We start from the raw sequence: 118,210 nt of genomic DNA, 5'->3' as shown, positions 1-118,210 counted from the left end.
TCAAAAAAAAAAAAATATATATATATATATATATATAAATGGGTGGGAGGGTTGACACATACTCTCCTATTCACAGGTAGGAGCAATTGTTAGTTTCTCCTGGGAGCCTGGAAGCTGCCTTGCCCCCACACTTCCCCTGTGTACTCCTCTTCACTTCTCACTGTGAAAAGGCAAAATAAAATGGAGAAGGAAAAGTGGATGAGTGGAAGTTAAAAGGTTATGCCAGTGTAATCAAAACCAAACCTTAATTTTTGGAGGCTGGGAAACTGTACCCTGGGGGATTTCCAGAAGTTTGTGCCTTCTAAGAGGAGACTGGAATTTGCCTTTCTGACAGACCTGCTGCTTATAATGGAAGGGGCTGCTTTCATGAGACCTTTGAGTTCACCTTTTGATCTTTGGAGAAGCCTCAGTTCTACAAAGGAGATAGTAAGCTCCCTGACTAGTAATGAAAATCAGGGGCGTTGGTAAAGCTGTGTCTCAGAAGAAACCCAAGTGGATCACCACTTCTATAACAGTTGTGGCTTCTAGATTGATATCACCATTTCCATCCTCATCCGTCACCCCAGGGTCTTGGTAAGGTGCTTGTAAATGCCTGGTCAAGTCTCAAAGGTGATATGACGGATTATGGAAAGCGGTATGTATGCCTTCCCAGAGTCCAGAGAAGACAGCCATTGTGCCCAAGGAATTTTGTTGGTAAGGGTCATCAGCAGAGCATAGGGGTCACAAGCACAGAGAAGGGGCTGCCATGTTGACAGTTGTATGTCTAGCTCTCAAAGGTCTCAGAGAGCATGAACTGACTGCCTGCATGCCAGGAGTTGGCAAAGCTTTGCAACAAAATGAGGTGGCAGAGTGGACTTGCCAAATGGCATGGTGAGTCAGTAACGTGGAAGCCTGCAGAAGAAACTAAGGGACAAGTGGAGGGGAGTTAATGTAGGTGGACTTGTGTGGTACCACATTGAGCACAAAAGGAGAGCAACTGTATTTCCTAGTCACAGGTGGATATACAGCTATTATAGGAGATTAACTGAGGAAAGATTCAACCCCAGATGCAAACCTCCAAAAGGGTCCAGCCAAGAGATCTCCAAATGGACAATTTAACTAATTACTCTTGGGGTCTAGCACTCCATAGCACTTTCTAGTCTTGGAGAGAAGGAAAGGTTCTAGAAGTGATATTTTTCTGGTTTAACTAATTCCTGGTTTGACATTTTCTTTGTATTCCATCAACGGGTCTCTCGCTTGAAAGCCAACCCAATGCCTCAAAATAAGTCTTTTTATTGATGGAGAAAGCAAGTCTTTTTCTTGCTTCTCTTGTTTCTGCTCTTCTTTTTTGTTCTTCAATGCCAACAATATCCTTCATAGACTCAAAAACAACAATTAGATCATAATTTGGACATCAGTAAGGAAAAGGGACATGTCATCTGTTGTCTTGGTTCAATATCTGATCCGTACTAACCACTCCATATTTGGGAATTGCTATTTTTACTATTCTTGTTTATGTTATGGTTATTATTGTTATTAATATCTGTCTTCCTCTAATCCAAATTCTAGATCAGTACTGTCCAGTGGAACTTTCTATGATGATGAAGATGTTCTATATCTGTATTTTCCCATGTATAATCACTAACCACTCTGTATGCTCCACAGACAGCCAGTAGGCCTGTGGTTATTGAGTAGTTCAAACGTGGCCAGTTCACCTAAGTAACTAAGTCTTTAATTTTATTTAATTTAAATGAATGTCCATTAAAATAGCTATAGGACAGTGCAGGTCTTGGCCTATTTTTCTCAGGTGAGGGTTGGGGCATTCTTACTCCTTAAACCTGTGGTTACGGAACTGGCTTCAGGATAACCTGGAAGACTTGTCAAAACACAGATTCCTGGGCCCCAAGCCTGGGGTTTCTGATTTCCTATGTCTAGGGGGTGGCCTAAGAATGCGCATTTTAACAAGGGGTACTGTTATTAGTGGTCCTGGGACCAGACTTTGAGAGCCACTGCTTTAGATCTATCCATGTTTCCAAATTCCAGGGGCACATCGTAATCACATGAGGAAGTGATGCCCAATATATTTATTTCCCGGCAAAAAAATTAAACCAGAATTTTCAGAGCTCCAGATTATTTCTTTGCACAGGCCAGAATTCAATACAATTATTAAATCAAAAGGCATGTTAAATTAGGTCAGTGCTTTTCAAACTGTAATGTGCTTATGAATCACCTGGGGATCTTGAGAAAAAGCAGAGAGTAATTTACTAGGTTTGCAAGGGTCCTAGGAATCAGCATTTCCAATGAGCTCCCAGGTTAGGCCAATGCTGCAGGTCTAAGGACCATGGTTTGAATAGCAAGACATTAGATGATCCCTGAGGTTGATTCTGACCTTTATGTGATTCTAGAATTGGGCAGGATATCTGCAGCCTGGCATGCTCACAATAGTGTAGTGCTGCGAGAGGAGAAAGTGCAGTGGAGTGATGACAAATTTGGCATGTCCCGGGGAGGAGGAAAGACAAGTGGCCCACTCAGGGCAGCTGGGTCCTTGCTTGAGGCTGCCAACTGAGTTATGCAGGCGAGCTCCTTTCTTGAAGGGTGGGGAGGAGCGGGGAGTAGGTAGAATCAGGCTATCTGCTATCAATAACCTATAAAGCCCCATGTAGAGTTCAAAGCCTATAAACAGCTGTACCGATGGCCATCCATGGGAAGAGGGAGCTGGAGATCAGACAGCCCTACTGTTAAACAGGGCAGTTCCAGGCTCAGAACTGTCAAGCTGTCCAGTGTTAGGATCCTTTAAATTAAGAAAGAAAACCAAACGTTGAAGGTTCTATTACATGATTGGATAATAACCAAGGGGCATTACAGTACTTGTAATGTCAAATATAAAGGAGGCTTAATGGTTCTTTTTCTCACTTCAGGTCAAAGGTGAGTTACAATTGAGTCTTCAGAGTTCAGCAGTTAGTGAAGTAAAGAGAAAAAGAGAATGCACCAGGCCACCACAGAAGACCCCAGGAAACCCACAGCAGCCTTTGGGTACTTCCTCAGGGGAGGGGGCAAGCATAAGAATAATAGGGAGTTTAAAATCCTGCCAAACTATTTCTTCACAAAGCTGTATTTACTTTCCGAAGTGCCTGCTATCAGTGCCCTATAATCATAGAATCAAAAAGGAAGAAAAAGGTTTATTTTCATGCAGGTGTTGCCTATTACCATGAATGGAAATATATTTAATACCGATGTTTTCCTGGTGGTCCATATAACTTTTATTTCCTCTACTGAAAGAAGAATAAAAAATTAAGCCATCCAAAGCAAAGCACCTTTTCTGAATTTCAAGTAGACAGCTAGGCAGCACCAGAAGCTGTTATAAATGGGTACTCCACAGGAATTCAGATAAACCAAGATGGATTTCCTCAAACATGTTTGCTTACAAAACCCTTTAATTCTTTCTCTCCTTCTCACTCCTTTACACACACACACATACGTACACATAGACACACACACACACACACACCCAGCATGTGCTCTGTTACCTACAGAGTTGATATTATAATAAACCAGGATGTCAAACACAGGGAAAAGTGCATGCAAAGAGTGTTTTAAAGACAAAACTTAACCAGGGTCTTCAGCAATCTTGTTTTCTGCTGAATTTGAGATTTCAGAAGACAGCATTTCTCTCTTGTCTCCCATAAGAATGACTCTATTTGTTCTTTTTCAGGGATCCCCCTCCAGGGTCCTGTCCCAGAACAAAATGAATAATGACGCTTTATTTTTCACAGTACCTTTTCTCAAGAAGTTCACGATGCTTTAGAAAACTGGTCTCATAAATCTTCGAGACACTCTTGAGAGCTAGAAAGCAACAGTTTCACCCCCATCATACAGGTGAGGAGACTGAGGTACAGCAGTGGAGGAAGAATAACGTGCCAGGGCCTTTAATCATACAGTTTTTTAAAAAGCAGATTTTCTCTTTTCCAAGTCAGTTTATGCCTGCATCCTATTTGCCAATATCCACAGGGATAAAGTACTAATTTCAAGAGATCCAGAAAATGCCTCCACTTTTTAAAAAAATACATGCACTACAATGTATTTATCTAAATAGTGAGCCAATAATGTACATGGCCTTAAATAAATGCATGTGAATGTGCATGTGTGCTTGCTGGCTGCATATGTATAATGAACATGATTTTAGGTTGTGGAACTTAACTTGAACACAGTTTTTAAATGTGTTTTGCAAAGACAAGAACCTACTCAAATCTGAAGGTCTCCAGACTGAGCTGAATTCCTTTGTCCAGTTCTCTCTTAAATCCATGAAACAACAAACGGCATATGTTAGCATATTCAGAGCCATCCAGTGATTGATTTGGGGCTTTAATGACTAATCAGTGACTCTCTGTCCTTGCATTTGTACCCTTCACTCCAACTCAAACTCCAGCAGCATTCAAAGGAACACTAGAGAGACGGGCAAAGCTCACTGAGGAGCAGAGGCTCTCAGCAGTAATGCCATGTACATGTCCGCCCCTCCTTTGATGCTGGACGTATAAATAGCAGGAAACTTAACACTTGGACTTGGACTTCTCATGATTAGGCTCAAAGCTTGGTGATTTTTATTTTATTTTATTTTATTGAGAGAGTCTCGCTCTGTGGCCCAGGCTGGAATGCAGTGGCACGATCTCGGCTCACTGCCACCTCCGCCTCCTTGGTTCAAGCAATTCTGCTGCCTCAGCCTCCCAGGTAGCTGGGATTACAGGTGCCTACCACCACGCCTGGCTAATTTTTTGTAGTTTTAGTAGAGATGGGGTTTCGCCATGCTGGCCAGAATGGTCTGGAATTCCTGACCTCAGGTGATCCAACCACCTCGGCCTCCCAAAGTGCTGGGATTACAGGCATAAGCCACCGCGCCCAGGTGATTATTTTAAACATTAATGTAAATGATACATTTATAACATGCCATGAGTCAACCCATTCAGGATCTTAAAGTAACGCAAACAATGACACTCTTCTTCCTGATGGGAGTGAGGGTGGCTTACTTGCCAGGAGACAGGGAGCTAGGATGCCTTAGGCTAGGGACACCGCAGATCACTAGGAAGAATTTGAAGGTAGTCACTGGAAAAATAGAGGTGAATTCAGCTGGTATAGATTTCACAGATGATTGAGCATTTAAAGACTCCTCTTTTCTCTTACATCTAGTGCTAAAACAGAAGATACCCACCTGTGATGGTTAATATTAAGTGTCAACTTGATAGGAATGAAGGATTCAAAGTATTGTTCCTGGGTGTGTCTGTCAGGGTGTTGCCTAGGAGATCAACATTTGAGTCAGTGGGCTGGGAGAGGCAGACCTACCCTCAATCTGAGTGGGCACCCCATCTAATCCACTGCCAGCACTGCTAGAATAAAGCAGGCAGAAAAAGGTAGGTGAGGCTGACTTGCTGAGTCTTCTGGCCTCCATGTTTCTCCCGTGCTGGATGCTTCCTGCCCTTGAACATCAGACTCCAAGTTCTTCAGCTTTTGGACTGTTGGACTTACACCAGTGGTTTGCGAGGGGCTCTCAAGCCTTCAGACACAGACTGAAGAGTGCACTGTCTACTACTCTACTGTTGAGGTTTGGGACTCGGACTGGCTTCCTTGCTCCTCAGCTTGCAGATGGCCTATTGTGGAACTTCACCTTGTGATCCTGTGAGTCAGTTCTCCTTTTTTTCTTTTTTTGAGACGGAGTCTTGCTCTGTCGCCCAGACTGGAGTACAGTGGCGTGATCTCGGCTCACTGCAACCTCCGCCTCCTGGGTTCATGCTATTCTCCTGCCTCAGCCTCCTGAGTAGCTGGGACTATAGGCGCTCACCACTATCCTCAGCTAATTTTTTGTATTCTTTAGTAGAGACGGGGTTTCACCGTGTTAACCAGGATGGTCTTGATTTCCTGACCTCATAATCCGCCTGCCTCGGCCTCCTAAAGTGCTGGGATTACAGGAGTCAGCTCTCCTTTAAAAACTTTCCTTCATCTATACATCTATCCTTTTAGTTCTGTCCCTCTAGAGAATCCTGACTAATACACTACCCACTCAACTGGTAAAATATTATTTAGTCCTCACAAATCTATTTTCCCCTTTTGGTCAGTTTTGGTTCTATCTAATCAATATCAACCTTACTTTTGCACAGTTCCTTATTCTTGGCTTATACAAAGCGGGAAGCTTGCCAGTCTCTTTTCCCTCTAAGTTTGGCAGTCCCTAACCAGTGGGCTAATATTGCTAGTGGTGAACTTCACTGCTTCATAAGGAAACCCACTCCAGCTTCCGCAGCTGGAATTCTTTTCTTATTTGGAGACCAAATATTCTTCCCTGTTCATTCCACTCATTTGCCCAGTTTAGTTCACTGAAGCTATAGAAATCTAACTTCCAAGTATTTTAAAGCAGCAATAATCCCGCCCCACTTCCCATATCTCTTTTCAAATGTTTCAAATGTCATCCATTCACTACTTTTTCTTAAGTCAATTCTGTGGTATGTTAAGCATTAATATAAGAAAAATAAAGGGCAGTCTTTTAAAATTAAATATAGAGTTAACTCACCAAGTTAGACTCACACTATTCCTCAGGAAGATCACAGAAGAATAACACAGTTATTGGAAAAGGACATCTAAGTTCTTTACAGCTAAGGAAGATGAAAGGAATATTTCCAAAAGGGTGGGGGCCGGAGATGGCTCAGGCTTAAAAGGACATGAGGTAACTGAGACTGAATTTAAACAAAACTAGAGAATAAAACGACTGGGGGAAAAAAAAGATAATTATGTCTTACAACAATTACCCTGGCTATGAAGCAAAATTAGCATAGTCCTTTCTAATTTAAATGTGTTGAAAGTGGCTGAGCATGACAGCAGAAAATTACAAGGTTTAGGACACAGGCTTCGGTTAAAGTGATGGCAATCGGATTATCTTGGCATTTTCTGCTGATAGCAATGATTATAAACTTACCTATAAATATTAACTGTTTAATGCTAGGTGAGGTTTTATTTTGCTGGAAAGTACAGAGTCATTCTATACTTGAAGTTGGTTTTGTGCATTTTTTTCTTATTTAGTTTAATTTTGGTTTGTTTTATTGTTCATAGGTTCAGTTACTTTTTAATAACAGGTAATTGTTTCTTCCTTCTTTCCCTCCCTTCCTTCCTTCCTTCTTTATGTCCTTCCTTCCTCCCTCCCTCCCTCCTTCGTTTCTTTCCTTCCTTCCTCCCTTCCTTCCCTTTCTTTGTTTCTCTTTTCCATCTTTGGATCCAAGGGGATCAACTTCACTCACTTTCCCATAGAGGAGATACTACTCCAATGTGTCCATTTCCAATTCAACTGTAGCTTCATTTCCAATCAAAAGTATTCTAAGCTGCATAACCATCTTTTGTTCACTCTGCAACACCATTTTCTCAACTGCTGGGTCTGTGTACCATTGATCCATTTACATTATTTGGCACTTTGTCATGTTTCCTCATATCACTATTTTTATGTAAGAGAATTCATCTGCCAATACTTTGCCTATTATCCCCACCCCCTATCTAATCACCCAAAGTAAAATATACCTTTATTTAATAAACATTATTTCATAATTTGAGGAGAAAAATCTACATTTTCTATGTAGACAAAGTCAACAAAGACTTACAATTAAAAAATAATAATTAAAAGTTAATGGTTAGATGAACTGTGTAGGCAACTAGGCAACTTATTTAATATGATATTTCACCCAGCGTTTCTAAATCCTGGCACTATTAACATTTTGGTTCAGATGATTTTTTTTTGTTGTAAGGCTCTGTCCTATGCACTGTAAGACATTAGTAGCATGTCTGGGTAGAGACCCATTCGATGACAGTAGCAACCCCCACATCAGCCTCAGGTTGTGATAATGACACATCTCTAGACATTACCAGGTATCCTGGGGGCTGGCTGGGGGCATATTACTCCCAGTTGAAAGCCACTGATTGAACCCAAGCAGAAAAGGTCTTTAATAGTGGGGGAAATAAATAATACACTATTACAGACTCTCCTTTTTTTTTTTTTTTTAAGTTCCAAAGTTCCAGGGTACGTGTGTAGGTTTGTTACATAGGTAAACATGTGCCATGGTTGTTTGCTGCACCTATCAACCCATCACCTAAGTATTAAGCCCAGCATGCATTAGCTATTTTTCCTGATGCTCTCCTTGCCCTGCTCCACAGGCCCCAGTGTGTGTTGTTCCCCTCCCTGTGTTCATGTGTTCTCATGATTAGCTCACACTTATGAGTGAGGACATACGGTATTTGGTTTTCTGTTCCTGCATTAGTTTGCTGAGAATAATGGCTTCCAGCTTCATCCATGTCCCTGCAAAGGACATGATCTCATTCATTTTTATGACTGCATAATATTCCATGGTTATATGTATCACATTTTCTTTATCCAGTCTATCATCGATGGGCATTTGTATTGATTCCGTGTCTTTGCTATTGTGAACAATATAACACACTATTCTTACTTGGATTAATTTATCTGCCACACATACCCAGTTATTGGCGATAGAAGCTTACTGTGGTCTGAATGAACTAGAAGAATTGGTGGTGAGCTACTGGTAACAGAGACAGAAAATACTAGTAGTTTAAATAAGAGAGAAGCTTATTTGTCTATTATTCTAGAGAAGTCTGGAAAGAGGCCTTCCCTGTTGGTTGGGGGCTCCATGGTACTGTCAGGGTCCTGGGCCTCATCTTTTTGTTTCAACATCCATAGAACTTGGCTTTCATGATCCAGCTCCCGGGTATCTGTGAAATGCCGGCTGGGTTGCTAAAGCATCAAACTGGAAGCAAGAACCAGGATTGGTAGGGCAAAAAGGAGCAAAGGGAAGATTCTCAGAAGCTCCCCAACCAACTAGAAGCTAGAAGAAAGGCTAGGAAATGTATTTCCAGTGAACTACTGTGAAATGTTTCAATAGCAAAGAAAAAAAAAGAGAACATATATTGTGTTTACAACTAGCAATCTCCCATTCATTTATTCTTCTTCTAATTCAGGTAACTACTTCTTAAATATTTACTATGTGCTAGACGCTGCTAGAACTGGAAATAAGGATAGAATGAACTTTGCTATCTGGGAGCATATAACCTACAGAGATGGGCAAGTATGACATGATTAATTAAGCAATTAAAGCATAAATGGCAAGTTTTATGAATGGCACTAAAACACAGAGCATGCTTTAAGTCTCTTGGAGGCAAAATTAATTTTTTGTTTTTTCAATACCTGTAAGTCAGGGGTCCCAAACCCCTGGGCCACCGATCAGTACCAATTCACAGACCCAAAGGAACCAGGCTGCACAGCAGGAGGTGAGCGGTGTGCCATCGAGCATTACCACCCGAGCTCCGCCTCCTGTCAGATCAGCAGCAGTGCATTAGATTCTCATAGAACCCTATTGTGAACTGCACATGCCAGGGATCTAGGCTATCCGCTCCATCTACTGCCGGATGATCTAAGGTGGAAGAGTTTCATCCAGAAAACATTTCCCCCTCCTTGTCCGTGGAAAAATTGTCTTCCATGAAACCATTCCTGGTGCCAAAAAGGTTAGGGATGGCTGCTGTAAGTGGTTTGCTATATAGTATGTGTTCAGTAAATCGGGGGGGACAGATGCACTGTTTGCTCTGGGACCCATCAGGCTGCTTCCGACACTTACATAAATTAGCCTTCATATGAATTTCTGAAATCAAAATAATAGCATAGTTATGCCAGTCAAAGCTAGTCAGTTTCCACTGCCTTTTAGTTTCACAGATTATTACTTCAAGCTCAAACTGCAAACCAATACAATCTTAAATAAAGTCTTGCAGAAATTCAACTCCCATATTAAGTGAATTCAACTCCTCTGATATACATACTAGCATTAGAAAGGCTAACTGCTTGAATACTTTTATATATTAAATCATCAATGTAAATTTTACTCAACAACTTTGAGCAAAATTTGAGAGGTTCAAAAAATAAAACTGACCTCAATTCTTCCTTCAGATTCTTATTTTTGTAATCCTCTTTTTTTTTTTTTTTATTTGTATCCAGCTGCCTCTGTAAATAAGCTCTGTAATGGGTGAACAATTTAGTCATTTTAGAGGAATCTAGAAATCAATGCAACTGGGGAGTAAACAAATTCATTTCGACCATATTAACCTTAAATGTTACTCTGATTTGTGCAGTACCTACACTTACCCACACTTACACGCAAACTCAGAGACACATAAATAAGATGCTGTGAAAAATATCGCCATTATTATCCAGCGTCATCCAGTCAGTTCAGAAAACAGTAACAATTGAAATATGTCTCTACTAGAAGACACCTTCCTTTTATTGCCTTAAAAGATATTTCTCTGTGGTTTTCTTTTGCTACAAAAGAGCAATGGGCAAACTCAGGAATTTTCTATTTCTTGTGTGAACCTCCTACCCAGCTCTCTTACAGACATTGTCTAAGTAAACTCCTATGCTGAGATTTTGAATTTCTACTGTTACTCAAATGCCAGTAAGATAAAAATCTTAAAGACTTCAACTTTTGTAACCTCATGGTTATTATGTGCTTCAATCTCTGTAGGTTAATTTGGCAAGGAAGTTCATCCCCTTCCAAAAAAAATCGAAAACAGCCAAATGCATTTTTAGGTCTGAAAACTAAAGGTAACTGAAAGGACCGTTATATCCACTACAATTTAGAGTCAGAAATAAATTTGTCTTACAGACATTAGCATTTATTCACATTTGACAGTTCTTGAGAATCAACTACCTAAAGATATTTAGAAAATGTGGAGTTCATCGAAAACACATACTTAGTAATTAAGCAAGTATAACAATTGGAAGCACAACTCAAATTAATGAAATGAGAAATACTTTGTTGAAGTTTGTCATGAAAATTATGTATACCCATAAATGTATAAAGCATTGAGATAGGCTGAGCGAGGTGGCTCACGCCTGTAATCCCAGCACTTTGGGAGGCCAAGGCAGGCAGATCACCTGAAGTCAGAAGTTCAAGACCAGCCTGACCAATGTGGTGAAACCCCATCTCTACTAAAAATACAAATATTAGCCAGACATGGTGGCAGGCGCCTGTAATCCCAGCTACTCAGGAGACTGAGGCAGAAGAATCCCTTGAACCTGGGAGGTGGAGGTTGCATGCGCTGAGATCATGCCTTGGCACTACAACCTGGGCGACAAGAGCAAGACTTCATCTCAAAAAATAAAATAAAATAAAATAAAATAAAATAAAATAAAATAAAGCCTTGAGATATTAATGTCCTCTGAATCTAACATGCTTTTACCTGTACTACTTCAATAATCGAGATCCTTTCTTATGTTTATTGGCACGTTTCTGCATTATCTGTATGGTCTCCTGGCATTATGTATTTTGTACTATTAGTACCAACATTTAAAAGGCTGATCAGCCAGTATTTAATGGTAATGTTTGTGTTATATTAACTCCTTCTGCATTTCCAAGTCTAGCTTTTTGGACTGAAGTCCCATGGAGGTAAAACTTCAGGTTCAAACCCAGAGTGGACTGGAGGAGGGAAACTCATTTCATGGGAGTAGGGTGAGAGTGGATTGTATTAGCTGGAATCAACATTTCTGAGGAAACAAGTTGTTTGGAGCTTGAGTCAGTTTATCTATGAAGAGATTTATGATTTGATTTTTTTAAAAGCTTTGCCATATTTCCTCCTTTGAAATCTCAGGATAGCTCTTCAGCCCTCCATTTTTATTCCAAGGAACCTAATACTTTGTTTCCTTCCAATGCAATGTGAATATTTAAGTGTTTTTGAAAATACTGGAAAATATAGGCATGTGATGTGATTTGAATTCATTTATCAAGATATTAAACTAGATTTCACTTAATAATTGTTTTTATTTCCTAACAGTTTTAGACTTACAGAATTATTAAGAACTACTACATAAGGTTCCCATGCACTTTATTCCCAGGTTCCCTGTTATTATCATCTTATATGAATGACTATGTATATAAGTACATCTGTCATAGTCAATGAACCAACAGTGAGCCATTATTATTAACTAAAGGCTATACTTTATTCAGGTTTTCCCAGTTTTTTTCCTAACGTTCTTGTTGTGTTCTAGGGTTCTACTTACAGTTAACCATCATTTTTCCACAGACTCCTTCAAATTAGGCCAATTTCTCCACTTCCCTTGCTTTTGATGACCCTGAAAGTTTTTAGGAATACTGGTCAAATGTTTCATAGAATTGTCCTCAATTGGGATTTTTCTAATGTTTTGTTTTGGGTTCTTTTTCTCATCATTAAAGTGGAGTTGTGTGAATTTGGTAGGAAGAACACAGATGTAAATCGCCATCCTCATCATATTGTATCAAGGGTATGTACTGTCAGTATAACTTAGTACTGCTCATGTTAACTTTGTTCACCAGGCCAGAGTTTGTCAAGCTTCTTCACTGTAAAGTTACTGTTTTTCATCATGTTTATACTACACTTATGAAAGGAAGTTGCTACGCACACCTACAGGTACGCTGCCCTTCCTGAGGGTGAAGTATCTGCATACATTCTTCTTCATGGAAGATTGGTCTATTCTCTCCTATTTGTTTATTTATATCAGTAGAGTCATGGATATTTATTTTATGCTTTGAGTTCTAATCCAGTGTTACTTTATGTCTTTCGTTTCGCAGATTATTTCAGCTTTGGCTGTTTGTCTCTATCAGTCGGCTTCTGTGCCCCTTTGACATGCCTCCACCAATGTGGGTTGTATTTTGGTATTTCCTTTCTAGCATTACAGGCTGATCTTGTATGTGCCCTAGTCCTTGAAACAGCCATTTCTCCAAGGAAACTTGATTCTTTTTTTTTTGGAGAATGATATCAAAAACCAAGATCTGGGTGCTAGGTTCTAGAGTTTTAAAAATATTTCCTTGTTTATTACTATAGAATAAATGGCTAATGAAGCTTAACCATAACACATATTCTTAAAAGGAAATAATCATTATTAATGATTGCCCCATATGTCTTATTCTAATATTTGTTCAAAGCAACTGTTTTATAAAACTGTAGTAAATTTTCTAGAGAAGAGACTTCGTTTTAGCTATCATTTTTATCTTAGCATCCAAAATACCTTCACCTTCATAAAAACAGTGGGAGGAGGTGGAGCAGGAGTGAATTAAACCTCACAGGATTGAAGCAGAATAATAAAAACAGGTTCATATTAACAGCAAGGCAAGGGTTTCCTCACAAGGTCCTTACCCAGCTTTTATGATAAACTCTTCAGAGGATATGTTCTAGTGTCTCACATTGATTGCATTCTAAAATGGGAAAATAACTACATTTTAAGAGGCATATAGAAAAGGTATGACATATTTATCCTAAGGACACACACATATTCATTTACAAATTATGAATTATTATATTCAGCAAATATTGACGTACCTCCTCTGGATAATTTACAGTGTATGGGTATGTGTGTTTGTGTGTGTAAGCATACACCTATAGGCACACACACAGTCTGAAGAATCACAAGTCCCTGATTTTTGTTTCCCTTACTGTTCATTTTGTCACTGATTTTTATGCATGTGCTCATTTACGTTGCTTAGGGGGAGAAAGAGCTATACATAAAAACAGATTATCTTTTAGAGCACTCCAGGGTTAGTTTCATTTTCCCCTCTTCTTTTTATGAAGAAAATGATAGGAAACATAAACCGTCGCCCTTAAAGAAGAAAATGCATGAAATGAAACAAGTAAGCTTTCAAAAATACGCAAAACATGACAGGCAGACCTCCAGCCTGGTGGGAGGGCTGGGGGTAAAATATGCAGTGTGTACATGTGCCCGGTATATCCTCAGCACTTAAAAAAAGATAAAAGTGGTCTTGAAAGTGAATGAAGTTGACTCTCAAAAAGTGGGTTTTAGATGTTGAATATTTAATTCACTGATAAAAGGGACCTGATTTCCTGCACACGGCTGCCATAAATAAGGAAAAAAAAAAAAAAAAAAGCACATCTTAAAAGAGAAGCAATGAGCAGAAACTGACCTTTCTGTGAGCAAGCAGATGAGAGAAGGTATTTGGCTAATCCCAGCTGTCTCTGATTGGCCAGACAGCACCGTGTTGAAAATGTCTCCATCTGGGCTAATCTGCTCTCAGTTGGATGAGCTGAGGCCTTCAGAGTTAACCTGACATTTAACAATAATTACCCTTTCGAATGACCCTGGCCCAATCGCCTGCTCTCTTAGAAATCTCTTTTTTTGTGCATGCTCCCAAACCCCTTGACTTTTGTGTTAGACATAGGGGGAAAAAAAAAGATGATACGGTATCACTTGTGTGAGTAAACACACAGAAGTGTGTGATTGTGTGTATGTGAGGATGTGCATAGATACACACACACACACACACACACACACTTATATAACATAACATAGAGGAGAACCGGCGATCTCCAACTGGTAATGAGCCTGATTTAATGTCTCCATTTTACTGCCCTGAATTCTGCAGTTTATCAACCTCCTGTGGTGTTGGAAAAAAAATACATAGAGGAATAACCTCACCAATTAAAGTGGGACAGAATTTGTTTACTGGCTATTTTATGAAAGTCAAAGTTCCAGTCTGGCCTTGCTCAAGCACTTGAGTGTCCCTTATCAGACACCAGGAGAAATGGTGCATGAAAAGAGGTTCAGATAGAAAAACCAAGTTCAAGGGTCACGGAGGCTAACTGTAGATGAAATGTGGCCATTTCTTTTTACCTGAGGCTGGCTTCATCTTTTCTTAGAAAGGTCATTGTGATAAAACAAAAACACATCTTGGGAAGAAAGTCCATTCTGGGGTTTAATTTACTTAAAAAAAATAAATAAATAAAAAGCTTTTCCCAGTTTAGACTGGCATTTTTCCAGAGCTGCTCTATCAAATGCCACTGTAAGACACTGCAGTTTCTAACACTAATATTTAGTAAGGCGCTTCATGAGGCTGAAGGTTTGGTGTGAATAACCACCCCAAAGTTCAAGTACTTTAGCTTGGTCCAAAATATCAGGCTTAATTAGCTTAGCAAAGTGATCTGAAACTCCCATAAGCACCATTTCTCTTCAGCTCTGGTATTTGCTAGGTTTTTTGTCCACTTTAAAATGCCAAGAGAATAAATAATCTGGAATATTTCTTCACATCTCTTCTACAACTAATACAGAAAAAATAATATAAGAATACGTGTAGGCATAAAACACTTATGTAAAAGAAAGTGATGTTCTTGAAAATAAATGTGAAAATATTTTGTTTCCCTATTTTCTCACCTGTCTTCTTAATTTACATTTTTAGAAAAATAAATTTTATATCAAAGTTATATTTTCATATTTTATCATCACCTTTTTCAGTAGCCAATTAGAACCATGGATGCCAAGGAATGTGTATGAATATGTGTACATGTACTACATATACATATGTGTGTGTTTATATATGTGTATATATATGTATATATATACACACACACATATAGGTATGTTTCTCCTGGGAACTAATTGCAGATTTCAAATCAATTATTGCTTCTTTTTATGCTCCACACCAATTTGGTGTTTTCTCATGATCCAACTTTCTTGTTAGTTGATGAAAAAAGTTGATAAGTCACAAAATATTAAAATAAAACTTCATGAAAAAATTTGTTTTTGTTATTCTAAAAATGAGAATTAGTAAAACTAACTGCATATACTTCTATCGTCTTTGCATAGACCCATTTGTTGTAGGGGTATGAATATGTGCTTGTGTGTATGTCTTTAAAAATGTAATGTTTAATACACTAACATTTTTGCTGGGTGTGGTGACTCACACCTGTAATCCTAACAATTTGGGAGGCCGAAATGGGCAGATTGCCTGAGCTCAGCAGTTCAAGACCAGCCTGGGCAACATGGCGAAACCCCATCTCTACTAAAAATTAGCCGGGCATAGTGGCAGGCACCTGTAATTTCAGCTATTCAGGAGGTATCAATATTTAATATATTGTGTCAACTTTTTCTTTAATGTCCCTGACAGATTTATTTAACATTAAGCAAATGAAAATACCTACTTATGTGCCAGGCACTATGATATTTGCTAGGAATACAAAGGTAAACAGGACAAACTTCATGAGCCATCATTTTAGTGAGAATGAGAGTGTAGATGTCTAAAGTTGATTATAAATGAGGGAGTAATTACTATGTAGTAAACGTATATTAGAAATATACAAAGATATCTATAGATTAATTTAAATTGTTAGCTAAGATATTCTTGTAAAAAGACATTATAATATTTCTTATATAATAACCCTCACCTTCGTGTTCTTATTTTACTAATGAGATATCTGTTTATTATGCCCTGACGAGAAAACTATATCAATATTCTGATTAGCCATAGTGATATGGTTAGATCTAATGAGGTCAGCATCTCAATTCTGATCCCTAAGAGGCTAATTTTGAATACTTCACTCCTATGTGGAATCACCCACCCTAAAAACGTGTCACAACATCTGTGCCTTATTGAATATATGATCTATTATTTTGATATCCTGTGAAAGCCACAGATGTAGAGTATATAGGGTGGAAGAATCATTTACCAGGCTTACCAGATATCTCCAGCTTTATGTCTTGGGCCCACAGCACTGTTGCCCTTCCTGGCATTAGCTTAAATGAGTCGTATGATCAGTTTGAACCAATGAGTTATGAGTGGAACTGATTCATGGAACTTCCGTACTGGAGCTTTCAGTTGCCAATGCAAGACCCAATAGCGCCTGCTTTTATCTCATTCACAGCAACTGACAATGTTTACGATGGTGGGTGCTTCATCTACTGGGGTTCCTGATTGACTAAGATGAGCAGGGCCCAGCTGTAAGCCTGTTGCTTAAGTAAGAAATATGCCTCTGTTATTTTAAGGTATGAAATTCTGGACTTGTTTCTTATGCAACATAACATGAAGCTGCTTTCCTCCTCAAACAGCAGTTTATACATTTGATTGACAGGAGTGAGATTGGAGGCAGCAGATCAGTTAGGAGATCATTATGGATGCACAAGAGAAAAGTAAAGAAAATAAAAAGCAGAAAGAATACAGAGAAGAAGGCAGACTTGATAAATCATTACAGAAAGAACAAATGCTACTTTTTTTGTGGAGACTGAAGAAGAGAAGAACAGGCTGGGCGCTGTGGCTCACTCCTGTAATCCCAGCACGTTGGGAGGCCAAGGTGGGTAGATCATGGGTCAGGAGTTCAAGACTAACCTGGCCAACATAATGAAACCCCTTCTCTACTAAAAATACAAAAATTGGCCAGGCATGGTGGCATGCGCTTGTAGTCCCAGCTACTTGGGAGACTGAGGCAGGAGAATCACTTGAACTCGGGTTGCAGTGAGCTGAGATGGTGCCACTCCAGCCTCGGCAACAAAGCGAGACTCCATCTCAAAAAAAAAAAAAAATTTAAAAAAGAGAGAAGACCTAGAGATGTTTTAGAAAAATCATAGCACAGAGAATTAGAGAATGATGATGAGCAGGTATTGGCAAGTTAAGTAAACGAAAATATGGCCTTAAAGAGTAAAATCCCTAGGTACAAATTGGAAACATGGAACAACCAGGACTGTAGACATAGATTGGGTGTCTCATCATATAAATCAAATGTTATAGAAATTGTCAAGACACAACAATAAAAGTTATAGAAAGTCAAAAATGACACAATCAAGGGTTTCCACCTAAGGACACAGAGAGGTAATTTCACCAGGTAATTGAACAACAGAATGGTGGTCTACTATGAAATTCTGATGAAAAATATAATGATGCAAGGTGTAGACAATAGTGTGGTATATTATTGAGAAATCAGAGGGGGTGAGGACTGAGGAAAGACCACTGGCTTTGGCAATCTTCCTTTTGATTTTTATCTTGTAAGAGTTTAAATCTATGCTAAGGAAGAGGAAGCCTTTGGTAAATGTGGCTAATTTGAGGATAAAATTAAGATGGCAGCTTCAAAAGCAGACTGAGTGAATGATTAAAAGGCTTGCTTTTTCCCATCAATATAGTTGTTACTTAGAAATATTTGCAAGCTTAGGAGATAGAATAATAAAAAAAAGATACATAGAAGGTATGCACAATTTTATGGGGATTGAGGAGAAAGAGAAGAGAGAGGAGAGTCTGGTCTAGTACATACTTGCTTATTCCATGTACCTGTCAAGCCCATGGGTTTATATTTGAGACATTCTTTCCTTGAGATAATTCCCAGACCTTTCTGTTACTCTGCCTACCTGTTTTCCAGGACTTGCACTGACTTATCAGAGGTGTTATTTCATAGCCCAAATCCTAGGCACAGCTGCTTCCCATTGGCCTCATGGAGCTTCAGCAACAGCACAGCAACCAGACAAGTGGAGGGTGCTGAGGGCCGAATGAGCCCCCTGAATTCATGTGCTGAAACGTAATTGGCAATGTGATCGTATTAAGAGATGGGGCCTTTGAGAGGTGATTAAGTCATGAGGGCTCTGGAATTAGTGACCTTATAAAAGAGGTTAAAGGGAGCTCCCTAGGCCATTTTTGCTCTTTCACCTGTCAGCATTCAAAGTGCCAGCTTGGAAGTAGAGAGTGACCCCTCACCAGATATGGAACTTTCCAGCACTTAGATTTTGGACTTCTCAGCCTCCAGAACTGTGAAAATTCAGTTTCTATTACTTACAAATTGCCCAGTGTGTGGTAATGTATCATAGCAGCAGAAATGGACTATGACAGCGGCTGCTATGGTTTGGCTGTGTCCCCACCCAAATCTCATCTGAATTCCCACGTGTTATGGGAGGGACCTGGTGGGAGGTAATTAAATAATCAGGGAAGGTCTTTCTCATGCTATTCGCCTGAGAGTAAGTCTCACAAGATCTGATTGTTTTAAAAATGGGAGTGTTCCTGCACAAGCTCTCTCTTTCTCTTTGCTTCTTGTCATCCATGAAACATGTGACTTACTCCTCCTTGCCTTCCACCATGATTGTGAGGCCTCCCCAGTCATGTAGAACTGTAAGTCCATTAAACCTTTCTTTTGTAAATTATGCAGTCTTGGGTATGTCTTTATAAGCAGCGTCATGGACTAATACAGTAAATTGGTACCAGTAGAGTGGGACATTGCTGAAAAAATACCCAAAAATGTAGAAGCAACTTTGGAACACAGTAAAAGACAGAGGTTGGAACTGTTTAGAGGGATCAGAAGAAAACAGGAAAATGTGGGAATGTTTGGAACTTCCTAGAGACTTTTAAATGGCTTTGACAAAAATGCTGATAGTGATATCAACAATAAGGTCCAGACTGAAGTGGTCTCAGATGAGACGAGGAACTTGTCAGAAACTGGAGCAAAGATGATTCTTGTTATGTTTTAGCAAAGACTGGCAGCATTTTGCCCCTGCTCTAGAGATTTATGGAACTTTGAACTTGAGAGAGATGATTTAGGGTATCTGGCAGAAGAAATTTCTAAGCAGCAAAGCATTCAAGAGCTGACTTGGGTGCTGTTAAAAGCACTCAGTTTTAAAAGGGAGACAGAGCATAAAAGTTCAGAAAATGTACAGCCTGACAACATAATAGAAAAAAGAAAATTCAATTTTCTGAGGAGAAATTCAAGCCAGCTGTAGCAATTTGCATAAGTAACAAGGACCCCAATGTTAATCCCAGCGACTATGGGGAAAATGTCTCCAGTGCATGTCAGAGGTCTTCATGGCAGCCCCTCCCATCACAGGCCTGCAGGCCTAAGAGGAAAAAGTGGTTTTGTGCATTGGGTCCAAGGTCCCTGTGCTGTCCTTAGGGACTTGATGTCCTGCATCCAAGCCATTCCAGTCATGACTAAAAGGGGCAAGGTACAGCTCAGACTGTGGCTTCAGAGGATGGGAGCCCTAAGCCTTGGCAGCTTCCATGTGTTCAGCCTATGAGTGCACAAAAGTCAAGAATTGGAGGTTTGGGAACCTCTGCCTAGATTTCAGAAGGTGTATGAAAATACCTGATGTCCAGGCAGAAGTTTGTTGCAGTGGCAGGGCTCTCATGAAGAACGTCTGCTAGGGCAGTGGAGAAGGGAAATGTGGGGTCAGAGCCCCCACACATTGTCCCTACTGGAGCACCACCTAGTGGAGCTATGAGAAGAGGGCCACCATTCTCCAGACCCCAGAATGGTAGATCCACTGACAGCTTGCACCATGTGCCTGGAAAGGCCACAGGCACTCAACATCAGCCCATGAAAGCAGCTGGGAGGGAGGCTGTACCCTGCAAAGCCACAGGGTAGAGCTGCTCAAGACCATGGGAACCCACCTCTTGCATCAGCATGACCTGGATATGAGACGTGGTGTCAAAAGAAATTATTTTGGAGCTTTAAGATCTGACTGGCCCGCTGGATTTCAGACTTGTATGGGGCCTGTAGCCCCTTTGTTTTGGCAGATTTCTCCCATTTGGTATACTTGTATTTACCCAATGCCTGTACCCCCATTGCATCTAGGAATTAACTAATTGCTTTTTATTTTTAGGCTCATAGGTGGAAGGGCCTTGCCTTGTCTTCAGTGAGACTTTGGGCTGTGGACTTGTGAGTTAATGCTGAAATGAATTAAGACTTTGGGGGACTGTTGAGAATGCATGCTTGGTTTTGAAATGTGAGGACATGAGATTTGAAAGGGGCCAGAGGCAGAATGACATGGTTTGGTTGTGTCCCCACCCAAATCTCATCCTGAATTTTCATGTGTTGTGGGAGGGTCCCGGTGGAAGGTAGTTGAATCTTGGGGCAGGTCTTTCCCATGCTCTTCATGATAGTCAATAAATCTCACAAGATCTGATGGTTTTTAAAATGGGAGTTCTCCTGCACAAGCTCTCTCTTTCTTTGCCTGCTGCCATCCATGAAACATATGACTTACTCCTCCTTGCCTTTCAACATGATTGTGAGACCTCCCCAGCCATGTAGAACTGTAAGTTCATTAAACGTCTTTCTTTTGTAAATTGCGCAGTCTTGGGTATGCCTTTATCAGCAGTGTGAAAACGGACTAATACAAAGGTTTACGTTTATATTTCATTCTCTTTTTCTTTTCTTTCTTTTTTTTTTTAGATGGAGTTTCGCTCTTGTTGCCCAGGCTGGAGTTCAATGGCACGATCTCTGCTCACTGCAACCTCTGCCTTTGGGGTTCAGTGATTCTCCTGCCTCAGCCTCCCGAGTAGGTGGGATTACAGGATGTTCCACCACCCCCAGCTAATTTTGTGTTTTTAGTAGAGACGGAGTTTCTTCATGTTGGTCAGGCTGGCCTCGAACTCCTGACTTCAGGTGATCTGCCAACCTCGGCCTCCCAAAATGCTGGGATTAAAGGCATGAGCCACCGAGACCAGCCTATATTACATTCTTAATTAAATTAGACTCTGTGGCATCAAAGTCAACGTTTCAAGTATTTTTTTTCTTTCTGTTCAGAAGAAGAAGAAAAGAAGAAACAGAAGCAGAAAAAGAAGAAAGAGGAGGAGGAGGAAGAGGAGGAAAAAAAGAGGAGGAAGAGGAACAGGAAGAAGAGGAGGAAGAGGGGGAGAAAGAGGGGGAGGAAGAAAAAGAAGAACAAGAGAACAAGAACAAGAAAAACAAGAAGATGAAGAAGATGAGAAAAAGAAGAGAAGGAGGAGGAGGTAGAAGAGAAGGAGGAGGAAGAATAGGAGGAGGAGGAGGAACAAGAAGACTAGGAGGAAGAAGAGGAAGAGAAAGAAGAGGAAGAGGAAGAAGAGGAGGAGGAGGAAGAGGAGGAGGAGGAAGAGGAGGAGAAAGAAGAGGAGGAGGACGAAGAGGAGGAGGAGGAAGAGGAGCAGGAGGAAGAGGATGAAGAGGAAGGAGGAGGAAGGAAGAGGAAGGAGGAGGAGAAGGAGGAGGACAGGAGTAGTGGCTCACACCTATAATCCCAGCACTTTGGAAGGCCGAGGTGGGTAGATCTTTTGAGGTCAGGAGCTCAAGACCAGCCTGGCCAACATGGTGAAATCTCATCTTTAATAAAAATACAAAAAATTAGCCAGACCTGGTGACAGGTGCTTGTAATCTCAGCTACTCAGGAGGCTGAGGCAGAATTGCTTGAACTCAGGAGGTGGAGGTTGCAGTGAGCCGACATCATGTTAATGTACTCCAGGCTGGGTGACAGTGAGACCCTATCTCACAAAAAAAAGGAGGAGGAGGAGGAGGAGGAGGAGGAAAATATAAAGCAGCAGCAGCCACAGCCCTGTTTTCTTTCTTTTCAGGGCAGGCCCCCAAGACCATTGTAAGCCCTCAATAAAATGACCATTATTTTTTTTTTGGAACTATTAACCAATTGTTATTCTTATAATAAGGATAATCTTTCGTAAAATGGTGCCTCAAAGTAGCTATTTGTCATGCCCAGACTCTTCATTCTCTCAAAGTTTAACTCAAAAATAAATAATTTTATTTGGGTCTGGGGTGCTAGCAGTCTTCACTGGGCATGTTGTGACATCTGAATAATTTCCAAATGGAAATAAGAACTGCTAAGTTTGCTGTATTTTATGAGACCTCAAATATACCACCTTCTTAGTAAAAATAAAAATTAACTCATATTTATTAACTTCAAAACAATCTTTTTAAAAAATAGCATTTTAAATATTTTTCCTTTATACAATTCATCATGTTCTTTGGAGAAATTTGGGAAAGAATTAAAAAATTGAAGGAAGTCTAAAAGTAACTTAGCAGCTGCCATTCCTTTTCCTATTTCTAAAAATGGTAATGAGTACTAATAGATAAATGATATTAACCAACGACCGGGCAAAGTGGCTCATGCCTGTAATCCCAGCACTTTCGGAGGCTGAAGCAGGTGGATCACCTGAGGTCAGGAGTTCGAGACCAGCCTGGCCAACATGGTGAAACCTCATCTCTACTAAAATTACAAAAAATTAGCTGGGCATTGTGGTGGGTGCTTGTAATCCCAGCTACTCGGGAGACTGAGGCAGGAGAATCACTTGAACCTGGAGGCACAGGTTGCAGTGAGCTGAGATCACGCCATTGCACTCGAGCCTGGGTGACAGAGTGAGATTTCGTCTCAGGAAAAAAAAAGAGAGAGAGAGAGAGAGAGAGAGAGATAGAGAGATATTAACTAACTTAGGGAATTGACTAAAAGTCAAACTAGATTTTCTGTATGAATGATGTCATTGAGTTCCCCATCAATTGTATTCTGTAGGTATTGCTATTTTTGATTTTTAGTTTGGAAAAAAATCCCTTATTTAGAGGAGTTACAGAATTTGTTTAGGGCTCAGCACTGCGGCTATTTTGGCTAAGTAATTCTGTGCTGTGGGGAGTGTCCTGTGCATTGTAAGAAGTTTAGCAAGATCTCTAGCCCACTAAATGCCAGTGGCACTCCTGCCTTAGTTGTGACCATCAAGAATGTCTCTAGACATTTTCAGCTGTCCCCTGTGCAGCAAAATCAAGCCCAAGTTGTGAACCATCGGTTCTAAGTCACACTCCTGGTTAGTGATAGGGGCAGGAATCCAAGCCTATTCCATCTTTCTTGATAGTTGTGATCTTACTCCAAATTATATCTTGTCTTTCCCATTTCAATCCTAGTATCATTGGCTTAAACATTCTTCTTCTTCCTTTTTTTTTTTTTTTCTTTGAGACAGGGTCTTGCTCTGTCACTCAGGCTGGAGAGGACTGGCACAATCACAACTCACTGCAGCCTTGACCTCCGGGCTCAAGTGATCCTCCCATCTCAGCTCCTGAGTAGCTGTAGCTGTGACCATGGGTGTGCAACATCACACCAGGCTAATTATCATTATTATTATTATTATTATTTGTAGATATGGAGTCTCCATATGTTTCCCAGGCTGGTTTCAAACTCCTGGGCTCAGGTGATCAAGATAGTTAAAAATTCCCTATGAGAAATGAAAGTACATGTGTTACCACTAATGTCATTAGTGTAATAAGTTTTAAGTACAACAACAATTAACCCCAACTATATTTAGCCTACTAATAATTACTGGGGTTCCATGACCTTTGGATTCCAGTGGCCACTCTCAGTTTTCCAGGGAAAGCTCTGACCAAGAAAACAATTTTTATTAATACTTGTGAAATGAGTCATCATCTTCTGAATTGTGTACCAATTTACTAGTATTGGTTCTTTCCATAGAACTTTGTTTCTTTCTCAAGACCTAGACACCTGCAGTTCCATCAAGGAGGTGATCATAAAGGAAGCTTAGTGTATTATGCACTTACTAGAGTCAGAGTGCAGGGCTGTACATAAGTTATCTCATTTAATCTGCATGGAAAGTATTACTTGCATTTTGCAGATGAGTACACTGAGATTTGCTAAGTATAAGTTATTCAAGTTCAGAAGCAAGAAAATGGCAACACTGACATTTTTGACCAAACCTGTACTGTTTGAACTTGCATCACATTAATGGACCTCAAAGATATTTCCTCTGACAAGAGCCTTAAAATTTACAGATACTGCAAAGATTGTTCTACTACCATCAGCTTTGATCACACCTGAGAAGTTGTTACAAACACAGATGCAAGTCTCTGAGAGTAGGATATAGCAATTCCATTTACAAATCCTTTGGTGATTCTGAGGTATGCTTAAGATTGAGAACCAATGATCTCCCAAAAAACTTCCTCCACTTCACCTCCCTCAACCTCAGTCAGTAATGTGGTAATGTGCATATCTGTAGTTCATTTTGACTAAGGGCAAAGTGTTTTTATCATTTTTTCATGTCAAATGTAAGGTTGTCTTGCTTCTAACCTGTCTTTAGAGAATATTTTTAAGAATTTCTCCAATTTTCCTCTTATTTATTCTTTTTTAAAACAATGTTTTTATTTGAGATATAACTTACATGATATACAATTTACCCAGTTAAGGTGTACAACACCATGGTTTTTAGGATATTCACAGAATTGTACAATAATCACTTTTAGTACATTTCTGTCACCTGCGAAGAAACCCTGTAATTATTGGCACTCACTCCCTTGTTCATTGACCTCTGATGTCTTATACCTCTCTCTATATTTCTTCATATTGTTAAGTTTGATTTGTATAAGACTTTTACCTGACAGAGGCTGAAGGGAATGGTGTATTATGGTATGCATAATACACTAAGCTTCCTTTATGATCACCTCCTTGATGGAACTGCAGGTGTCTAGGTCTTGGGGAATAAACAAAGTTCTATGGAAAGACTAATTCCATCTTTATCATACATTTCAAAGCAGTTTTCCTAATCATTCATCACATTTGTTCAAACAGTACCGGTTTGGTCAAAAATGTCAGTGTTGCCACTTTCTCACTTCTGAACTTGAATAAATAATTTATACTTAGCAAATCTCTGGATTAATCCTAATTCTGATATTGTTTTTGACACATTCAATACTTATTTGAAATTATAGTCATCGATTGTGGTGACTGGTTGTTTCCTTTACAAGTTTTCTTACATCGTTTTAGATTCATCATATGAATAATACTGTTGAGCTTGTTTCACTCTAGTTGACTACCTTCCCCAAACTACATTGAAGTTTCCAAAAAGAGATCTTGTCACACTATTTCATTTTCCCCTTTCACAATCAATTAGTAATGGCTGCCAATGTGGGGCAAGGCAGAAGAGTTGGAGCACTGCCCTTGAGAAAATGCCATGATGAGATATTGCCATAGAAGCGTGTGTCATCAAAGGTCATAAGATAACTGAGGCATCCGTATTTAGGCAAAAGCACAGGCTCAAAAATATGAAAATTGCTTAGGCATACATATCTTTACCATGGCCTTTTAGCAACTGGGCTAATGAAAAGGAAATAAACAATAAAACCTGGAAATATTTGAGATTAGAAAGTTAATCTTGCATAGTGCACAAAGTCAGTATTCATAGGTTAATTCCATCTTTATCAAACATTTCAAAACAATTTTCCTAATCATTCATCACACACCATCTAGAAAGTTCTTTGACAGGTCAGAAGTGTGGCCTTCCTTTCAGAATAATTTAAGGTCTTACCTCACTCATGGGGGCTACTTGGAAAGCCCCAATAGACCAATAAACAATTCTTTCTGCAAAATGCCCTGCCACAATCTATACCACAAAAACATGTGCATTAGTGACTCATCTCCACCGTGCTATTTTCTCCATGGCATAATAAAAGTAGTTAATTAGATCACACTAGAATGCCTATCAGTAAACTGCAGAAGTACCAATGGCCCCTTTTAAAGCTATGGAGCAGATAAAAGCCTCCTTGTGAAATTCTTCTGAAATGAACATGTAAGTACTGGGAAGAAACTTACCTGCATTCGTTCCTTTTATCTGCACACCCCTCCCTGCTGCTTTATTTTTTAAGTCACCCAGACCTTGTCTTTTCAGTAATGTCATAATCAGCAGGCTGAAAGCAAGGTTGCTGATAATTGTTCTTTATGTTGCTCTTTGTTTAGTATCTGATTCAATACATCTGTGTAGACACCATTTCATCACCTTCTTAGTAACAGAGGTGAAAAAAATCAATGGCAATCAGATTACCTTGTTAACAGAAAGGCTAGAGGGTCAGTGTGTTAAGTTCACAGTGCATCACCTTTCATTTAAAACATTTCACTTTTTTTATTATTTATCTTTATTATTATTTATAGCACCAAGCTCAGAGCGTTTCCTAACACAGAGTGTGGCCTTGCATTTGTCTTCGGCAGAGCCAAGCATTTCTGCCACATCACAGATAGGTCGGAGACCTCTGGTGCAGGCCGGATTAAAAGCCTGCAGACAGCCCACCGCTGCCATTTCTCACAAAGTGGTTTGGACCACTCCCAAAGGACTCTGGTTGCAAGGCCAATTTTCTGATCTGAGTTGTCATATGATATTGTATCTATTGTCGTGTTTGTTATTTACTGTTGGTCCTTATTAAGATCACTGTTATTATCCACAGCAGCAATGTGCCCCGAGCTATGTAAGAGGTATTATAATGTGTCCAAACAACAAAAGCTCTCCATGGGGAACTTCCAGATGAAAGACATAGGACTGCACAGGCCAAAACAATGGGGACGGATACAGAGTAGTCATACACAGAGGGTTAGGTGATTACTGCAAGAGGAAGTGCTTTGAAGAACAGGTGGGTATGAGGAGGTTTTTGAAAGTGGAGAAGGATGTTATGTTATTGCAAACATGTTATTGTTTGAGCTTAGTGGATAATTCAACAACATTAAAAAAAATAGAAGGCACGATTGGTCCTAAAACTCTAAGACGAACTGAAAGACAGAGAAAGCATGTAGGAGAGACAACGGTTTCATTGCAGTTGGTTTAAATACCAAATGGTAAGGAAAGACTTGGCCAGTGCTTACCTTTGATTGTAATGCATGGGTCAAATATCAGCTCGCCTCTGCTCAATTAGTGGTCCTGCCAGTGTCCGTGTGGGATCCTTGAGCTCATGCCTCTGCATCAGTAGAATATTCTGGGACCCTCGAGAGGCCCCTAGAAACAGAAATATTAGCTGAGTTTCTGGAGATGAGGCCCTGGAATGAGCTGAGGTGGCCCTGTATCTTGGTGTAAGTGAGCTAATTTTCCTGAACTATTTCTGGGCTGTGTTTTGAAAACAGGAATCAAACATAGATGATGACCTGAGATCATGACAAATATTCAGATTTCATACCAAATTCAGCAGGTCATGCCCACCGCAGCCCCAGGGTGACTGCCAGATAGATGGCACAAGTTGCTTTCAGAGAGCCACGATATTTAGAAACTTCATTCCATTGACGCTTCATAATATTCTCAACAAAGTATGTACTAGGATTTCCTCTTCACACACAGAAATTGGAAAGCCAAATTATGTAAGTTGTAAGAGGCAGAATAAGGGTTTGAACTCAGGTTCATTTGATTTAGAGACTCTGTTCCCCTCCATTGTTGTCTCTTATACTGTCGTCCCTAGACTGACAGCATTGGCATTCCCTGGCATCTTGTTAGAAATACCAATTCTTGCATGGAAGGCTTTGCACAAGTAAGTACAAATGACTGGACTCATCATTTCAGGGATCTATACTCTCCCCAGCAAGTTTCTAGGTCATCACAGATCTACTGAATCAGAATCCCCGGGCATGGGGGCCAACAATCTGTGCTTTCATAAGACCCTCGGCTTTTTCTGGTACATACTAATTTACATACATTATCAGAGGCCAGCGCTGCATGTCCTATAGTCTTCAGAATCACTCTGGAATCCAGATGTTTCAGCTAGCAGGACAGCACACAGTGGGAGACCCAGAAAGATCTCAACACCAGGACTACTGTCCCTGTCTCCAATGCCACTAGGACAAGGTCAGAGCAATTTGGGTTCCTTAGGAGACGACATTTTGATGTCATGCATTTAAGCATAATTATTCATTATAAGATGCAACATCATAAAGCCATATGCAGATTAGGTTAAATGGCAGAGCAGTCCAAATAGACAACCAATGATGTTTATCTCAGAGCAATAAAAAACTCTTGTTTTGCCAAAGAGCTATTGCCCGGACTTGCATTTTCAAATTTCTAAAGTGACTTTTGTACACTAAATTCTAAATTCCCAAGATAATTCTTAATCAACATTTTTTAAATTTTAAAAATAAGTCATGCAACCATCGATTAGGACTCTTCAAAATTATCAGAAGTTACAAGGATACATGAGTGGTCCTGGATTAGATCTTGGTCCAGGGAAGGACAGAACAACCACTTTGTACTTGTTTTATTAATTCACAAATTGTCTTTGGCCTCTTCAGGACAAATCCTTGAGTTCTTGTGATAGAATCACAGTCATCTTTGATAATTTCCTTACTTTTCACTAAGCCATTTTTTTTGTTTTATTGTATTTTTTTGCACATATAACTTTCCTTTTCTTCTCTATCTTTGCTACTTGTGATTTAGCTTTTAATAATGGTTTGAATTTTAATTTGAAGGCGATTATGCTGTAAAACATCTGTACTGTAAGTAAACACATAGGTATGCATACACTATAAACCAACAACTCTTTTTAGGTATCATTTTGGCAGCACATATTTAAATTGTTTGTAGAATATTTACACCCTTTGGCAAAGCAGATACATTTCTGAGGGTCTATCCTGAAGCAATACCCATGAATTTGGATAGAAACTGTGTGTAAAACAAGGCATTATGATTTTCAAAACCAAAAAAAGTGATAAAAACAAAAACTACAGCCTACAATCCTAAACTTAGCAAAATGGAAAGAATTAACTGAGCATCATACAACTGTTTAAATATGTAATTATGAAAACACTTTAGCATCTTGTAAAAGTACTTTCATATAATTAAATGTGAAAAAAAACATAATATGAAATTCTCAATACACTATAATTACAATTATAAAATATATATGCCTAGGATAAGAAAATACGAGGTAATAAACACAGATTAAGTGTATTCGTAGGTTAATTGTATAATGAACAATTTTTCTTGATTTCTCTTAAAGTTTCTGTAATACTGTTATATTAATTTATAATTTTAATAAAATTATTTAAAGCATTCTAATTGATGCTAGTATCAGAATGATGGGTGAAATATATTGATCATCTTCTTTTCATTATTTATTCATCACTTTATTATGTATAATCTGTGAATATTATTTGGATTAAAAGAGAAATTAAAAAAAAAAAGAAAACCCACTCCAAGCTCTTTTAGAGGCACCTGGCTGCTCTTCCAGGTTTTCCAAGTATCTTGTTGCCAGTTCCCTTCCACAGTGTCACTCCTTCTGTGCAGCTCAGACACTGAATGGTACTAGCACTGCCTGCAACGTGTGCCTTTCTTTGATTCCGTTTGTGCAGGAGGACTTTGGGAAAAGCTGCCACTACTAATGGCTTCAGCTTCTGTTCAGTGGTCCTAATAAAACTGCATAGTAGAGACTGAATAAAATGGAACACAGCTGTACTTTCCATTGAGCATTATGAAATATATACATGTAGACGTATATACATAGATAAGATCCAAACCTCACTGATACAATCAATGTTTATATCCAGATCATCATTCTAGGCATCCAAATCTATGTCTCAAATCAAGATCACACTAATTATTTATATTCAATCAACAATATAAATCTTAATACTCAAGTTCCACATATCTTTTATTTTGCATCTCAAATGTGGATTGATCAAAACATGAATAAAAGTATAGCCACTAAATCTTGGAAATCTACAGCTGCCACTGTCCAATCAAGTGTCTCCAAATTCAAGAGGCAATGGATGAGAATTGCATCTACTGGTATGATAGAAAAATAATGGGTTCATAGCAGGAAGATTTTAGTGTGAAGCCTATTTGGCTACACATGTACAAAGCTGGATGGCCGTGGTCAAACCTCAACTACTCTATTTCTTCATGTTAAGAAAATGATTATAGAGCCTCGCCTATTTTGTGTGTTCACTTGAGATCATAGTGGAAAGTGTAAGAAGTCACTTTTCTTATTGAATTAAAGAATATAGAAGTTTGTTTTATCTACACTGCTCTTTTCCCCATTACTGCCATTTTCCCCATTACATTATTAAGGGTTTACACCCATCTTCATGTACTTGTTATAATTGCTTTCATTGATTGAGAAAAATGACAAACTCTCACCAGAGATTTTATTTGTGCTGTCACTGCCAAATCTTACTTATTTGTCCTATCTATAACTGCAGGCTTCATGTATACCTCTGTCGTAGAACTAACCTATCACCTTGTGCTGAAACAGTCTACTGATTTACCTCTCCATTACTTTACTTTGTAAGTTTCTTGAAGTTGGGGACTTTTTTCCCACCTAGAGTATACAATTCCAGGACTCAGCATGGTTTCCAGATGATTTTAGGCACTTGTGGAATATTTGTGTGAAGTCTTTTGAGAAGACAGTTAATCAAATTGATTGGAATGAAAAGTGTTGGGTATAAATTAAAGATTGAAAAAGATGAGAGAAGACCTTAAATGATGGTTAAATTCACCAGACTTCATCCCAATGCACTAAATGTTTATTGAGGATGATGTAAGTGAAGTTTTAGGAAGATTAATCAGGGGGAAAGAAGTGTAAGTCCTGAAGGAGAAAGAAGCCAGGACACTAACATGAGTTAACAGGGCCTCAACCACAGCTACAGATGAGGGAATAAAAATTCAAGAGGCGATGGATGAGAACTTACCAAAAGTATATCAAAATACTACTGTGGTGTTGCCTCCATCTTTAAATATCAGTCACTTCTTTTCAGATGCTGTGGTAGATTTCAAGGACTAAGGCTACCTTGTTAACTTTTGTTGCACTAGATCTTGTCTAAGTTCTAGAGGTCCTGATGATCTAGCTCATCAGGAGCTAGATATAAATGGATTTATTCTTTGGTGAACTGCGCTACTTAAGCAAGAATCTCATATCAGTGATATGGTTGCTCCTCTCAATAGCCACATTTATCAGACTAGCGTGATATTGTTCCAAATGATGTCATTTTGATGAAATAAATTGGAATTGCCCTTTTGAAATTTTTAACTAAAAAAATTATCTCAGCCAGGCGCGGTGGCTCATGCCTGTAATCCCAGCACTTCGGGAGGCCGAGGTGAGTGGATTACAAGGTCCAGAGATTGAGATCATCCTGGCCAACATGGTGAAACCCCATCTCTACTAAAAGTACAAAAATTAGCTGGGTGTGGTGGTGGGTGCCTGTAGTCCCAGCTACTCAGGAGGCTGAGGCAGGGTAATCTCTTGAACCCGGGAGGCAGAGTTTACAGTGAGTCAAGATCACACCACTACACTCTAGCCTGGTGACAGAGCGAGACTCCATCTCAAAAAAAAAAAAAACAAAACAATTATCTCAGGACAAAAATTCATCAACATTTGACACCTTCTTTAAATCTACCTAACAAATGTATTTTTAAAGTTTTATTTAGGAAAAAATATTGTTAAATCCCAAAGGAAGAAACGAGATACAGGAGACAAAGAGGCAAATGGTTGAGTGAATTCAACAAGGTTTTCATTTTTTATTCATTGATGTGTGTTTAAGCATCTTTCACATTTAACTGAATTTCAGGTTGAATACATGTAACTACTAGGAACCTCTTCACCACAGAATCCCATGGCTGGAGTCATTTTAATTAATTAAGGGTTACAGACGTTAGTAACGAGTTTAGGCTGCAGAATGAAATTATTTCATGAAGTGGCAAGTTCCTCATGTATTTTCACTTCCTTCATCTGGATTAGGGCAGGCAGAAGTGGAATCTTGTCAATAGATTTTTAAAAGCCTTATGCCTAGGACAACTTCAAACCTAAATCTAATGACTTGTATAGAAAAGTAAGGAAAAATAAGTATTTATAACTAATATTATAAGTAAAAAACATATTCACATAGAAGCAAGTTTCTGAAATGTGGCAAGTTTCTGAAAAGTTTAGAAAAGGAATCAGTAGAAATTTTTCTATCTCTACAAAGCTTACAGAATATTGAAGAAAATCCTGTTTCTTGTTGGATTCTTCTTAACACCTAATGTAAAATAATTTAAGGACAAAATAAGAAAAAGTTCTCCAAATAATATCTCTCTCTCTCTCTCTATATATATATATATATATATATTTAATCTCTTTATGAAGTCCAGTACTACACTAATTAAAATCAAGAGTAGTAAGAATACTATGACCCTGTCCTCAAGTAGTTTATAGTCTTGCTAGTTACTTAAGATGTATACATAAGAAACATTTAAAAATAAAGGCATCATGTAATAAAGCAATAATATATAGAATAGAAGGAAGGAGATATAAAAGAGATGAAAATGACCAAAATTATATGATGCATACTTAGTGGCAGATTCTGTGTTGGGCAACTTTAACTTAAAAATATTTTTAATTACAAAATAAAAAATAATTTTATTATGTTTCTTAAAATTGAGAAAATACATATGAGAATAAAGGAAATCCAATCTGTGAATTCACTATCTAGAGTTAAACATCAGCCAACATTAACATTGAACATGAGGCATTTCTTTCAGAATTTCCTGTGCTAGTGGCATATCACTACATATTAATTACATCATATAAACAATTCGACTGAATTTTTGCTTCACACATCATGAATACTTTTCCATGTCATGACATTTTTTTCTGTAATATCATTTTAAATCTCAGAAATATCCCCCTTTATGGATATGCCATTATTTATTTAACTAATCTACTAGGTACTTTTCTTGTCTCCTTTAATTCCAGCAATTTTCCGTTTTAAAAGTAACTTTCCCACTTCATGCGTCTAATTAGTTACTGTAGTAGTGACAGAAAATTAATATTTTGTCATAGCTATTATGTTTGATTCTAAGCTCCTTGTTTGATTCTAAGTTCCTAGAAAATGGTATCTATATGCTAGCCATCCTCTGTACTAGTGCAATGCACAGAGTAGAATCAGTAGCATTGATGGCTGATCACCTAACTTCGAATTGAGTACAAACATATTTATCTTAGTTTGTATATACACACAGGGAATAAAGGAGAAAGGGATTGCCTTAACTGATGTATTAACTTGCCGGTTGGGTAAGTAATAGGAAAAGTGGAGGATCAGAGTTAGGCAAGTAAAAAATAATTTTAAATTAAATAAATGTAAATTTAAATAAATTTATTAAAAATAATTTTACTCTATAATTAAAGAGACAAATGGAGGAGAAAATCAGTCCAAACACATGGAAATTAAAGACAGAATATTGTATTTGATGGGACTTTATAAAAGAAGGTTATGACATAATTAAAGCCAAGGAAAGAAAATAAGTGGGGTAATAATATTTAAATAGAAATATTGTTGAGTTATGTTAGAAGGAAGGTAAGAGAGAGTAACAGGAAACAGATTTACCTTCTTCCTTGGAAAAGAAACCCAGAAAAATTAGATAAAATAGGCAAAAACAATGTTTTTTATGGTATCAGATGCAAGACAATGAAGTACAGTAATTAGTAGGAGACAAATAACAAAGAGGATAAGTCCTGTGACAGCCTCAGTTTACTTTCTTGAGAGAGTTTCGTGGCTGTGGCATAGGGGGCATAAGCCAGGCAGACCGTGGCCAGGCAGACCATGGCCTACTTCCTGAGCTGAGACAGAGATGAACGTCCAGAGAGAGTAATTTGGCAAGAGCTGTAGAGTAGAGAGCTGAACCATGAGGGAATGCCAGAGATCTGCAGAGGACTCTTCTTCAGTGCATGTGTGTGAGGAAGCCACTCAAAGCCAGGAAAGGAACTACCAAAAAGGACCAGAAGAAATAGTACCCAGTGTTTGAATAGGATTGAGGAGAGTGTCTGTCCTTTATTGCCAGGTTGGAAAATTTCATAATTAAGAAATTGTTGAAGATAGTATTTAAAAAGGGCATTAGTGGGGGATGATTGGCTCTAGACACTGCTCTGGCCTTGTCTGACAAATATTAAAAGCAAGACAACCACACACACACACACACAAAGCTACTTCTGAGTAACTTAACTGCATCCTAAAATGGAGCTCAAGAATATTTATAGTGACACAAAATGACTCAACACCCAACAAGGTAAAATTCACAATGTCTGGCATCTAATCAAAAATTACCAGGAATGCAAAGAAGCAGAAAAACATAAAGTATCATCATGAGAAAAACCAATCAATTAAAACCAGCCGAGAACTAACACAGATTTTAGAATTGGCAGACATAGACATTAAAACAATTATACTGTATTCCATATGTTCAGATGGTAAGTAGAAACATGGAGATATAAAAATGAACCAAATTTAAATTCTAAGAACAATTTTACGATGTCTAAGATAAAATATACACTGGCTGGGTATATTAGTCAGCGCAGTCTACTATAACAAATTGCCGTAGACTGGGGGACTTAAACAACAGACATTTGTTTCTGATAGTTCTAGAGACTGAGAATCTGAGATATAGGAGCCAGAAGATTTGGTATCTGGTGAAGGATCTCTCTGTGGTTTGCAGACATCTATCGTCTTGCTGTATCCTCACATGGAGGAGAGAAGGAGCTAACCCTCTGGTCTTGTCTTATAAGGGGACTAATCCCATCATGAGGACTCTACCTTTGTGACTTGAAACCTAATTACCTCCCAAAGGCCCTACCTTTAAGTACCATCTCATTGGATTAGAAAGAACACATTAAAGGTTATGGTTTCAACATACAATTTCGAGGGGAAAGAAAAATATTCAGCCCATAGCAGTGGGATTGACAGCAGATTAGATATTGTAGAGAAAACAATTAATGGAATTTTAAGATACAGCAATAGAAACATTCCAGAATTAATTCACAGGGGTAAGCACTAGTGTCGGTTAGGAGGCAGAAAAGTCATAGGCCATAGTGTTTTGGTATATTCTGCAGGAAAGGCAGGGCTAGGCAGAGTCAAGAGTTTAAGATTGGCCAGTTTGAATAATTCCAGCAGGCTTTAGGAAGTAAGGGTTACCCCAGGTTGTCTGGTACCTGACCCTGGGTTGACATAAGGTAGGGGAACTATTGGCCTGATGTGTGAGAGTTAGAGGAAGAAGGTGGTTGTGGTATTGATTCTGGATTGTGTAGTTTGTATATAAAAGGCAGGCTCACTGACAAGTTGTTTCCCTTCTGTAGGAATCTGCTAGCCCTAGGAGGGACATTCTCTCCCCAGCCAGCAAGGACTCCTAAGGATGTCAAAACAACATAAAACAGAGAAAATAAAAAACATGAATAATGCAGTTGGTCCTCTGAAATTTTGACAACAGATTAAGGAAGCTTTGGGGTGATGATTATAGAGACATTTAGAAAGCAGGACATTTGTTTCTTTAAACAGTATAGAAAATATTTTATCATGAAAATGGAAAGAAGGAATACAAGTAGGAGTACAAAGAGTCTTTGTTGTTTACTCCATAACTAAGTTTCCCATTTTTATGGCATTACCCAGGAAAATGGAGCTGAAATTTTGGGGAGTCTCTAAAAATATTTTGATGGAGTTGTAAAACATGTTAGAAATATGCTAAGATCAAGGTGGCAGGTCCATCAGTTATGTTGTTGGAGGGTATGGACTCCTAATTTAATAAAGATTAGTGATATTTGTGTGTAATCCAAGGGAATGAATGGTAATGGCTGGCGATGCAAGGCAGGAATTCACAATGGAGGAGTGTAGTCGGAGAAGGCACTACTCCTGTCCTTAAGGGTCAAGAAATTGATATAAGGCAGGTACCTTCTGGGGAAAGCAATAATCTCTGTTATTTTTTAGAATGGCACTGTTAATAGTAATCTCTACCAGGTTTCTCTTCAGGCACGGGAGTGTAGTGTATATGCTTGGCAGAGAGCAAGCAGTATGCCAGGATGATGGACTGAGCAGACAGCAAGCTCAGAAACGTAATGGAATGTCTAAGTTAAAGGAAGAAAAGCAAAAGTCTCCTATGTCCAGTTGGTGCCTTTCAAGAGACAGTTGATGGGTATCACAGAGGTGGAGATTTTACTGTTCAGGTGAAGTCATCTCTGGTGCAGGAAGTGAAGCCATCTGCATTGGTTGGGTTGTTGGTTGGGGCCATGTCATCTGACATTATGGCATCTCCAGCAGTGAGCTCCTGGGTCAAGGTGACACCATCTGGAATGTAGAGCTTGAGATACCCTTTCTCAAGTGGATACCCACTCAGGTTGAGGTGGGTCTCAGCATTTTCGGTGCTTGGTTGAAACAATGGCTTATTTGGAGGATTTGGGCCTCCCAATTGTAAACAAATTAAGGCACTCAGAACATTTGTAATAAGACAAACAGTCAACAGATAGGGGTGCAGCTGCATTTCACATGGTTTTGGTTTTTGTTTATTGATGGAAGTTTAAGTTGAAATTGGTCTCATATCAGATGAGTGGCTATCTGGCCTATGGGACAATCTATAGTTAATGCATCCCAAGACAGCATGTACCTCAATCTGGCCTCTAGCCCTTGTGGGATGGTGGTAAGAGTGAACACTTATCAAGCCAGGTTAAGGCTTGGGGCAACATAGAGGCTCATTTGGTAGGAGATCTATCGGACAGTAATTTGAAAAGGAGTTTATGAGGAGACCATGATATCTCTCAGATAAATTGGCTCTCTGGGACATATTAGGGATATGAAACTTATATTGAATGCTTCCTCCAAGAACCCAGATTAAGTATTTTGAAAAATAAAATGTGTCTTGTTTATTATGAGTAATGTTTTTAACTCCAAAAAGGATAAAGTGTTGGGATAAGAACTTTTATTGTGGCCATAGTATATATGCAGACATGGTTTTGAGTTATATTTTGGTTATCTGTGAGGCAAGAAATTTCCAGATGTTTTTACCTGAATGGGACAATTTCTACACACTGGCCCAATAGTTTCTAATCAATGTGAAGATGAGACCTTTTGTTGGCCAGGGCATCCAGGGCTAAGATGACTGCCTGAAGCTTGGCCAAGTCTGTTCCTTGGGTACTGTCCTTTACCAGAGATCTCCTGGTTAAGGGATGAAAAACAGCAACATTTCACTGAGCTCTACCATGTAGGATGGTCAGCAGTGTCATCCACACAGTCTGCAAACTCCCATTACTGTTCACTTGGGGAATCCCAAGGGCTTCCAGATAGCCAAGGGCTCTGTAAGAGGGGTGACCTCCTCCGGCACTCTGGCATGTGCCACAAGTCTGAGGATAGACAAAGCTACCCACTCTTGCAGGTAAAATATGCCAGGGGGCCTAAGTTTGGCTCCATCATGTCCTAGGGAAGCCTCAGTAGCTGTACTGAGCTCGTGGAGTGCAGTTTTCATTACCAAAAGCATGACAGGAAACTTGGAATACAGTCACAGGCTTGGAGATTGTGAAAACCTCTGTTTCCAGGAGAGCCCAATAGGTAGGCAGCAGCTGTTGTTTTAATGGAATATTGCATGAAGTCACAAGGGGAAATTTTTTGTATCAGAAACTCTGGGGCAAGTAATGGTCATAAGTGGGCCAGAGATGCCAGGGGGCACGAGAAGAGAGAGGAGAGGGGAGGAGAAGGGGGAAGAGGGAGAGGAGGAGGAGGAGGAGGAGAGGGGAGGAGAGGAGAGATCTGTAGACTGTATTTTGAAGAAAACATGTTTTAAGTTAATTTTTTTTTCCTTTAAAGATCACGATTTTTTTTTATTATTCCTTAGAAATCTTTAAGGCCACAAAGATTTCTCTCTCTCTCTCTCTCTCTCTCTTTTTCCCTCTCCTTTTCTCAGATTGGAAAGTGAATACTTGCAAAACAAAGGACTTGTTTCTAGACTGTATGAAGAATTTTCAATCTTCATTAAGAATATAACTCATTAAAAACGTACAAAAGAGTTTAACAAATACTTTAAAGAAAGTAAAATAAACGTATAAATATATTTGATTAGTCATTAGGGAAATGATATTTAAATCACAATAAAATACCATTTAATACCTATTCAAATGCCTGAAATGAGGTGAGACAGGGAGAAGGTGGGGAAGCTGACTATACAGTATGTCTGTGAGGATGTAGAGGAACTGGAATTCTCATATATTCCTGGTGGGAATATAAAATGGTGCAATTACTTTGAAAAACAGTTTGGCATTCTCTTAAAAATTTAAATATTTCGTACCATGTGATACACCCATTCCACTTCTAGGTATTTACCCAAAATAAATAAAGGTATATACTCATAAAAAGACTTGCACACAAATGTTCATAGGAGCTTTATTTGTAATAGTCCAAACCTGGAAACTACCCAAATGCCTATCAATATGGGATTGCATTAATACATTTCAACGTATCCATAAAATGGACTAGTACTGAGCAATAAAAAAATAAACTATTGACACATGCAAAAACATAGCTAAATCTCAAATTGTACTGAGTGAACAGAGAAAGTGCATACACATCGAATGATTTTATTTATATACAGTTCTAAAAAATTTGAATTAACTGATAGTGACAGAAAGCAAATCAGTGATTGCTTGAGGATTGGGGATTGGGGATAGGAAGGGGGTGGGGACTGGGAAGAAAGTTCAAAGGAGTGCAAGTAAATCTTGGTGGTAGTGGATAGATTTACTATCCTGATTGTGGTGATGATTTCATGGGTGTATATGTGTGTCAAAATGTATCAAAATGTGCACTTTAAACTTCAGTAAAGCAGTTTTTTAAATCGCAATTTAGGAGAGATATGTGGAACAACTATTATATTGAAGACCTAATAAAATCCAAAGTCTAAAAATCAGACTTCCTTAATCAAAAGAGGGGAGAGAGTGTCACTAAATTTTTATTTTTATTTTAATTAATTAATTATTTATTTATTTATTTATTTTGAGACGGAGTTTCACTCTGTCGCCCAGGCTGGAGTGCAGTGGCAATCTTGGCTCACTGCAAGCTCCGCCTCCCAGGTTCACGTCATTCTGCCTCAGCCTCCCGAGTAGCTGGGACTACAGGCGCCTGCCACCACGCCCGGCTAACTTTTTTTCTTGTTTTTTGTGTTTTTAGTAGAGACAGGGTTTCAGCATGTTAGCCAGGATGGTCTCCATCTCCTGACCTCGTGATCTGCCCACCTTGGCCTCCCAAAGTGCTGGGATTACAGGTGTGAGCCACCGCGCCTGGTCCACTTAAATGTTTTTAAAGTCAGGAAGAAAATGTGTTGCTTTTGATAGGTAGGTAGATGGATTGACAGATGATAAGTGAGAGATTGACAGATGATAAGTGATAGATGAATAGATGATAGATGATAGAGATAGATGGATGGATGGACAGGTAGATAGATTAATTGATAGGGATACACAGATGATAGCTGATAGATGAATAGATGATAGATACATGATAGATATAGACAGATATATGATAGATACATGATAGATATAGATAGATAGATAGATAGATAGATAGATAGATAGATAGATAGATTGATTGACAGGGATAGACAGATAGATTGATAGATTGATTGATTGATAGATTGACGGGATAGATAGACAGGAAACCGCATAGTTAAAACAAATGAGATGTCCTTCCTCTCAACTATTTAGCTATCACAATAAACTCCATAATATAGGAGGATCCTCATTTTACAGTGTGGGAAAAGTCAGGTAGAGGGGTGTCAATGCCTGGGGCTGTAAGGATCCAGGAAGTCAATGTCTGAGCCCCTTTGCATTATGTCTCCTGTCTGTGATATAGCTGGAAAAGGCTGGAAGGGCTGAGAAGAAATCCCTCCTCTCCCATCCCTTATGGCCAGAGAGCTTTGTCACTCTCAGAAGACACTTAACAGCAGACTCATATTTCTCATTTAACCCCTGTACAGATTTAACCATGGCTACCCAGGATCGTAACATGAATTTGTTGAAAGTTCAGAATGTTCTCAGCATATGATACAGCAACTCTGCAGGGAGATTTTAGTTCATTTTGTGGCACTTCTGCTGCTCTAACAAGATATACAATAGCACTGAACTACTCATCGGATGATTTCCAGGAACAAAGCACTTTGCAGATCTATTAGGAAGACACAGGGTCAATGCCTAATGCTTCTTCTGCACTCCAGGATTTGAACCTTGCAGTTTTCCATTCTGGCCAGGCTCTAAGGGAAAGAATAAGGCTTTTAGTTTGGGAAATAAGTACGAAGAAACAGTTATAAAATTTCATAATGGGAGATAGTGTTTCTCCTATTAGGCCCCCAAAACTTTTACCACTGAACATCACTCTTGGCTTCGAACAGCAAGACTGAAATAATTATTTGGTGCTTCTTTTTTAAAGTTAAAGATTCAACCAAGAAAAAAAAAAAAAAGTTGCGGAACAGAAGGAAACCCTCCAATAATTTACACTGTGTAATACTAATGTCTCCCTAGGAAAAAAGAAGCAAAAGTTTGAGTTAATTGTATTAGTTTGGTATGTCTGAATAGTTAGGTAAATCTAAAAAATGATCATACTGCTGAAGAATTTTTGTTTCTTAGTTTTTCTACCTGTGCCTGCCCCACCCCAATGAGACCCTGGGACCTTATGCATGCCTAAAGTAATAGAGAAAGGGGAGTCTAATATGCAATTCTGGAGGATTTGTGTGTGCAACAATAAAGAATTAGTATTATATCTGATTTCTTTTTTTTGAGATGGAATCTTGCTCTGTTGCCCAGGCTGGATCTCAGCGGCACGATCTCAGCTCACTGTAACCTCTGCCTCTTGGGTTCAAGCAATTCTCCTGCTTCGGCTTCCTGAGTAGCTGGGATTACACGCACGTGCCACCATGCCTGGCAAATTTTTGTATTTTTTAGCAGAGACAGGGTTTCACCATGTTGGTTAGGCTGGTCTCAAACTCCTGACCTTGTGGTCTGCCCACCTCAGCCTCCCAAAGTGTTGGGATTACAGGAGTGAGCCACTGCGCTTGGCCTGTATTTGATTTTTTATGAGTAGGATAGCACATTATCAAGAAGCTGAAAATACCACAAATTTGACTCTGACACTCCTACTAGTCTTAAATTATCAAGTTAAACATCAGACAGAGAAAAATATTACCATCCATTTATAAAAGAGTTTCGGAGATGTCTAATATTCTACGAGTTGTATGGAGGTGGGCACCAGGAGGAAGTTTTCACATATAAATGGATTATGCACTTATCCAATTCACGTTTTGATTAGTAAATCTTTCTATAGTAACTGAGGTCTTCTGTCGTATCAATGGGGCTTCAAATTCATTGTCCACCTCAGGTTGTAGCACCATGAGGAACTTTCCCAGGGATTCTAGTAAGTTCTGTGATTATATCATGAAAATCTATAAATATAGCCCATATATCCTTGACTCTAGTTTTTTTAAAAAAAAAAGAGGAGGAGCTACCATTATCTATGATTTTATCTAAATCCTCTGGAATATTTATGTGTTCATTATCTTGTACCATTACTATAGTCCCTAGGGTTCAAAAACGTGCACTTGGTTATAAATGATTAAACTAATATGGTACGTTCTATAATTTAGGATTTCATTTAATTCTCACAATAACTCTGTGTGGTAAGTACTATTATTGCTTTTTTTAAACAGATAAATCTGAGGCATTGACAAGATAAGTAAATTTAATCAAAGCTAGTTGATGCTAGAATTATGGTGTGAATTCAGAAATTATTATTTTAATAGCCTGCATGCTTAATCACTACACTATGTTTCAGAGATAGTCATTCTCTACTGTTTTATAAGATTTACAGAAAGGTTGTACACTGATCCTATATATCATCATGAAAAAATCTTTACTGTAAATAATTAAAACTAATTCAAGAATTGGTTCCACCACTAAATGTATTAATTTTTAGGCATAAATCTATCATGTTTTTGAAAAAATCCATATACATAATATAATAATTATTACCATATGATTGTATTTAGAAGTGAAATAACTGTTAATTATAATATTTTATTTAAAAATTAAAATAAATTTTAATTTATTTCTAAGGAACGCTGTAGGAGAGACTTTATGCTAGTTTGACCTTCCTTGGGCTTTAAATTTCAGTCGAACTTTAAATAGAGCAAATTTAAATATAACTCTGTCTCTGACTTACAGATACAGAAAAAGAAAGGAGTCATTGGATATAGCAACTTTGTTGATAAAGATGTTGCTATATCAATAAAAAAGACTGTCTTTGTCTCCAGGCCTCACCTTTGCTTGTTACACAATGATATCCTACCGCTGGCCGGAATGATAAAAACCAGAAATGCTATGTCTGTGGTTCAACAGCTCCTAAAGCTGTTTACTTGAAGTAACAATACTTTCCACTGTGCATTGTGAGTGAAGAACTGAAATGAATGTACTACCATTGCATTTAATTGGAAGATTTAGTCAGGCAGGCAAGAAAATCCCCTAACCAGAATAGCGACATGTGGGCTAGTAGTGTTCTAGCCACTAGTAATTGCTTAATGGTACAGAGAATCCCGGTGAAAAGCCCATGAGATATTCTTACTATTAGTGTAAACTGAATTCAAAGCTTTGGTTTGCTTGCTTGGGTATTATGTGCACTTATGAGATTAGATTAATAATAGCCCAAACGGGTTCTGTTATGGCAAGTACAATCTTAATGTCTCATGGCTTTAACCATATTATTTCAGCAAGTCCTAGGTCTTAAATGAACCTCATTATTACAATCTAAGTGACTTTGAATGAATTCAATCTCATAACAGAAAAACGTCTAAACCTCCCCTTCCATGTCTCCCATTTTTCTATGGTTCTATAACCCTACCCCCATATTCAGAACTTTGAGGGATCTTGTAAAGTATACTTCACTGTAAAGACCTTGGCTCACTCAATTTTCAGTATGTTCACAGCTCTCTTCATTCATGTAGACTCTTTTCTATCTTTGTCCACAGGTATTGACTTGTGTTAAGCCCAGTCATCTTTCTCTGGATGGAGATTAGAAGTCTGCTGGCAGGCATCTGGGATGTCAGACCTTGGCTCTCTAGTTGCTTCAACTACAACGGTCATATTTATTTACCTTGGATGCTGAAAATGGTTAAGAGACTCACCTGCCTCTTATATCAAATTGTAACTCAACTTACCTGAATAATTGGTGACTTTGTGTTTGTCATTAAATGCTTTCTTAACTTCTCTTACCCTTCTCATTTATCCCTATTTGTTAAGATCATCTTATAAAGATTTGCAGCCCTAACACTTAGCAGTCCCATTAGATCTTTTCCTTCATTCCCTGTGCTTTAGGACCAATCCAGCCAATCACAGGTCCCACCTAGTGCTCGTTCACATCTCTCACTGCCCTTTTATGCCTATGGTGTTCACTTCACTTCAAGCCCATGCCACTGTATGTCTATTTAACTGCTCATTTCTGGAATGGCCTGCAAACTCATCTCCTTTCTCCTTGTTGTGCATGGTTGCCAGTCCAAAGTGTCTTAAGACAAACAAACAAACAAACAAAAATCCAACTAATGATTTAATACATTCAGGTTTCAGAGCACGTTCTTACACTATTTTTATAATGCAGGTTTTTCCCACCTGAATGTGTATTCAGGAGATTCAGAATGTCCCAAGTGGAGGAGGCTTGTTTGGGAAGCCAAAGGTAGTGTATGGACGGTAACTGGGGGCCTGTGAGTGTATTGCCTCTTCCAGTTCCACCATATGGCCACCTCCATCTCATAATTTCCCTTCTCAGAAAAGGTACAACTTCATTAGGATGGCAATATATACATAAGGTGTCATTAAAGAGCCTATGTAAGTCACAGCTAAAAATATGTATGGGAAAAAATAAAGTTCAAAATGATTGTCCAACAACCACGAACTGTTCAAATAAGTTATATTGTATCACTGAATCATATATGTTATGCTTTCAAAGATAATTGATTGCCATAAAGAAATGCTTATGATACAATGTCTCGAGAAAGATATAATTGTAGTAGTTATATTAGTTCTGAGCCTTCATTGAATGCTTAGCTGTTTACCTAATTTCCTTTTTTAAATGTTCACTGCAAAAGCAAGATACAAAACTGTTCAAATTGGGAATTTTTTGACTTGTCTGCATTTTTTCTAAGTTTAGTAAATGAGCACTATATTAGTTTATTAGTCAGAAAATATTATTTCAAAAAGCTAAATATTAATTCAAGCCTAAACACGATGAGGCATTTCATTTATATCTTGTCACAGAAATCTTGTAAGTGCCCTTAAAGGATCATTAAACACACCCTTTTATAATCGTTTGTATACTTCACTGGAATATATATACCCCTCACTAAAATGTAAGTTTCTTGGGGGAAGAGCCATGTTTATGTTTTAATACACTGCTCGACACAATGGGCCTTCACAGAATGTCCATAGACACAAATTATCTGTGCTCATCCTGATAGGAAAAGCCTGTTTTCTAAATTTTCTACAATCACATAGGGAGCAAGAAAAAAACTATTTTAAAAGTGATTTTGATTGTTTCTAGTGAAAAATATCAAGAGGAAAACAGTCAAATAAGCAAAATGTGCCCAGAAGCTGAGCCCTCTTATTAACAATGTGGATATTAATTTACAATATGAAACAATACATGTGCATAACTTAAAAACTCAGAATATCCAAAGTAAAAAGTAACATCCTTTTTTTATAACAACCCCCACCAGACTTTAACTGCAACTAGCATACATAATTTCTTATGATTTATTCCAGAGGACCTAAACATTCATGAATATATTAGATTATGCAAAACACATGGAGATATACATAGATTTGTTTATATTATTTATAATAGTAGAAATAAATATATATGAAAAATTTGTATCTATATGAAAAATGTGTGTACATATCTAAATATATATATACTTAATGAAAAATATTATGTACACATCAGAAAACAATCCTGTTGCGCTTGATTTTTTTTAATTTAACATATCAGCAATCTTTCTTTTCAGAAAAGTGTATCATTGTGCACTTTATTTTTTTATTTAATGTATCTAGCAATCTTTCTATTCAGCGGACTGTATTATAATATAACACCCCTTTATTGGCAGATACTTTGGTTATTGCCAAAATTATTTTTAATGCTTTTGTAAAATATATATATACAATTAATATATGTGTGTCTTAGATACATAAAGTTGATATGTATATAATACATATAATACATATTTAAATTATATATGAAAGTTAAATATATGTATATGTATGTATATGCATAACTGTGTATTTCTGTTTGTGTAACTTATAGCACTCCTAGTAGAGGACTCTTTTTAAATATGGAAATGCATTAGTAAATTGCCACTCAGAAAGTTTATAGAAAGTGGCAGCCTGGCTCCACCCACTTCAGCACTGGGGAGAAACCAACCTTAGCATTCGTTTCATCAGAGAGATAAAAAATGGTAACCTGCTGTTATTTTAATTTGCAATTTAAAAAATTCTGAGTAAAACTGAGAATTGAAATATATTTATTGGCCATTTGTATTTACTTCTTTGTAAATTGCTAGTTTTCTATCTTTTTTATTGATTTGTTTGAGCTTTTATTAGTTAAAATAATAGACCTTTGTGAAAAGATGAATTATTTTTTCCCTGGATTGACTCTCCTTAGACTTCTAAACATGACGGTGTGTACTTGTTATCCATAATATTTTTAGTCACATATATCTAGCATTTTCTAGTATGTGAATTTTGTGTTTATTAGGAAGATCTACTCATCCCCAGATGATTAAAAACAATTCATTATTTTTTTTCTAAATGGTTTATAGTTTGGTTGATTGATCCGGATTTTTGTTTTATTTTGTTTTGCTATATAATTAGTCACTTTCCCCTCTCCCCTCCTGTATCCCCTTCTAAGAGCCACACTTGAGTGATGAATTTTCGGTAGCCTGAGAATTTGCTGCAACCTCAGTGGTTACAACGAGTATCTGCCCTTTCCTCTTGTTAAATGTCTATTTTCAAGATTGGTTTCTCAGGGACCTACTTGACTCTAGTAGGCGGTACAGTGTGGGCCCCTGGAAACTTTGTACCAGCGATAGCACTGATTGTTTACTTTCCTCTTCATTTTCACTTCTATTAACTCAAGTGGCAAAAGACTTTTGGCTTCTCCCCTGATTGTGCAAAAGGCTGGGAGGAACCGCATGTGGGTCTCTCTACAACTGTATGCCTCTCTGCCCACCTCAGCTGACCCTAAGGCTTTGCGGCACCTCCCCGCTTGGCGCTTCGTGTAATATCTCCCGCCATCTTTACTTAGTGATGTGGATGATTGGAAGCTTCTGGCCACCAGCCCTTTCCACAGTTTGAGTACTGCTGATGTAGTTTTATCATTGCTTGTTTGTTTTAATTATTCTCTTGTAGGGATGTCAGGGGGAGGGAGTGGGAAGCATTTGAGATCTGGCTTTACTCCTCTATCTTAAATAACAGGAAGTTCAAACTATTGTAATCATTTTTAAATCATCCACTGCCATGGGAAAATGGCTAAAATAAATAGCCCACAGCAATCACTTCTATAAAGAAAACTGTGTCTCTTGAGAAAAGATATTAAAATCCAAGAAAAATTTCAAAAAGAAATTTCAATCAATGTTATTAATTGGTCCATATTAACATAGAACTATTTCTTATTCAAATCTTCTTTGGAAGTAACAATCCTCATCAAATTCTTCAAAAAATATCTAAACCTGAGAGTATATAACATTAATTCTTTTTGTTCCTGCTTTCCATCATCGCAGAATCTGGCAGAAACAACATAAAAAAGTTATGAACCAAGAATACTAACATAGCAATGGAATACATGAATTTTTTTTTCCCATGACAATTCAACAGCTGTTCTATGGGGATCAAATACCTCTACCATTAAACAATACAGGAAATTAATAATTTCAAGCACAACTTAGATCACTGCTTTACTTATGAGTTTTCAGGCCCAAATCAGATTTTAAATGTATGTGAGCAGGTTTCAAATAAATGTTAAACAATTGTATTGCTCTAGGAATAATTTGACAACATTACATATGTAAGCATTAACATTTTTGTATTAAAGTCAGATTCAAATGACCATCATTGGAAGTCTATTCTTTACCTGCTTTTCAAAATTCTTGATTTCTCTTCCTATTGAGAACAGTTGCATTTTCACAAAGCTATTTGATTGTGTGTGTGTGTGTGTGTGTTTAACAGATAGATAAATCTGAGTTCAGTGTTTAGTTTCTGACTCTATATCAGCTTCATGTTTCTCACTTATACAAGGCCTGTGGAAGATGCCCTCCAGGACAAATTTTCTTCTGTACCTTCAAAGATGAAAGACGTCTACCAAAGGGATAAAATTTGCCTCAAGCTTTCAAAAATGTGATATCCAAGTTCATTACTTGTGCTCCATTCCAGTCAACTGGAGTCAAATCCACATAGCAGAATCACCACCCGAGACCTTGTCTGCCATTTAGAAAATGACTTCCCAAACCACAGAGGGTTAGTTTGGAGCCCACCTCTCCATACATGGATTTGTTTTTCTCTCTGAAGAGTCCAAGCCAGTGATAACCAGGGCAATATCTTGTAGGACACTGATATTTCTGCTGTCAAAAAAAACAAAAACAAAAATGAAAATGGATAACTTTTTTTCCCCCCCAAAACCTCCCATACAAGGTCCCAAACTACCGCCCTGGGCCTATGGGTTCCTCTCAAGCTACCAGATTGCACAATGTACTATCACAGAATGTCATATTAGAGCCCTGTTCCAGTCGCATCCAATAAGTAATCTGGCATGAAGAAAAGTTAACTGAATTAGTGGCCAGTTGGGACACTTTGTGACCTACTCTTTAGGAACCAAGTCCTCTGAACTTTTCCATTCCGCTTTGCCTTCATACTTTAATAGGGACCGAATCTCCATTAACAATTGAACGGCGACAATAAGTGCCATCAGGAAAAGGAAATTCAATTTTCGTGGGGGATGACAGCCTTACCTTTTCGCGCTTAATTGGCCGTATTGTCTCCAAAAGTTAATTGGTTACTTAGTCCAGGTAGTTAGTAAAATGTTTAGCTGCGTCAAAAAGCTCAGGCTCCCACTGTTAATGGGGCATGAAATGGAATGTTTGATACTGCAAATAAAATCAGTGATATTCAAGGATGTTATGGTAGGTAATGCGTTGAAACTGCCATTTAATGGGTCCTGGAAGATTAGGGTAGTGTCAGCCGGAACCGCCCGGTCTCTTTTCTGACATTGTTAGTTGCCTCTTCATTTACTTAACGGCTGTCTGCACTGATTACATAGGCATAAAACTCCCTACAAAAAAACAACAGAGACACGCTCTATTAGCAGTCCAATTAGAACTATTTGCATATTACAGTTCATTTCTGCTTAAGTGAATCCCTAATACAACTTTAGGAAAAAAAAAAAAATTCTATTGTGTCATTTGAAAGAAAGAGAAAAGAAAAGCTTTAAAGGTGATCTCTCCTCCTTTCCTTTTCTTACTTCATTTCTCTCTCTCTCTCTCCCACTCTCTCTCCCTCATTTCAGATATTATCTACTTTGAGTTGAAAAACAGAAAATAACAACTTTGAAGTTGAGACGATGTTGTTGAGATTTGTAAAGACTAGAGCGCTCTTGTGATAATTCAGTCCTTCTGCAAAAATCCAGACCAGTGTCACACATGACTGTTATGATTCACTTAGAGGTGTCTACTTTTGAGACATGTTTACAGTTTGTTTTAGATCCACGTTGCTTTGAATTTTCCAGCAAAGATGTTAATCTGTGTAACAACATCCCAGGCAGGGCAGAGTCCTTTTTGTGGTATCCCTTACCTACACAATTACAGAGAGCAGAAAATGCGGTTCTGTATCTGTCTCTGTGCCCCTAAAGGTTCTGACTATGTACACCTGGGGGATTGTCAACTGCACATAATATCAACACACGTGAAATCAATTCCCTTTCACACAGGTAAGGATGGTGACAAGTAGGGTTAAAAGCAAAACTGGAGACTTCACTTTACCAGACATTTCTCTGATTTTCCAAATCTTAGTCCTTAGAAATGTCATCATTTGATGGCTACTTATAAAGGCATTAGGGACACTTTATTTGCATTATTATTAATATTAATAATGATGATTATATAGCAATCAGAGGGTTTTTATTGAAGTTGGAAAGGAATCTTTCTCTAGCATAGGCCCTGATAAATACTACTGAATTAAAAGCAGCACGCTTTCTTAAACTGGTGCTTGAAGTATGTAGAGAGTGTTTTAAGATAGCAAGCACAGTTTACAACGAATGTTTTCAAGATGCTCCATGGACATTCACATAATTCCCCAATCTCACTTAGTCCTGTGAGTTTATGGGAGACTGGGAGAGTATAGGAATAATTATTAAATGGGAAAAGAGAGTGTTGGAAAGGAGAAATGGCTCAACTGCACTGAGTCTCTGGTAGGTAATGCAGGTGACAGGAAGAGGACGATGATGGCCCACTGGGCACCACTGAGAGTTTCAGTGAATGGTCAGGCAGGAGGGTAGCCTGGACTGTAGGGGAATGAGGATGCCAGTGTAGGAAGTTTCAAAGCACTTGGCGTCTCATGGCAGTCACTACGGTTGACTGCAATGGTTATACTGATGGAATGATGGTTTTTCAATCTAATGTTGAACATTTTATTTGGGATGCACATACAACTCCTTCAATTTAAAAAAAAAAATACAGAAAGCGCAAGACTGGAAATCACCCTCCAAAACATCTGGACTGGACAGCAGAAGAGTAAGAAGCGTGAGAGGGAAGGGAGTTTGTTATTTTGGGGATTATCGTGATGTCAGCAATTCATGTTGCTGGCAAGTTTCCCTTTAGACAAAGTCCTGGCTTCCACCCCGAGCTTACAGCCACGCCCTCGAATTTTCTCAGGCCTGGGACCAACAAAGACCCCTATGTCTGACGAATGTTCCTCTTGCCCTGAATGGACTCTAATATGAGATATGCCAATGGGGATGCATTACAGCCATTTGATTGGTCCTGGGAGTAGTTACCTAGAAGAGCCATGCAACACCTTTGATGTTCACACACTTACACTAATACCCACAAAGTTTTTCCAACACTCACATCACCCACTTACCTTTTGTCCGGCAAACCTAATTTCACAGGTCAGCCCCCCTCCACAATTCTCTGAATTTGCAAGTCACTGGAGGAGTTCAGGTGTTGACCATGACACATGGGAGTAGAGAGATGGAGATTATTAAAAGTGACAAATAAACTATTCAAGAAATATGAACAATTCCTAACTGGCCCTTTTTCTTGTTCATCTCTAAGCCACCATTTTAAGTGTAACAAGTACACAATTGTAAGGAAAAAGCAGAGAGGAAAGACAGCAACAACAATAGCAGCCACCCAACCCCAAAGCAGTGTAAACAAACCAAACAAAAAAGCCTATCAGAGGGGAAGGCAAAATCCTCGATCTGTCATTTTCAATTCTTTTCACCACAGGAGCAGAGGCACAGTGTGAAACGTGCTGGCTCTGGTATTGTTTGGTCGCCCCGGTGGGTCCTCTGTGCCCTGCCTCCTGCTTTCATCCAGCTCTCATTAACACTACCACCAGATGAGCACCGTCAGAGGCAGAGGCGGACACGCCGGCCCATTGCCTGGGTGCAGCGGCCCTGCCAAGGGTGGCAAGGCAGTGAGTGCCAGGGAGAGTGAGCCAGACAACTTCAAGACACATACTTTTGCCCCTGAAAGCAGTCGTTGCACCCCGCCAGGAAAACAGCTCTCTGGAAAAGCACTGCCTGCTAGTAAAATGGACTAAATCAGTAAACAGTGATTAAGGCTCTGGCTCTGCGACTGTTGTCGCCACCTCAGACACATGCTTCTCCTCCCTACACACACGCACACACAGAAAAAAAAAAAAAAAAGAAAAAGAAACACCAAGCAATAGAGCCAAACTTGAGATCCAGAGGGAGTTGGCTGAAGAGTTAAGGAGAAAGAACAATTCATGTTCCTTGAAGGGGAGATGCTGTTTTCCTGAAAAATGAAATGAATATTTCTGGATATTCATTTCTCTCAGTTTTTTTTTTGGACTTGCATTGAGAATTGGCTTTCTAAATAAAACATCAAGCAATGAATGTAGGCAGTAGGTTGTTCAATTTAACATCTATTCCTTATTTGTCTGATTCAGCAATGTGCAGAACATAATCTAAACCCTCCAATAGGTGGGATAAACAGAAGCAGCATAACATGTCTTGATGTGTGCTGTTTAGTAGAAACATGTCACGTCATCAGATTGCTTTCTTGAGTTAGAAGAATAAATCCTACATACACAAGTATACATATATATGTACCCTTTGATCTTCCTATGTATAGATATAGACAGATGTCATATGTAAATACAATTACATAATTTCATGCTTTTAATTTTTTTATATAATGCTACAACCATAATAATTTAAAATATGTTGTAGCTTTCACCATGAAAATGTGTTTACATGCAGCGTAGGCATTGTGCCTGTGCTTCGAACCCAGCAGAGAAGGTTGACTGGAACTCTAGTATACAGGAGTATAATTCAAAAAGACCCTGACAACTTGGAGAAATGGTCAGAAACAAGCAGAATGAGGTCTTCTGAGTGCAGGGTCACACAACAGACAAGGAAAAAGACCAATGAACTCCACAAATGGGGATCTAGGGCTGGCAGCAACTCCCAGGCTGACTGTGAATCAGAAGTATAGACTGTGTGAACTAGCGGACTCCTGAGCAGCCACTGCACCCTGTCAGGCCCCGACACGAAACTGCATGTAGCCTTAGCCCACCCAACTCGATCCTGGTTCAAAATGGAATGATTCAAAGTGAATGAAGAGGAGTCCAAGCAGGACATTTTAATCAAAAGGAAAAAAGGCCAACCCTCAAAGACTTAATGTCCACACATATATAGATGATAGTCCTCAAAGGAACTTGCCAAATATTGTATGGATTATTTCTCAAACACCTTTAAAAACAGCAGCTAGTAAAAATCCACTCAATTTATCGTTGGAGAAACTCAAAGTCTGTGCCCCCACCAAATCTCCTGGTGAAATGTAATCCCCTGTGTTGGAGGTGGGGCCTGAGGGAAATGTTTGGATCATGGGGGCGGATCTCTCATGAATGGCTTAAGGAGCCAGCCTCTTGATGAGGAGTGAGTTCACGGGAGATCTGGTCGTTTAAAAGTGTGTGATATCTACCCCCTTCACTCATGCTCCTGGTCTGGCCATGTGAGATGACTGTTCCTCCTTTCGAAACCCTCCTGCCATGGCTGTAAGTTTCCTGAGGCTTCACCAGAGACCAAGTGGATGCCAGAGCCATGCTTCCTGTATAACCTGGAGAACTGTGAGCCAATTAAATATCTTTCCTTTATAAATTACGCAGCTTCAGGTATTTCTTTATAGCAATGAAGAATGGCCTAACACAGGGGCATAGGGCATCTTCACCAAGTGTAGTCCCTGCAGCAATGCCGATCAGTGTTCATAGATGACACTGCGTGTTGGAAACAAGACACGGCAAAGGGAAGAGGAAATAAAGACTTGAGGAAAAGCCCAAGATGAAGAAGAAAGAGAAAAGGAAGAGTGTAAGTGCAGTTATGGGTATACAACCATGTGGGCAGTAGAGGTAGAAATTAATCCATGGACCCTGATTTTTTTTTTCAAATGCAGAATGTAATAACAACAGTAGAAATGACAGTAATAAATAATATTCACAGAGGTATCAAAATCTTTGTTGGCCATTAAGAATCTCTACTTTGGTCAACTCCAACACAGGGGATTAGATCTCAACAGGAGATTTGGTGGGGACATAGATTTTGACAGTTTCTCCAATGATAAATTGAGTTGCTTTTCACTAGCTGCTGTTTTTAGGAAACTGAGCCCTATAAAGGTGTTTAACTTATTTTATTTGCCAGCCCACTATCTCCAGGGATTTTGACTAGCATTTAATTGTTTCCCTCTTAACAACACATGTATTAAGGAAATTCTGTAAACGTAGGCAAATCATTAACCCATTATAAAGTTTATTATTTCTCAGTCTAAATTGTGTTTGCATTTGTTTATGGGAGTTGTGGTAAGAGCATTCAAAGTTATTGAAGTGTCTTGAGGTAGTGATTCTGGTTAATGTTTGACAGTGATCATCGTGGTGAGCCTTTGTGTGAGTGTGTCTGTGAAGGAGTGGCTACTTAACTTGCAGGGCCCAGTGAAAAATTAAAATGTGGGACTTCGACAAGGACCCAGACATCCCCTACCCAAGGACTGAACTCTAACACAGGGAGAGCAGCCAACCCTCACTCCCAATAGATTGCAACTTCCCTTTCAGGATGTGCTAGGTATCTGAATTGGTACCTGCCAATTGGCATTCTGAATGTACCCTAATGCTGCAGGAGCTGGGCGGGGCTGTTATCCACCTTCCCCTACCCCAAGACAGCACAGCACACACCTATCCTGACCTTCCCCAAGCCTGCACCTAGGACTTGCAGGTGGCCAAAGACTATACTGAATAGAAACTTGCTCTAATTGCATGTCCATGAAACCCACTGTGTGTGCCTCAAAAATAACAATAACCTTTCTAGGGAATTTTTAAAAATATTTTCACATTTAATTAATATAAACATGCAAGATTGTCCCAAACAAATGCTATTTTGAAAGTTATCCCCCTTATGAGACCATGAACAATTTCCAACAACACGGAATAATTCACAGCTGCCCTTCTCATTTTTATTTGTTTATTTATTGTTTTTTAGAAATGTGGTCTCACTATGTTGACCAACCTGGAATGCTGTGGCTATTCACGGACACAATCATAGAACTTACAGCCTCAAAAATCTTGTGCTCAATTGATCATCCTGCCTCAGCCTCCCTAGTAGCTGGTGCTACTGTGCCAAGGTAATTCATGGCTCTCTTTTTGTCCAAATCTGGGAACCAGTTTATAGTCTCATCACTGAGAGTCATCACTTTCCCTTACATCCAATTATAGTATCGATTGATCTATCTGTTTTTTTTGTTGTTGTTGTTATTTTTTTATTTTATTTATTTATTTATTTTTTTGAGCCGGAGTCTCACTCTGTCACCCAGGCTGGAGTACAGTGGTGCAATCTTGGCTCCCTGCAAACTCTACCTCCAGGGTTCACGCCATTCTCCTGCTCAGCCTCCTGAGTAGCTGGGATTACAGGCGCCTGCCACTACGTCTGGCTAATTTTTTGTATTTTTAGTAGAGACCGGGTTTCACTGTGTTAACCAGGATGATCTTGATCTCCTGACCTTGTGATCCGCCTGCCTCCGCCTCCCGAAGTGCTGGGATTATAGGCATGAGCCACCGCACCCAGATGCTATCTGTTATTTTATATATTATATTATATAGTATTAGATATATACAAATAAGCACATATGTGTGTATATTTTTTCCAGTAAGAGAAATAAATTTATGTCAATGCTAAGTTCTAATTTCCAACAAACTCCCTTTCAAGGAAGTGGCATTTTCATTAGTCTTTATATTCATAGACAAACCCAATACACAGCTATTATTAGGGAAAATGTGTCCCGTTATGAATCTGTTTGAGAAATGACAAATAATGTTGAAACTATCCTAAGGTGGTAATTTGATGGAATAAAATAGTTTCAAACACCTCTTTACTCCCATTTAATTTCACCTTTACTCATGGGTAATCACTGATGTAATTCATTGTTCATAAGCTTTTCTAAAAATTGAGGAATCATTTTGCTATGAGACGTTCACTTGGAGATCTAGAAAGTCATCTCAAATTTAGAGCAGACTTCTTTCATAATTATCTTTACACTAATTTTGTTTACAGCCAAGCAGGATCACGTCAGTCCTACAAATTGTCAGTGGAATTGAATTTCAGGCAACTCTTGCTTTTTTGCCAGCCTTCCTCCTCTCTCATCAGATGGGTACGATCAGAAGTGGGGGTTGGGGCCATTCTTTAAACTCTGACATATAATTTGCGTGGGTCTCCAATCCTAGTAAAAGCATGGTATTGGCTATGTAGAAATAGTTTTAAAAAAGGTTCCTTCCAGTGATTGCTACCCTAATCCCCTTCTATATAAGAATTGGAGCTGCCACTGCTCTTCAACCCCAGGAAAATACTTCTGGTGTTAAGAGAGTCAAAGTCACCTATACAGAGTTTAAAGGACACCAAGCCACTTACTAAGCTTTCTAATTCCCCTTTCACCATCTCCCTCAAATATCAGACATCAGTCTGTGAACTGTGATTATCCCTTCCCTAAACTCCTCCTTACCCTAAAAATCAATCTTACACACCTGCCAAGGTGATGGCCATTTAAATTAGCCTATCTGATCACCAAAATTAAACCAATCTAGGTTCCTCCTTTGCATTAAGAAGTCAGCTTCAAAAAAAATACCTGATCACTGTCAATGTCATTAAGTAGGCAGCATGTTATAGTGGAAAGGGCATGGACATTAAAGTGATTCAAATTTTGATTCGGCTTTTATTAGCTTTGTGAACTCAGAGAAGTAGCTTCATCTCCCAGAGCCTCAGCGTCTTTAACCAAACGTAGACATGATCACCATAAACAGGACAACCTATGTGTCCCTGTCTTGTAGATAACAAGGTTACTTATAAGTTTGATTATTACTTATTGATGTATATGTAACATAAAATGAAATAATCTTTTCATTTTTTGTGTGTAATCAAGATCTTAAGGAACTGGGGAAGAAGGCATATATATACATATGTGTGTATATATACGTATATATATGTACATACATACATATATATGTATATGCAAGCTTTATATATATATACACATATACACATAAAAGCTTTCTATGTGTGTGTGTATATATGTATATACATATGTGTGTGTGTATATATGTGTGTGTGTATGTATATACATATGTGTGTGTGTATATATGTGTGTGTGTGTGTGTGTATGTTTGTGTGTATATATATCTCTCCAGGCTGGCATTTAGTGGTGTGATCTTGGCTCACTGCAACATGCACCTCTAGGGTTCAAGTGATTCTCCTGCCTCAGCCTCCCGAGTAGTTGGGATTACAGGTGCCCACCACCATGCCTGGCTAATTTTTGTATTTTTAATAGAGATGGAGTTTCACCACGTTGGCCAGGCTGGTCTCGAACTCCCGACCTCAAGTGATCCTCCCACTTTGGCCTCACAAAGTGCTGGAATTACAGGCATGAGCCACCACGCCCAGCCAAATATATTACATTTTCATAACTTTAATGTATAAAAGGCAATTCACAGAAAGAGAAAGGCAAGTTTCAAGTGGGATTCTCGGTTTAAGTTGTGGATACTTGAGATGTAATCCAAAGGTATCTTACAGCTTAGGGAAGACAGAGAGTAAATGAACATGGAAATCGGAAAGAAAAATTGGCTTACCTTTCAATTGGTCTAGCACTACTTTCATTCTTACTCCCAGATTCTCCCAGTACACAGATTGTTACAGGGGGACACGTTGTTCCTTAATGTGCAAAGTTAGTGCTTGTTTGCACACAATGAATTAGCTCCAAAAGGGAAAAGTGACCAGAAACTATTTCATTTTCTCTATGCATCTCTGTTAATAAAAGGGTGTAATTCCTCAGAGAAAACACTGGTGAAAGAGAGTTCTGCTGGTGTGTTTGTGGCCCGCAATCAGGATAACAATTGGAAACTGTAGCAGATAGTCTTAGAGTGAAATGCAAATCAAACACATGAATATACCCACATATATTCCCATACTATTTTCATCATTGATTAACCAGCCACATGACCTTTTCAGTAAGAGAAATAATTGGCAGTTTTAACAGACGAAAAATTGATCCCATTACTCAGGATAGAATTTTCCACCTTTTTCAAAAGAGATGCTTATTAAAGAGGTCAGGTTTTTTTTTTTTCCCCTCAGGGTCATGCATATGTAAGTAAGCATAGCTATTATGTGCCATCTATAAGAATGGACGGGTGAGCCATAAACACAAACATTCACATACAGCCAGGTCTCCAGCGTTCCTGTTCACCAATTACAGTAATGCTGATGACATATCTAGTTTAATGCATATGGCATTAAAGTAGTCCCCCCTTTTCTAGGAAAATCTAATTACACCAAACCCAAGCACTCAATCAAACCTGTTATTCTGTGGCTAAACAGCCTGGCGTTAATGCAATTTGAGGAGATACAGGCCGTGACTAGAGACGTCATGTATTAACAATATCTAATGGGAGCTCCCGTAGGTAAATGAATATGCTAACAAGCAAGATCACTGCTAAATCTAATATCTTTAAGCTGTTTAATTCCAAACAGTCGCTTAATAAATCAATTGACCGGGAGAGCTGATGCCCCTATCAATTATTCAAGAGGGCAAATAAATATTTCAGATGATTTGATAGGAAGGCTGGTGCTGGTCTTATAGAAAGCTTTGCATTTCATTAGCCTCTTGCTAAAAGTTTTATAATGAGCAGAACACAGGTGGCATCCCCACTGCAGAAATGGAAAAGGGGGAAATAAGAGATTGGAGATCAAGACTTCCTTCATCTCTGCATTATTCCATTATCCAAACTTTTCTTTTTTAATGTGAAAATTGGAGTCAAGTCCCCCAAAGAATTATCATTCTCTGCAATCACAAAGGAAATTAAAATGATCAAAAGTATGTCATATTGCAAGAGTCTTAATTGTAATTCCTATTGGAAATGCAATTATCAGATACCAATATCGTGAATATAATTTATGCGTTTCCACATCCAAATAGCCCTTCACCAAATATTTAATATTATCAATTCCATTTTCCAGAAGAAAAAACTGAGTTCCCCTAGTCATTTAGAAAGTGCTGACTAGGTCACCTGTGTTTGAAAGCAGGCACTTTTTTTATTCTTTAGAGACCATTATTCATATTGAAAGCATACATTCCTGTTTAACATGATATCTGTCTTATGAATAATCCACATTTAGGTTGTGATCCTTTGTACCAAGAAATAAAAGAAACGGAAAAGTATTAAAGTGATTGACATCATTTTTCTTAATGTGCGTGTGCATGTTTGTTTGTTTCAAATGGACTTAGTAGAGAAAGATTCAAGAGGAAAAAATGAATGCAACTAAGTCACTTATCCCCAGAATAGTGGACACAAACAGTAACACTATTGCCTCTTGTTTCATACTGTGGAGGTGGCGACCCAGATGCTATTGGAAATGCTTGAAAACTACGGATGCCTTAAATAAGCATTTCCATATTATCTGTGAAAGAAAAGTATTTGTTTTTTTCTTTTTTTTTTTTTTTTTTTGAGACGGAGTCTTGCTCTGTGCCCCAGGCTGGAGTGCAGTGGCGCTATCTCGGCTCACTGCAAGCTCCGCCCCCCCGGGTTCACGCCATTCTCCTGCCTCAGCCTCCCAAGTAGCTGGGACTACAGGCGCCCACCACCTCGCCCGGCTAATTTTCTTGTATTTTTAGTAGAGACGGGGTTTCACCGTGTTAGCCAGGATGGTCTCGATCTCCTGACCTCGTGATCCACCCGTCTCGGCCTCCCAAAGTGCTGGGATTACAGGCTTGAGCCACCGCGCCCGGCCCTGTTTTTTTCTTGAGCTCAGATATTGATCAAACAACAACTTCATCAAATTTTGAGATTGCAGGCTGTGAAACTAAAACAGTGTGTCCTCTCAACAGCATTTTACAGTTTACAAATGTAAAATCTCTCTTAAGTTACTGTAAGCATTATTGTTATGAGAAGTACTGTAGAAGAGAAAAAGAATTTAGATTATCTGAAAAATAAAACTTAATTGTCAGAATGTTTGAATGTAAAAGCAGTTGACGACTATTTTTCTAAATAAAAAGATCCATATAAAAATCAGTGAATGAGTATTTTCTGTGCAGGCAGTTATACTCTACAAAATACTCAATGAGCTATGAAAAAGACATCTCAGCCACAGAAAATCATAATTTAAATGTTAGGTTTGTTCATTTTCAGCTTCATGAATCAGTAGAGTAAATCCTTTATATTATTCTGTAAGTAAAATCTGGTCATGTTTAAAATGAGATTTCGGGACTTCTACTCATCAGAAGTACCTTTTCATGGAGCCATTTAATTAAGTGTTTATTTCTTTAATATTCTCAACCCCACAGAAACCATCAAGAATTTAAACAAGATGACAGATGCAACATATCTGGCAATGTCCTCATCCTCCCCTGCCTCAAATACCTAGTGATTACAGAAATTTTTTTTTGAATTTATTTTACCTGAAAAAAATTCTATTGAATCAGAAATTAAAAAGATTATCTTAAAGACAGAAGGCATGTGAAACTGGACTTAAGAAGGGGACAAGAGCCAGAAATCTATCAGGAGATAACTTTCATGGAGGGTAGAATTATGTCCTGGGGTGCTCCAAAGAGAGAGAGCAGAAAGGGTACCCCATGGAATGACACTTTGAATGCCATATCTGGAGGGTCTAGGCAATGAAGCCCTTTACAACTCTAAACTTTCTGAAGGGATCAGGAAACAGAGTATGGTGATTCCCAGGCTGGAAATAAAACTTTCATACTTAAAAAGTATTTTCTCTTCATTGCTGAGGAAGGCCTCTATAATTAGATGCATAAACTAGCGCATATGACCAAGAAACACACACAGTTGGTCAAAGACAAGAAAGATATCTATCTCCACAACTTTGGGAAACAGAGCAAACAGATCAATATATGAAAATAAGCACAGGTGGCCAGGGGTAGTGGCTCATGCCTGTAGTCCCAACACTTTGGGAGGTTGAAGCCAGTTGATCACCTGAGGTCAGGCATTTGAGAACAGCCGGGGCAACATGGTGAAACCCCGTCTCTACTAAAATGCAAAAATAACCCGGTCATGGTGCCACATGCCTGTAGTCCCAGCTACTCAGGAGAATGAGGCAGGAGAATCACTTGAATTGAGGAGGCGGAGGTTTCAGTGAGCTGAGATCACACCACTGTACTCCAGCCTGGGCGACTGAGTGAGACTCTGTCTTTTAAATAAATAAATATCACAGTTAAAACCCTAAGAGGGATGTAAGAAGCTAGGTAGTCCACCACAAAGGCAATTAAAGAGTTCAGAAATAAAATTATGATTATAAAAATATTAACAATAATACTGATAAAAATAGTAATAAAATTTCAATCCTGTGAATGAATAACACAGGAAGTACAACTGAAAAATGCATTTAGTGAGCTGGAAGACTATCTAACATTTATAGACTCCTGTCTGAATATTCAACAAGAAATTGATCTTACATTCACTCCTGCCAAAGACCAGCTTGAGACAGGAAATATTTCAGAGTGGTGGATGGAGGCACAAATTAGTCATCTCTCCTCCCCTCTAAGAACCCAAAGTTTTATCTTCAGATTAAAGTAAATCATCAAACCACAACTACCAGGACAATAAAATCTTAACTTTTCAAAGCAATGTCTTCTTTGAGTTGAGATTTAACATTATATTCTCAGCCTTCGTAGGAGGGTATTACAAGAAATGGCCTTTTGAAGAATGTTCTGTATTTTCAGAAGATCAGAGTTGAAGACATTTCCCACCATATTGCCTAATGTCCCATAGATGAAGATCTATATGACACTATTGGTGCTAAACATTTAGTACCAGAAAAATAATTTTTCCCCAGGAGATTTCCTTTATATGGTGATATAAAATCTATGTTTCAATGTGTATCCTTTTTGCTTTGTTTTCCAGGAAGCCCCTAGCTAAATATGTTAATTAACTAAATGATTCCAGATATGTTAAACATATATTTGTATATTCTTTATGCTGTTTTAAACCTGTCTTATTTTTTACATTTGACCTTAGGCTTTTATAGAAATAGTCAATTAAAATAAATAAAATCGACATTTTAAGCTGCCTAAAGTTTTTTATAAGCATCCAAGTTTATGTAATAAGTAAATAATAAAACATGAATTGAGTAGGGTCCCACAGTTTATCTAGGAGAATGACCTCTAAGTAACGTTTGGAAACCTAAAGCACATTAGATTGAGTTCTGGCTTACTAAAATCAAAGCAACAGCTTCTAAATTCCAATTACTATCAAAACTAGTCAAATCTTACCCTCAAACTTCACAGCTTTGAAGGCTTTTCCCTCTTTCCTCTAACACATACACCACTTGAACTTCCTTCTCATCTAAAGTAAATGACATCATATCCTCCTTCTCAGAACAGAAAGCTTTACAAAGAAATGTTATCTTTGCCCCATTGCCAATCATACAAACCCACATATATCTTCCATCCCTATTCTTTCAAGAATTGAGTTTGAAAGAATGGGGATCTGGCAGGGGATGTGGAACTAAATTCAATTTTTATTTTATTATATTTTATACTAGCAATGCATAGCAGAAAAGAGAACTTGAACAACACTTTAAACAAATTAGATTTAACAGACAAACATAGAACACTCTACGCAACAAGAGCAGAATACATATTTTTCTCAAGTACACATGGAATAGTCTCCAGTGTAGACCGTATCTTAGGCTACAAAACAAGTTGTAATCAATTTTAAAAGACTGAAATTGTACAACTTTTTAAAATCACTATGGAATGAAACTAAAAATAACAGAAGGAAAACTGGAAAATTCACACATATGTGATAAGAGAGAGAGCATTTGTCTATGATAGCAGGAAGAACAAGGGATGGATAAGGATGAAAATATAGGTAGGTTTATATGATTGGCAGTAGGGAAGAGGAAAGTCATTGAAAGTGAAGTATAGAAGTCTCCAACTATTGTTGTAGAACTATTTCTCCTTACAGTTCGATTAATGTTTGCTTGATAGATTTGGAGCTCTGTTATTTGGTGCCTATATACTTACAATTGGTGTCTTCATATTACCTTATCCTTTTATCAGTATATGATTTTATTTTGTCTCTTAGAATAGTTTTTGACTTAAAATCTATTTTATCCCATAGTATCACCCCCCTCGGCTCTCCTCTGGTTACTATTTTTGTGAAGTGTGTTTTTTCATTCTTTCAATTCTATCCTATTTATTACTTTAGGTCTAAAGAGAGTTGTAGGCAGCATATAGTTGGATAATGGTTTGCTTAATTGTGCTGTTATCCATTTTGCCTATCTCTGCCTTTTGATTGGATAGTTTAACCCATTTATATTTAAGGTAATTCCTGATAAGGGAAGACTTCTGCCTTTTTGTTATTTGCCATCATTTCCTCCATTACTAGCTTATTTTGTGTTCAGTTGAAATTTTGTGTGTGTAATGACATGTTTTGCTTCTCTTCTCATTTTCTTTTGTATATAGACTATAGATAATTCATTTGCAGTTACCCTGGGGATTATATATAACATCTTAAAATTGTTACACTGTCATTTCAATTGATGCCAAATTAACTATTATTGCAAGTAGTAACTCTACAACAACTTTACTCTTTCTGCTCTTTTATGTTTCTGATGTCACAAAGTATATCTTTACACATTATGTGACCAATAAGATTGATTTATAATAATGTATTTGTCTTTTAAATCCTATAGTAAATACAACATAGAGTTTCAAACCAAAATTACTATACTAGTGGCTCTTTTTCTGTTTCTCCATATATTATATTCACATTTATTGGAGATCACTATATGTTCATGAAGCTTTGAGTTACCGTGTAGCCTTTTTAAATTTCAACCTTAAAGACTCCCTTTGGCATTTGTTGTAGGGCAGGTCTAGTAGTAATAAACTCTCACAGCTTTAGCATATTATGGAATATCTTAACTTCTCCCCAAATCTTGAAGGACAGATTTTCTGGATCTGGTGTGTGAAGGAGTCACATATCTCTTGCTGCTTTCAAGATTCTTTATCTTTTACAGGTTTGATTATAATGTATCTCTATGTGGGCTTATGAAGTTTACCTACTTGGAGTTTATTGAAATTGTTAGATCTGTAGATTCATTAATTTTATAAAGTTTGAGAAATATTCAACCATTATTTCTTCAAATAATCTTTTTTGTTCTTTTATTTCTCTCTTCCCCTTCTCAGAATCCCAAAATGCATATGTTGATCAGCTTGTGGGTGTCTTGCAAGTCCATTAAGTGCTGTTCACTTTTCTTTATTTCTTTGTCTTTCTGCTTCTAGGACACAATAATTTTAGTTTTTCTCTTTTCAAACTCACAAGTTCTTTCTCTTCCTGTTCAAATCTGCTATTGTACTTCCATAGTAAATTTTTAAATTACAACTATTGAACTTTTCAGCTCCAGATTTTTTTGTTTCTTTAAAGAAGATGTTCTATCTTTTTGTTGACATTCTCATTTTGTTCATATACCCTTTTTCTCATTTATTTTATTACCCATGTCCATGCCTTCCTTTAACTCTTTGAACATATTTTAGACAATTGTTTTAAACACTTTGTCTAGTAATTTCATGTCTGGACTTCCTAGAAGGTGATTTCTGTTAGTTAATTATGCTCCTTGGAATGGGCCAAGTTTTTTTATTTCTTCGTATATCTTATTTTTTGTTGTTGAAAATTAGAAATTTGACTATTATACTGTGGTAAGTCTGGAAACTAAAATCTCTTTTTCCCCAGGATTTTCCCTGTTTTGTTTGTTTGTTTGTTTTTAATGGTTGAAGGCTATAATGGTCAATTTATTTTGAGAATTTTCCGAATTATTTTTGCAAAGGCTATTCCTTACTGCACGTGATGATGGAAGTCTCTGTTCTTTTGATCTGTGTTCAGCTTATATTTTGATAAAATTGTCTTCAATTTCAGGAGCTCTCCCAGTCTTTGCAAACTGGTTCTGTTCTGTAAGAGCCAACACTTCAATAAAGGCCTATTCTGAGCCTAGAGATCAGTCTGAGGTGGAAGAGTAAGGTTTTCACAGGATTTTTTTGAGCATGCGTGTACCTGAACAGGTTCTTGGCCTTCTAAATGTCCCTGTAAATATGGCTGCTTCTGAATGTCCTAATTCTCCAAAGAGTCTCAGCCTGGTTTCTTCTCTAGAGTTTAGTTGGCCTATTGTATGTTCTACCTATAAACTCTTGGCCCAGGTGCCTGCAGATCTGTCGTCACCTTGCACATTTTATGAGCAGTATCTGCCACTTTTTCACCTGAGTTGTGAATTAGACAAAACAAAGATGAGCATTTTGTGGCAATCCTTCATGCATTTACCAGGCAGGTTGAAACAGATGGGCACAGTAATTTTCAAATAAGGTCTGCTCTGCTTCCTCTAGTTGAAGGGAAGGAACTGGAAACCAGGCAGCTGCTATCTCAAACTGAAGACCACTGTCATGCCCGGGAGAGGCAGGAGGAGAGCAATTTAGAATGCCACAACATTTTTCTATTCTTTTAAGATGGGTTTTTCTTGATTGGGTGTTCACTTATTTGCTATAAACCTTTTATTGTTTTTCAGAGCTCTGAAAATATTGGTTTAGTTTCTGCATTTAAAAAAAATTGTTTTTGAAGAACAAAAGTTTGGCAAGTCTTAGTCTACCATTTTGTTCTTTATATGCATTTTCATATTGCCAAATTGCTGAAAACCTTAGAAATATTGGTGGAATAGCCTAAACATTAAATCAAATAAAACAAAAATAAGTTATAATAGTTTGAAACGGTGTCCAGATTTGAAAATGAAATCAATAGATTTTACTCAGGCTCAACCTAAGCAATTTGAGACTGACAGGCTTCCCTGTTGACGTGCCTACATGTTTTTATTAAAGGGAACATCTATATTTCTGTAATTAAAGGTATTAGGGATAAAACAGACATGAGCAACTAAAGGTACATGAAGTTGATGGGAAGGTAAAGGCTTACTCATTTTTAGTTTTTTAAATGATTTCTAAGACTGTATCCAGCAACTTTTGCTTAGAGATTGTTTTCAGTAAATATTAGAGGCAGATTATGTGAAAGATAGCTGAAAGCTGTCCATTTCAGGAAATCAGGTTTATCTTCAGAAAAGACAAGGTGAACTTAATGCCAGCTGATACTACAGCAGAAGTTAGAGGTAATATCAGTTTGGTGCTGGTTGTCAACTAATGGTGCTGGTTGTCAACATGTCATGGCAATAAGAGAAACTTCCTAGTACATCTGAATACAATAAACAGACAGATAGCTGTTTGATGCCATAGCCCAATCTGATAGTCCTTAAATTATGCTGCAGATCCAATGCTCAATCTCTCCCCACTTCCCCCTGGAATATTTCTCTCTTCTTTCTCTCTCTCTTTCTGACCTATGACTGGCTAGTATATATTTAACAGAAACCCACCTGCAGCTTTATCCCATTGACCTTTATAGGCCATCACGTTTAGGATGGTGTTCATCTGCCTTTCCCTTGAGTCTTCTCCAAGCCTGAGGGTAAATATGATATATTCCATGGTGGGCTGATGTAAAGGAGGAATAAAATAATCTGTAACAAAAGCTTAACACAGATCTAACACATAATTAATAGTGATTGTTACCAATGTTCTCCTTCCTCTTTTCTAATGTTCTAGTTTATGTCTCTTCCTACCAAAAACTGGTACCCAGAGCTGTACAAAATATTTCCAGTTTTGCCTCATCACTTTAGAGTCCAGTGGGAGCATTTCAGATATAATGCTTTGTTGAGTCCCGAAAAAAATGGTACCATTTGTATAATTTCATCTGTCTGAAGACTTAAATTTTTGCTTCTAATTTAAGTCATAAGGCATTTTTCTCTTTTACCTATAGAAAAAAAGATAGACAAATAGATACACTCACTATTGCTAAGCCATATTTCTCCGATCTATTTTTCAGAATTTGGATTTCAAAATCCAAGTACAAGGCCTTACACTTTGAAATTTCCTCTTCTTAGATTTCATTCATTTCAGTATCAATTCAGCTACTGAATTTTTCGTATCATTTAACTTCATGCATCGGAAAACTCAATGTTTCCTTTATCTTCCTATGTTATCTATAAAAATATTAACAGAGATAACTATGTCTAGAGAGTCCTGTGGCATGTCAAAATTACTCCCCCACCTAGAATCTGTCATTTAATGTGTATTTACACAACATCATGACATGAAAACAAAAGGTACATTTGTGACATTGTATAATTCGGTTTACAAACATTAACTCTTTCAAGCATTACAAAGATCTTGAAAACTAAACATCATTGTCCCTATTTGTCTCCTAAGGAAACTGAGTCACAGAGAGGTCCACGAATGTTCCGATGATCACTCAGATCTCTCCCTTTTCTCTAACTCAGTGGGATTTGTTGCTAGGACCAAAATATCACTAAGCATCAGATAATAAATAAAACAACCAAATGAGGCTGCCCTTAAGAGAATCACTTTCCGTTTCTTACTTTCCACACTTTCAGTCTGGCATCATATTTTGAAATTATAAAAAATTCAAAGCAGTTTAACAGAATAGTCTGAAATCAAAGTGTAAATAATATCCTCATCTAATGAGAAATGCCTATTGCAGTGTGTTCAGTTTTTCAGCATTTACCAAGATGACTTTCTGAGATTGTGTGATTTTGCAGAGTGAGTTTTGGAAACACCATCAAAGTTACTGGGTTTCCTCACTGATATATCATTGTAGGTGCATCAGAAGCACATCACACTCCATTGAATTTAAAACCCAATGATAATTTTACACATAAGAGTGTCAGAGGTGTCACACAGATATGATTTTTATCAATATTTAGTATTTTAGAAATAATTTTCAAATGATATTTGAGGGAGCCTGGGAAGGAGATGTGAGAAATTTAATATATTTTAACTCATGTCTTATTTCAGACATTGAGCCTCTTAGGAGATGAGTTAGTTATTTATCTACACATGCTTTTCTTCTCTTTTCATTAATTTAATTTAATTCCATTTATATGTAACCTGAGAGTAGCATTCCCCTGCAGTATGCCCACTCCATTTGTAAACTGAATTGAAGTCATCATGACTGCTTTAATGGCTGTGAAGGACTTAGAAATTAATAGCTCTCTCTTGAATTAGTAAATTATATTTTTCCAAAGAGAGAAAAGTGCCTCATAAAAATAAGTGACTAGAGTCACTTTTATTTTATTTTTATAACAAGTCTTTTTATGCTATAGTTTTAAATCCCATTTTACAATAACATCTTACAGTTATATCATACTTTATACTTTTCAAAGCACTACCACGCACATTTTCCTATTTTTATCTCCACAACAACCTTCAGACTGAAGTAGAGAAGATGTAGGAGAAGGCTTGTGCTGTAAACTGAAGAAGCAACACATTAAATGACTATTCACAAGTGAGTTCATGGGCCAAAGCTAGGCTTCCTGGCTGCTAGTACCGGAATATTCAGTGTTACTCTAGGCAGATAGAAAAAGGGCTAATGGAGAAAGAGTTTCTTTTGCTTTTTCCCAGATAATTTTTTTTTATTCATGCCAGAATCTACAAGTCTACAAAGTCTATGTTTACCCAAATATATGATTATTCAATTCATCCACAAGTCTTTTTTTATTTTTTCAAAAATACAAGAATATTATTATTAGCTATAGTCACCATGTTGCACAATAGCTCTCTTGAACTTATTCCTTCTGTGTAATGAAAAATTTGTATCTTTTGACCATTATCTCTTTAACAAGAAAGACTTTCTTGCTAGGATGTTTATACAATGATTAAAAAATAACAATAATATACTGCCAAATGTAGAGTGTTCAGAATAATAAAGAATTGGAGGTAAATGTGTACATTTGTGGCAGAACTAAAGAAAATAATGTATACTTCACATTTTTAAATCTTTGTATGCATACACACACAAATATATATTTCTTTATATATATTTTTTAATAGTTTGAATAATGAAACAATCTTCCAATTTGAATAAGTAAGTCTAATTCAAAAAGTTAATTCTTCAGACTCTTTATTTTTAATTAATATTTTAGTTTTATTAGAAAAAAGAACAGAAAACCCTAATCTTACTGTTATCAGAAAACTTTTTAAAAATATATCCCTCCATTTTCATTAAACACTATATTTGCTGATTGTGTTGAACACCATATGCCATATATAGTTCTTCACACATATATGCTACTTCAAAATAACATAGTTCATTTATGTAGAGAGTTCACAAAATCTCACATACACGTTAATGAACTCCCAGTGATATTGCTGAGTTCAGTCACAGAGAAACATATTTTGATGTTTTTGAGCACTTATTACGTCCCAGGCACCAGCCTAAGTAATCGGGTTAAAAGGACAAATAGTACACAGACTGCCCAGTCTCTGACCTTGGGAGGGAAACACTTTAGCCACTAACAAAAACATAATATAGTATAAGGCAGTGTATACAATGCAGTGTGAGTACAAATAAGAAAATTATCAACTCTTCCTGAATGATTTGGAAGACATTGCAGAGGAGGGACTATTGAGTTTGAACTTCAGTAGGAGACTAACTGGAAGCTCTGGGAGCAGGCAATGTAGGTGTTTGAAAGAGTTGAGCAAAGGCAGAGATGCTGGAGCTCAAAAAGGAGAGTGAGAGAGGACTTGGGGTTGGTGTGTTCTTGATCTGGGTAATAATGGATCTGAAAGAAGAGTCGAGAAAATGCCATGTGTGTTAGAAAGTTATCAAACAAGAAAAAAAGCACCAAAGTTAAATTAAAATAGTGACGTGTTACCAATATGTTTTAAGACATTTCATATGTATAAAGAATAGAAACTAACTTAAACTGACATAAATCTCCTGACTTTTCTTTAAACACACACATGCACACACACACATGCACACATATATCCAGGTCACAAATTTTTCCTATGGGCCAAGTGCATGAAGTTGTTAGGAAAACTCACAAGCACCAAGGAAGAGAACCTGGGAGGCTCTCAGGAACTGGGAGATTCCTGTTCCTTTCTCTCTTAGGAGCATTTTGGATCTCTGTTTTTGCACTTATCTCCATCTGCCTTGTTCACTTTCTTCACAGATTGTCTCCTTGACCACAGCAGATGATGAGTGCTCCACATTCCCGAGTTTGCATGTCCTCTCCATTTGAGTTCTGTGCAATCCAATTTTGTGATGAAACAATGTGACAGAACCAGGCTGGAACTGTCGAATAAAATAGTGACACATGGCAGGGCTGGCCAGGGCTGACCAGGTTGTCTTCTGAAAGCTATTTAAGGGGCCTTAATGGGCTCAGCATGTGCTAGATTCTGTTGGTTAAGAGCACAGATGTTGAATCTAAATTGTCTATGTTCAAATTCCAGCTTCAACTTGTCTCTTACATGGTCTTGGGCCATTTACTTAACCAGATATTATATACCACATCACCACCATTTTACTTGGATAAGACCACCAAGGCACAGAGAAACTCATTAAGCAATTCAGTGCATAAATGAGTCAGAACATGGGTTTGCAATCTGACCCTTGAACACAGGCTCTTAATTGATAAGTTATTCTAATTGTAAGGAAACACATTTAGATACTTTATTTTCTTTGCTAAGACATTTAAAAATATTTCTTTGCTATGCAACAAGGACTTTTACTCAGGCCAGAAATTAATGATAGAGCAGTGAAGGGAGAAAAAAAAAAGCTGGAAAAGAAAGTAGTTTGTGTTTACTTACTCACAAAAATATAATTTCTTTGAAAGGAAATGGTATAATAAAATTTTATTGCATCAGTTTAGATTTATTTAAAACATTTTTTCCAATACATATATTTGTTGTTCCAGATGGATCTCTTTGTGAAAAATAGCCTTTAATATATTTTGGTAAACAACTTGGACAGCAAATTCTTCCTAATTCTTTTACTCTCCTCAACTCCAGAAGACTAGCTCACTGTCAAATTCTGGATCACTCTGAAAAGATCTAGGCTGGTTTTATAATATTATTTATCTTTATTGCTGAAAACATGGCAGGTGAAGAAAAATGAAGACAATTTGGTAAATAATGGATGCAGAGATGACTTATTGTTTTTCTGCAATGAGAAATAAGCAGAGTTTATTATGTGACCTTTTTTCAAGTACCTGTCAAGAACTCAGAAGTAATAAAGCCTTACTTGCAAAGAGTGACTGATTAAAAAGAGATATACACTTAAAATGTTGTATCTTTTTATTAAGAGCTAATCTTTTATTTGTGTGTTCATAGAAATAATGATATTTATAATCCTCCCCTCAGAAAACACGTGACTGCCCCCCATATAATGCACACAAACTCGCCTACACTTGCTGATTACCTTTTCGGATATATTTCAGTGTAAAATGTATTAAAAATAAGATGTTTTATAACATATGCATGTGTTTTCTCCTTTATAGAAGGTCATTTTGGATTTTGATCATTCTTCCTCTTGCTTGCTTTGAAGGGAGAAAGATCTTTTGACTTGTAAGGATCTGTAGTGTGCAGCTCCAGGCTTTTATTTCTATGAATAAGTGAGATGTTACCAGCTTTTTTTCTAATACTGATTCTAGAATTTCACTTAATTAGAACATTTTGGAACTATAGGTATATAACTCAACACCTTAGCATGTCCATGAATGTCATACAATATCACTGTAGTACAGCTTCAGTAGTGCAGCATTAAACAAATTGGCATATTGAAAAGATTTTGTTTCTTTTGCCTTCACGGTGTTCTAAATTTTTAAGATTATTCACAAAGAAGACAAGATGATTTTTGTTTGAAAGGCATAAACATTTAACACATGTTTCCTTTGTGAAGCCAAGTTTTTATTAAGAATTTAAATGAAAGCTCTTTTTACATGAACAGTTCTTATTTAAGAGCAGAAATGCCCTCTGAAATAAAAACAAAATTAATAAAATTAACGAAAACAGAAAAAATGTAACTCAAGTCACAATAGAAAAGTTTGCTTATTATAGCACATGGAAGGGGACTAGATAAAGAAATTTGGAACTGATTTTATAGAATACACTATCTAAAGAGTGTCTTTTCTGGTCTGTACTCTGCCCTGTAATTTGCAAGATGTTGAATTATCATCCTACACAAGAAAGAATGTATTTGGGTTCAGTGAATCAAATGATTGCTTGGCCAAACACACACACACACTCACACACACACACTCTCTCTCTTTCACAAGGAACACACTTAAGTAATAGTATATTTTTTAGTTTCTGAAAACATCAGAAAGGAAAGAAAGATTTCCTTTGAATTTCACAAGCAATAACGTTATAAACTTTTAATTTTACTAGCAAAGCTCACAAGATTAAAGAAGAAAAATTAGGAAAATATGAGAAATACTTTAATAAAATATATCCTACCCCAGGTGTAGTTCTGTTTTGCTTTCATATTTTGATGCAATTGTTTGTCTTTAGGTTTTGAAAAGTTTTCTTAGAAATTGCATTTTTTAAAATTTGTTTAATACTAGGGATATAGCTCTAAGTGAACAGAAAAAAAAAAAAAGAAAAAAGAAAAAAAATCCAACTAATGAAACCATCTGGGTATAAGCTGTTAAATTATTTTTTTAAACAAGGTATTTTCCATAGCTCTTTTTCCTCCTTAAAATTAGCAGGATTTGAAAACCTTACTCAGTTTCTTTAATAAGAGATAAATTGCCTTATATTCACTCAGAAGAAAGCTTACCTTGCACCTTATTCATAAACTGACTTGAAATGTGAAAGAAATAATTCTGCTAGGACATCCTGGCAGCAACTAAAAAACAAAACAAAATCTTCTTGTGTGCTCATGTATATTCCCCATTTTATACACAGTGCTCAGTTGTTTTTTATTGCTTCCAGAGGAAACAAGCAAAACATGTGTGTGTTTGCGCACGCACACACACACACGTGAGAGAGAGAAACAGAAAATGTGTATAAATGTGCATATGCATGTCTTGTGTTCATACGGCATACTGGTAACTTACTTGGTTAGTCTGATGACCGACATGGTAGGAAAGTCATCTCGAACATAACCAGAGAACAAAGGAATTTACCCAAGCAAGCCGATGATCAGGGACACAAAGGCTTATCTCTTCTCCAGAAGTCTAATCACAGAGTAGATGGCTTTGTGATATATTTTTAGACTTGATATTTTAGGATATTAGAGGTTCAAAGATTGAAAAAAAAAATGTTGAGTTTGCTGTTTTAAGTCTCCTACAGCAAAACAACAATGGAGTCTATCAAGAGCATTCCTCTTGAGCACTTTCCCTGGCACTGTTAGAGTAAGGCAAAATCAGGATTAACTAAAAATTTGTTGTCAATATATACTGTTCTTTTCTCTATTTCCTTCACCCATTTGTTTCTCTACAGCAGTCTTGAGATACACATACATACACACAAACACATTCTGACACCATAGAAATACGGGTAATTCATAGCCCTACAAGTTGTTTCTAAGTCTTTGCTTAATTCACCCTTTAAAACTAAACTATGATGGGTGAAATAGATGCACAATTGCATTTATATCATTACTCATCTGTGCATTCAGCCCACAATAAGAACTGATTTTTAAAATAAAGAAGTTATAATTTAGAAACTTGCAAGTTTGATGTTAGAGCAAACGAAATGTGTCCTGTGCCTTTAATATGTAAATCTATTGAAATCCAGTCCTTGACATTGTGAGGGTCTACATGCTTATTCCTTTATGACATTTCCAGACTGAAGGTGCAGGAGGGGGCTCACATTAATTTGCTTTATGTTTGACTAGAGAGGCTTCCCATAACTATTAGAGCCCACTTTGGGCCCACTTCATTTTAGAGTTGTTGTCAGTCATTTGAGAGTGATATGCCCTGTGGCTGGGAAGAATAAACACATCATATATTAGGTAAAGCTTTGATGTATGGGGGTTGCTGAATGCCAACACCTCTTTCTGAGGACCGGAAAAATCAGAATGTGGGAATGAGATTAGGATAGGAAGGAATATAACAGACAGGGGCCCCGCCAGCCTTCCTGGAACTTTCCAGCTCCGAATAAACTGAATGGGCGAAACCAGTATTTGTTTTGTTTTTGCTTTGCTGTGTTTTATGGTGGTTGTTCTGAAGAGCAGAATGAGATTCCAGCACACAGTGTTTGTTTCCCTTTCCATTATCAAACTTTGAAATTAAACAAAACATTTAAGAGCTGATATTATACATTGATCCAGAACATTTCAATCTCAACCACTGGTAACAACTGGCCAGAAATTGACTAAAGGTCGGCTTATAAATCCCCATATTTTGTCTTCTTATACTCCCAAGTGCCCCATTTTTACACATGTTAAAAAGTAGACTTTTAAAATTCAATACAAATTTGGTTTTAGAGCATGGGAAAATAATGGTCTGTCCCAGAAACTACAAATATTTTTTTCACTTCTTTGGGTTACAGAACAAATTTATGACTGACTAGTATATTTTCAAGTTGGGAAGTCAGTGAATTATAGCATTATTTAGTGAAAAGCTTCAAATTTCCAAAAAGGAAAGTTTTACCCAGAGGAATGTGTTTTATTTTTTTCACGTGCTCAGCGTCAATTTGCTCTACCTTATCTGCACTTCATCTTGAAGCAACTGTGTGTTAGCCTGATTTGAACACAGGCATTTCCACTCATGATGCAACTGGTTTTCATGCTAGGCTACATGGTTCTTACTGAGAACTAATTATTTCCTATAGTTTTAATACTGTTTAGAGTCTTGAGAATCTCATTGAATGATGATGGGCATATATTACTACCTCACAGATTATATTAAACAGGCATATCTCACATTCTGATTGTATTGCCACTCTTTAGTCCTTGCACTGCGTCCTGCACATTCAGGAATGGTCTCCTCTCCTATTCTGTCATCTTGGTTAAAGAAAAAAACACGTTGCCCTCTTTCTTACCCAGTGAATAAACCAAGAAAGTTCCATTTGTTAAAAAGGAAGAATCTGATTTAGAAAAATTACATATCAAAGTTAAAATATCAGATTTCTCTCCCCAAGGCCACACATTTGAGCCTTTGGAAGCAAATTGGCAACCCCAGGGGTCCATCCCTCTTCTCTGTTGTTTGTCTTAAACAATCCAACAGCATGAGGACAACAGGGCAAGTTAAATGTAATGAAAGTGGCTTTACTATATGTATCTATATAAGAAAAGAAATATACATGTATGTATTTCAAGCAAGCGGATACATATTTCTATTCATTTTAAATAACCCCAAAATAACAGTGAGCCACAATGATGAATGTATTTTAGCAGTTACGATAAAGAGTAAAACAGTTTCTGTCCTAGAAAAAAGAAAAAAAAAATGATAGTAGAGAACCCATATTTGCATTTAATTTCTAATTTTCTTGCAAGTGGACCAAGACTAATGCTTTCTTATCAGAAGCCTAGAATCTTGACGCATCATGATTAATAAACAAATAAATATTACTCTTAATTTCCTTCTATGGGTCTCTCCAAGTTGGTTAGTTGGGGTTATCTTGAAATATCTGAAAGGGATAAGATTAAACTATATACCTCGAAATATATAATATGTATGTACTTATTTTTATAGCATTTATAACAATGGTCAACATTTACCTATTGTTTAGGTTATACAATATGCACTTACGTATTGATAGCATTTATAACAATGGTTAACGTTTACCTATTGTTTAGATTATGCCAGTCATGCTGCTCTGCTAAGGACTTTTGCTGCATTTCATAGCCTTAACAACCTAGATGTAGTCACTTTTGGCAATATCCAGGTAGTCATTTAGTTTTGGAAAATTAGAAAAATAAAATAAAGATGTCCATGAATTGCTCTCCATACTGACATATTCTTATCAACATTGCCAATAAGGTTTTATCAGCCTCAGGCATGAGGCAAATCTATCTTATTAGTGTGAAAACTAATGAAAGATCATCCTGACAATGATAATTAATTGCAGTTGTTGACAAGGACTCAGTTCCTTTACACTCCTTTGCTGTTGCTCTTTCTCGGTCTTTCAGCTCTCTTCTCTCAATTAGACATATGAAAAGTGCGGCCCTCCCCTTGGAGAAAGAAGCTTTTAGATTAATCATATTATCTTAAGGTTCCAAATCTCCATGCCTGCGTGACCTTTCTTCCGTTGGAATCCATTATCTTAAACTATCACAATAATCCTGGCTTTAGGGAGGGAGAGAGGGAAAAGGAATCAAACCTAATAGATGGCAAATAAGATTAATCTATGATCTAAGTGCCGATTACACTTGGCCCTGCCCTTGAACACCCAGGTGTAACCTTGAAATTCACATCCGCTAAGACACAGCAATTGGATTGAGTGTCCCTCAAGGCCTTAAGGGCAGCTGGCCAAACTTTACCCATTACTCCCCAGCGAGATCGTGGGCTGTCTCAACCTCCAACTCTTTTTACTTGTGGAATTTGGCAGCTGTGCTTTTTCATGTTTGTTTTGGGATAGTTCACATTTTTTAGATAAAATACTTATTTTGGGTCCTTGATTTTTGTTTGTCAGAAGCACCAGGCCATGGAGGGAATGAACTTTTACCTGGACCTCACAAGAGGAAAACAAATGATCCAGCTCCTCAGAATCTGATAGCTCCACCAAAATAAATTCAGTCTTTGCTTCTTTCAAAACACTGACATACTGATCCTTAAAGCTACATATGTTTAAGAACAACCAAGGGGAGAAAAAAAAATTCCCCCTTGTAACATTTGTCTTCTGAACTTTGAGCTGATTATTTTTCTTCCACATGGCCCGAGGTCTTAGAAAGGACACCCTTTTGGTAAGATGGAACATGACATCGGGAAGTCCCAGCTACCGGTGACATAGACAGGAAAAAGGATTATATAGAGAAAACAGTTTCAGCCAAAGAGAAGTATCACTGGGTCAGATAGAGAGAAGGGAAGTAAAATAAAAATGCATTCTCATTAACAGTTGGCCCTGTCTGCAGAAATTCAAAGTTGACCAGAAAGAATGTTCTCTCATTATGCTTCTGTGTTGTTCAGATCTCTAAATGTATTGTAACCCTGGAAGATAGAATAAAATTAAGTCCCAAATAAGAGTAAGAAGGAAAGTTAGGTCTAAACAAGGAAGAAAATAAGCCGACTTTAAAACTATTAGAGGTAAAACTTGGTGGGTAGAAAATATGACCATGTATCCCCAAAAAGATAGCTAAATAAAAAATGCCAGGGATACCATTTAGGGAACTCACACTCAAGCCATTCTTATCAGTGTTACACGTATCTTAGGAGTCTCTCTCTGGCATACTCCCAGGCACAAGTTCTATCTAAAAACAGAATGACTTTTGCGGTGTTCACTTTGTGAAGGTTTTCTCAACTGTCGTCTTAACAAAAATTAACACATAGTTAATTTTAGTTCATACTGAGATTTGTAGGACAATGACCTCAGACCCACAGTTCCTGAGCAATTATTCTATAATTTTTCTTGTCACTTTATAATTTAATTCCTAAAGTATTATAAATAAATTCAATCTTATAGTAATCTCTATTTCCTTTTTTTCTCTTTTAAAAGTAAATCATTTGTTTTTTTGTCTTAATAAGTGTAATGAAGTAGGTATAGAAACACCATTTTTCAGAGACCACCCTTTGGAAACAATTTGGAAGCTCATTTGTCAAGAAGAAATGGCTGGTTACATGTTCCTGGGTGAAACAAACTGCATGATCTAGAACTTGTCGCTTAACATGTCCGAGTTTTGATTTGCACAAATGTAAAAAGGAATATGGAAATAAGTCTATGTCAATCCAGGGTTGAAGATTCAATCATTATATGTATAAAAGTGTCTGACAATAGCTGGCTGATTGGGTTGAATCCTAGCTCTGTTGCTTTTAACTGTGTGACCTTGGTTAAATTGCTCAACCACGTTGTATTTTAATTTCCTTATTTGAGAGTAGGAATTAACAGTATTTACCTTATAGTGTTTTGTTGGGGCTAATATGAGTTAAAAGAGATAAATTGCTTAGAAGATATTTAAAAAGTACTGTGCAACTGTTTGCCATTATTGTTATCCTTGTTGTCATTATTAGAGTCTCAGTAAAAGATAACTCTTTTTTTTTTTTTTTTTTTTGCGGGGAACTCAAGAACACTGGAAAACAACAATACCTCTGGTTTCTTAGATTTTTGCAAGGATCACAGCTGAAAAAACATCAAAGAAATGAAGGATTCTGGAAGCTCTGGTAAAAACACAAAGGATTCTTCGAGGCTTCTTTTCTCTTGTGAGTTCGGACAGTGCCATTTTGACTGAGTGTGGGAGCCCTTGTCAGCTGTCCTGGGAGGGTTAACTCACACCTAGGCGGGAACCTAATGCCATTAAGTCAGGGAGAGTAATGAAATTTCATTTAATTTGTCAGGAAGAAAGTGCTAATGTTAAAAGGCATTTAATAAAAAAGGGAGAGATTCTTTGAAAGGGAGTCCTTAAGTAATTACTTCAAGTGTCTTATGCCTACTCACCAGAATATTTACATTAGTGTCTTACGGTGCCAGTGTGTAATTAAATTAGTGCAGCATTTACAGTCCCTGTTTTTTTTTTTTTTTTCTTTTAAGGAAATGTGCTTTTATTAATATTCCTCCTTTAAAAAAGAGAGAAAAAATAACGATGTAATCAAATTAAATGTTAGCATACTTTTGTTTTTGAAAATTTCTTACTAAGAGAAATGCTGAGTTAAAGTTGCAGGTGTGTGCAAGTGTTGGGAAGAAGCGCTGATTCTAGGGCAGAGTGGCTGTGCTCCTTCCTCATCTCCACTCACAGAAATGCCATCTTTTATCTACTCAGACCTGACATGGAGATTCAGGTCAGCAGCCAGAGACTGTCAGCGTATTGCAGTGGATACCCCTGCCTAGTCCGGATTCTCTCTGCAACTTGTCTGCGAGGCAAGGAGGGATACAGATGTGCGAGTGAGGGGAAGTCCGCAGGAAGCCGGGTGAGGCAGGCTCATCCCTCATCACTCCGTGTGCACAGAGCAGCTCAGGCTCTCACCGGCAACAGCAAGAGGAGTTAACTAACGTGCTGGGAGTGGGGGACGGCCCATGGGACCACGACTGAATGCATTTGTACCTCTACAGGCAAGTCACATTGAGGAAAATGATTCTTAAACATTTATTTGGAAGTAACTGCTGCTGTTTTCCAGATTAATTTATGGACATCCTAGTGAATGAGTCTGTGCACTGATATCATACAAATGTTTTCCTTTTATCAGGTCTGTCTTCCAAGGGGTGTGAACAAGAGCATAGGCTGCTGATTGGAGACAAAATAAATAAGATATAGAAAAGAAAGTATAGATTTATCTCATACAAGGGATTTGAATATTAAGAGAGGTCAGGTTATCCGAAAAGTGTGTAAACTATAAAGTGTTAGTAATTCTAGCTACTATTACAACTGTAGCTGGAGAGATCTTACTAAATTTCAAATCTGATTGTATCACTATCCTTATTATCATTCAATGGTTTTCCATAGCCTCAGTGAAAGCCTGAACTTTGCAGTAAACCATCCATCACCTCTGCTAATTTCCAGAAGTCGCATCCTTCAGGAATCTGCTATTTTTCAAAATATCAGGTCTTCAGAATATAAGAATTCTCTTATCTCTTTGCACATGATTTTCCCTCTGTCTAGAGCTGAGCTGCCCAGTGCTTTAGCCACTAAGTTCTTGTGGCTATTTAAATTTAAATTTAAAAAAAAAAAAATGAATGAACATCATTTAGTTCATCTCATGCATTAGGTATGTTTCAAGCCATCCATAGCTGTATGTGGCTGTGGCCACCATATTGGAAAGTGCAGCTATAGGCCATTCCTTTATTGCAGGGGTTTCATTAAACACCTCAGGTTTATAGCCACCTTTTCTACCTTCTGACTTCATCTTTAATTTTTCAGCTTAGCTATCATTTCCACAAGGAAGTCTTTTCTACCTCCATCTCACGCCTTCAATAAGAGTTGGGATGTCCTTTTTAAATATCCCACCCTATAAAAGTTGCCTATATGTTTATCTGAATTTTCTGATCTAAGATGAGGCCGAATTTCTGATCAACTCATGAGGTCAGAGTCTTGTCTTCTGAATTGATCAGCATTATATTGTGCACTTGGAAAGCAAATAATAGTGAAACCATAATGGAGTGTTTATTAGGCACTATTCTAAGCACTTAATATGTATGATCTTACTGAATACATAAGTAAGTACTATTTATCGCCTTTAGTACATAACTGGCACTATTGTTATTCCAATATTGCAAACAAGGAATCTGAGGCACAGAGAGATTAAACCACTTACAGACACCCAGAGGGAGATGGGAGGGTGGGGCTAGGCAGCTGAGGTCAACTTAGGCTCTGAACCTCCATGTCCTTGGCGTTCAAACAATTTTTGTTGAACAAATGTAGGAGTACCTATGAATAGGCAATAAAGTAGACAGTAGTCACTCTTTTCTAACATCACTGTTTTATTAATTGTACTGATTTTCCCACCAGCCTGACTATATAAAGTATCATTTTCTTTTAATAAGTGTTTTATGCTTTCTCTTTCAGTCCTCAACTGTAGGGTGAATAACGAAGGTGTATTATACTCCCTCTACAAGTAAGAATCCTGATGTCTAGAGAGGGTAAGCAAGATAAAAGGCTAGTGGGCTGATACTGTAAAGTCGAAATAAGACACAGCCTTGGCAACTATTCACTATTCAAGTGACATGATGCATATGGGCAATGAATCCAAGTCATCAACTTTGATTTTCTTTGGCATTAATGTCTTAGTTTTCTCACTGCTCAAGTCATATTAATTAGCAATATCATTTCTTTCTCATAACTGCATGTGTTGCTAATGTTATTTGTTAGAATGAAATAACTAGACATTGTTTTCAACAAATTAACATGTCTATAAATAGGTCCCCAATCAGACATTAAGCCTCATGACTATTGTATCAGTACAGCTATTAGTAAATCAATAATGTGGTTTTGCCCATAGACTATTTTTAGTACTTCAGATTGAATGTTGATCCCACAAAGAAAGAGACTTCTTTAAGGCAAATTTATTTAATATAAAATTTTGGTTTAAGTGAGATTCTCGTTACGGCTGAAGCTTAAGACTGTATCTTTCTGCAGGATCTAAATACATTAGTAAATATGAAAATGGAGGGTTAACTGAATCTCTGTGGGACTATATTCCATTTTCTTGGAAAATCAAAGCATCAACATGGATGAGTTGGTGTTCTGGATTTGGTATACTCAAAGTAATAGCTACCTGATGCTTTGAGGACTTAATATTGAGCAAGTGATAGTCTATGACCTTCACCTATATTGACCCCTGTATTCTTGGCAAGAAATCTATAAGGTTATCGTCTTTTTTATGCAGATGAGAAAGCTGAGGCCCAGCGCTGTAATAACTTCACCAAATCATACTGCCAGGGAGTGACACACTGTGATTTGACCTTGTGTAATCTAGTTTCAGAGCCCATTTTCTTAACCACTATTCTTTATTGCCTCCTGATCAACAGGTCCAAACACACATGCATACATATATACAGGGCTTTAGAATCGTTTTTCTTAAAAAGTGAGAATTATAAAGAACTTTTTGTGTTTTATTGGAGGGTGCCCTCTAAAAGGAAAATGCCATTTGGATTGTCAACATAGATTTAAAAAGAGAAAAACTGCTAAATAGAAAACTACAAGAAGGGATTTCTGGTATAATTGAGCTCTTCAATTTGATTGAGCAATTTAGCTAGTTAGATAAGACTATCAGATAAAGAAAACTATCAAGGAACAAATAGTTTATAATCTATTGTTTACTTTTATTTTCTTACTTTTCAGTATAATATCACTTTTGTCCAATGGTAGCAAAAAGTTTCAGTTGGTTTTTAGATAATTTTTCTAAGTTAGTGACACTTAATAGTGCACATTGGCCGGGCACGGTGGCTCACGCCTATAATCCCAGCACTTTGGGAGGCTGAGGTGGGCGGATCAAAAGGTCAGGAGACTGAGACTATCCTGGCTAACACAGTGAAACCCCATCTCTACTAAAAACACAAAAAATTAGCTGGGTGTGGTGGCTGTAGTCCCAGCTATTCGGGAGGCTGAGGCAGGAGAATGGCTTGAACCCGGGAGGCAGAGGTTGCAGTGAGCTGAGATCGTGCCACTGTACTCCAGCCTGGGTGACTGAGTGAGACTCTGTCTAAAAAAAAAATAAAAAAAAAAAAAAAAAAAAAAAAAAAAAATGCACATTCGTCTTTAAATAACCTTGTCTGGCTACTATCTAATATTGGTCCATATAAAGCTAAATATATCTTCTCTTTTCCCAAACCCAAAGGAGAGAAAAAGTAAAAATAAGGTAGCCTAAAAATACATTCACAGTTCTTTATTAGCAAGCGCTTCAGTCAAAACCCAGGTGTAATTTTTCTCCTAATCACAAAGTGTCACTAATGACATTTTACAAATATATTGACTGTATTTTCTTGAGAGCGGTTTATAAAGTGGATACCATGGTTCATCCTGGTGTTTGGCCACCTTCCTTACTTAGCAGGATTGACTGGAGATCGGATCTGCCCAAGTCTGCTGTAATCTGTCCTTTAGAAGAGAGGGAGGGAATCAGAAAACCCGGATGCTACCAAAAATGTCAATTCCAGTGAAAAGAAAACATGTCCTGGCTTTTGAAGACCCTGAAGTAGTTGAAAAAAGATGATGGGTGTTTTTGACTCTAAAGCTCATTCTAAGGCGGGAAAGAAAAAAACCCAGCAGATCACTTTGCTTTTCCAAGGAATTTTTTTGAGAAATGTGGCATTCCACAGAAGAACACAAAACAGCTAAAGCTTTTAGATGGAATTAAAACAATTGCTGACATTATTTAGAGCTAAACTACAGGCAAAGAAAACATTGAATGACCCAAAATCATGCATGTGGCATTAAAAATATATATATATTGAAATGGGGAAAACAGATTCAGAATAAATGATTTGTAAGGATGTGGTTAAAACTATTTATATACTGGGTTCTATTTGTTTTACAGCTAGTGGTGCACGGACAGCATGAAAGGTTATCTTTGACAAGGTTTTAGCTATTATTTTCTTCCAGTGAAATGGTATTTCTTGAGAAAAAAAGGTCTTTGGAACAAAATAACAATAAATCCTGATTTAGATACATAAACCTGCCATTGATATCACATAATATCAGTGTTCTTTCTCACTCGATACAGGCGTTTTAAAGATAAATGGTAAAACTGAACTGGAAATCCATCTGGCCGGCTGCCTGCTCTAATGAATAACCCCACTTTGGCTCGTGCAATGTAAGCAGAAAGTTCTCTCCCGGCCTCTTTCGTCTGTCATGAATCTACAAGACAGCCGACATAATATCTGGGCGACAACGGTGCGCTAACAGTGCAGTGACTTCCATTTTCTTTGCTTTCTATTGATTTTCACTTAATAACTGGCGAAATACTAAACGTCCGCCCTGAGTACCTAATAAATCCTGCCTGAGCTTTTTATTGAGGAGAATTTAATAAAAACAACCATTGCGGCTGAGGGATTTTTCTTCTGGACAGAACATAGGGGTAGGGGACAGCGAGGTTGGGGCAAGAGGAAGCCATTTGATTTTTTTTGTTTTTTCAAACAGGACTTCTTCCCTTTGGAAAGCAGTGTGGTGGCAGTGTCAAGAATGCCTGTGTGTTTGCAGCAGGTTCCTTCCAAAAGCAGCTGGAAGTGCCACCTCCAGGCCATCTGGCCAGTGTGAGGAAAAGAGGCTGCAAGGGCTTGGCAAGAAACAACTTTCTGCTCCTCTGGTATCCCCTGATAACTGATTTCAAGTTATGACCAAGGGCTTCCTTATCGCTATCAGTGGCTGTCAAAAATTTATATGTATATTCATTTCCCTATTCAACTTAATTGGTATTTTGGATTTGACACTAGAAAAGCAAGTTTGACTTGCCTGTTGGAGTCCAAGGGTATCTCCAACAGAATTCTAGACAATGAAAGAAAGGGTAAGTGTCTGAGGGGAGGGGGTACTTACAAGTTATTCCATTTAATGCTAATTTGAGCCTTCCAAATTCATTTTGGGGCAATCAAAGAGCAAGAGGTCTATGCATGGTTTTTTAAAACACAAAGAAATTTGGGAAGCCCATGCATAAACTTCTAGAACAATTTCTGTTGTTGATGCTTTAAAAAAAATCTTTTTCTTTTCTGTGATGTGATCTTTTAAACTCATAGCACAACTTATGGCTCCCTCTACTTCCTATATTTTAATTGATCTTGAGGTTATTTTCAAGTCACTGGACTTAATGAACAAATATTTTAGAATTTCTTCCTTTACATACACTCATTCCTGTCTCAATAAAGTGTCTAATCAAGAATTCATATGTGTAGAAAATAAAAAGTAGAAGTACATACCCTTAAAGTGAAGTTAGTTGTTTCTGTGATTTTATAAAATCCATGGACCTCAAGTTTGAGTATGATTGTTACAAAAAACACAGTCACTCAAGCCATGCATGACACAATTACTCATTAACTGGGCAGCTTTTCCTACAGAACATGGGAATATGGGGACAGAGGGGTCATGTGATAATGATGCAGGCTTCATGTCATAGACCAGTATTGAAATCCTAGTTTTTCCTCCTCTGAAGTTGGGTTACTTTGTCCATGAAATGGGGATATTCTTGCCAAACTGGCATGATTGACATCATCTCACCAAAATCTCAACAAGCATATGGGTATCCAACAGATGTTGTTGATTTATTTTCACTGGGGTACTTCGATAATGAGAAGTAGTTAATCAACCAGGTTAGGGTTTGAAATTGACCAAATCTCAGAAATCACCCTGATGCGACTTAACTCTTCTCTGCCTCAGTTCCCTTATCTCTAAAATGGAGCTAATACCAAAGTTTTTGAAACCCTGAAAAGAATTAATGCACATTAAGTCCTTAAGAGAGTTCCTGATGTAAATTGTGGACCTGGGGTGACAATGGTGTGTCAATGTAGGCTTATAAATTGTAACAAGGGGGAGGAGGCTGAGTGGAACAGGGGAGGTGGGGCAGCAGTCAGGGGGCAGGGGCTGTATGAGAAATATCTGTACCTTCTACTCAATTTTGTTGTGAACCTAAAACTGTTCTAAAAAAATTAAGTCTATTTTGAAAAGTTTCCCTGCACGTAGAAATACTCCAAAAATGTTGGCTCTTATGATTTACAAATAGTGCTCAAAAATAACTGAAAGCAATTTGTGAATCTTTACAAAGAAGAACTTGACCGTTATGTCATTCTGATGATGGGGCTTTCATTTAATTTAGATAGCAATGCCTTTTTGTTAACTTTGATTTTTCTTTTTGAGTATTATATCGTTTCTGTGCCCAATTCTTGCTGAAAGGGGAAATGGAAGTAAAAACCTTTAATATTTTCCTTTTTTCGATTATTTGATTTCTTCTCCTTTTCAGAGCAGTCTCTTTTACATTCTTGTGAAACCTCATCTGTTCTTCCCTGGGCAAAACGTGTTGTTTTCATTGTGTTAGATAGGCTAACACTGGAGAAAATTCAGCAGATCACAGTGCACATCCCCAAGTTGCAATGTGGGGATGGATAGTTCAGACGTGGAACTCTCAGGTATTTGCCGGACTGGTCCGTGTAAGACCTCTCATCGGTTCGCATAAAGGTGTATTGCTATTCAGATAATGTCTTCCCCTGCTCAACAAAAGGTTGTTGTACTGAGCTGTGATTGTGACAAATGATTTACTATTAGGAACATTCTGTAATTATTGTTCGGTGGGACCGCAGACCGATACATCATTAACATGATAGACGGCCTTTTATATCAGCAAAATAACTAAATTAATAAAAATGGCTTCATTCCAATCCCTGTCAGAAAGCCAATACTCAGAACAATCAAGTAGCAGTGATACCTGAGAAAGCCATAGTTTATATCCCCCAACAAATCAGGTTTTATGCATAAGCAATAAAATATTTGTATATATAATCTCTGTAATATGGATCTGTATATTATAAGAGATTTTATGGAGATCAGCTCTAAACAAAAATATAGGATATATAAATATTTTCTTCCAAATGATTTAAATTTATGTTTTTATGCAATTGGATTGCAGTTTTAGAATATTAGAATTTGCCTTTGACATCTTTTCTTTCAAGATGTCTTAAGCATGGAGAAACATTTTAATGTAGAGTCTACAGACTAAAGTTTCTTTTTTCCTTTCTCTTGTTTTCTTCTCTTTTTCCTTTCTCCCTTCTTTCCATCCTTTCTTTCCTTCTTTCTTCTTTCTTTCAATCCTTTCCTCCTTTCTTTCTTTTCATCAATAAACCCCTAATTTATGCTTTAAATCCTTAGCCTCACATTTCTGACATTTCTACCCAGAATGAGAGGAAAGAAAGATCTATTCTGAGTACTCTGTTGAAACAGACTTATAGAAACGAAATGCAGGCTACAGGCATTCATACAAAACCTTTGAGGTCCTCCTAAGTAGAAATCACAATTACATTTCTAGGTTTTTTTGCACTTTAGCACTGAAAATAAATTTCAATTAAAAAATGGACCATTATAATAATGGAGACCTGCATGGAAATCTAAGACTAGGAGCTCTCAAGAAATCAGAGAAGGGATAAAACAGAACACAACTCTTTTCTATTATTTTCTTCCTTCCTTACTTTCTCTCTTTCAGTATATTTTTGTCTGCAATCTCATATCCAAAACTCTTGGGGTGAGATGTGTCCTGTAATTCAGAACTGTTAGGATTTTGGAAGATATCTTGGCCACAAAGCCCAATACTATCTGCCATCACCAGGGGGTCTAGGGTGGCATCCATTAATATGTATGCAATGGCACATATGAATACACACTAACTGGGATAAATAAAGACTGCATCGTCCACATAGGTGTGGGTCACATTTTGCTACAAATGAAATCAATTTAGGTCAAAAATAAATGTTGTGTAGAGACTTTTAGATTAAGGAATTGCTACTGAACTGTTCAAACCAACTCTAAGAATCCTGTTAATTTAAATATAATTTAATTCACCTTGAATTCATTCATTTTGAACATTTTTTTAAAGACTTTAATTTTTTAGAGCAGTTTTAGTCTTACAGTAAAATTGAGAGGAAGGAACAGAGATTTCCCATATACTTTTAAATTTTTATTTTGAGACAGGGTCTCGCTCTGTCACCCAGTCTGGAGTGCACTGGCACAATCTCAGCTTACTCTAACCTCTGCGTTCCAGGTTCAAGTAATTCTCCTGCCTCAGCCGCCTGAGTAGCTGGGATTACAGGTGTGAACCACCACACCCAGCTGATTTTTGTAGTTTTAGTAGAGACAGGGTTTCACCACATTGGCCAGGCTGGTCTCGAACTCCTGACCTCAGGTAATCCATCCATCTCGGCCTCCCAAAGTGCTGGGATTACAGGCATGAGCCACCACGCTGGGCCTTATATACCCTCACATTCTTACATGTAGTGCCGTCCTCCCAATTCCACCAGACAGGTGCCTTTGTTACAACTGATGAACCTACAGTGACACATCATCACCACCCGAAGTTCACAGTTTACGTTAGTGTTCATTCTTGGTGTACTTTCTGTGGATATTCCATTTCATTATACATTTGTCCTTTTGCACATTCTGACAAGGTTGTTTCACTCTTTTTTTTTTTTTTTTTTTTCTTAAATAGGAGACAGGTGTCTTGCCATGTTGCTCAAGCTAGTCTGGAACTCCTGGGCTCAAGCCATCCTCCTGCCTCAGCCTCCCAAAGTGAGGGTATTACAGGTGTGAGCCACCATACCTGGCTTTTTCCACTCTTTGCAGGACCTTGAAAATAATAGAAATCACCACTTAATGGATACTCAATAAATACACTTTATTGGTTGAGTAACTGGTATTGTAACATCGTAGCCTTTTAGAAATGTGCTCCTGTGACTTCATACTTCTACAGAAGTTGGAAGGATCTAAATGCTTCAACCTCTGATAAACTTTATTCACTGATAAATTTATTCTCAGAAATGTTCATACTTTGTGGAAAAGGTATAAAAATAGTCTATAATTGTCTACATAGTAGATATTTTATTAAGTGAAGACATTATTTCAAAGCCAGATTTCTATCTAAAATGATTTTGAAAAATGTTATCGTAGCTCAGTTCTTCCAATGCCATTGGCATAAATGAAATCAGTGTCAGTGGCTGGCTATAAACGGAAGAGTTGTACAGAATTGTAGCTCAAAGATGCTGAGATGATATGAAAAGTCATTTTAATTCTGAAACTAAAGAAAGGAAGAGTATTGTGCAAGGTGAGGGGAGGCATGCAGGTAAGGGATTCGGTGCAACCTTTCCTGGGTAGTCAGTGAGAGAATCATGCAATTGTTTTTATGGCTAAAGCTTGATTGAGACCTATTTTAAAACTCGTCTTTTCTGCTTTGGCCTTCTCTTAAAGGAAGACAAATGCCCTTGAAAAGGAGTCTTAAAAGTATGATTCACGGACTTGGGAAGAATTACAGGATGCAGACAGCCTAGAGTGGTGCCTCCTTCCCCCAAAGGAGTTCACATTTCCTTCCTCTTAATCTGAGTGAACCATTAAAAAGTTAGTCAGTTCCCTGGAGACTCTTCCCAAGGAATCTCCTAAAAGGAAATACCCTGCACTGGAAAGGTAATTTACCTAGACAGGATTTAAAAAGCTAAGTTCCTGTTCAGAGATAACCAGTGACTTTATATGGGCTGGTGTATTGCTCCTTTTAAGGATTCTCCCCTGAAGTTAGTTAACAAGTCAAAAAGGTAGGCAGAAGAACATCAAGAAAGAACACACTACCCTTGCACATTTTAGTTTCACTACTGTTGCAACATCAAACTGTAAATATGCAATACATTGATTTTTTTTTTCCTGAAAAATAGGCTTGTATTCAAACCAGGAACATTTTGTGTTCTATTCTGAGAATGTTTTTAATTATTCTAGCTAGTGGGAAAACTCTTTTCTTCGGGATAGGGATGTGGGAGGGGAACAAAAATCTGTGCTCTGGACCTCAGGGAGTGCTGCGGTAATTCAGTTTCTGAGGTCTTCAGGAAGCCGGGCTTAGGAGTTGATTCCCTTTTATGGCTAAATAACTCTTATGAATTTGTCTTTTCAAAGTCCACTGGAAACTGGAAAGAGGAGCATGATTACAGAAAGCTGCAGCTGTGAATATTTGCAAAGCAGCTTGGTTTCCCATCTCTGTCAATTCCCTCTCCCCTGCCCCCCACCTCCAGCAACTAACATGTTAGCATCTTTTGCAGTAATATGATAGAACTGTCAAGAATGAATGAGGACTTTAGGCCGTATTAATTCCCATCAACAAACTAATGTCTAATGTTTTGTAGGCTACAGATAAGAAGTTGACCACTGCATTATATTTATCAATAATTTTTGCATTTTCTAGGGTTAGGTTCATGGAAGGAATTTTTTTTCCTGATGGTCGTGAGAACGCTGTCAAGATTTTGTTGCCCAAATATGATCAGAACACGCATTTGTCGTTTGCACACTTTTTCTTGGAAGGAAATGGAGAGGAACTGTAAACATGGAGAAACGCAGAAAAATCCAAACGCTGGAGTTGGAGTTGGCTTATATAGGGAAGCCTCTGCATATTGAAACAAATCAGGGAGACTGCGTCAGGCCAGGCAAGAGAGGACAGCACATTCTCATCTTTTACTTCTTCTGAAATTGGAAGTACAGGATTCTGAAATGCTGGTAGATTAAACGAGAACAACAAGCATCTTATTGCCTCAAGGAACTTAATGTTTTGCAGCCACAGGGCAGGATTCCGATATCATACTTTATTATCACAAACTAAAGTCAAGAAAGAAAGAAGTTTTGAGAATGCCTGGATTGGTATGTTTTCAATAAATAATACAACTCTTACTGTGTGAAATGAAAGGCAGATCGTGGGAAAATGTATGATTCTATTTATAGTCAAATTAAAATTATCTGATTATAGGACAAAATTAGGAGAGACTTTAAACTGCCCTTTTAGTGCCAAATTTGCCACTAAAAATAGTAAAACTACTCACATTTGATAAGCAATCTGTCTTGTTAATTGTTGTCCTATGAACTATGAAAAAGAACTAAGAAAAATTCCCTTCTTTCTTTTTTCTTTTCATAAAACTCAATCCAGTGCCTGCATATTATATTCACATTTTTCTTGTGTGCTTCCTTTTGTATGTTTTGGCCACACTGGTGGAATTTTCTATGATAAGAGGACCACCAATCCAGTATGCGTGGTGTGGGGTTGGCCCATTGAGGGGGCCTCACTGGGCCTCCGGGGAAGAGGGCCAGGAATTCACAGGGCTTGATTACCACCAGGACTTTTTCTGCTTTTAAGTTAACTATGTTCTTCCTGGTAAATCAACGCCTCGACTTTGGAGATTTAACATCTGCTCTGTGATTGAGCAGAAACTCTGAAAAGAAGATGTCCCAGCAATGCCTACCTGAACTTTCCCCAAGCTTGTTATAAGGAAAATAAGAAGGTGTCCTGAGAAAGGGAGTCATTGGATGTGGAACCACCAGGGGGACTTAAATATTATTAAACCAGCTTCCATGGTGACGTACGTAAACAAAAGTAAAAGCGTCTTTATACATACAAGATAAACATCATTTAGCTTTTCATTGTGTGTCCCTAACACTTGCATCTGCCTGCTGTGCATATTTTCTTTTTAAAAAAGCATAAAATTAAATTTACCAGGACTCATCCAATTGTGATTTCTCTATTTACTTCCTATGATCTAACACAATCTGGTAAATATTTATGGGACACATATACCATTAAAGTGACTGGGTTATATGTTGGTGAAATGAAGATAGAGTAGTTAATACTGGAGACTGGTCAAATGGCTCTGTTAGTATTCAGATTTTCTGTTCTTAATATGGTTGTTAGTATTTTGTTTTTGACAGGTTTGGTTTTATTACTGTGACCAATTTTTTATCTCTCCTTGTATCCATGACCTATGATGTGTGATTTTCACGTGTGACTTAAGGAGGTAAGTATACGAACTTGTCTCTTAACTTTGGGTTACCCATATGACTTGCTGTGGCCAAAAGAATAAGGTGGAAGTGACAGCACGTCCTAAGAGGCATTGCATGGTGTTGCTTTCTTTCTTAAAATTGTGCTTAGCCACGAGCGCACACCTGGCCAGCACCGTTTGTCCCAAGGGGAAGACGAAGAACACAGAGAACACAATCAGCTGAGCCATCCCAGCCAAGCTTAGCTGTGATCAACTATCTCCCAACTGATCTCCAGATGCATGAGTGATCATAAGCCCTAGCTGTCTAAAGCCACTGCCTTTTGTAATGGTTATATAGCAGTTACAATAAGATGTATTCTTCCATTCATTTATTAATTTTCAAACATCAGTTGGACACTTCCTAAGCCCCAAGTTCTGTGGCAGAGACCTGAGATACAAAGTGCAAATTTCCAGGGAAAACAGAAAAATGGAGCAGTAAATAAAATAGATGCGCAAAGTGCTGAGATAAAAGTGTGCCTTGGGTACTATGGTGAATCCTTAATAGGATGGTATAAGAGGCATTCTGGAAGAGGGATAATGCCACGCGAAATTTTGAAGAGTGAATAGGGATTCAGAAGGCACTGACATTGGATTTTGAAGAGGAAAAGAGTAGAAGGGCATTCTAGGCAGAGAAAGCACATAGCATTTGCAAATACCCTCATGCTGAGAAGTAGCCTGGTACTTTAAGGCTGTAGCAAGGAATCTGATAAAAGGAGGAACGATGCTTTGCATTTTTTTTTTAACTCAACATGGTGCTTAACATAGCCGAGTCAAATATGGTTAAGAGATGGCTTGGCAGTACTATTGAGCACTGTCTTAAGTGGAAACTAGAGACAATGTCTAAGAAAAGTCACCTTAGAGGTACCCAGCATCCTATGTGAATTCAGACCTAACTGCTTGAGAATGTCAAACTAAGGCAGGAAGTCTTTTGATTATTTGTGGTGTTTTTCTCTTCACTTCCTGCTTTGATCCTATAGCACAGGAACTAAAGTATTCTAAGGGAAACTACTTCCTTGGTATTTTTGGCGTGCCTCTTACCAGGAAATTGGTGGAAGTGTCAGGGGTACCCTTTTCAAGAGATTTCCACTTAAACCAAGGGGGGGTGGGGGAGTGCATCAACTCCCTAACTATTTAAGGCTTTAGTCATTTGTGGTTTGCATATTTTCTCCATCATAAAACTTCGTTGAGAAACAGTTAGGAAGTCCTTAAAGGTCCTATCATCACTTCATCTTAGCTGCCAAGTTATAACTCTGCCATTTATATGAAACTATTAAGTAGAGAGATCTAAAACATAAGTATGTTCCAATTGGAAAGAGGTTCTAAGGTAGATCACCTGGCGGTTTTCCCCTCATTTACCAAGTTGGAAGAAACTGCCCTAAGCAAAAAAAAAAAAGATATATTGGTTCAAGGTCCCATTAATTATGGACAAAAATGGAACTATACCTCTGGTTCCCAAGCTGGGGTGCTTAGCACCACCCAGCTCATGGATTCTTGACTTTTTATGTAGCACACATTAAACCTAAACCATGGACAAAACTTAAATAGAGAAAAAAACAAAGTGTTTCAAATGTCTTAAAGCAAGAAATAACAAAAAAGAAAATGGCAGTTGGAATCTTTAAGAACTGAAGGAATTTGCTTTTCAGGTATCAGGCTAGTTTTAGAATGGTAAAACAGTTAGTAAGCTTGGCATGTAGGTGTATGAAGTAGGGAAAGATATGGAAGGGGAAGAAGAGGAAAGAAGACACTACATCTTTAAATTGAATTGAATGTTCTGTGACTTTAAATGAAAGCTCTTCTGTTGTTGGGCAAATAAATTTAAACCACTTAACATGGCAGAGAAGGTCAGGCAAGCTTATTATAGTGATCATAGCGTTACAGCTATTGCGATTGACCGCTGCTCTCTGGAATCACCAATAATCAGAGACCGCAAGCTGTGTTTGCAGAGAAAGGTCATCATTCATTTTTTTCAAAGCATTAATATCTTTTGTTTGTTTGGCTCAACATGAAACAGGAATCGATAGAGGTAATTCACAGAGCAATTAGCCCCTCATCTGTCAAACGGCATCTGGGTGTATTTAACAAAAAGACCTTTGGAAAGGTTTAAAAAGGAAGAAAGTGCCTGTACGATCAACAATTTATATTTTCTACATGACATGTTGTGTATGTATCTGTAAAAAGGGGGGCCTTGGGAGTAAGAAAATATACATAAAGCATGTTATAAATCTACACTTCAGTGTTATGATGTTGCAGTGTAGAGACAGACCCTAAAAAGCTCAGATTACATCCTCATCCCGTTCCCAGGAAGACAGCAAGCAAGTAGCATTTGGGGTCTTTGTATCATGTTTGAACACAGCCGTAGTACATAGACTTCCTGAAAAAAAGACTTCCAGGTAAAAACATATTGTGGACACTGTAACAAATTGGAGAGGGTCAAGCTTCAGGAACACATGTTCCCTTTTGGCTTCAAAGCCTGTGATATTTGTGCTGGGCTAGACTGTTTCCAAGACAGGTCACAGCCTTGCTGTGACGCCCATCAGCTGGCTTGGGAAGAAGTCATTGATGGAGACATCTTTCTCATTGCTCACCAGTGGCCACACCACTCTTGTATTAACCCTCTCTCTACATCTAATTTGCCAATATTGGAATGAAAAGCAAAATGCAAAATTAAGTTAAAAGACATTTTGTACTCTCAAAAATGAACTGTGATCTGGGTCTGTTTTTCTTTATTGAATTTCAAATGTGTGTACTATGGAATGAATGCAACACATATCGAATACGTGGACTTTAAAAAAAAAATCAGCCTAGAGACTTGTCTACACGTTTACACGAGTGCCGTTACTCTCAACAGGACCAGATGTATTTTTGAAATGTATTTTCTTTTCAATTCTGGCTTTTTCTCCTCGTTTTTTTGTTTTTTTGTTTGTTTGTTTTTTAACTTTTCTTTCTTTCTCTCCCCCTGTACTCCCACCCCAGCCTTCTGCCTTCCCTTTTATTTGGGTCGTCTCCCAGGCCATAAAATGATGGCTAAAAATGAAGTCACAAGATATAAAAGAAAGTGACAAAAGTTTTGCATACCTTGTGGCTTGTTTTGGGTTTTGAATTTAATTTTTTTTTTTTTTTTTCTTAATGTCAGAGCATTCCAACAGGTTCCTTATCCAACTCTAGGGCTCTTTCTGGATAGCTATGTCTTATCTGAAAATTATGTAATATAGTTAATTTAAAAAGCAAGCAGGCCAGGCACGGTGGCTCACGCCTGTAATCCCAGCACTTTGGGAGGCTGAGACAGGCAGATCACCTGAGGTCAGGCGTTCAAGATCAGCCTGGCCAACATGGCGAAATCCTGTCTCCACTAAAAATACAAAAATTAGGCCGGGTGTAGTGACTCACACCTGTAATTTCAGCACTTTGGGAGACCGAGGTGGGTGGATCACGAGGTCAGGAGATCGAGACCATCCTGGCTAACACGGTGAAACCTAGTCTCTACTAAAAATTAACAAAAAAATTAGCCAGGTGTGGTGGTGGGCACCTGTAGTACCAGTTATTCAGTAGGCTGAGGGAGGAGAATGGTGTGAACCCAGGAGGCGGAGCTTGCAGTGAGCCCAGATTGCACCACTGCACTCCAGCCTGGGCGACAGAACGAGACTCTGTCTCAAAAAAAAAAAAAAAAAAAAAAATTAGCCAGGCATGGTGGCACATGCCTGTAGTCACAGCTACTTGGCAGGCTGAGGCAGGAGAATCACTTGGGAGATGGAGGCTGCAGTGAGCCGAGATCACGCCACTGCACTCCAGCCTGGGCAACTGAGAGAGATTCTGTCTCAAAAAAAAAAAAAAAAAAAAAAAAAAGGCCAAAAACAAACAAACAATAACAACAGCAACAACAACAAAAAACCAAGCAGCTACAATTAACTTTGAGTAGAGTCACACTGTAAAGAAAATATCAAAGCAAAAGACTGAAGAAAATCCTCAAGTAATGTTGTCTTAGAGTGGAGGAAGATTATGGAGGTTATTTTTGTTTCATTCCATTTCCCTATTTTCAAAATTTTCTTTTTTTCTTTCTTTTTTTTAGGCAAACTTTCACTGTTGTTGCCCAGGCTAGAGTGCAATGGCACGATCTCGCCTCATCACAACCTCCACTTCCCGGGTTCAAGTGATTCTCCTGCCTCAGCCTCCCTAGCAACTGGAATTACAGGCATGTGCCATCATGCCCGGCTAATTTTGTATTTTTAGTAGAGACGGGGTTTATCCATGTTTGTCAGGCTTGTCTGGAGCTCCCAACCTCAGGTAATCTGCCCACCTCGGCCTACCAAATTGCTGGAATTACAGGCATGAGCCACCATGCCCAGCCTCAAAATTTTCTATAATAAACATATCACTCTTTAATTGGAAAAAATAAAACATTACTTAAAATTAATGCAGTAACACAAATAAGACAATCATGTTTTTGTACATGCATTGTATTTTATACTGACCCCAGATGACCACATTTTGCCTTTTTGTAAACACTGCCAGGCACTCTATAGAATTCTGTAGACATCTTAATAGAATTTTTCTGAGCAAAATTAAAATCAGTTCTTAGAGCCTTATGAAATTGTACACAGGATGTAAAACTGAAGTTGAGGAGACTAGCAAGAAGTATTATAGCTCATGGTAAATATAATTTTCTGAAATTATGACATTCTGTTTTAAGAGAATTTCATTGTCAAATATATGTGTTCATCTTATTTTTCTGAATTTGGAATTTAATCCTGGAGACATTTTGACACAGTATTTTCTTCCTTCCAACTTTTTTTTTTTTTTTCTGTTTATGTGAGCTGTATTAGAAGCTTCCATACATTCACTAAATGGCTTCCTTTAATTAGATGGATTCTCTATAGCCCACAAACACTGGCTAATAATTATTTTCCAGACTTCCAGTTACTAAAGCAGTCAGCAGTTGCCCAGGCTGTATTTTGCTTTCATGAAAATGCTATAATATACTTCAACAACAGTCCAAATCATCCCACCTTCCAAGTGGTTATTCACAAGCAGGGGTCATTATTTCCTTGTTAGACTGTCTTAGGGGTGGGTCTGGTTTCTACGGGCTTTGCACATTCTTCTGATTTGTAAATCAAACCTGAGTTACAAAGATGGACTGCCACCTCCTCCGGGCTCTGCTTAGTGTCACAGTGGTACAGTTCATCAGACAAACACCTCATAAGCATCAGTTCTGGCTGCCTTCCAGGGAAAACCATGTCATGCCATTGAATAACACTTAGGACCCAATCTTTCATCCTCCTCCTCCATAACTAAATAAATTGGGTAAAGGTCTTGCCCTGTCTCAAGATAACAAGAAGTTTAAAGAACTTACTAGTGTTTCATGTTGCAGACACTATGCTTTAGAGGAGTGAACAAAAACAAGATGGCGGCTTCCCTGAAGTTCAAAGGCAGTTCTGATAGCAAATGAATACTGACAATCCTTCGTGTTTCCCTCATGGGCACAAATAGTCCTGCTGAAAACAGGAAGGGGATTTGGATTGAGGGCTGAAAGAAAATGAGCATAGACTTTTCTATCGCTATCCTGCTCAGAACCTCATTATACAGAGCAGGGGTCAGCAAACTTTCTCTGTAAAAGACCAGAGGGTAAATATTTTATCCTTTGTGGGCTATACCACTTTCTTCACATCCACTCAACTCCGCTGTTCTAGTGTGACAAAGGAGCCACTGACAATCTGTAAACAAAAGTAAGTGTTGACCAGGTTGTAAGAAAACTTTGAAATATGAATTTCATATAATTTTCATGTGTCACAAAATAATATTCTTAAGAATTTTTTTTTTTTTTAACCAGACGTTTCCAAGTGTAAAACTCATTCTCATCTGACAGGTGATACCAAAGCAGCCATGGGCTGAATTTGCTTCTCCGGTCACAGTTTGCTCACTCTTGCTCTAGAATTCAGAAGTTCAAGTTCACGCTTGTGAATCAGATTTTACAGAACCGAGGGCCCTTCTTGGCTCTCTCTCAGTGTAGTGACAGCAGCTGTTACCATGTAACTATCATCTCATGTGAATAAAGGTGTTTTTCTTTCATTTGAATCTTATCTTTTGTTATTTGAGAAAAGGCTCATTAAACTTTTTAAACTCATTGAATTTAGAAGAGAGTCTTAATTATGTGTGACTCAGGCATTGGAGGAGAATATGCATAACCAGACCAAATTAAATTTTGTTTCAGGTAAAATCCAAGATAGTCTAATAAGGCAATAGAACTTTAAATGATTGTTTATTCAGGCAATGAATATATAAATAATTGGTAAATGATTTTGAAAACTGGTGACAAAAGGAAACGTTCCCTTTCTAATGCAAGTCGGAATAAATCAGAGTACAAACTCTACATTTATGTGTGTATGTATTTTATATAATAGAAAGATATGAATTAAAATGGTAACATTTATGGAGATGGTGGAATTACTTCTTTGTGCTTTTTTCCTACATTTTAAATATTTTGCAATATGGTTACTGCTTGTATTTGGGGGGGGGGAACAACTAATGTTACAAGAATATCTTTTGCTCCCAATTTTTAAAACTGTTTTCATGAAGAGACCTATGCCTCTGTAGCAATCTTGGACAAGGGATCATGAAATAATCTGCATGATTCATTGACCGCTGGAAGGCTTTGTGATAGCATTGAAGATAACCTTCTGTGAGCTCATAAAAATAATTACCTGAAAGTTGTACAAATTCAGCATTTTTATGACATGCAAATAAAGAAAAGGAAGGAAGAACGTGAGATAACACAAGTAAGATCTCATAAAAGGGACAGCAATAACTATATGTAAAAAAAGAAATAATGGATGTTACTAAGTTCTGTAAAATGTTGGCAGGTCAATAGAATTAAATGAGAAAGAGCCAACAAATCTCCCTCTTTTGCTATTCAAATGATGAACAAAGCACCAATTTCTCTCTGGCATGAAAATCTTATTTATATTTATGACCAAAGGTGTTTTTTAAAAGCTTGCCTTCATCTTCATTTGTAAGTTTCTTAAAAAATTGGCTGAAGCCAAACAATGAAACTTTCATTCATGAGAACAATGTAACAACAACAAAAAATTCTTCTGTGCATTGTTTAGTGGGTTTTTTATTTCAAATTTTTTTGAAAAGCAGATCTCAACCCACACCCTAACCCTTAATTCCTACCTACGTATTTATTCCTAGTATATTCTAGACACCACCAGGAAGGGATACATATGACAGTTTATGTTTTTCTTAATTTAAAGAAAAAGATCTTGAAAGAAGCTATTAGAAAAAAAATGTTATATTAAAGAGTTGATGGGTGCAGCACACCAACATGGCACAAGAATACATATGTAACAAACTTGCACGTTATGCACATGTACCCTAGAACTTAAAGTATAATAATAATAAATAAATTTAAAAAAAAAGACATATTGCTAAGTGTCTAGTTTTAAAAGATCAAATATCAAAATGTATTTATGTGGTTCACCACTTCAAGATAAGCAAGTGTATGAGAATAAAAGAAATAGTGGCTTCTCAGAAGTAAAATAATGACATTTTAGGCATTTGATACCTTTTTGCCTGAAAGCATCCAATTTGGTCATTAGATTTGGTGTGTCAATAATTTTAGAAAGAGGATACTAATAGAAATACACCTGAAAGAGGCATTATTGGGTGTATCTTCCCTTCTCTCTCTTTCCCTGCTTCTATTCCATAGAAACCTAGTTTCCTAGCAATCTACTTGACTGACGGACTTGTAAGGGAGAAGAAATTATAGCTGCAGGACCCGTTCACTTTGCTTCAGCTTATCAAACGTACTCACCAATTTATGTTCTTAGCACTTTTCCACAGTCTGACAAGAATCAGGACTATTCCAGGGCTTTTTGAGCAGTCCTGTCTCTTGGGATGGTGACCTTCTATCTTGATAATTCAGATCTAGTCACTGGTACCACACACAGGCCACTGATAGATTTTCAGCCTGCTCTAGGTGAATGAAGAGGGAACGTGATTGCAGACTTTAGTTTTTACTCCTCTATATTCTGATTTAAAAATGTACTTTAATATTCAAAACTCATCTGCAAAAGATTCAACTCCCCATCCTTAGCTGCTGATTAAAAGCTTATAATAAATGAAGGAGATGGATGATGTGCTCCTGTCCGTTTTAGTCGGGGACATACCAATAGACTCACTAAATTTATGAAGCTATGTATGAGCGCTAAGTGAGTTCTACAGAAAACGTTCTTAAAAATTGCAGACTTCATAATTTGGCAGAGAGAGTCATGGAAGACTTTGTAGAGGAACTAAAGTGTGAGTCAGACCTTAAGGATGTGTAAATTTGGATGGGTACAGAGAAGGAGAGGCAAGAGAAAGTAATGAACCGTGTTGATGACTACTATTACATTGTATCTGAGGACCTCTGTGGGTTCTGCAAATGCTCTCCCATTCCATTCTCATTAGATGAGGAAGCTGAAACTCAAAGAATATACAGTTTTCCAAAGATTGCATAGCTAAGAAATATGGAAAGATGGACTCAAGCTCAGATTTGCCTCATTCTGAAGCTTACGTTCTTTTCGGTTCACTGAACTGTATCAGAATGTTTTTTAGAATGCAGACTGACAGGAGCAAGAGTGAGGAGGTGTGAATAAACACAAGCTTCAGGATGACAGAACTTCTTTCCTGGAAACAACGGTTGGGATGAAGCAGTGAAAACAATTTTTTTTTCTAGGAAGAATTTCAAAATGAGATTCCACCTGCTTAACAAGCATTTTTCAAACCTGAATTATTTTCTGATTGCAAAAGTATTCCATGTTAATTGTAGAAAATTAGAAAACTATAGAATCACCAGCAGTAGAATCAAACAGAACTGCTATTGTTAATGTTCTAGTGTATCATCTTCCAATCTTTTCATATTTTTTCAAATATATCCATATTCAAGTATATATTAGTTTTATAAAATTAAAATTTTGCTTTTTTTGTATTTTGATGTCTGAATTAGTAATGTATCACCACCATACTCCATGTCTTCTATATTCTTTGGAAACATTTTAAATAAATATAGAATATTGCATCCTATAAGTTACCATAGTTTATTAAACTTCTATTGTTGAATGTTGATGTTATTTCTAGTTTTTCTTAATTATAAATAATGTCTATGTTATCTTATAAATCATTTATCTCTGATTTTTCTTGAAAAACAATTTTTTAAACAAAATTTCAGCTTGGCTTATTTCCCGCTATACAGAAAATTTAAATCAAAATTTAAATTGTATGTTATCCTAGGAACTGAAGGTCAGGTCAGATTCCTGAGAGGATAAACCAATATCCCAGCAGAGGCTTGACCCAATTATTGTCATCACTTTAGAAAGTTAAACTCTTCCATATCAGAGAGAGGAGTGGAGGGAGAGAGGGTGAAGGAGAGATTGAGGAAGAGGGGACAGAATAAGAGAGAAAGAAATACTGGTTTTCTTCCCTCAGGAATCAGATACCTGTTCTCCAGGTAGACAAATTTTATTTTATTTTATTTTATTTTTAAAAAGATCAGACTCCATGGTAGTCCTGTGGGGAGGTAGAAAAGACTCTTTTTAGACTGTGTCCAAGTGGCTATTTTCTTTTTTAAAGCCTAGTAACATCATGGTGATGGATTTCTCCATTTGGGAGCATCATGCAGTGAAGGAAACCACCTGGGCTTAAATCTCAGTTACTCAGTTTCACAGCTCTGTGGCTTTAGACAAGACTTTTAATTTCTCTCCCTCTCGGCATCCACAGGGTAAGAGGGGATAGGAATGCCAACTAAAAATCTTTGGATCCTGACAATTAAATCAAATTACGTAGCATCAGGCAATCACAAACAACTAGCTCTTTCCTCTTTCCTTTCTTCCACCCTTCTGCTCACTGAGAGCAGGATTTTTTCTTCTCTTTTCTTTAGATTTCTTCATTGTAAAAAGCAGAGTTCATTCATTCCAAAAAATTTTAAATCTCTTGGCACCAAGAATTCAAAGCATGGTCCATGCCCTTACAGAAATTACAGTCTGGTGAAAACTACAGGAAAGCTAACATGAATGACAAGGTCAAGAGAGAGAGACGTTGGTACAAAGTCATGTGCTCCCAAATAAAGGAGGGCCAAATTTATTGGAGAAAGGAGATCAGGGAAGTAACCCTTGATGAGATCTTACAAGATGAGCACTTGCTCGCCAAGCAGGGGAAGGAAAGTGAGCATTCTTGGCATGGGATAGCTCTTACCCTGTGGTAGTGAGGAGAGGGTTAGTGGTCAGCAGAAGGGCGTTTAACAGAAGCTAGAAGTTGTTAAGAAATGCCGCTTCCTCTGCAGAACCCTTTCTGGTTCCTTATACAGGAAACCCTCTACTGCCTTAGCACTTTAATTGCGCCACATCTGTGGATTTCTTTGACATTTACTACTTCCTGCTTTGCATTGGAGATATTTGTGTACATATTTTACTTTCATTATACCACTAGAGAAACAAGAGACTATTTTATCCTTTAATCCTGGTATTACCTGTAGTACCTTCAACTTTATATATATATATATATATATATATATATATACACATATTCCATTTATTTATTTTAAAATTTCCCAAAGTGTCCCCATTTAGGGGGGCACAGTAGACACTTTGTCCCTCAGCCTTTGGGTTTAAACCCCCTTCAATCAATAAGTAAAATTTTATTTTACTTTTTTATTTTTTTAGAGACAGAGTCTCTCTTTGTCACCCATGCTGGAGAACAGTGGTGCAATCATAGCTCAAGGTAAACTTGAACACTTGGAATCAAGTGATCCTCCTGCCTCAGCCTCCCAAGTAGAGTAATGAGGACTACATGTAAGAACCATCATGCCCTGTTTCTATTATTTCCTTTTTTTCAGAGATGACATCTTTCTACGTTGCCCAGGTTGGTCTTGATCCCCCTGGCCTACAGTGATACTCCTGCCGTGGCCTCTCAAAATGCTAGGATTACAGGGGTGAGCCATCATGCCATGCCTATATAGACCAGGCATGGTGGCTCATCTCTGTAATTTTATATATATATAAATACATAAATAATTTATATGTATATAAATTTATATATAAAATAAATTTTATTTATAAAATCACCCCTGTAATTTCTTAAGAAAGCCTATATGTTTCACACTTATTCCCTTCATTATAGTGGGGCTCTTGGTCTTTTTACTTACAAAATTCATGTTGGGGAAGTTTACTTATGAACTTCATACTGGGAAATACTTTGATATGAACTTCATATTGGATACTTCTGAACTTCAATATGAACTTCATATTGAAATGCAGCCCATTCGTGTTACAACACATTGCATCCCAACCATTGGTAGGTATGTAACACCTCCTTCTTCATTCATGAAAACCATCTGAGCAGGTTTTGATCTTGCTATCAAAGAAATGGATTTCTCCTAATATCATAGATTTTTCAAGAATAGACAATTTACCCCCCATTCAATTTAGAGTTCCTTGGGCAGAGTCTATGACCTGACAAGGAACTCCAGGAGATTGTGATTTGCTAAGTTCCCAGCAGGGATGGAGAGTGGCTGGGGTCCTTTATGGTTGTGTGGCCAATTTAGAGACATTTTGTCCCTCAGCCTTTGGGTTTAACCCCCTTCAATCAATGGACTACAGTTGGCTTCAAGTCAAACCTGCCAAGGAGACTGTTAATATTCACCTCATCATCTTGGTTATTATGGGTAGTAATATAAGCAATACTATATTACAAGAATATCATTTATAATGGCTTACATTTATTGAACATTTACTATAGCCAGGCACTTTGTAAATACTTTGTCAATACTAACTAAATTAATACTCAAAGTAATTCAATCACTTAGTTACTATTAGCATTCTCATTTAATAGATGATAAATTGGAGGAGAGAGAAATTAAGTATTTGTTACTTGCCCACAGATCACACCTGGTAAGTGAGGGATTCTGAATTTAGACCAAAAACGATATTGCTGTGAAATCTGGGCATGTATTCTTTATGCCATTTCATTAATCCTTGAAGTGACCCAGTCTGGAAGACATCATTGCTCCCATTTTATAAACAAGTGCAGAGACCCAAGTGCAGAGAGTTTAAGTGACTAGCCCAAGTCCACACATTGAAAATTGATAGAACTAAGCCGGGTACAGTGGCTCACACCTGTAATTCCAGCACTTTGAGAGGCCGAGGCAGATCACCTGAGGTCAGGAGTTTGAGATCAGCCTGGCCAACATGGTGAAACCCAGTCTCTACTAAAAAAATACCAAAAATTAGCCAGGCGTGGTGGTGGGTGCCTGTAATCCCAGCTACTCAGGAGACTGAGACAGGAGAATCACTTGAACCCGGTAGGTGGAGGTTGCAGTGAGCTGAGATCACGCCATTGCCCTCCAGCCTGGGCAACAAGAGACAAACCCTGTCTCAAAAAAATAATAATAATAAAATAAGAAAAGAAAAGAAAAATGGTAGAATTAGGATTTAGAGCTCAATCTATCCAACTCTAAAGCCCAAGAATACGACTCTAGGCTCCCTACTCCTGTTTAAGGTTTCAAAACCTTCTGGTTATAAATGTGTGGTATATGCCATGTACCTATGGGCATTATCAGGCGATAGTTTTCTAGGATGAGGGAGAAGTAAATAAGGTGGTATCCTAACACTAGTATTTTATTCATTAAAACCAACTGAAGCAAGATTTGATGAGTCTAAGAATGGATTAATTTCAGGTTATTTGAGATATTAGGAACATTTCTTACTGATCCACTGCTCTGCAGTGAAAACCATAGTCACTTTACCATATTTAGTTATGGTCCACTCTTGAGGCTATGATTTAGGGACAGAAGGGGTCAAGAATACAGGTAAAATAATGAGAAGGAAATGTTCTAAAGGAGTACAGATCTAGCGTGCAGTAGGCAAGAGCATGAACTTCTTTTGGAATACTGAATTGATATAAGTCGAAGAATAGGGAAACCAAATATGGCTTCTTGTTCAGAACCAAGGTTGGTATGCAATTAGACCCCTCCTTTGGTTTGGCAGGAGGTGGAGATGTAGGTAGCTCCTGGTTATGACCTCAGGGTTTGTGTTCAATAGGATATATGTGATAAATGAGTGTCAACGAATTGATACCAGTGAATTCATTGCTTAGGGACTCCTAAGTGGACAGCTTCTTGTCTGGTTATGATGGTGATCATGTTTATACTCCACCAAATATCTTGGAGTTTTGAAAATGGCCTAACGAAGTTGCTGACCACAGCAAACTTCTGCTAATTAACCTGAAGTATCTATCTCATGTTTCTTTTTCCTTTAATTAAATGGTCATACATCGCTTAACGTCAGGGATATATTCTGAAAAGCACGTCGTTAGGCTATTTCGTCCATGTGCGAACATCATAGGATGTCCTCACACAGACGTAGATGGCATGGCTGACTACATACCTAGGCTGTATGGTATGGCCTTTTGCTCCTAGGCTATAAACATGTACAGCACTATAGGCAACTGGAACACAATGGTAAGTATTTGTGTATCTAAACATATCTAAACACAGAAAAGGTACAGTAAAAATCTAGTCTTATAATCTTATATGACCACTGTTGTTTATGCAATTCATTGTTGACTGAAATGTTGTCATGCAGCCCATGACTATACATGATAAAATTGTCAAGTTATCATTTTATTCCCTGAAGTACCAAAAGAGACTTAGCAGAATGCATAATGCAAGCAAGGTATGATTCCTTATCTATTTTGAGGATGAAACCAGTGATGTGTGTTTATTTATAGATTGTTCTTACAATTGTCCCTCTTAAATGAAACCTGACAATTGGAAGGACCTGGAAGAAATGACAATGAGTGCTCCTAAATAAATAAGGTTGTATGGAAGCAAGGGACTTTCCTCCCAAGTACATAACTGAAATTGACAAAGCAGTCATGCTTTGCTTCGTAACCATCAACAACTGGTTATACAGTAAATAATCCCTTATCAATCTAATTATATATTCCTGTTGCTTATGTTAAATTATTGAACAGTTCAGAAGGCAGTTATTTTGGTTAGATTGGCAGGTAGGGTAGTTAAACTCTTAAACCTGTAACTGGTTTATTGAGGAAGTTAAAATTGGATATGAAACAAAACAGGTTCTATTGTGTTGATTGTGATTTTATTTCATTTTCCAATCCTGACCTTCAGCCATGTTATGTCAGAATCCCGTTTCACATTAAAAAAAAAAAAAAAAAAAAAAAAAAAAAAAAAAATCCTTGACACTATCCTGTAGCGTTCCAGTCCCTCACAGATATAAAACTTAATTTAGCCTGTTTTATTTATTTATTTATTTTGAGATGGAGTCTCACTCTGTCGCCCAGGCTGGAGTGCAGTGGCATGTTCTCGGCTCACGGCAAACTCCACCGCCCAGGTTCACGCCATTCTCCTGCCTCAGCCTCCCGAGTAGCTGGGACTACAGGCGCCCACTACCACACCTGGCTAAATTTTTGTATTTTTAGTAGAGATGGGGTTTCATCATGTTAGCCAGGATGGTCTCGATCTCCTGACCTCGTGATCCACCCTCTTCAGCCTCCCAAAGTGCTGGGATTACAGGCGTGAGCCACCGTGCCTGGCCCAATTTGCCTATTTTAAAATTAACATCTCATAATGATTTTAAATTTCGTCTACTCCTTTCCACCAACGGCTTCTAGAACAGACTAGACCCTGGCTGCTTGGGTTAGAAATGGGAGAAAAGAGTTTTCCTCTATCATCTCATTCTTCTCCCCGTTCTTGGTCAAGCTCTTCTGGCTCTCCTGACCTGACTGGGACCAGGAAGGATTGAAAGCACATTTGGCTTCCCCTGTCCTTGAATGACCTTCTAGTGTTGAAGGGAGGATGTCAAGCATGAGAGAGAAAGAGGAAGGATTTATCTAAATTGCTAGGTCAGATTGGGGCAGAGTCTTTGGCTTCACTGATTCTCTTCAGCAACTATCACTCATGATGTAGCCTTTCTCCCTGAGTTGGTGTAGCTTAACCACCAGCACTTTTTTCTGAAGATCTGCACATTCCTTTGACATCCAGAAGGTTTTATCCCCCTCTAGATCAGCTTAGTAGCCTTCTGACCCATTTAATGTCCCCACTTTCTTAGGTGGAAACAAAAGAACCACTGAGTCCTCTTTGCACATTCTGAGGGACAAGGAAACCACTGGGGGGTAAAGAGAAAAGATTCTTGCACCATCTTCCCAGGTACATTTCACACCACAGCTCCAGCAGTCTCACCCTCATAGGCTGATCTGATTGGCTTCCTAGTGGACTTCTTATGTCTGATGACCTCTTTTGACCAATCTTGGGCACAGTCTTAATGGACACTTCACTTAGAAACTCAAGTAGGCACGTGTCAAGTCATGCAAAATTCTCCCTCATCATGATCCTCTTCTCTGTCAAGGCAACACTGGAATGTGCTATAGCTTCTTGACTCCAGCAAGCACCTAGAGGGGGAGCAAGAAGTCAGTTTCCCTTTGTCAAAGGGGCCCCCAAGCTCTACATGATATTTTCTTGAAGTCCCCATTCTGGCCCTCTGTTAACCTTGGAATGAAGAGGAATTAGTCTCTTCCCATGAACATGCATTTCTCAAAGAGCTGAGATAGTTTCTTCACCATGATACCCTCTGTTTGTAGACCAGAAATAAGATATAAAGCTGAGAATGGGTGATCAATGGCCACAGATCTCCATTCACATCACTTGGGGAATGAGCTACCTACAGGTGGCTCATTAGTGTCTTGAGACAGACTATAAGGTTCCAGTGATTCTTGTTTTTTGTAGGTTCTGATTGTTGATTTCAGGGAAATCTAAAATGTTAAGACTCACTGTGTATATACAGGAACTAACCAGGATGTGTTTTGTTTGCAGGGGCCAAATGGATACAATATCACTCCCATTTCTCCTTTCCACTGCATCATCTGTCATCTGAAAAGTGAATGCATTTAGATTCTCCAAAATCAGAATGTTGGTGCCAGAAGGGAGTTGCCAACAATCTTCCACCAATTAGTAGTAGAACTGGAACACTTTTCCTCCTTGTTTTAGCCTGAGTTCTTTCCAGTTGCAGTCATGCCTTTAACCACAATATCCATTTGTGATCTTGGATTTGTCTTGTGTCTAATATTTGAGGGACAGAGGCGGGGAAAGAAGCAAATGAGGTTACCAGAGCTGGTTTTGTTTTCAAGGGTCAAATGGGTACCATGTCACTTCTACTTCTTGTGCCCACTCCATCCCTACTTCCGGAAGAGCCAGTGTATTTTCTCCTTCTTCCCCTCAAGTGTCCTCTAGAGTTTTCCACACTGCTTCTTAATACACACAGCTCTGCTCCTTGCGCCTTACTGGAAATAGGCTCAGTGCTGACGGGATCTGACCTATTGGTGGGTGGAGGGGAATGAAAGGTCAAAGCTGCATTTGACCCTTTGTTCCACAGACTTACTTCATAGCTGAGCAGTCACATTTTGATTTAAACTTCTTTTTTTTCTAGGCCCTAGATCAGTTCCTTACCTTGGAGCATGCCCCCTTTGCTGATCTCATACATTTTTATTTTATTTGATACTTGATGTTATGCTTGGATTATAGAACTTCCATTCGGTAAAGGTTCTGTAACAAATTGTTCTTTTGTACAATTGCCAGATATCTCAGACTAAAAACATATTGGGGGGAAAAAGCCAGATAAAAAATTAAATGAAGGCAAAATTAGAGGCCTGCTAATAAAATCAGATTTTCTTGACACTTTTAGTCAATGCAAAAATAATTGTGGGAATATAAAAGGTTTTTTATGGTCAATTATTCTTGTCTTAGTAAGTATCTATAATCATAACCCCTCAGAATAGGTAATAATCCTCTGCAGAGGGAAGTGAGACTTCCCCACAGAACCATAAGGAAAGTAAAACGTTATCATATGCATGCATAAAATATATGAATATTGAAATGTGCTGGCTGTAAGGTCAGGTGGGTAGGTAGCTTTTTCCCCACTATATGTGTGTGTGTATATATATATATACACACACACACACACACACACACACACACACACATACTATCTGACTTTATTGGACTGCTGACATCAAATTGATCTGCATTATTCTTAGCTGGCAAGAGCCTATGTACCTAAATGTCTCAGATAATAGGTATTACAGTATTAGGTAAAAAGCCTCCATGCAGTCTACAGCAATATCAAAAAGGTAGAAAGTGTAAAATAAGGGAGATTAAGATGACACCAGAAAGCGTTGAATGAGGTGTCATTTTGCATTTAGAGAGACAACCAGGAAAGTTAAGACAGAAGAAAAAAAATGCCCCTTCCTTACCAGCTGCCCTTAAAGGTTTACAAATGATCTGTTAACAGAAATGAGTTTCTCTTGAGCTTCAGACACCATTTATTACGCTGGGAGAGAGACAAAAAAGGAGATGGAAAAGACTGGCAAATTATGCTTATTTGAAGGCAAAATGCTTCCCATCAGCAACATGATGAAAATGTACCAAAGGTGTCAGCCAGATGTTGACATGTTAATATTTTTCATGAGGTCTTTCACTGAGGAATGAGTACAAAGAACTTTTTGGGTGTTCTTTAGAATATGAATTGAAATGCATTGTTATGCTAGCCGCCTTGCCTGGGAAATCAGGATCGTATTTGATGATGAAGAGGAAGAGGAAGTGTGTCCTAAATAGGGGGCTTGAACCTCGATTCCCTGGCTGCCTCCCAGATGTCTTGTGCTACGAATGGGCTCATCTGATCTCTCCTAGTCAATTTCATTCTGGAAAGTAGCCAGTGGGCCTAGTTCACGACCCAGTGATGTCATTATAATTCATTCTCCCTCACCACAAAGACTTCGGAACTTTCCAATTTACAATGGGTCTTTTTAATAAAGAAGAGTGTCATGTACAGAATTTTTAAGTGTTTCTAATGATTTATCTTTTTTTTTTCTTGTTATAGCCTCAAAAAGGCCTATCTTCTTTGTATGAATGGACTATCAAAATCATTTAAAGAATTTTATACCTTTGTTAAAGTACACGATGTGTTTTATAGGCTGAAAGAGGATAACTGAAGCTTATTATAAGAGAACATTGTGTCCGAACAGAGAAACTTTACATTTTATGCATAAAGAATAGAGAATCTAAAATTTCATATGACTTAGGCCATGCTTCATCATGAACACTCACAGAGTAATTCTAAGTAGGAAATACGCCATTTTTAGGGATGCATTCTGTGTTTTGAGACTGGATTTATAAGATGAGGGAGGGGCTGGGGGCTGAGAGAGACATATGTAAGTCATTTCAGAGCACAAGCTATATCATCCGTGTGTTCTCTCAACACCTCTCATGGACTGTAAGGAAATATTCACTGATGAAGATTACATACGAGTTGAACTCAGCATTGGAGAGTTGGGGCTGTCTCCCAGAACCTCACCTCCTTGAACTTGGTTAACCCTCCTGGCTAAAATAAACTTTGCTGAATGACATCACTTATCCTTGGCATGGATCTTTAAAACCCTGGGTAGTACAAGCCTAGTGGATGATCAATGCATTTGTGGCCTGCACTGTAATTTAACTTGCTCTGTCTGACAGGAGATGTGGAATAGCTAAAGAGAGGCTTTACTTGTAATCTTCTTATCACCTTATCCTGGAGTGTTTGTGAAGAGCAAGGCCTTCCCTACACTAACTCCCATTTGAGGGTTAAGGCTAAGAAACAGAAACAACTGCCCTGTTATGTGTCTGATGGTGTGACCTGATAAAGTCCTCTCTGGATACCTTGTGAACCCCAGCCTTTTATGACCAAACACACCTTGCCTCTCCTGAACCACTTGTGTGTGTTCTATGAGCTGATTAACAGAAATAACTTGCTATAATTACGATGTGCTAGGAGAGAAAGTTTGTACTCTTTTCTTACCATTTCTTTCTGTTTTTTTTGGTTTGTTTGTTTGTTTGTTTGTTTGAGACAGAATCTCGCTGTCACCCAGGCTGGAGTGCAGTGGTGTGATCTTGGCTCATTGTAGCCTCTGCTTCCCAGGTTCAAGTGATTCTCATGCCTCAGCTTCCTGAGTAGCTGGGACTACAGGCATGCACCACCACACCCAGGATCCTGTTTCTTTTCTAAAGCATGGAATTCTAAATTAGATCATCATCCTTAGACTACCATTAGCAAGAGACCGTGAGTGAGCAGAGGGAGGTGGCCAGACCAGTGCAGGCTAGACAGTAGATGGGGAGGACCTTACCATGGAAATGGTATAGAAATGGATAAGACTGACAGAAAGAGTGGAGGGTGGAGGAATATAAGAAGAAAAAAGAAAAGAAAAGGAGGCAGAGTGAGAGAAGGAGAGAGAGGGAGAGAGAGGGTCTTAAGGAGAAATACACACAAGTGGAGGAACTCAGGAGAAAAGCAGCTCAGGGTATGGCAAAATGAAGGAGGGTGGCATGCAGAGAGAGGGCTTCCTGGAGAGGGGGGCACTCACCTTTCCACGATGCAGTTTTCCTGTTTTTACAGAAAGCTGAGCAAGAGCGGACAGCTTGTGTGTCTCAGGTGCTCTAGGGCCAGCTAATTCACACTCTTCCTGATGACTTTGAGGAACACAAAACTCTTTAGTGTAAGCACTCTGAGAATCTGATTGAGGGAAACACTCTTGCCACTTTCCTTCCAGGGATCAGATTCTGGCTATGTTAGTGGGATAGTTAGTTACATAAGCTAGCAATCACAACCAAGGAGGAAATGCCTTATCACGGCCATAAGTAGGAAGAGCTGGGAAGATCCAGAGGGGACATGTGACAAGCTTTATGGAAGAGATATACAGTGATGAGTATTATGATGTAGTAATTACAAGAAAGGTAAGTTTCTATGAGAAAATTAGTAAGAGTTGCTGCTATTTTTGTAAACCCCTTCGTGGGCAAGTGCCTTCTGTAAATATGTTTGGATGCATATGGATCTGTAAATATATGTATATGTGTATAGGTGTGAAAATATGTATGGTCCAATAAATGTTGAATGCTCACAGAATCCCTCAAGGTAAGTATTATTATTATTCCAATTTTGTAGCTGAGAATATTTCTAAAGCTTAGAGAACCTGCAAAACGTATCCAAAAGTACAAGCCCACATATTTATAAAGTTTGATAATGATAGATTGGATTAAAAACTTGCAACTATTATCTATAGGTTACATGACATATATGACCAGAATGAGAAAGAAGGAAAAAAAGGTGCTAAGGGAGATACAGTTGGAAGTTTTGTTGGAAACTAGCTCAGTGAACACTTTATATGCTGTTTATAGAAAACTATATTGTATCTTATACGAGCTAGAAAAATAGGGGAGGTTTCTGGCAGGGAAGTAATATGATTAGATCTTTATTTGTGAAAAGTAAAAGGTAATTGATTAGTGAAGGGATGAGAATTCAGATAGGTCATTGATGGTAATAGGCCAAACAAAGCGTGATATGAACTGAATAACCCATAACAACAAATGTGGTGGCTATGAAATTAAACAAATATGGGTATAGTAGTTTTTATAAAAATACAATTAATCAACTACTTTCTAGGTATAAGGGTATTTATGTTTTCCTTTTTATTTCTACACTATGGCTTATTTTTCAGGAAAACAAAGGGTAGATTGGGCATTTTTAAGATGATTATTCTTTATCTTCTTCCAAGTTTCAAAGACAGCAAATCTTTTTCTCATCACTTATCTACAGAAATTGATATGCACAACGGAGAATGTTTAAACATAAAGTTGTACTGAGGCTTAGACACAATTTATTTCATGCTCCATATGAATATATTTCACCAAATTGAGAGCCTCAGAAAGGAAAAGGCCATGTTTTTTTGTCCCTCCCATTACCGGGACCTTTCCAAGAGCTAACGTCTGCTATATCCATCTCTTGGCTTTGATGGTAGATGTTTTAAACTGGTAGGAGGATTAAGAACAACACTTAATAAAAAAACACTTAAGAATATGCCTTTAGAGTTAAGCAAATATTGGGCTGAGGCCTGATTTTGCCACTAATTACGTAACTTCGGACAACTTACCTTTCTAAATCTGGGGGTTCCTATTTGGAAAATGTGGATAAATGTGGTTCCTACCATATCACATTGTGGTGAGAGTTAAATTAGATTCATACAAGCCTCTTTCTGCAGTACCTGACAAGCAATACGTGTTCAATACTTGCATCCAATAACATGTACACACTGCACATTGAATGTACACAAAACACACCAATGAGAGAATGGAAGGTAAAAAAGTGGAGACGATAGAAACGAAAAATTATTTCAAGATTGACCATGTGTAGGTGCAGAGAGAAGTAGTAACTAAAAGGAAGGCGTCAATGCAAGGCTTTACTTTTTAAGATGGGGAAAATGAAGCAACTTTTTATGCTGATGGAAATGATTAAATAAAGAAGGAGAAATTGTAAATGTAGGACAGAAGAGTGATAATCAGAGAAGTTCTTGCTACCAGGAGGAGGAATTTGTCTTTCGTAGGCATAGACACAGCCCCCATGGTATCCCACACTTCATAATAGGAGAGGAGAAGAAAAGCATGAGTGAAGACAGGCATAAATTGCGCTCGCTTGTCAGTAGGTGACAGAATGCCCAGAAAACAAGAATGTTTCAATGAAGTACGAGGTGAGGTCATCAACTAAGAGTCAGGAGGAACAGAAGTCGGAAGTTTTATTTATTTATTTATTTATTTTGAGACTAAGTCTCCCTCTGTCTCCCAGAGTGGAGTGCGGTGGAGCGATATCAGCTTACTGCAACCTCTGCCTCCCAGGTTCAAGCCATTCTCCTGCCTCAGCTTCCCAAGTAGCTGGGATTACAGGTGCCCACCACCACATCCAACTAATTTTTGTATATTTAGTAAAGATGGAGTTTCATCATGTTGGCCATGCTGGTCTTGAACTGACCTCAAGTGATCTGCCCACCTCAGCCTCCCAAAGTGCTGGGATTACAGGCGCGAGCCACCACGCATGCCCAGCAAACTAGGAGTTTTAAGGAGAAAGAAGAGAAATGAAGTAATCATTCAGAGAAGAGGTAGAGCCAGATAAATGCAGAGAAGGCCTGAGCAGTGCCCAGTGCCAAATTGAATTTTGTGATTATGTACTTAACTGGCAACCATTCAAGCTGTTTATGAAATTTCCTCCAGGAAAATCTCCTTAAAGGGGTTGAAAGAAGGAAAAAGGGCTTCCTGGTTGGTTTACCTGGAACCGAAATTCTACTACTTGACTCAGAGAATAGGAGAGAGGAGAGAGGGAAACAGTGATATTTGCAAGGAGGCATTTACACTCGAAGGTCATGGAATGCAAGATAAAATAAAACAAGAAGAGTTGATGGATCCATAGTGCAAGACCACTGAAACAGAGCTCTTAGGGATATGGGAAAATTATAGTGCTAGAGGTTGCTGGGCAAAGTCAATTGGAAAAACACAATTTGTGTTTGTAGAGCAAGATTTCTGAATTTGAGATTTGGGAGGTGGAATAGGACCTGTTGATACGGAGGCTTAGGGTGTGACCCTGGGATTAGCCAACTGCCACAAATTGGAGGAAAAGGTGAACTAGTGATTAGGAGATCAAGAAACCAAGAACCTTCAGAGCTAGATGAGTTCATTCTCATGGATATAAAAATTGCCAGGAATCCTAAGTAGCATATGTAAGGTGTTTATTATGCATCAATGTTCTGAGAGTTTTATCTGTACTCTTTGATTCCTAGCATTTAAGGCTACTACTCCTAGTATCATTTCCACTTTATAGCAAAGAGAGTTTAAATAATTTTTCCATGGCAACATAATTAGCAATGATAGAGCTGGGCTGAAACAGAGGCTCCAGAACCTGTTCTTGTATTGACTACACTGAATTTTCTAGAATTATAATGATAGTAGGGATGTGGAAAGTGAAATTATAATCTAGGTTCCAAAATTTTTAGTGAATTAGGGTGCAAGGTAAGGATATCTGTAGGAAAAAAAGAAAAAAAAAAAAAAAAAAAGAGGAGAAGGTGAAGAGTCAGTTCCGGAAATTTTAGAAGAGCCTGGGGGGATGATGGGAAAAAGAAGAGTGACCACCATTCTGCCACTGAAGAATTTAAAAATTCTTCAAGAAGAAGAGAATTTTCTGAAAAACAGAAGATAAAGAATTTTCTGGTCACAAAATGGGAATTCTAGCATGATAAGTGGAAATGTTTGAGAAAGAAGGAAAGGCAGTCATTAATGTTATTGGTGCCATTGATATGCGTATCTTTGAATAACTTCCTTTTCCATTGCTTGATACTATTTTTCCTTGACAATAATGGTTCAGTCTGATTGCATTATTCTTTTATTGTGAGCATCTAAAACTATATTTGGTAGGAAAGGAATGGGATGTAAATATTTTAAAAAGTAATAAGAAGGTGAGGAAATATAGCTTATTGCTAACTGGTGTCAAGAGGGTGAGTTTTAATCGATTTAGGCAGTGGTTTGGCTGAGTTTACAATGTCATGTGCCGGTGCCTTTCTTTGAATTTTCCTCTCTCAGATGCTTATTGTCCCATATAACTATAAAAGCTGACTTTACTTAAACAAAGATTTAGAGAAAAAAATGAAGGAAGAAGAAAAAGAAGGAAGGAAAGGAAGAATGGCTGGAAGGGAGGGAGGGAGGGAGAGAGGAAGGGAAGGAAGGAAGGAAGGAAGGAAGGAAGGAAGGAAGGAAGGAAGGAAGGAAGGAAGGAAGGAAGGAGGGAGGAAAAGTGAAAAGATGGTAATCAAAAGAAGAAATTGAGCAAATCCTTACATGGCAAGACCAAATGGAATGAATTGAATGGCAAGTACAGGCATAGGAAGAAGTATAGTCCAAGATTACTCATTGGCCTAATAGGAAGAAATAAGAAGTGAAATCAAGCTGTTTTCTGAAACATGAGTGTGTAGATATAATCAAAGGATGATATCATTTTATATGTAGTATCTGAACGATTGGTGATCCTTCAAGAAATAGTTGGAATTAAAATCCTTTTGAAAAAGCTATTAAAAAATACTTTTATGGTCTCTATTATGAAATGCCAGTTCATACACTTATTTCTGATTATTTCTGAGGTAATTATATTGTAAGAATAGGGAAATTATAACATCTTGGAAATAGTCACTTACTACAAATGCCTGAGTTTTTGGCCAAATATAAATTCTACATCTGGGTTCAAAACCTCAGTTGCACAAAAATAACATAATTTGACTTCTAAGTAGTGTATGTGTCAGCTGGATGACTATATAAGTAAGCAAAGGGGACTTGGCCACATAATAGATGACCCAGAGGAAGGAGGAGTATAATCCTGCCTATCTGTGGGCTCTTCCAATCACATTTGTAGAAGAGGGTTCTATTCAGAACTTTGGGGGTCATTGATGAGCTTGGGCACACAGAAGGTAGCCATTGTAAATATTTTCTTGGTTAGAAGACAATTTAAAGACATATAATAATAATCTTCAAAAGGTTGGTTGTCTGTTGTGTGCCATCCTAAAAAGGATTGTTAACAATTATTTTGAGAAGGGCAACTTTTAGCTGTCTGTTTGGAAGAACGTTCAAATAACTGGAACTTTCCAAAGATAAAATGGACCATTATAGCAGATAATGCATTCCCTTTAACAGGAAATACTTATCTTTACTGTAGGTAATCACTTAGACCCACAGACAAAGACGTTTGGGTATCAGTTGGGAAGAGAAAAATAACAGCTGATAATTGCTGAGTACTTACTAAATGCCAGGCACTGCTATTTGTACTGTCTCATCTATCCCAATAATCAATCATCCTTTGAGGTTGATGATATTCTTCATATCTTATGGATACAAACCATAAAGCCAAGAAAATTGCTAGTAAATGACACAGATAGCATTGAACTTCAAACTTTTAATAACCATCCTATATTACTTCCTAAGGAAGTTGCAGTGGGAGACTTCCAGGGTCAGTTTAAACTCTAATGATCATTGATTTTGAAAGTCACACTTCAAGGGTTTAGAGTAGTGGTCTGGAATTAGACCAGGGTTCAAATCTGGACTAAGTTTACAATGTCATGTGCCAACAATTTTCTTTTGACTTTTCCTCGATCAGATGCTAACTACAAAAACTGACTTTACTTAAACCAAGATTCATAGAAAAAGAATGAAGGAGGAAGAAAGGAAGGGGAAAAATAAAGACAGTCATCTATAGAAGAAACTGAACAAATCCTTACATGGCAAGAACAATTGGAATGAATTGAATGGCAAGTACAGGCATAGGAAGGATAGTTCAAGATTATTCATGATTATTCATTATTCCTAGTTATTAATGACTAACCTTGAGTGATGTACTTGAACTTTCTGAAGTTTATTGTCTTCATCTGTAAACTTGAGATCACAATGTTTCATTCACAGGATTGTAAGAATTAAATAATATAATGCATATAGCTTTTAAGCATAATACCTAGCACTAGTTACAACATTGACAAATAGTAGCTATTTTTAAGTGTTCCAAGACATAAGATATTATTAGAATGGTATTTTGCACTACATGTTGCAATCCTAAATTTTAGCATTAGAATATTTTTTTAAAAAATTTATTGGGTTTAGACCAGATTTAAATCCTCTCTGAGAATAACCATTTGATTTCATCCTTCAACTTTTTCTTCAGTAAGATACCAACTAAAAACAAGTGACAATTTGGAAAAAAAAATGATAATATGTATAAAAAGTATTTAGTATCAAGAATGAATGAAGACAAATAACTAAAATAGGCAAAGAACGGGTAGTTCACAGCAAAAGAGACACAAATAGTGAATAGATAGGGAATCATACTCAAACACATTTTTATTTCTTTCCCAACCCACTGGAACAATTATTATCATCATCATCATAATTGTAATGTCTAACTCCTTCTTTTATTTCTCCTTGGCCTCATATCTTCCTGCAATTACCACTGAGTTTCTCTTTGCCCATTACAGCAAACTCCTCAAAAGATTTATTCATACTCACTGTTTCACTTCTTAACCTCTCTCTTGCTTTTGAATCAATTCAAATGCAGTGTTCTCTCTGCCTTTTTCTCAGTGTAAAAGAAAAAGTATGTTTCTCCCAGAGTTGCTGACTGCCATTTTGAAATCATGGATAGAGCTGATTCTACAGAAATCTGAGCAGAAAGGTAAGAGGAAAAGTAAGTGCTTAATAACATCATTGGCGAATTCAATCTGACTAACTTTGAAGCCCACCCACTTCTAAACATTTCTGTGATCATTTAACCAGTTTGAATTGGGCTTTGTGTTTCTGAGAACACACATGAATGACTAAGTTACCCCCTCTGACAGGGTCTATGGATGAAAATAAATTTCTGTATAGGAAGACAACATCTGGCAGCCCCTAAGGAGAAAATTTCTAGAGACAAATGTATTTTGGCATCCCAGAATACCAGTTAGTATTCAGTCCACATAATTCCTGCAGATTTGTACTTAAAGAGCACAGGATAATTCCCATATGAGCCAAGACAACTCACTGAGAGATTCAACCAAGATTGGAAAAGGTTTGTGAAAAGTTGAGTAATAGGCTTCCAAAAACATCAGGAAATGTTTTGAATTAAAATACATGATTTATTTGCTCTAGAATTCAGACTAAAGCAATTTTAAGTCCAAGTCATTAGTTTATAATTGATTTATCAAAAAGTTCTTGCCTTCTCCTTTTTCTCGTGGTTAATTTAGCCAATATTTACCCATGACTTGTGTGAGGTGCTGGTGACACCATTATGAATAATTGTCCTTATGCGTTATTGCACAATATAATCGGAGGACAAACACAACAAATATGACTTTTATTTATTTTCAGTGAGGTGAATTAATTTTGAGAGATTGACTTGCAAAACCCTAATTAAAGTTCTTTAACCTTCTTCAAAAGAAGATACTGTAAGCCAAAGGTTTAATTAAGACAGTTTGCTTCTTTAAGTTACTTAGTAGTTATTTTTCTCTTGGCTCTTGTTGACCTGGAGATCCAAAGGGAGAGAGATGGAGGTGAGGGAATGGTGACATAAGGCAGCCTCTATGGGGACCAAACAGAGCTGGGGAAACGGGACTATAGAGGGGGATGAGCAAAAACAGAGCCTGGTGAATCTTCAGAGTCAGAGCCGAGTTATGAGAGCACTTAAGGTGGTTTAAAAAAACTTGTATTCAGGACATGGAAAGTAATCAGCAGAAGCCTGGATAATAAATTCTGTCGGAAACCCTGCCAGAGTGCCCATCCTAGGCCATGACCTTGCCTGTGGGTTGACTGAAGCCATTTTCTCTGCATGCTGCCCCCTCTGTTGTGATAAATAATTTTTACTCAGCATTTATATATAATTTTTCTTTAGGTACTCTTTCTACACAAATGATGCTTTACATTTCTCAAATAATGCTCATATAATTGTATATTTTAGAAATGTAAGTTATTGTTCTAGTTTGTAGTCACCACTCATGAACATCCATTCTTACAAAAAAATATGTTCATGGTAGTTCTGAAGTGGAAGAACAATCATTACAATTTAACAGATACTAAAAGGAGGGGCATCTGAGAAGCAGAGATTTTCTTTCAGAGGAAGACACATTGAACTCTGTTTTGAATATTTTTAAAAATTTCTCTTCACTGAAAATTTTCTTAGTGTGTCTTACATTGATGATTAAGTTACTTGAATTGAATTCAGTTCTTTCATGATAACTGAATGCTCCCATTTACCATAATCTGTAAATTCTTAAAGCCTATACTAAATCTTTGTGCCCAACACAGAATAAAACAAATGGTCATAGCACATAAGGTTATCAATACATTTGAGTATATTTATGTTTGGCAGAGTCTGACATCCTGACATTATGTTTATAGATACTGATGTTTATGTTAACATAATGTATACACAGTAAGTGTATGTGTATTTGGAGAGAGCTTCATTACATTTATTGTACCAAAGAAGATGGATTATGTGGAAAAGACAACTTCCTATCTCTTATTTTCTACCATTTCAAAGAAGAAAATTATTGTCATCATTATGTCCACTATTATCTTCCAATAAACTAACTGGTGGCCACTCTACTAGTTCTTGAGCTGCGATGAAATTTTAAAAATAAAACAACACCAACAAGCAAAAGTTATAGTCCTTACATTCAAGGAAGGACTCTTCTTAGACTGAAGCTCTTAATAAACACATATTTCATACAGAAAAGAACAACTAACCACACAGTCTTTGAAATGCCAAAGGAGTGATAGAGGTGGTAAATGAGACCATGTCAAAAGAAGAAGAAGGACATCTGAGTTGGGCATGTGCGTGAATTTGTGAGAAAGAATCTTACAGAGGGAAGAACCTTAAAGCTGTCTTTAGAGGATTGGTAGACTTTTGACTATGGAAAGATGAGGTGTGGGAAAGAAATATATAGGAAGGAAGGAAGGAAGGAAGGAAGGAAGGAAGGAAGGAAGGAAGGAC

General features: G+C 37.8%; 1 long non-coding RNA gene across 1 annotated transcript; it reads right to left on the bottom strand.

Annotated features, from left to right (window-relative positions):
- Window positions 1–39,364: 39,364 nt before the first annotated feature.
- Window positions 39,365–115,165, bottom strand: LOC112629255. The gene is made up of 6 exons (XR_003120557.1): window positions 115,079–115,165; window positions 95,170–95,311; window positions 92,898–93,014; window positions 48,102–48,421; window positions 44,441–44,584; window positions 39,365–40,316 (listed from the first exon to the last, which is right to left on the bottom strand). It is a non-coding gene; the product is annotated as an uncharacterized LOC112629255 (long non-coding RNA).
- Between the last annotated feature and the right edge of the window lie 3,045 nt (window positions 115,166–118,210).

Source organism: Theropithecus gelada, chromosome 7b (assembly GCF_003255815.1).
Source record: "Theropithecus gelada isolate Dixy chromosome 7b, Tgel_1.0, whole genome shotgun sequence".
Taxonomy (NCBI): Eukaryota; Metazoa; Chordata; class Mammalia; order Primates; family Cercopithecidae; genus Theropithecus; species Theropithecus gelada.
The sequence above is the reverse complement of the archived record's forward strand: the minus strand, read 5'-3'. Positions and strand labels throughout refer to the sequence as shown.